Consider the following 102,408-nt stretch of genomic DNA (forward strand, 5'->3'; position numbering starts at 1 on the left):
TAAGATTTCAAAAGTAACATCATAGTAGAAATGATGTTGTTAAGAATAATCCCTAATTTCTATCTTTGTTAGACACCCAAGCTCCACTCACCAGCTAGTTCAAAGGTCCAAACACACGATACAATTTGCTCAACTAGCTTTCGCTCTTACTGCTGTGTAGATAGGCACTGCTGACTGGTTTCCTTCTCTGCTCAGTAGTTCTAAATTAGGGACAGCTATGCCTCAAACACAGATTTTGATGTGTAACTCGTGTATCACAGTTCAGGCTGAAAGTACCAAATATATGTTGTAGTAAAATCTCAAATCAGTTATTAAAATTAATAATTTAAATTAAAAAACAAAGCGTCAAAGAGTACCAAATTGTTCATTGGTTATATAAAATACGCCAACTTAATTGTTCACGTAGTGATATGTGTTGGATTAAATTACATAAAAAAGACCCCAAACTCGAGCGCTTTCGAAAAGTTGACTATTCTTCTTCATTGCACCTTTTATGTGTGATCGTGTGTGTTAACTTTTATCCGAATTAATGTGTTGATCAATATCCTTTAGGTATCTGTCCACACTTATGTTAAAAAACTTAATGTTCAAAACTAAGAACTCACTCTTTGAAGATAGTTGTGTTGATGCTCTGTATGAAATGTGTTTCCATAAATTCAGAATTATCGAAAGGAGTGAAAAAATGTAATACATTATTATTAAAATTCTAAAAGAAATATGATACAAATCATACTTTACCCGTCATTCCACTAGTAAGTTTTTAATAAATCTCTTCGATGTATCCAAAGTTTACTTCTTTGGGAATTGTAGTAACTCAGCTTAATTTACTTATAAAGTCGATAGATGGCGTATATGTCATGTAAGCTATTTCATTCTAAATCTGTGAATTTCTGTAAAAGCATGCAAACAGAATTAAATATTAATAATTCTGAGTCTGACAATGTGAATATATTGCTAAGCCTATTATCCAGATGTTTTCATTGGATTGGTTAATCGTTAAATGTGCATGGTTAACAGTTACTTCTGTTAGTATTTTGTCTATTGCAACACCTGACAACATCAACTTTTGTTTAGAAATATTTAAAGCTTAAGTAAGTTGAAAGATATGTTATGACACTTTCAATTTAGTTATCTCATTTTCCATAGCTAGTCCTATTTACGTTTGTAAGATACAACGCATTAACAACAATCTTTTCTCACGCGAGATTACTGCTTTGATTGAACGAAAGGTTACTACAGAAATGTCTTTTAAATGGCCTGGCATGGCCAAGCGCGTAAGGCGTGCGACTCGTAATCCGAGGGTCGCGGGTTCGTGCCCGCGTCGCGCTAAACATGCTCGCCCTCCCAGCCGTGGGGGCGTATAATGTGACGGTCAATCCCACTATTCGTTGGTAAAAGAGTAGCCCAAGAGTTGGCGGTGGGTGGTGATGACTAGCTGCCTTCCCTCTAGTCTTACACTGCAAAATTAGGGACGGCTAGCACAGATAGCCCTCGAGTAACTTTGTGCGAAATTACAAAACAAACAAACAAGTCTTTTAAATGTTTAGTGAAGAGGATGTTAGAGACATCTTGGAATGTTGTAGTTCAAGATAAGTGTCCGTGTTAAACGAAGAAATTTAAAATATACATAAATCCGCAGGTAAGATGAAATAAAAAATCTACTATGTAGAAGAAAACGTACTATCTGTCTTGGCAGAAATTGCTTGTTAGAATAGGCCATTATTCTTTTGGTAAATGAACTTGTTAAAGTAGCAGTTGTGTATTTAAATAAAAAATGAACATTATTTTATAACGTGCTTAATAGTGCATCCGAAAATAAAGTATTACAGTATAAAATTAAATATTAATTCTTACGTTTTTAATTTACAATTTAGGCCCGGCATGACCAGGTGAGTTCAGCGTTCGACTCGAAATCTGAGGGTCTCGGGTTCGAATCCCCGTCGCACCAAACATGCTCGCCCTTTCATCCGTTGAAGCGTTAAAAAGTGACGATGAATCCCACTATTCGTTGATAAAAGAGTAGCCCAAGAGTTTGCGGTGGGTGATGATGATTAGCTGCCTTCCCTCTAGTCTTACACTACTAGCGCAGATAGCCCTTGAGTAGCTTTGCGCGAAGTTAAAGAAAAACAACAAAAAAGTCACAACTTTGTTACTGTTTTACTATCTTTGAAGTTGACATAGAACGTTTGTACGCTTTTACGCTCAAAGTTACAAAATGGGCTATCTGCATTGTGATCATCTTGTTATAAACCAGTCAGTTTATTGTTAGCCACCAAGTTGGGCTGAGTATAATTGTTGTGTATGAATTTCCGAACGTTTGTGTTGATGATAAAAAAAGAAAAATTTTAGTGAGCTTAAAATGTAAGCTATCAATTTTATCAACGTAACAGTCCACACAGCCTTTCTACTCTCTGTCCAGCATAGGGAATCTAATCCACAGGGAGTCTACGATCTATGTAAGTTATATTATTGACATAATGCATTTTCAAATGAAATTTCATTTTATTTTTAATAATTTCACATTTCTTTAAGCTGTAGTTACAAAGGTTGAAACACGAAATGAAAATCAACTTTACGAAAATCATTTTTAAAAATACCTCAGAGAAGATGATGTGCGTATTTCATGTTTATTGATTTATATTACCGCAAATAATCTCAGTTTTAAAACGCCACCTATATAGAAAACATTAAGCTACGAAAGGGATGAAATACTTTAACTTAAGGACTTATAGAAAATAAATAAACTTGCTGTTGTGTCTGGGAGAGACCAGATATCACTGTTAATGAGATAACAAAAGTTAGAATCATATAAATGTTCACTGTAATTTCTAAAAGAAAAAAATCATCATTAATCTCTGACTTTAAATTTTTAATATTTTAAACGTATTAATTCATAGAATATTATAAGCATAAAAACAAAGTGTAAAGTGCATTTATGTAAGATTGCTAAGAACTTTTTTAATTCTGGCTGGTTGTGAGCGATCATGATGCCGCAGCTCCACCTTGTGGTGAAATGATTGTCCATAAACGTTACACCAGAGCAGTTTTAACCCCGTTTCCTTTCTGTTGTGAATGATAAGGTTGGAAGACTGACTGAATAAAGGTTTTGTTGCATACTATATACTTGTAAGGCTTTTCTTCTACAACAAATTAAACTTCGTTAAAAAGAATTGGATAAGCCCTTTGTTCACGCTAACAATACATAAACTATACTTTTATTCAGCGAATGAGTTGAGAACTTGTAAAGAAAAAGTCACAGTGTATATTTTTTCTTACTTCACCATAATATATTAATCAGGACAATAGCAGCTGTATGCTATTTTCAATGATATATAATCAACATACATTCTTGAAAACTTCTGAATCTTATTCAAACCCACAAAAAGGGTATAATACATATTACAGTTGTGAAAGTAAGTTATAACCTAAACTTATTTATGGCAAAGCTACTAAAAACGTTTGTTATCTTGGTTCGGAAAGGTGAAATTCGATATCAGACTAACATTCATCACACTGTATCAGTCTGTTGACAACAACACCAACAAAGGAAGTTTTGTATTCTCCGACAAGTGATGGTTTCTTGGAAAATGTCAGACACAGTGAAATATTTCTTGTTTTCGTTTTGTTTCTTCTGTGAATGTAAATAAAAATACCGTTTCTAACTTCAAGCCAAGAGATGCAGAAAATAAAACTTTTTAAATTATTATTTAAATAGTTATGTCGACTTTATGCAACATTAACATTTACATACCTCAATTTATAGAACTGCTGTGTGGAGTTCTGTATGGATTCCACCGGCTTTTAAAAACTAACTTCTTCCAAACTCTTTGTGCACTTGTAGGTCCACATATTTGTTTTTTATAGAGGCCCTAACAACGTATAACTCACAACAAAATGCAAACAAAAATATTGTCAGTATTGACATTAATCCCACAAATTAATATTGGGCCCTCCTGTTTGCGTTACAATGACAATTAATGGTTTTACCCAAGCTTTTGGTCAGTTCTTTATATTAAATACTGTAGCAAGAAAAATTATGGAAAGTACAACATAATTACTGAGTTGTTTTTATTTATTTTATCAATAAGATAAATTAACATTCAACAGCTAGGTTGTATCAACTATTTGTCGTTTGTTCCCGCATGGGTCAAGCGAAATCCAATCCATCCAGGGCTGCTGCTCTCACAGCTCTTTTATTCACCAGACTTAGTTGTTTTTAGTGATCAGAAACTAATTAAAAATTTTAGGTTATAAATTGACCTTAAACTGTTCACTCAGAAAACCAGCATTCGTATTTCATTGTCACTGCAGTTTTTGTTTTTTGCCATTGAAGAATGAAATTAGCCAACCCAGTTGCAACTAGTATTAATAAAGTCTAGAAAAATCTAATTTTTTAAGCAACTGAAGTTGTAGTTCAAAGAGTAATGTGACAAACGGTTAAAAAACCTACTTTCAACAACAAGATTCTTAATTTTCAAATTATCAGTAAAATCGCCATCAAAGTGTGGGTTTGTTATCCTAGGCTGCTAAATGGATGAAAGCTGATAATAAACACGTTTTTGTATCATTCCTATACTATCTCTTATATACAATTTTGCATAGATATTTCATACAGGAATGTAAGTTACAACAGATTGCACAATACACGTATACTCTCTAGATTGTTTGCGCAATAATACAAGCGATGACCCTCATTTATAAGACGTTAAATTCCATAAGATTGCCCTAAGCTTTGACTTGAAATTTAGGTTAATTAGACTTAGTAATCAATACTTTATTACGATAAGTTGATCCTCACAAGGCTTAATGTCAAGTTAGGCCTATAACCTAATAATAAGCTACTCATCTTACAAAGTTTCGATGATTACAGTACTTTCCATTTCAATCGGTTCAATTTTGCTTTTCATACTTTTCTTCTTGTAGTATTTGAGGGGATACGATATAATTTTGCACCCTTTTGTGCTTTTGGTGCAACCCAACGCACAAATACCTATCATTTCTCCTCTTTCTAGTGTTAGTCAAATTTTATTCACTACTCTTACACTGCTCAAATAATACTATCAAAAGGATGTTAATCGTCTGCATCACTTTTTATCCAAAACAGCTCCCGTGTACTACGTGATCTATAAATTATGCCCACCTACCCCCTTGTCGCAGCTCTCTGTTTATAAGATTTTGGAACAATGATCCAGGTATCATGTTACTCTTGGAATTACTGTCTTAATTGTCGATTATGCTATATGTGATGGCTATGATTACGCATTATTGTTTGACAATATAACTCTTATTGTAACAATCTTCCATCTATAGCAGTGTTGAGAAGCCTTAATAAACTATATACAGAACTTCCACTGATAGATGGACTCCTATTTCCAGTACCATGTTTAACTAATAATTTGATGATATATATATATATTCCTAAAACAATCATTGATGCCTGAATATCATGGCTTCTGGAACTAGTTTCTTATTCCAAAAAGTTACAAATTTAAGGTGAAAAACATTTTTTCTCGAGATATCCTTTATTTTTAAACACATTCGTTCATTTATTGCTTATAAGTCGTAGGTGATTAGGGCGATTAACTCGTAATCTAAGAGTCACGGGTTCGGATTCCCGTCTGACTAAACGTGCTCTCCCGTTCAGCTGTAGGAGTGTTATAAAGTTATGGTCAATCCCACTATTCGTTAGCGAAACAGTAGCCCAAGAGCTGATGGTAGGTGGTGATGACTAGATGCCTTACTTCTAATCTTACACTGTTAAATTAGAAACGACAAGCGCAGATAGCCCTCATGTAGCTTTGCGCGAAATTTAAAACGAACAAACAGTCTTTTCGTTTATTTTTGTCTCTTCTTCATGATTTTTTTTGTGAAAGTATTAGCTGATGATGTGACATTTCCGAGTACTTTAAATAATGTTAAAATAATAATCTTATTGTTTTCGACTAAGTGTACAAATGAGACATTTGTTAAATAATCTGCTGTGAATAATATATAAACTTTTTGAAATAACACCATGAACTATTAGGGCGAAAAGGTGTCGCTTTGATAAATACTATAGGGAAAAACACAAACCACAACCAACGCTTAACGACAAAAGTATTGAGAATTGTAACAAAATAAACAACTTTTAAACAGGTAAGTGTACCATATCTTCTTCGATAAACATAATATCCGTGCTTCGAATTTATTTTATCTTAGAAGTGAAAATAATCATAGTTTAATAGTATTTGTCAAAGGTTACCACCATTTAAATTTTTTTTTAGCTCGATTGTTATTTACTGTTGCTAAGAGTTAATTAAATACCAATAGGTGTCGTTGTCGTGAATAGTCCAGGAGTAAAACCTCAATTCGTATACTTGTAAAATATAATATTATTAGATAACTAACATTGTAATATAAGAAAGTGTAAGTTCAGTTAATTAGGTAAATTTTACATTTGTTATTGGTAGTTACTGAAATTGTTGAGTCACATATACGTAACTAACAAAATATGAAAGATATCCTAATGTTGATATATATTTGGCATAAATTACCACAGTTTTATTTTTAAGTTTTTTAAATTTATTTTTGAAAAAAAAATACAGTTCATGTTTATTTAACTTAATTTTTATGTGTAAGTATGAGTAGTTATTTTTCTTATTTACATTAATTATGATAATAATAAGGGCATAATTAGTAAGTCAGTAGAATTAGCTAATGATATTTTGAATTTGAGTATCTCTAGCCATATTACAGATATTGAGTATCACTTGGATCTAGTAAAAAGTTGGACAAATGTTTGACAAATCACCTCTAATTATAGTAAGTACAAGGTAATGCATTTGGATTAACATAATACAAATCATACAGTGAAAACCTATGGAATTATGAATATGATTACCAAAGAAAAGGATCTTGGAATTGTGCTCAATAAGTCACTCAAACCATTGACACAATACTGTGTTGGTAGTAGGAAATATAGTGGAATCTTAACATAGTATTAATAGGCATAATGATTTTTTATATAAGCCAAGTGAAATAATTATCATTATGTGCAAGTCACTAATTAGTTCTTATTTGCTCTACTGTACCCAGTTTTGGTCTTCAACAAGGGACCTATTAGTTCGTCTTAGCTCTCCCATCATCAGACTAAACTGAAAATACTAAAGCTTCATGTCATGCATTATGATTTAAATATTTATTATGTTTCTCTTAAACTTCCTTAGATTCATAAAATTCACTGTATTTCAAGGCAAGTCATTCTACTCTGTTCAAAATATCAAATGTGGTTTAGCTGAAGATGGCTTTTACCTGACATAAAAACTTGTATTTGTGTCTCCTAATCCTACCATTATCACCATTAAATATGAAAAAAAAATGCTTCAGTGCTATCAGTTCTCTTAACAATCTTAAATACTTCAGTCAGAATTCTCTAACTTGTCCCCAAGTAGTTCAGTGGCGTGTCTACGGACTTACAATGCTAGAATCTGGGTTTTAACATGTGGTGGGCAAAGCACAGTTAGCCCATTCTGTTGCTTTGAGCTTAACTCCAAACAAAACAAAGCAATTCTTTAACTTTTTCTTTTAAGCAGATAGTTTCATAAACCTTAACATGTCATTGAATGGCAACCTTTCCATCCCAGTTATCCTAGTTTGTGTAGCTCTCCTCTAAGCCCTTTCCAACAATTCAATGTCCTACCTAAGGTAAAGAGTCCAAAATTGGACATTATACCCCAAATGAGGCCTAATCAGTGGCCTATAAAGTGAAATTATAACCTCTTAAGATGTATATTTAGTAATTTTATAGATATATACACAACTTAAAATTCTATTTGCCTTACCACTAGCAACAATACACTGCTTGGATGGTTCACACTGTTGAAGTTATTCCATTCAAAATTGTACTTTTAATTTAAATAACCTACCTGCATTACCTCATCTTTATTATAATTACAAGCTCTCTGGAATTTATTAGCTTAACTCGCTCAGGACATTAACATCATCAGAAAATGTAAGCAGTATATTGACCATCTCATAAGTGGTAATAGGGTGCTCCACTTGTGACATTAATTCAGTTTATCTGAACTTAATAAATAATAACTCTCTGTTTTCCTCTATCCAGCCATTTTTCTATTCAGTGAGTCAACTTATCCCCTACACCTACAAATACAAGTTTTTAAACAAGCTTTTATGTGAGATCTTGTCACATGCTTTCAAAAATTCAGATACACCAAACCCAAATTCTTTCTCTCATCTACAAAAGCAGTAAAATCTCCATAAAACTCTGAAAAGATTAGTAATCCAAAAATTTCCCCAGTGAAATCATGTTGACTATCCAACAAAATTTTAAACATTCATAAATGATTTTGCAAAACATATGTTATCACACTTTCAATAACTTTTCAAACCAATGATGTAAAACTAATGGATAGGACTGAAAGTTACCTGGACAGTCACCACCTTCCTTCAGACAAGGAGTTACCTCAGTCAGTTTTTAATCTACTTTCACCTCTTCACTTTTTAAGGACTTGTTACAAAATAGATTAACGAGCTACTCCAACATCTAATCCTTAACCTTGTTGAAAATTCCTAGCACAAGGCTTATCACTTATTAAACTTCTTAAAAAGCTCAGAATTACTGTGATCATCTTGTTTCCATCTAACAACTCTTTAGAAAGAGGAACACTGTTTAAATTTTCATTGATGAAAATTGAAGATCATAATTTAGTAATCCAGCCATCAAATAATCATCATAAATGAGCTTTCCTATACCATCCTTCAAAGACCTGACTCCTATTCAAACCTTTGGTATCTGCTAGTGTATGTAAAAGAATCTTTATCATTAACTTTCATATTTTCAGCCATCTTTTTTTCATATAGCCTTTTTGATTCTCTAATGCCCTTTTTGACAAACTTTCTTGATTTTTATAATGCTCTGAGGCTTCCATTATAGTGGTTAGTTTAAAGCCTTTTATCTTTATGATGCTTCTTTTTTTATTTTTCTGTTATATTCTATGAACCAATCTGGTCTTTCATTTGCATCCACCATTGTTTCTTTTTTTTTCTCTTCTATAAAGGAACACGTGTACCTTAAACAAAATTTCCACAGTTGGGCAGTTTCCAGTTAATTCACTTGTACAATTCAGGATAAATAATTCTTGCCACATCTCTTCGAAGCTTTAACGAGTTCAGAGGAGAGTTGATTGAATTATTTCCAAGGGTAATATGGATATCTTATATCTTGGGAAACAAAGGTTGAAAGGTGGTCTTTTAAGTTTATGAGATTAGTTGTAGGGCCCTAAATAGCACATTGGCTACAGAATATTAGTATGACCCGAGGGCCCTAGGTTTAGTTTCTAAACACCTTAATATGTTATAATGTATATAAATAACTCTAGTAGATAATGTTGTAGTAATTATTATTCCAGTTTTTAATTAACCTGTTTAAATACATGGTCACAGGCATATCTGACAAACTTTAAGTATCATACAATTTATCACACCTAACATCATTGTTTAAAGATGTGAACTTAGCAGTAGAACTGAAATATAGGATCTAGTAATAGTTCTAATAGCAAAACTAATAGAATTTTGGGATATATTTATAGACATTAATTACAAGTCAAAAGAGAGAATAATCTCTTTGTACAAATCATTAATTAGGCATCAGTTCATAATGTTCTGTATGGTATTGGACTCTTTTATCTAACATATATTGAATTTACTGAAAATAATTCAAACAAGCATTATTTCAGTGAATCCACTGATGGTTTTTTTTTGTGGAAATGGGTTAAGATCTCTGTCTTGAGAATAGAAGTTTACAAGGTTGCTTTGCAAAACAATTGGGTTAAAGCCTCTGTTATTTGTTTGTGCTTTATTTTGAAGACAAAAGGATGAGTGGACACAAATTAAGTGAAAGATGAGATGGACTATGATTAAAGTAGATTTCTTCTTTCTGATACAGTAATGAGATTGGTTTGGACTATTGTTAGACAGGTTAGTTTTACCACACTGTACTAATTTTGGTATTTAATTTAGCCATTTTCTTAACCATCCAAGCAGTGCACTATAGTCAGTGGTAGGGCAAATAAGATTTTGAGTATTTCTTTACAGAAATTCTGAATGTAAGTTAAATAGATAATAATTTGATTGTATTGGTCATCAGTTAGGCCTCAGAGTATTGTATTCTGTAGTAGTGTGTAGATCTTTTTACTTTTAAAGAGTGCATTGAATTGTTGGAAAGGGTTCAGAGAAAAGATCCTAGAATGATTCTTTGGAAGTAAAGATTATTATATGAGGACAGGTTAAGATTTCTGAAATATTCTCATATGAAAAAGAAGAGTTAGAGCTTATATGATGTATGATCTTTTTTCACATTTAATGGTAAGGACACAGAAATATAACTTTTCATATGGCAGGAGTTATCTTCAGTTAAAAAAAAATTATTTTTCTAACAAGGTAACTGGAATTTTGTTGTATATATAGGGACTAATGATGTAGGTAAAGTTAGGTCACAAAAGTTAATAAGTACAAGAGGTTGATAAAGGCCATAACTTAATTGTGTCAGGAATACTGTTCAGAATTAGTTGTGAAGATGAAATTATACTACGTAAGTAGTTGTTAAATGGTTAATTACAGTTAAATAGGGTAGAGTCTGGCTTGTTTGCAAGAGCTATTAATTTAGCTGTAAAGGATGTTTTAAAGTAGGACTAGACAGTTGTGTGAGGGTCAGGATGAACTAAATGAAAAAAAGAATAAGATGTGGAGAAAGATTTAGCATAAGAAATGAGTATAGAAGTAGTTATAAAGATACGTATAATTATTACTATTGAAATGCTAGTAATATAGGAAATAAGTGGTTCTAGTAATGGAGAATTTTGAGATAATAGGAATAACTGAAACATGATTAACTGTAGATGATTTTGATGACATTATTTAATTGGAATATTGTACAAAAGAGAGTAGGGTAGTGGCTTTACACATAAAATGTTAGTTGCATCTTGTTGAAGTTAAGGATATCAAATATGACAGCAAGAAGATTGAATTCATTTGGGTTTCAGTTATTGCATATAAAGAGAAAAAGTTTTTAATGAGAATTCGTTAAAGACCACCACATGATGCTGATGAAATTAGTGAAAAGGTTTACAGTGAAATTGAAATTTCAATTGTTTAATAAGGTCATAATTATGGGTAATTTTAATTTCAGGCATATAGATTGGGAAATACTACTATGAGGGAAACAAGTTTTTAGAAACTAAGATGGTTTTCTTCACCAATTGGTCAAGAAAGCTACTAGGAACAATGCTATTTGTTTTAGAGTTATTGTTAACTTCTAACAGAAATGGTTGAGCGAGTGGAAATTGGGAAACTTCTGGGTGCAAGTGATCATTGTTTTATTAGTTTCAATGTTCTGCTGCATATTGAAATGAAGAATAATGATATTTTGGTTATAAGCTTTAAAAAAGCAAATTTTGAACGGATGTAACAGGAATTATATGTTGTGAATTGGGTAGTTATTTGTTGACTAATCAAATGTAGAAGATAAACATATTCTTCCTGGAAAAGAAAGGGTAGCTACAAATATAAAATATAAATATTTGATAAATGAAAACAAGGTCAAACAAGATGATTTCCTCAATTCTGAGTTTGTTAAGGGAAAAATTGGGAAGTTTAAAGAAAGGTAAATCTCCTGGGCCACATAAGATTTACCAAAGGGTTTTAAAGGAGGTTAAGGATTATATATGTGATCCACCTCCAACTATTTTTTTTTGTATGTTCTTGGATAATGAGCATTGCTGAAAGATTGGAAGTTAGCTTTTGTCACTCCTCTTTTTCAAGGGAAATAATAAAAATTGTCTCAGTAAATATAGGCATATTAGTCTTAAATCAGTTGTGGGAAATGTTTTATAAAATCTGATAAAAGATGCTTGGCAAAGTCATTTAACAAAGTTTAGAATTGTATTCACTAAGGGAAAATTTTATGTTATAAATCTTTTGACATTCTTTGAAAAGGGTTACTTCTTATGCAGATGAGGTTAAAAATGTATTATTTGAATTTTCTGAAAGTATTCAACAAGATGCCTCATAAAAGGCTTGTAAAAAAGTTATCTGTAGTTGTGGGGAATAAGTTGGTTAATTGGATAAAAGAGTGGCTGGATGGAAGAAAGCAGAAGATTGTCACAAACAGTATTCATTTAAGTTGGATTAATGTCATCACTAGGGTATCTAAGGGATCGGTAAACCTTTTTCCTTTTGGATTTCATGGGAAAGATTGTTCAATAAATCACTTAAATTTGCAGATTATATTAAGGTACTGGGTGTTGCTAGCTGTGAAGAGGATGCTGCTGATTTACGAAAGGGTTTATATCATTTATTGAATTGGGCAGATAAATAGCAGATGGGCTTTCATTGCAATAAATGCAAGATGATGTATGTGGGATATTTTAACTTGAATTATAAGTATAATATGAATGGGAATAACCTTAACAGTGTCATGAAAGAGAGCAATCTTTTTCTTTTTTAATTGTTCATTGCAGGGGACAAATAGTTTAATGGATTTGATTAGCAGTTTTTATTAAACACATTGACTTGTTTGGTTGAATTTGTAATTGTGATAGTTATGGGACATTGCATTTTGTATGTTATTATCTTGTGTTCTTAGGTTCATTACTTAATTAAATAAAAATTATCTACTGTAGTACCATCATTGTTTAAAAATGTAGGGTTAAGTATGCCTGACAGGAAAAAAGCAACAAAAGACCCAGATAAGTACTTTATATTTTGATTTGGCTGTGTATTCTGTATTCATTATTATAAAAGTAACTAAAATGTAAAAATAAGAAGCTTATTAGATTAATAAGTTAAATTAGGTAAAAAATAATGTAATAACTTTTCATGAGGCACACAAACAGCACATTGTGTGTAATGTAATTCAATAGTGTAATGTGAGTGACGTGTTCCCCAAGTGATTTACAACTGCTATTATAATGGTGCAAATACTACTACTAACTGTAAACTGTTCAAAGGTTACTATTAAATCAATAAAATTTAAATATTAATATATATATAATGAGTTTAAAGCTACTTAGGATAAACAAATATAGTTTTGTGTCTTTTCATTTTATAATTTAAAGCCATTCTAAAAAGAAGAAAATGATAATTTAAATTTACTTCAATTTTTTTTTTTGTGTGTGGTAACAAACTTGGTCAAATTGACCAACCTTCTATAGAGTTAGCAGGGAGAAAATAATAGATGAAATCTTAAATTCTACTGACAACAATATTTGAAGTGATTTAGGAGGTTTTGGAGATTATGTAAATGACATTTGATATTTTTGAGATGAAAAAGTAATTTTAACAAATAATTTTGCACTCAAACTGGTAAAAGCAGAAGACTATATTCATTGACAAATCTTCAGTAAATATACTTCATTATTAGAAGACAAATTGTTTGTGTGCAAACAACTTGTAATGTTTTACTAAACATCTGCCAAATTTTGTTGAGATATGCATACTGTATTAAAAGTTATCACACTAAAACTATATACATTGTTAATTCTTGGGACTGAGCCAGTATTGAGAAAGTTTATAAATGGCTCAGTGCTAAATATACAATGTAAGCACTGTGTGTAAGTAGTATAGTCTTGTTGGCCAGGCTGTGGGCACTGATTGGGTGCATTTCAAGGATTGTGAAGAGACTGTTACAAAGTGTGTATGCAATATGTGCATGACAAAGTGTTAAAAATGCTTTATTTGTTGTTTGGTGGGAATTTCTGTGGAATTAACATCAGCTTTGACTTTGGTATATCAAACTGAAAATGTGACAGCACATTCATTGTGTTGTCAGAGGTCTCAAAAGACAATATACAAGAAAAAGGAATTATTTAAATATTATGCTAAGTATAGAGAAAAATGATTTGCAACTGGGGTTGTTTTTATTCACGAACTATGATACACACCTGGATATTTTGTTCCGTGAGTTGATAAACTCTTGAACCACCCAAGCAGTGTGCTGTAGTTAGTGGCAGGGCAATAGGTTTTTAGATTGTATCTACAGAAATATTGAATACATCTAAATAATAATTTCATTGTATAGGTCACTGATTAGATCATTTTTGGAGTATGGTGTTCCATCTTGAGCTTTTTAACTTAGGGAGGACACTTGAATTGTTGGAAAGAGCTCAGAGGAAGGTTGTTAGAATGGTTTCTGAGATAGAGGAATTTTCATATGAAGAGAGATTAATATCTCTGAAATTTTTGCCTGATTAAAAAAAGTTAGAGGGAGTATGGTTGAGATGTTTAAGATTGCAAAGAGGTTTGATAGTGTTGATGCATCATTATTTTTTGCACTTACCAGCAAGAACAGGGGACACAAATACACATTTTGGCAAGGTAGGAGTCATCTTCAGCTGAGATAGTTTTATTTTTCTAAAATAGCAGTTGGCCTCTGGAAAGAATTGCCTGCAGATGTGGTGGTGGCAGGAAATTTAAGTGAGTTTAAGGAAAACCTTGATTACTGTATGAACAATAAGGGCTGGCTTTACGATTTGTTGTTTTTTTAAAGTTTATAGTTTTAGTTTAATTTAGAGAGAACCAAAATTTACCATCAGGTCTCTTGTTGCCCATAAATATTACATTCTGTTTAGTGTTCAAGGCTGGATTTTGTTTTTCTCTTGAAGTTGATGAGACAGTCTTTAAAAAACAAAAGTTGATATTGGGTGCTGCCACCCTCTGATCATCAGTTTGGAATTAGTGACAGTAGGAGATAGCCTAAGTACCTTTGCCATAACAAAGAGTGAATAAGCAAATTTGATTATTTAAAGTACTTGGATACTTAGATTAATCATAATTTTTATTAGTTGACAACTGATTTAATTGTAATTTCATTTAATCAACTGTTGGAATAATTAGAAAGACTAACTTTGATTAATTTGTTATTCTCATTCCAACTAATATAATAAGAATTTTTATTATTCAACAGTGTGAATAATTAAAATAATACAACTTGAAGTATTAACTTCAAATAATTATAATTTTGATTAATTGCTTAGTTTACATGACACTTTTTGATTTAATTACTCTGACATATCTGACATATAATAATTTGTTCAAAAAACTTAAGGGTGATGTATGTTAACAGAAAGATATAGTAAACCTGAGCATTAGTAATGACAGTCTCAGACTTTCTCGGGTAGACACATGTTTAACCTCTAGCAGCTCAACAAAGTATGAGTGCTACTATATAAATAAAAAAGGTTATTTTAGAATCCAGGCAATTAAACCCAAATAGATTTATCATGAAATCATGTTTCTCGAAAACAAAAGAAGAAAACATTTGAAACCATTAAATTAAAAATTTGTGTGTCTAAAAGTTTTTGTTGTAAGTATGATAAAAAAATTTAGGAAATCAACAAATACACAAGTAGAAGTAATGAAATTATGAGTATTACTGCATTCCAATAGTCAAAGATTACACTTATACAATGTGTGGTAGGGTTTTATTTAAGGTTCAGTTTTATCCAGAATTTGGCTCTAGTGATTAAATAATACTAAACTGGACCATACATAAATGTCAGATGAAATCTTCGTCCTTTAAATGATAGAATTTTACCACTATTTCACTAAATACTATTAACTACATCTTTTGCGAAGCTTTAAGCATCTTGTTTCAGTTTATTGTGTTATGGAAATAACATATTGTATATAGGAATGTGTATGAAAGGATAACACATAGTCATTTATGGCTAGCTTGTGCTTATGAGGCAACAAATAGTACAGTGTTTGTCTAACATCAGTCGCAACTTAATACTGTCCAACATAGTTTCATTGAAATCTGTTCCTTAATTATTATATTCTGCAAAATATTATTTATAAATCTGAACAATTAAGTCATTTGAATTTAATTTTATGATTCATGTGACATATTCCTTCAACTATATGTAACAAAAGTAACAGGCATATGAAGCTGTAGAATGACCAAATCTGAAAGTTTGTGAAGAAAAAGAATATTATTTAGTCAAATTTTAGACACTAAAAATGTTTATGTTAGAAAAACAAATATATAATGTTATAAATATACATTGATGATATTGGACTAATTTGTAGCCTTATGTATTTTGTTGAGCATGGATCTGTGTATTTTGTATTCAGAAATCTGAAGACTCAGAAATGGAAGTATTTGCTTAAAGTTGAAATTTCAGCAGTTTTTGTATTAATTGCAAGTGGACAACCTATTTTCATCTGTCTATAGAAAAATAAAGATGCAAACTGATGAAGTGAAATATGTTCAGAGGTGAGTGGGTTTATTTTGAAACTTACAATGTAAACAATTTTACCTCGTCAGTTACAGGACAATGCTGTTTTAATCTTATCGTGTGTATATGGATATTTTATGTGGTTATTACCAATTTAAGTAGACTGTTTATAACATGATGTAACCTGATAATGAATCTTGTGTGTAGTTTTGAAGTTGATTATCATCTGAAAAGTTATAATGGATTCATGTTATGAGTATTATGAAGTTTGTATAAACCAGTTTTACCATGGTTGACTAAGTAGTCCAGTTGAGATTACTTTAATATATTGTATTTTTTTAATTAAAATTTGAAGAAATTTTTTCTGTTTTTTACTGTAATGGTATTTATCATTCTAATGGCTCTGTCTTGCCTTTACCTTATGTTTTAACATTACTGATTACCAAAATATCCAATAAGACTTTTGAACTGTGTATCACCTCAGCATGGGAAGCATGTTGTATTTTTTTTATTTACATATTTTAATTTTTTTAGTCATGTGCATATTTATTATTATCGATCCATAAATATTTGAATATGCTATAACAGTTCTTAGTCTTTAATGGGTAACAGTTACAGAAGTAGTATATGAATGTGTGAGTTTACTGTTTACAACTGTCGTGTATGTATAAGAAATATTCATACTTGAAAGATACTATGTATATGCAGGACCAGAAATTTACTCGAGTAGTAGAATCTTCACAAAATATTTTAATTATATATATAAAAAAAGTAAAAAATATAGAATAAAGTTGGATGTATTTATGAGCATTCTTGAGGTAATGATACCACTATACTTTTGTACTGTAGTTGGTACTTCTTAATAAGGCATAAACAGTTCAGAAGACTTTTAAGAAACTTCAGGTATGTCCTCCTTCAAGAGAACTTGGATTAGACCTTAACTTGTAAAATACAAGTTGTAACTTATGCTTGGTAACAACATTCATAGCTATGTGACTAAGTTAGTAATGTAATTGGTTTTAAGTGGAAAGTGACAAATATCTCTAAGTAAAGTGACTTTGTTTCATTTAATTATATAGACGAGTGAGACCTGGACCTCTTGATGTTCATCCAACAGAAAAGGCTTTGGTAGTCAATTATGAATTGGAAGCCACAGTGGTAGGTGAACTAGGGGATACCATGCTTGAAGAGACGAAAGAGTGCCAGAAAATGTAAGTTTTCAGGAGTTAACACAAAATACATGTACGTGTAACTTGTAAACAGTTTTATGGAATATATCAAAAGAAGTTAAAAAAAAGAAATTTAATTTTGATAATAGTATTTAATCATATCAGATTAATAATACTGTGTTATTTATTAAAAACTATGGTTAATTAAAGTGAAATTATGACTCGAAATATTATTAACAATGAGGACAACCAACTGACGAAATAAGTAAGTAGAAGTGCATATTTAATTTATTATACTGATTGTAGATTGAGTTTTAGTTTTATTATAAGTTCATAGCTTCTTCTTATTGGAGTTAATAATAATTAAATTATTATTGTTACTATTAATGGATCATGACTTTAATTGAAAGTACAATAATTGTATAAAAATGTACCTCTGAAAGTAATTCTGTAATTTTGTATGATTACAGAAGTTTATTGGCTCTGTGTTGAAAATCTTAGTTTTATATACATATCAAAATTGGTTTATAAATCTTAGAAATAATTCCTCAAAAAAAAACCCAACAAAAAACAAGTCAATCTCTTGTGAATTAGCAAATTTTAAAAAGCCACAATAAAAATTGCTACAAATGCTTAAGTAATTTATGTACCAATTATTATGTATATGTATTTGTTACATCAGTTTGACAATAATTATATTTTAACCCTTATATTACCAACTTGTATTTGTACCCTTTATTACCATTGTTGTCTACATATTACATTATGTTGAAGGAATTTTACGTTTTTGGTGTTAAAACTGACAATCGTCACTTCTTGATTTGTTGTTTATGTTTTAAGATGTTTTATATTTTGCTTGCATGAAAATATCAGAGTGTCAGTGTTTAGTTGAAGTATCTACAAAACCAACTGTTATGTTAATAACTTTTCTTTTTCTTTTCAGACAATTTTACTTTGCAGACTATCTGACTCTTCATAAATGAATTACACATAGATGGTCATCTTAATAGTGTCTAGTGTTGAATATCTAGACGTTTCCACTCTAGATAGACTACCATAATGGTTTCAGGTGCTTCATTGTATGTCAGGAGATTTGATGGCTGTTGTGAGGTTTGTGATGGAGTCACGTATGTGACCTGAGCATTTTTAGGCTTTGATACAGTTTTCTCCCTTCCAATGATATCCACCAGGGATGTGAATTTTAAGCAATCTTTTCTTGCCACATAAATCTAAGTCAAAAGCTATGTTCTGGGGTCATCTTGGTAGAAACATCAACCATAAAACACAGTAAACTCCTCTTGAATTTGAAGATCATTGGGGATGTACCAACTGAGGTCACTCCCCATACTACTTTTAGTTCCTCATGAAAAGTTATTGTTGAGAGATATTTGGAGAACATATCCAATTTGGAGATCTCTGATGGTTTCTCCAAACAAGGAGTTTTTGAAGTATGACATACCCCCTCTTGTAGAGGAGGAATTATAATGCCAACCAATGTCCCATCCACCTTCTGCTGTCAAGGTGGATTTTCTGAATTGTAAGGTATGACCATGTGTTTCCAACTCTTAGATGTTTTTAGTGTTGGCAGTTCAGTAATTTGAAAGCATCTTTTTGTGGTTCTGTGATGTGCTTATTGTTGTGGCAAAGACCACGGCTCCTGTGAGTGAGAACTTGGCCCTCACTGTGTTATTTATAGTGGTTCCCACCCCTCTTACTATCGAGATGGCCCTAAGTGAGTGAAGAAGAAAGAAGTACAGCAATTAAAAATGATTAACAATATACCTTATCCAGAGGCTCAAAAGTTATTGTCCCTGACTCCATCACAAACATGTATTGCTGCACTATGTTCCACTACTACAATGGGTGTGTAGACAGTGCTTTCTGTATCTCCATCAAAGTCTTTTTTTGCATCATAGAAAGAGTCTTCTGACCTCAATGGATAATCAAGTTGACAAATCTACATCTACTACTGTCTCTGTCCCCACCATTTGTTGTAGTGACCGCTTTAGTTCACTTCCTTTGGCCCTGGCTTCTTGTGTCTGCTCAGGTCCATCTTCTTTGGTCTTGAGATGCAGAACAGTTATCCATTCAAGCCTGAGTTGCTGAAACCTATGTCTATTGATCAAAACCTGCCAACTTAACTCAGGGCAGGATCTATGGAGGTCCACATACCTTCTTTTATTAAAGGAAAAATAGTGTGGTCATAAACAAAAGGGTTCTCCACCCAGTTCTTCTCCATCTTGATAAAAATGACTGCTTTGATACAGTGTGAATATAAAGTTTTTTGTTCTCATCTGGATGACATAAAATATTTGATTGATTTCTGTTATCCTGTGTGATCTTCCTTTCAGGAAACATTCCTGAAACCTGCTGATAGTCCTTGTGGCAGTTTCCTTTATACCAGAATGACAGGTTGCAAGATGGGTGAGTGCATGGATGAGTAGTGCTGCTGGTTGCTCAGCATGTGTCCACCTCGCCTGTAACTGACTGTTTTTTGGATTGCACTATCATATTTGTTTTCTCTGTTTTCTGAAGGGATTTATAATTAATCAAACCTTGATGCTCTTAGTGAACAATTGCTGTCTTTCCTTTTAATCGTGGGAGACTTTAATGGACACAATCCCCTCTGGAGTGATGTTCATATTGATGGTGGGGTCATTCTATAGAGCATATACTCTCAAATCACAATCTTTCTCTCTTTGGTACTGGTTCTTATACTTATTTTCATGCATTTAGTCAGTCTTTTACTGCCATTGATCTGTCTGTCTGCTCCCCTTTACTTTTCTTGAAGGGTTGACAGTGACTCAGGAAACAGTGATCATTTTCTTGTTGTTTCAAAGGAAAGTGGTTGTAGTTGATGCCACTTGACCATAATCCTATGATGGAAGTTGAACCAGGCCAACTTACTCCCTATTCATCTCTCTCTTGGAACTTTATCCTGCTGTTGTTAATTTATTATTTATTAATTACTGCATGAAAGCAGTAACTGATTGCATTGTTCAAGCATCTATTTGTTCTATACCTAAAACCTCGACATGTTTCTCATTGTATCTTCATTCATGGTAGACACTCAGCAGACACTGAAAGGTCAGAAATGAGCCTGGGGTACCTTTTGTGGGTGTCACACTCTTTTAAACTACAATGCTTTCCATCGGAGCCATGCTTATGTTCAGCAGATCAGACATTAGAGCTGAAAGAAACCTTGTATTAATTTCACAATTAGCATCTCTTCTATTACTAGTTTCAAGGTCTTCTGGAACTCAGTGAGGAAGATTTATGGGAAGTGTTCTTACCATCTTGCTCTCCAGTGGCGAGGAAGATGTTAATGTACACTGGGAGCCCTTTTGGCTTAATATTTGGATCTATGAATTCCTTTAGTGGTTGATCATTGGTTCTTTCTGTTGGCTTTATCCTTAATTTTCCCTTTCTTTCCATCCTCCAGTGGATCTTGTCTCTAACCACCATTTCTTTGAGGTAGTGCCAGACTTTTTGACCAAGGATGCTGTTGAGAGGATTTTCACCATTTTTTGGAATTTTATTCCTACCTATTTGTCATTCCCCCAATACTCTAGAATTTTCATCTATTCATTATTCTATTCTGTTTTCATAAGATTTTCAGTCTTTCTCAGTTGACCATAATAAGTTTATTTTCCTCCAATGGTCTTTGTTTCTGTGGAGCTTTCAATAACTGATAGTTATTTCTATCTCCCTGGTATCCAGACTTTATGTTTGATCTGTACATCACAACTGAGTTTATTAGTTCTGAATTCTTTCTCTTGATATAGTTAGTGTTCACCCTATACATTATTTTGTAACATAATACATTTCTTCTTCTGTCAAATTCACAATATGGGGTTAACATTTCATCATTATATGGATGACTGGCTTTATTTAACTCCATTCCAACAGTACCCCTCTGACCATGCTCTTTTCTTTTATTGGAACATGGCTTGTCTAGGTTGACTAGTCAAGGTAGAGATCTCTCACCTGATATCTTCCCTGTATGTGATTCATTTCAATGAATCCTTCACTTTTTCTCCCAGCAGAACACAACCCTCTTTGTTGCATTTGTGGGCCTTTGGGTTTGATTTCCATAGCTATACACTCTTTTTCTCTTCCTATGCAAAGAGGTTCTCTACCTATTGGGGACTTGGGCTTCCTTATATCCCATTATTTTCTTTGGTCATGCTCACATGTGTTTCTTACTAAGGGCTCTACCTGATCAGTGGAACCTCTCTAGGGATCTCTTTTTTTCTCCAGAGTTACCTTTCAGACATCATGTTTTTCAATGGCTTTACTATTGCATGGATATGTCTCACATCAATGCCTTTGATACTTACCACAGTGCCAAGCTGCTCTTTTTAGGGCTTCTGTTCAGCATACATTGACACTGGTGGTGGGTGCATCCAATCATAAATAGTTTAATCTCTTTCTTTTGCTTACACTTTATTTTTATCCTTTCTTTAGTTCTCTCCATCAATTGGGGCACTCCATGTTGGCTCCTACTGGAAGCTTCCTGTTGGTTGACAAAATCATGGTTTCTTCTGCTGAGCCCTCTGTCTTCCTCTTCTGCTTTCCTGTTCTCTCTTCCATTCAGTTGTGTTGTCACTCTAACTTCACACCTGGGATTTATCAAGTGTCTTACAGGAGGCTTGGGACTCTTTTCATGTGTTGCCTTCTTCCTCCTATCGGTGTGGATTCCTGTACATGGTGAGGGGACCTCCCAGGGAAGGTTCTGTTCTTTCAGCTTACCTTCTCTGGGATCAAAACCTCCACCCACGTGTTTGCCATGTGTGGTGACCTGTGAGGGGAGGAGAGGATCCTGGTGGTTGATGGGTCCAACCCTAACACACCACTTTGGTCTTGAATTCCTGTAGATGGGCAGCCTTAGGGTGGCCCCCTTTGGTCAATTGGCTGGTCCACTTGGGCTAGAGTCAACCAAGTACCAGTGTTGGATGTTCTCAACAGGTGTGGGCATTGTATCTAATGCTGGTGTTTGGGTATAGTGCTTATGAAACCCTAGCATTGCTGCAGTGTCTTAGTTTGACATTGTAGTGCATCCCCTTATAGGACTCCATGATGGGTGGGGTCAGTGGGTACCAAAATATTCCTTTTTATTATGGATTTTCGAGGTAAATTTAAATAAAATAGGTAAACGACCATGTCTTAAAGATTCTGAGCAGCAATCTTCAACATCTGTAACACATGTTGTATCTCATTTTCTTATACTACATTCTCTTTCAGACAAACCTTTAAGGCAAATGTCTCCCTTTTTCATTCAAAAGGGACAAAAGGAACTTGCTGGCTCTCCAAAGTCAGTAAAGCAGCTTTGATTTGGTGACATATTGGGAAAAACATCCACATCTCAACACAGTAAACTTCTCTTGCATTCAAAGGCAATTGGTGATATACCTATTGAGGTTACATCTCATGTTATTTTGAATTCATCACAAGGAGTTATTGTTGAGAGGGGTTCGAAGAACATTCCCGAGTCAGATATTCTCGTTGGTTTCTCCACCCAAGGAGTTTCTGCAGTAAGGCGTATTTCCTCTTCTAAAGATGGAATTATGATGCCTACCAATGTCCTCATTTCGACATTTACATCGCCACGTCCACCTGCCACCATCAAGGCAGGTTATCTTAATTGTAGGGTATGGCAATATATTCCAAACTCTCTGATGTTTCCAGTGTCAGTGGTTTGGCCACTCAAAGATGTCATGTTGTGGTTTCTTGATGTGTGCTTGTTGTGGTGGCAAAGACTATGATGCCTATGAGTGTGAAACGGACCCTCATTGCATCAATTGCAGTGGCTCTCACCCATCCTACTTTTGTTCTTGCCCTAATTGGTTGGAAGAAAAAGAGATATAGCATTCGAAAACGATTCATAACATTACTTTTCCTGAGGCTTGAAAGTTGCTCACCACCACTTCATTTCTGACGTATGCTGCTGCACTTTGTTCCACTACTACAGTGGGAGTGCAGGCAGATTTCTCTGTGCCTCCAAAAGAATCATTATCAAAACAAATGAAAAGTTCTTTGATCTCCATGGTTAGAAAGGTTGATGAATCAACTTCAACACCCATCTCTATCCCTTCCATACATCCAAGAAATCCAAAGATCCACTTCCTTTGGTTCTGGGTACAGGCATTTCCTCGGGTAAATCTTCTTCTTCCACCCCATGATTCAAAATAATCATTCGTTCACGTCCTCATTCACTGGAATCATTTTACCAACAGCAAAGACCTGCCCAGTCAACTCAGGGCAGGATCCATGGAGGTCGATAGACCTCCTTCGAATAAAGGCAGTAAAAAATAAAGACATGGTTATAAACAGAAGGGTTCTCCACCCAATTCACCTACACATAAATAAAAATGGCCACTTCGACACAATGGAACTATCGAGGTTTACATTCTGATATGGATGACATCAAAACACTGATTGCTTCCTACCATCCTCTATGTCTTTCCTTACAGGAAACATTTCTGAAACCTGTTGATACATTCATCTTTCAGTGATTTTCTTTGTACAGAAATAACAGGCTGTGTGATGGAGGGGTGGTACTGGTGGTTGATCAGCATGTGCCCATCCTGTCTTGACACACCCTTGGAGGCCGTAGTCATCTAGGTTTCCTTGGGTCATACCATCACTATATGTTCTTTCTATCTGTCCCTGGAGAGACCTATAATGAATCAGACCTTGATGCTTTCAATGAACAGTTGCTGTCTCACCTTCTAATCCTGGGGGACTTTAATGGACATCATTCCCTGTGGCAAAGTGCTGATATTGATAGGAGGGGTTACTCATGACATGACAGTGGTTCAACAGTGGTTTTATACTTATTTCCATGCACCTAGTCAGTCCTTTACTGCTATTGATCTCACAATTTGCTCCCCTTCACTATTATCCCATTTTTCATGGAGAGTTGACAATATTCCACAAGGCAGTGATAATTTTCCTATAATTTTGAGAGAGACTGGCCGTGGTCAATACCACATGACCTGCATGCCCAGGTGAAAGCTGGATCATGCCAACTGGCCCTCTTACACTGCTCTCACACAACTTGATCCTGCCATCAACAGACAACTGTGTGGCAGCAGTAACTGACTGTATTATACAAGTATTCCTAAAACCTCGACACATTTTCCACGATCTCTTTGTCCATGGTGGAATCCTGTCTTCCACATGGTACAGAAGGCTCAAAAAGGGTCTGGGATACTTTTCGTAGATATCCCACACTCTCAAACCACATCGCTTTCCGGCAGGCCCGTGCACATGCTTGTTGGCTAAAACATTAAAGCCAGAAGGAATTTTGGATTAAATTTACAACCAGCATATCTTCTACCACCAGTTCCTTTTATTACAACCTGAAAGACAAGTTCCTGGTGCCACCTGAATTTGGATTGGAATTAATCTATGACCCACCATGTATGATCTGATATGTCCTAGCCACACTACATATATATCACATCTAAAAATCTGATGCAGGTTTTGGACTGTGCTTGTGTGTTCTGTCTATCTTTATGACACTTCTCTTTCTTTGTGGAAAAATGTGTACCCTAGTACAGGCAGGGTACAGTGTTCCAATAATGTGCACCCTCTACTGTTTTAACATATTGGGTGTCATTCTCCTTGCATTTCCTTCAAACACTTCCTTAAGGGGGTTCATCAAAATAAACTTTTGTACCAATCCATCCACCACTTTAACATGGAAATTTAACTAGATGAGAAAAGGCTATTTGTCATATTGGAAGTTAACATTTTCCAACATTGAGAGTGTATTTTCAATAGGTACTAACACTTTCCACCCTTCCTCCCCACTTATGGTGCAACTTGCTTTCTTGCCTAATTACAAACTGAGGATTGAACAGTCAGTATAGAGAAAACCTGCTGTGCTGGGAAGCAGCATTACAGTCCTCTTGGTGTTAGGTTCTCACATGCTCATTTGTCACACCTAATCTCACTTGTTTCCATGTAATATGAAATGGAAACAGGCAAGATTAGGTGGGAACCTTAAATGTTTTTATGTAAAGGGCAGTAGTGAATTGGAAAAGTAGATGTGGGAGGGAATACCTATCACATACATTTTCAGTGTTGGAAAGTATTAACTTCTGTCTGTTGCTTTTCCAGATAGAGATCCTTGATTATGTTGCTACTGGTATCTTTATATGTGGATGGCTTTTGCCACTGACCTTTGTCTTTGTGGACTCTCATTTGTTAAAAGTTATCACGCTTTGCCTACTATAGCTGGTGCATGACTTGTTGCAGGCCTTTTTGTAAATGGCATTGGTACCTCAAGTTAATCCACTTTCCTTTTCTCTTCAAATATCATTAATTAGAAGGAATATACCAGGTTTAAAAATTGCTAATCCTCATTCTCACTATATTCTTACAGTCTGAGTGCATGAATATGTGGTTAGTTTTTGGTAGCATCACGCTAATGAAATGTCCTCAATTTCAAAATATATTTCTGATACATTCTGTTTCACCATGACTTTAAATTGGCTGTGGCTGTCATGTAACTTACTGATTTGTATATATAAAATCATTTTAATATAATGTGCTCAACTGTCAATAGTTTGAAGAAAAATAGCTTCCAAGTGAGAAACAAAAATTTGTTATACCAATTATAGAAGATAGTTATAACTTTGCAAAAGATATCAATGGATAATTCCTTTTTACCAGTTTTAATATTTTGGTCATTAAAATATTTATAGTTAAGGATAGGGTGAGTAAAGTAAAATAGGGGTATTTGGTAATTGATTAACCTACAGTCCTATTAATCATTTACTGCAGTACTCCTTAAACCATTGTATGTACAAACAAGCATACAGAGAAATAAATTAATGTTGATGGTTAGTTGCTGTCAGACTAGTTGCCTTCCCTTCAGTTAGCAGCTCAAAATGGGGGAAATATAATGGTGGTGGTGAGTGGCATAAATAAAGAAAATCAAGTTTGATGGCCAAACAAATTGAACCTGAGGACCTCAAATCATGAGCCTCTCCCCTTCTCTGCAAGTGACCAAAGCTGATGAATCTTGAAGTTAAAAAAAAAAAAAAAACGTAGAAGTCTAAAACTAGGCAAAACACAGATAGCTCATTAAATAATTGTTCTTAACAACAGTCGGGTATAATAGCAGTATTTCAATTACTTGGATAGTTGGAATAATCAAATATAAATAATTGGAAACAGTAATTTTGATTAATTGATTATTTTAATGATAATCAATGCAATAGAAATTTTGAATAATTGATTGTTGGAATAACTAGAAACATTGATGTTTGTTAGTTTATGTCATAATATTTGTATTTTGATACTTCACTTGGATTGGTAAATGCTATTATTATTGTATCTTTACTGAATTATTTCTGTTTAGTATATACATTATAAGCTTACCTTCTGATGTTTCTCTGTTTTCTACTTTTCAATCAAACATTTGCTGCTGAGTGTCACATGCCATTCCCATCTACAATCATATTGTAATCAGCATCTTCTTATTTGGTATACTTCACTGATATTCCATATTTGTAGTTATTGGTCATATAATAGTGTATTTATAAATAGTCAGTTTGTTTTAGCCCCTGTTTCTGGATGAAAATTATTTGTTTTTATGTTCCACATCTCATCTTTATTCTGACAGTGACAGGTTACTTACTCAGATTTTTTATATTCACAAAATCCTTCTCTGAGCTTTTACTGACTGTTTTGTAGGGTATATTTTCCACATTTATCTTTTATTTTATACAGTGAACTTGAATGAATTTAAATAACAAATCTATATTGGGCTTAGTAAAAGTTGTCTTAATTGAATGAAGATATCCCAAGTTGATGATGTTTTGTGATATTAGTGTCTTAACTCTTCAAGTACTGCCCACTTTTTGTAATAATAATCAAGTGAAGAGATATACTTGTTTTTCAGTTGTCTTATTGTCAACATATTTATTGTCTTAATAGTGTTGGATAGTAAATTACTTTGTACACTTTTAATCATAGGATAGTTTGTCAGCTTTGTTATGTTCTGTAATAAATCTCTATTTAGATATTAATTTACTAATGCATATATTGTTAGATGTATATGTAGATTTTTTTTTTTTTTCAGTATTCGTGTGAAAAGTCTAAATGATAGCACAGATATATCTGCTTTGGCCCAAGAAATTGTTGAGAAGTGTTCACTCATTCCACAAGCAAAAGTTCGTGAAATTGAACAGTTGCTGTTTTATCTTCAAACTCGAAAGGAACAACCGTCTAGTAAAGGTAGTGCTTAAAAAAAATAATTAGTGTTAAGTAGTATTTTTGCCAGTGTTTATATTATGTTATTTTTGCATATACTCTTTAAAAATATATGCATCAGTATTGCCATCAAGTTCCATTTGACTTTAAAAATTAGTTTTTATTTTGAACTTTTAAATAAAAACTCCTTGTAGTTAGTTGGATAACATTCTCTGTTGTCAAGATAGAATAACTTATGAAGTTTAATTTATATAAATATACATTTTGTTTTCAAGACTTGAAGAAATCAGAATCTTCTCAAAGTGTTAGAGGATTGAGTGACAAAGAAAAGGATAAAGAACATGAAGGTCTGGATAGTGTAAGAGTCCATGAAATGGCCAACATTAACTGCTTGGATGATTATATAGAATTACTGTATGAAGATATGACTGATAAAATAAGGGCATCTGCCTTGGTGTTACAGCTTTCCAGGAACCCTGATAACCTGGCAGAGTTGGCTTGTAATGGTAGGTACTTGCAAATTCTCTTGAAATCTTAGCACACTTGTCTTTAACTTAAACATTTAAAGCATGGCTTTTTTGGGTTGAATAATCATAGTGTACATGCATACCTGAAAATCTTTGAGATTTAGAATTAGGTTTTTTAAGATTTTTTATCAAATGTACTTGAAAATATTAAAACACTATGTAACACAAATTTTGTTCCTGGATAGTATGTGTTATTTCTTAATTGCTTATGTTGTAAAAGTACAGAAAATGGCTATTATTATCTTCAAACTTTGCTTTTGTGACCTGGATAATGAAATTTAGAAATTAACCTATTTTCTATGTAAAAATGAGCAAATTTGCACATTTTCATTTACATAAGGTCTGAATAAAACAACATATGAATCAAGATTTACATGTATTTATACTAAAGTTATACATAAATGAACAAAATGTTTAAAAGTGAATAGGTTTTCGAGATTTGCACTGTAACGTAAATCACTTTCACGTATCAGCCCTCAAATATAGTCTCCCATCATGTTTTTGTTGTATGCTTCTTGGAAGCAGTATTCAAAGTCCAGTATAAATTGGTGGAAGTGCTCGCCTTGCTCCTCTGAGTATGCTCCTATTTTCTCCTTGAATTTATCAAGAGGAGTGTCAAGGATATGGACTTTCAGGGACATCCTGCAACCCATTTTGCCATAGTTCTTCACTAGCGCCTCACCAGTACCACATAATTTTTAACCTTGTGATTGCCCAAGAAGCCCTGAACCTCTGCAACAAAGCTGCCACAAGTGTTTTTTACTGAGCTTTTTGGGGAATTCTGTGCACTCCAGGATCTTCTTTATTTGTAGTCAATGAAGACAGCTAAGGGAAGAAGTCTTGAAGGTCCTTGAAGACTGGAGACTCCTTATCAAGAGTTGTGACATATTTTTTCATAAGACCTAATTTAATGTGCAATGGTGGGAACAACACCTTCTGGAGGTTTACAAGTGGCTCACACTTGACCTTATGCCTCCCCACAGATGACTCAGTCTGTTGTGGCCAGTGCTTCCTGTTGTAGTGCACTGTGATGTTTCTATTGTCCCAACCCCTCTGTGTGGATTCCTGTACATGGTGAGGGGACCTCCCCGGGAAGGTTCTGTTCTTTCTGGTTACCCCTATTGGATCTAAACATCCAACCACGTGTTTGCTGTGCATGGAGACCCGTGAAGGGGAGGAGAGGATCCTGGTAGTTGAGGGGTCCAAGCTTAACACACCACTTTGGCCTTGAATTCCAGTAGATGGGTGACCTTTGGGTGTCCTCCCCTTGGGTCAATCGGCTGGTCCATTTGGGCTAGAGTCAACCAAGTGCCAGTGTTGGAAGTTCTCAATGGGTGTTGTGGACATTGTGTCTGATGCTGATGTTTGGGTATAGTGCTCATGAAACCCTGGCATTGCTGCAATGTCCTTGCATGACATTTTAGTGCCTCCCCTCATAGGGCTCCATGGTGGGTGGTGTCATTGGGCACCGAAATTTTCTTTTTTTCCTATGGATCCTCCTGAAAAAATTTAAATAAAATAGTGAAAAAACAGTCAATAGGTAAATGACCACGTCTATAAAACTGAGCAGCAATCTTCAACATCTGTAACACACGTACATCATTTTCTTATATTACATTCTCTTTCAGAAAAACCTTTAGGACAAATGTCCCCCTTTTTTATTCAGAAGGGACTAGAGGGACTTGCTGGCTCTTCAAAGTCAGTAAAGAAGCTTTGATCTTTAGACATATTGGTTGAAACATCCACATCCCAACACAATGAACTTCTCTTGAATTCAAAGGCAATTGGGGATGTACCTATTGATGTTACCCCTCATGCCACCTTGAATTCATTATGAGGAGTTATTGTTGAGAGGGATTTGAAGAACATCCCCGAGTCAAAGAATCCTACTGGTTTTTCCACTCAAGGAGTTTCTGCAGTGAGGCGCATCTCCACTCGCAAAGATGCAATTACACTGCTGACAAATATCCTTGTTTTGACATTTACATCACCACGAGCACCTGTCATCATCAAGGCAGGTTACCTAAATTGCAGGGTACAGCTGTACATTCCAAACGCTCTCTAATGTTTTCAATGTCGGAGGTTCGGCCACTCAAAGACGTTATGTCGTGGTTCCCTGACATGTGCTCGTTGTGGTGGCAAGGACCACGATGGCTATGAGTGTCACATGAACCCACATTGTGTCAACTGCAATGGTTCTCACCCTTCCTACTTTTGTTCTTGCCCAAAATGGTTGGAGGAAAAAGAGATGCAGCGTTTGAAAACGACTAATAATGTTAGTTATCCTGAGGCTCGGAAATTGCTGTCTGCCACTTCTTCTCGGACATATGCTGCTGCACTTTGTTTCACAACTACAGTGGGAGTGCAGACAGATCTCTCTATGCCTCCAAGAGAATTGTTTTCAAAAGAATGAAAAGCCTTTTGACCTCCATGGTTAAAAAGGTTGATGAATCAACTTCTACATCCATCTCTGTTCCTCCCATACATTCCAACAAACCCCAAGATCTACATCGTTTGGTTTCAAATACAGGCATTTCTTCAGATACATTTTTTTCTCACACCCCAAGATGCAAAACAATCATTTGTTTGCGTCCTCAGTCACTGGAATCCCCTTCCAACAACAAAGACCTGCCCAATCGACGCAGGGCAGGATCCATAGATGTCAATAGACCTCCTTTGAATAAGGACAGTAAGAAAAAAAGACATGGTCATGAACAGAAGTGTTCTCCAGCCACTTCGCCTACCCGTCATTAAAAATAGCCACCTTGATACAATGGAACTGTCGAGGTTTACGTTCTAATCTGGATGACATTAAAACACTGATTGCTTCCTACCATTTTGTATGTCTTTCCTTTCACCTTTCAGCAGTTTTCTCTGTACAGAAATGACAGGTTGTATGATGGATGAGTACATGGAGGGGTGGCACTGTTACATGTGCCTACCCTGTATTTGTCACTCAACACACCCTTGGAGGCCGTAGCCATCCGTGTTTGCTTGGGTCATACCATCACTGTTTTTTCTCTCTACGTGTTCCCTGGAGAGACATATAATCAATCAGACCTTGATTTACCGTCTCCTTTTTTAATTCTGGGGAATTTAATAGACATCATCTCCTCTGGGGAAGTGCTGTTATTGATTGGAGGGGTTGCTCAAAAATGCACCTGGGATACTTTCCGTAGATATCCCACACTTTCAAACTGCATCTCTTTCCAACGGGCCCATGCACATGCTAGTGGGTAAAACATCAAAGCCAGAAGGAATCTTGGATTCAGTTTATAACTAGCATATCTTCTACCACCAGTCCCAAGGTCATATGGGACAGGGTTTGAAAGGTCAGTGGGCACTACAATTCTGTCCCCATCTCGATCTTATTCTCTGATGGCCAAGAGGTAGCTGATGTCCAGAGCATTGCCGATACTTTAGGCTAAAGCTTTTGCCGGGTATCTAGCACTTCTGCTTGTTCCTCCATCTTCTTGGCCATCAAGACTCAGGCAGAACGTTCACCTTTTTCCTTTTGAACTGACTGTCTCTTTGACTATAATTGTCTCTTTACACTGGTGGAACTGAAAATGGCCCTTTATCGGTCTGGCAGTACATCTGTTGGACCTGATGATGTACTCTATGACATGCTGGACTATCTCTCTCCTGCTTCTCTTGATATTATTCTAATTGTTTTTAACTGGATCTGGCAGTAGAATGTTTTTCCGAATCCTGGGAAAGATCCCAAGATTCCTTCAAACTACCGTCCAATTGCTTTGATGGGCTGTCTCTGTAAGACCTTTAGAGAGGATGGTTAATGCTCATCTTGTTTGGTTCCAAGAATCAAATAACTTCCTTTCACCCACCCAATGTGAGTTCCAACAACAGCATTCCACCACAGACCACCTAATTTGATTTGAAGCATCAATCAAAGAAGCCTTTCTCAAATGATAACATCTTGTATCAATATTCTGTGACATTGAGAAGGCTTATGACACAACATGGAGGAATGGCATTTTGCAAGACCTCCATATATATGGGTTACGTGGCTACGTACCCATGTTTATTAAAACTTTTTTAATGGACAGGAGGTTCCATGTCTGTGTGGGTTTTGACGCTTTCCCGTTCTTTTCTACAGGAACTTTGGGTCCCTCAGGGCTGTGTTTTGAGTGTCACACCTTTCAGTATAAAGATTAATGCCATCACTGAACACCTCCCTCTTACTGTTGCAAACGGGCTCCATGTCGACGACTTTCACATCTCGTCAGTTGTCGAACATGAAATATGTTGAGCGGCAACTACAAACTGCCCACGATTGTGTACTGAAGTGGACTATGGCGAACAGCTTTAATTTCTCTCTCTCTCTAAAATTGTTTGCATGCACTTTTGCTGCCAAACGGGGTATCCACCCTGATCCTGAACTCCGTATTGGTGAAGTTTCGCTGCCATTGGTCCCTAAGACCAAGTTTTTGGGGCTTATCTTTGACCATAAGCTGACCTTTATACCACACTTAAGCAACTACAGGTCAAATGCACAAGAGCACTGAACATCCTCCATGTCCTCTTTACCACCAGTTGGGGAGTGGATCGATGTTCTATGTTAAAGATATATTGTGCTCTTATTCGATCAAAACTCAACTATGGATCACTGGTTCATGGCTCTGCCAGACCCTCGGCCTTAAAGATGCTGGACCCCATTCATCATCAAGGACCTCAACTCTGCACTGGGGCTTTCTGCAACCCCCCAGTTCAGAGCTTATATGTAGAATCTCATGAACCTTCTTTGCACCTTTGCCATTTGCAACTGTATTTATTCTTCAAACCTTCGTTCCTTAACAAAGCATCCCACCTGGGGATGTGTTTTCCTTTCTCAGTGAGCCATACTTTTTCAGAACAGATGATCTGCCATTGCTTCTTTTGGTCTTCGCGTCCAGGAGCAATTGGATGAATTGGGTCTGTCCTTGGATAACATTGCAGAATCCATTGGTCAGCCCATCCCACCATGGCTTATTACAGTCCCCAAATGTTACCTTTCTTTAAGTCATCTGAGAAAGGCAGATACTCCCAATTGGAAGTACCATCTTTTATTTACTGAACATCTTTTGAACAATCTTTCCATTCCAATTTATTCGGATTGTTCCAAATCAGGTAATTCTGTGGGCTCTGCCATGGCTTGTTGCGGTTTGGTGGTTGTGCGCAGAATCCCTTCTACAGCTTCTGTGTTCACTGCTGAATTGCAGGCCATTTCTCTTGCCCTGGATCATATTGAAGCTAAGCAGTACTCCAACTGCACTATTTATACTGACTCGCTTAATTCTCTACTGGCCCTGGAATTGCTTCATGTTGGTTCACACCCTGTTCTTGCTGATGTTCAAAACCAACTGGACCATTTCTCATTGACATCTACTTCTATCCAGTTTTTCTGGATACCAGGCCACATTGGTATTCGAGGGAATGAGCTTGCAGACACAGCAGCTAAATCTATCTGCTCTGGCACTATCACCACTTTGCCTATTCCATACATGGACTATGGTCCTGTATTCAAAGCTTGGCTTTGAGTGAGCAACGCGAAAACAAGCTTTTCCAAATAAAACCCTGTATTGGACTTTGGCCATCTTGTTTCCATAAAGATTGAAAGGAGGAAGTTGTTCTGGCTAGACTACGCATTGGTCACAGTTTTTTAACTCATCATTTTCTTTTATCTGAAACTGATGCACCAGTGTGTAGTAGTGTAACACTCAAATCACTGTTAGCCACATTTTACTTTCTTGCCATAGTTGCGCCTCTCAACATCGGCACTATTTTAAACATGTTCTGTTCCAAGGTTTGTCCATAACATTGGACAGTGTTATTGGTGATGGTGACACTGTCCACCTTGATAAAGTTTTTAGTTTTTTAATGGCCATTAATCTTTTTAATGTCATTTAAGTGTTTTATATTTCTTCATTAAACCTTTTTTATTGTGGTTACCTTTTAAGAGTCACAATCTCTCTAGTTCGATTTGAAATTAGAAAATGGCCATAACATTAAATAACTCAATATCAGGACTGGAAAGGCCAACTTCAGGTGACTAACGCTGCTGTTTGAACTACCCGTTAGTCATCCTGGTGAGTTATTATTACAATTTTACTGCATGTCTTTTAAAACACTTTTATTACTTTACCCTTTGATAATGACTGTAATGACACATAACCTGGAACCAGGACTGGAAAGGTCAACTTCAGGTGACTGACAGTGGTTCTTGTACTCACCTATTAGTCTTCCTGGTGGGTTATGATAATTACCATTATGCTACAGAAAGTCTTTTACAACTTCTTTTACTCTGGTTTCTTTCTTAACGTTGTAGTAGACTAGATGTCAACATTGGTTTTATGCTATATATGTTTTTCAATGCTGTTTTGTTTTACCTTCATTTCCTTCTATGTATTTTACTACATTTACTTTTACCTTTTTGCTGGATGTTTGACACAGACAGCCTAGCTCTTTGTGTCATAAAACACTAAATCAACCAACCCTGTTGTCCCAAAGGCAAAGATAACAGGGAAACTTGGTAAAGCCTCCTTGGAGACCCATCAGGAATGCTACTATTTTGAAGTCTCCAATAACTTCCCAGCCATACTCATCATACTTCAAGGCTTCTAGGAAGGTCTTGACACTGTTATATTCCTCTTTGAGGTGCACCAAATGAGCCAGGGGAAAAGACGGATACTTATTCCCATTATGGAGCAACACAGCTTTGAAGTTTCTGGATGAGCTATCAATGAAGAGGTGCCACTTGTTTGGGTTACAGGCAATTCCAGTTGCCTTGCACAGACCAGATACATTGTCCAAGAAGTAGGGCTTCTGCCACCCAGGTCATAAAAGGAAAGTTTGAAGTGAAAAATAGATCTTTTACATTAACTTTAGGCATAAACAATTTGGAAATAATGCTTTCTGCCCAGGAACAAGAAAAGTTAAAAATTTTGTTACATAGTATAATTGATACTTCGTAAACCAGGAATAATATTTCTGCCAGAAATTATTGCCTCCATATTACTACATACAGTTCAAGAATGAATAAAGGCTATATACAAATCTTGAGATATTGCTGTGTCGTTAACAAAAGCAACTTAAATTATGTGTTTTTTTTACCTTCAATATTATACAGCTTAAATTAAGTGTAAGGCTTCTGACTTTAAGACAAATAAGACTGGTTTAAAGTTTTAAAAATAGATTACATGATCAATTTAAATTTAAGGAGGGTTACAATTACAATTTAATATTTCCACGTATCTACAGGTATAAAATAACTACCGTTGGTCTCTTTAAAAACAAAATATTAATTACATATTGAGATGTATATATATTATGGGTTAGACTTTATGCCAACTGCTCTGACCTTGCGTTGTATTCATTCTTTTTTTTTTTTGTTAGAAACTCTTTTAGGAGCACTAGGAAGAGTTCTTCGAGAAGATGGTAGGAAGAGTATTGACTTAAGTACCAATATTGTGTATGTTTTTTTCTGCTTTTCAACCTTTTCAGAGTTTCATCCTCTCATTGCGCAGCTAAAGGTAAGTTTTCTATGAACTTATAGATGGCATAGTTATACACTTATACACCTACCTATGTTTCTTTTTATTTAAAAAATTAGAACTATATAAAGCCTGCACAGTAAAATAATCAATATAACATCCAGTAGCTTTGACTAGTAAATTATGTCCTAAACTGTTAATGTTTGAATTTTTTAAATGTGAGATCACGCATAGTTAATTATAAAGTTATTCAACAAATAGGTCTGAGGAGTGTTGATTTGGAAGTTTAAGAGAACAGTTATGCATTTTATTTACTATTTTATTCATATATGCTTTTAACATATATTAATTAAAATTTTCTAGAATAATTTGACTGAAATAAAATAATTTTCAATCAGTAAAGGTGTATTCAGTTAAGATATTTTAAGATTTTCTTTTACAATAATTTAAATTAAGTTTATGATTCAGTGTTTAGTCGAGCTTGTTCTTATAATTTAACAATGTTGAACAATGATTATAAACTATTTATGTGGTATGAAAAGAGAATAAAGTGGTGTGACAAGTAATTGTGGTTTTGTGAGAAAGGTATTAAATGTAGATCTTGTATAGAAGAACAATTGCAGGATAATTTAGTAGAAAGTTTAAGAGATGTAGGAACAAACCACAGATTTGGGAATTTTTTCATAGTTTCTTTAATTTTTTCATTCCTTTAAATGTTTTATTATTAGAATGTATCAATTTATGTCAGTTTCTTCCATGAAAAGATTTTCGATTAACCTTATTAAGTTTAGGTAGTATAATTGCAGTGACAAAATATTCAGATGATCCAAATGCTTCAATAAATCCTTATTTATTGAATATTATTGTGAAGTTAACCATATCCTAACAATACACACAAGATATATTATCATGTGGTACATCACCTTGTCTTATATAAATCGCTATTCTTGTTCAATTCTGTTTTCTGTATGCAAATTTTATTTTATTTTTTTGCATACCACAAACTTTGATGCTCCCACCCATCTGAAATTGACTGTTCCAGTATATCACCTGCAAATTATTATCCAATAACTCTCCACCAGTAAGAATGCAACATGCCTTCATGACATTAATTGACTCCCTCTGTTCAATTCTATAAAAATATCAGTTCTCAATTGGCAACACTCCTGTTCTAACATTTAGTGTGCTCTATTCAAGTGTTTTTTGTACTATTAATATCTTTGTATTAATTTCTCTTTATAAGTTTACTCTTTATTATACAATAAAGATATGTAACTTGAGTTATTCTAAAGTGGAATTGTTTTATATTTCTATCCGGTTAAAGAACTTATTACTTTATTACAAAAATCTTTTAGTTAATTATTTCAACACCATTGTGCATGGTTATTCATTTTGCATTATGAATTCTACATTACCAATTCTGAGGTTTTATGTTCTATTAACAGTTTTACGTAGGTTTCAGATCTTGGTACTCTGTGGGAAAATTTTGGGCTCTACTTCATCAGGAGATTGATCATTCAATAAGCTGAACTTCTGGACTGTGCCTGGAGTTTGGGGGTACAGTCTGCCAACTTTGGAAAAATAAGAAATTATGTTGTTAGGGTTTTCGAATAATTTTATTCTTAATATTACTATCTGTAGTTATTTGAGATCTATTACTTATATTTTATTAGATTGGTTGATACTTGTAGTCTAGTTCAGGTTAGAACTTCAACTTAGTTATATATTTTCTCCTATTCTACTGACTCTAGGAGACTTTGTTGTTTCAGGATTACTTGTTATTCATTATACTGGTATATCAATCCTTTGTTTAACTGTATTGTTTTCTTTCCATACATCACACGCAGTTATTTTATAAATTACCATTTATTTCATTTCTGTTGTTGTTATACTTATTGTTAGGTTAAGATTTTTAATTTAGAACTTGATATATTTTGTTCTGCACTGTTTGATTAGGCTTAGCACGTGTTTGTTATTTTTGGTTTACTTGTAGTTCTGCTTGCTGATTAATTGCTAATTAAGTTAAAAATTTTGGTAGCTTAGGCTTAGCAAGTGTTTGTTAATTTTGGTTACTTGTAGTTATACTTTTGGATTAGTCATTAGTTCAGGTATAAGATTTCCCTTGGTCTTATAAACTTGAGGTAAAGATTGTATGATCCTCTTTCCTATGCCCACATGGATTATGGTTTCCTGTGGCCTATGTTTTGGATTGTAGTCGACTTGCGGGACAGTGTAATCCTCCTTCCCTCCTGCATGTGATTGTGAGTTCTCAGTGTTTGAGTTTTGGATTCTAGTTGACTTGCCATGTATGTTCTGTTCTATCATAGCCACTCTACACCTGGAGGCATGTCGTTTTAGTCTCTCTCACATTTATGTATTGTGGGATTGAGATTAATGTGGTGTGTGGTTCAAATCAATATCCAATCATAGTTCTCTCCCTTTTTGATGTATTACTCTCTATTTCTGCCCATTTCTAAGATGCCTCTTTTTCACACTGGATGAAGAGTATATCTGGAACAAAAGAAGTGCAGTCTCCCACCTATTATCTCCAGAGTGTCCTTTGGGTGCTTCTTTCTTTCTTTTGCACCAGTTTCTCCACCTATTCAGTGTAAGATTCCAGCTATTTATGTGAAAAGGAGTAAGGTACTGTATCATAAGCTATAATTTTCCTATACTGAAAATGTATTTCCAGTAGGTGTTTATGTCTACTCACACTTTCCACCCTTCATCAGAATTGAAAAATGTTTTTTCTATTTATTGTCTAAACTTAAGGTGATAGTTTAGTAGTATTGAATACAGAGAGTCATAGGCATCAAGAGAGTATTGGTAGAAGGTTGTCACATGATGATTTGCTTGCAAGATACATTGGAATAATCAATTCCAGATATGTATGCACAAAATTGGTATAAAAACTAAGTAATAACACAAGTTTTAATTTATTAATCTTATGAGGAAATATTTAAGTAGATCTTCAATCTCCCATTGTATGAAAATTTTGATATTTGTTCTCTTGGTCTACCTCCCACTTGTAATTTAATTATCACTTTTTTTAATTACAAATTTTAATAAAATTACTCATTATAATGCAGTATTACTGAGACAGATTCTAATTCTTATAGTCCTCAATTGTTTTTGTTTATGATGTCATAGACTAGACAAACAAATCCACTTGCCATATCCTCCTGATAGATTCTATCTGTTTCACAGATTGCTAATAAGTCTTTCTGGCATTTTATAGTACCTCATTTATAACCAACAGAAAGGCAAAGTTTCAATCTTTCAAATGATATATGGTGCTACGTTGGTTTCAGTAAAGAATACTGTCATTTTCGTTTTCAAATTGAAAGTCAATCTGAAATGTAAGCATTAGAAGACAGTTAGATTGAAGAAGGTAAAATTAGGGAAATAATGGTTAATAATAGAAATTTTCCACAAAGCTCATTTGCCAAGTAATTTACAACTTGTATTGCAGGATTATTAGTGGGGTTTAAAGGGTAATAGGAGAATAAAATGAAGTAGAAAAAGATACATGCTGCTATGAGCATTAGGCTGTATATGAACTATTGTATAAACATTTGTAGTTTTCTGTTATAACCTGCAGTCATTCTAGAGAGAAAAAAAGGTAACTTAGACTTATTTCTTCTTTTTATATGTTGTTACAAGATTGATCAAATCAACTAAGCCTATATAGAACTAGAATAGAGAAAATAGCTGATAAAATAGAAAGTTTGATTAATAAAAATGTGTGATATTTATTTAAGAAGTTTAGAGGTTATGCAGAGGAAATGTCTTGATGATGAGAAACTCACTTGAAATAAAAGTGTATCTCAGAACGGCTGGTATGGGTATTAACACTTTTATTGATAAGGAGAAAACAACGTTTTGACCTTTCTAGGTCATCTTCAGGTTAACAAAGATGAAATTTAGAAATTTGCAGATGTAGAAAATGTTTTGAATCTTAGCATGAAACTACACTCAGAACAATAAATATTCTGATTTCATATATTCATGGAAAGTCTTTAGTAAAAGTACTTAATTAAAAAACTGTATTTTTATGTAATAAAGACTTGTAATATTTACTGAAAGCTTTCCAAGTTTTGTAAAGATACCCTTATCGTTATAGTATGGAAACTCTGGCAGCTTCTTTGTGGTTACAAGGTTAGTGAAATTCACCAACCCCAAAAGAGTTAAAGGAAAACATAAAATCTACTTTTAAACAAATGACTGCATAAATAAAATTCTAAATGAAAATTTGAATGGTTGGATCCACTAAAATGCTAAATCTACAAAAAAAGTTGAAGGAACCATTTTTGTAGCACTGTTGTACATGAAGATGCTTTCAGTCTCAGAGGTTTGAATAACTTAAGTGCAACTTTATAACAGTTGCAGGAGAAGATTATGGCTGGATAGAGAAAACCTTTCATAAACTAAGAGTAATGTTACTTCATCAGTGCAAATGTAGTTATATCTAAATTATTTAAAGTATTGTCAGATATTTAGAGACAATATGTAGTATTATATGAAGTTTTAATGTGCAAAAAAAAATGTAAACAATTGTAAGTTTGCTAAAAAATATTTCTAAAAACTAAATTCCAACATCAACAAGAATATGAAATTAAATGAAAATAGATTAAATTTCTTTGGTTTATAACCACATATCTGATACAGTTCATTGATTTGTAAATGGGAAAAAAGTAAAGATTACAAATATGTGCACATTATACATATATATTTTACTTTTTATACCAGTAGTGGTGTAATATTTAAAAACATTCTTTTCATATGTATGTTGTATATATAAATTAGTTGACTAAATTTTTTTTTTAACAGTCTCTATCACACATGAGTTGTTCAACATAATCTGTGTGATATGTGTGAAGGTGCATTTATGTCATTATCCTTCCTGTTTCCTGTTTTTTTCAAATACCAGATTGGTTCATTGTGCATGGACATCATTGAATATGAACTGAATCGACATGAACAGTGGAAAGAAGATCTCTCCAAGAAGAGAAACATATATATCCTTTGTGTCTGAATTGATGTAATACACGATATGTTTAAGTTTTTCTTTGGGAAATTATTCTTTCCTGCATCCTTTTGTGTTTAAATGTTCTTTGAAATTTATGATACATAAAAGAAATGCTCAAGATCAGTCATGTATTGATTATGCAGTTTTTCTTTTTTACCCTTGTCCCCTGCTGAGACAGCAGTACGCCTGTGCATTTACAATGTTACAATCAGCGGTTCAGTTTCCCTCAGTGGACACAGTAGATGACCCAGTATGGCCTTGCTTTGAAAAAAAAACACGTGTAATTTAGTATTTATTCAAAAATATTTATATGTTGCTAGTTTAACCAACTGGAAATGAAATTTATGAACATAGGTTCAATAACCTGAATTACTCTATATTTTGTTCCTCAGTTTGTTGTTTATGTTTAATATATTAGTTCTGAACTCACTCGATTGATCCATAGTCTCAGTCCAATAAGTGTTTGATGACTTCATATATCAATGGTTTTAGTTAATATTGAAATAATTCATATCGTTATCCACGACACACTTAAAATGCATTATAGTGCACTCAGTTTGACAGATACTCGGGTATTTATGTTTTATAAGGTCATGAAGATATCATGGAAGGGAAACAGCATAGAATTGTTGCAAGAATGTTGTAAATGTATATATATATATATATACATACACTTGCTGTATGAAATTAAATTTTGATGTTTAATATCAAACTGTATAAAGATGTATTGTTAAACATTGAATTGTTTCAAATAATTTTCTTGTAAATCATATTTTAATTGCCATATTTTTCTGTAAAAGTTATTTTTGAATGTAACTTAAAATAAATTTTGATATCGAAGAGTGATGCAATACGTCAGGCAATATTACCTTTATTGTAATTTTTAATTAATTTTTGTCCTTTCTGAAAATAACTCTTAGTAATGCCTACATACATGTCCCATCTGGTAAAGAATCATTTTAACTTCTGTGTCTCGCTACCATTGTGTATACATTTGTTGTATTGCTTCCATAGAGGAAAACATATTTGAATCTATGGTTAGACTAAGCTACCTTAAAACAAAAAACAACTAAAACTAGAAGTGTTTAAAGACATATTACACATTAAAAATCATAATGAATAAAGTTCACATAGTATATGAACAGTATAAAGATACATTTATATATCATCATGTTCCAACATTTTAATAACGCTTCCATTGTAAATAAAGATGCTTTAAATCTCAGTTTGAATAAATTAAGTTTAACTCTGAAACAATTGAAATTATAGTTTACATCCACTGTGTAAATATTCTGAAAATTGAGATAATAAAAAGAATATCTTTTTAAAAACCAACTATATTCTTAACTGTATCACTGGATTCTGAGAAAGATAACCCAACTCTGAAAAGGGACTATGAGAAAAGCTTGAAAAAGTATCAAACCCTTATAAAGAAGCAGGATCAATTGTTAAGAGGTACGATATGATTGTTATTTATACATTAATACTGTGTTGTTCACAATTTATCGTAAGAATTAACATATGCAAACACTTTGTCTCTGGCAATCCCTATGGAAATTCTATATGATGCCTAAAATTTTCCCTTCTGGAAGGACTATACTACAGGGACTTTCAAATACCAAACTCTTATTCCATGATTATAGGAGTATGCAAGCAGGTATCTTAGCATTTTAAAGGATGAACACGGAAAAATGAGACTAATTTTCACGCACGAGGAAGACAAGGAATGCTGGCATTAACTGCGTATGACTCATCATAACAAAGGAACACATACAGTTATGGATCAGTTAAACTCGTGAGAAGCGATTAAAATGATGTGTCTTTGCACAAGAGTACACAGCGAACTGTAGAAGCGAAACAAAAGAGGAATATCTGTTGTGTTGAACCACAGTGGTAAAAACAAGGGAAATCATGTTGGAAGATAACAGACTACAGCCTAACTAGTCAAACTCTTAAAGAGCTGAAGATAACTAAACAGCTTGTTAACAGAAGTAACTCATAAATACATTGGTTTGTTACAGCTAAACTAGAAACCTCTCAGTGAGCTGTAAACAGAATAATTCATAGGAGTTTAATAGTGATGTAAGTTATGTTCATATTGCTGTGTTTAAGGCCTGGTCACTCATCCTTCAGTAATTTCCATAGACAAAGAGCATGCCTTTGTATTCATTGTACAATATTTATTGATGGTTATTTATGGTAATTATTTGGAAAATAACTTTAGGAAGTAAAATCTTTTTCCCTACAATTTGCCCTGCAGTCTTTGTAACAGTATTCAGAAAAATCTTAAACTGTAAAAAATATATGTTTGTTTTTGAAATATTTAGCTCTTATCCATTATATGTATTTTGTTGTTTTTTTTAAAATGGGAATTTCATAAAAAAATCAAAGCAGCTCTAAAACTATATAATTAGTATGTTTTTCTACAATTAACTTACTAGAGTTTAAAAAAATAACTTGTTTACTTGATTTTATGTATTGCCAATAGTTGAATATCAGACTAATACATATCGTCAATAGTTGAATATCAGACTAATATGTATTGTCAGTAGTTGAATATCAGACTAATATGTATTGTCAGTAGTTGAATATCAGACTAATATGTATTGTCAGTAGTTGAATATCAGACTAATATTTCTGATACCACACCGTATTACTTTTTTGTTATTTTTACTTGGTATTTCTGATTTTTATGGCAGTATCCTACTATTTGTTGCTAAATATTGCTGAAGACACTAAAGTGGAATTGAAAATGGTAAACAGAGGAATAGTATCACTACTTCTCAGAACTTTGGACAGAGACTTACCAGAACTGTTGATCCTTGTTGTGTCGTTTCTTAAGAAACTGTCAATCTTTGTGGAGAACAAGAATGAAATGGTCAGAATCTAAGTTTTATATGGAGCATTTGCTTGTATTAAGCTTCAATGAAGATTTACACAGAGTTAATCATAAAGAATGCTTATAATAAGTATGATTTGTAATCTATGTATATTGTATTTTTAGTCCATTAAATTTGAAAGCATTGTTCAAAGACCTATGAAAATTTTATACATTGATAATAATAGTATATTAATTACATAACACACTTCCATATAACTGGCATCATTGGTAAAATTAACATTTTAAGTATAATATTCCCTGAATATTTTGTGGTTGTTGTTTTTTTCATGAAATTACTCACATAAATATTTTAACAAGGAAATAAAAGTATAAATAAAATTACAACTTGTTTTAGAAAAAAAAAGAATTGAAAACCATTGTTATAGTCTCACATTTTACGTATCTGTGATTGAGTATCAGTTATAATGTTATGTGATGGTTTATGGTTCCAGCAAGAAATCTGTACATTACTTTTATATGAAACAAAATTATAATAAGACTGATAATAATTTTTAACAAATATTTATTACTAGCTCTATGTAGGAAGGTTGTGATGGCATCTATACTCTACACCTTCTTAAGTAATATTTTTGTGATGTTGTAATCTCAGTGTTGTCACACAAACAGTTGATCTGAGAATGCTTATATGCTTGTTTATCTAACACTTACCCAGTTTTGCTCAAAAACCCCAAAAAATTCAACATTCACATGGTAGAATTCCAAGTAAAATTTAACCAGTACAGGTTTGTTTAACATTATAGTTGAAACCACTTTATGAAATATTTAGTTATTTGGTATGCATAAAAATTCTTAAAATATTGTATTATAACTTTGTCTGTCTCTGAATTTTTTTAGTTTTAAGTAATTAAGTTAAACACAAAACAAATTTAAAATTCTTAGCTATGGCTCTACTTTACTGACATTAACACTCTTTTTGTTGCTTTTACAGGCAGAAAAAAATATTGTGGAGAAAGTGGCTCGATTAGTACATTCTAATCATGATGACTTGTTGAATGTAACTTTGAAGTTACTTCTAAATCTGTCTTTTGACCTTGACCTGAGAAATGCTATGGTAAAAGTTGGTCTTTTACCAAAACTTGTCAAGCTTATTTGTAAGTAATCATTGTTAGTTAAAGTAATTAATAATAATACAATGTGTTATTGTGTACAGATACATACTGTAAAAGTGTTAATTTTAAGACCTATTAGTTAATGTGTGTTGAAAGGTTTTTACATGTTGTAATTGCTTACATATTTTGTAAAAAATGTTTAATGTTAAAGTAAATTACAGATCATATTAGTGTACAATTATATCATAAGTTGCTCTATTAACATTTTGCATCTGAGCCTGGATCTTTACCATATCTCACAAACTTTTGGTGTTACAACACAGATTCAAAATTTAATTAAATAATGTTATATCTTTTTATGTCAGTTAGCATGGCATGACAACATAGTTTTGTATATCTTCTAAGTTTCCACTTCTCAGTTTCAACAATAAGTGTTAAAAACATTGTTAATGTTTATTTCTGCAAGTCATGATGCATCTGATCTGTGATTCTAATATCAAAGATACACCTCTACAGTTCCAATCAGTTAGAAACACAAGTCGTACATAATTGAAAACAGTGGTTTTAAAGTTGAATTTTATTATTTCTTGATTTGTTGAAATATCAGTAAATCATTCAAAGTTAACAAAGAATCCTCTCTCTCCTGTCGCAGACTTTAGAGATTGTTTGCTCAGCATTTTTGTATAGTTGATAATGATACTAATAATGAATGTAAGAACAAACTTTTTTCTATATTATTCTGTGTCTTTTTGGCTTGACCAACCCACTTAAATTATTCACATTTTAGACATTTCCCATCCATCTAGAATTGGTAAGTTTTTTGAGTGCTTAATCTAATAGAATGTTTTAATATATTTAGAGCTTGGAGGCTATTTAAAAAGCCAAGTATAGTAATTTTGAATATTATGTTCTAATGATTAATATATCTTTGTTTTAAGATGCATATTTGAAAGCTACGTGAATTATTTTCTGGACACCCAAACTTGTGAGACTAAATAAAGTTTATGGAAGAAAGTAAAATTATTATTCAAGTTCAAACTGGCTTGAGTACACAGTAGCACTACAAGTTTTGTTTATATATGTGTGTGTATAATTTTGAAAGTGCTAGGATTATAATTTATAGGGTTTTTATCACTTTATATCAAGACTTCTTGTACCTATGTTTTTCCAACATCATGAATAAATATATATCATTATCCTTGTATAATTTTTTAACAAGAGACCTAAAGCATGAAAGATAGAAACTTCCCATTTTAACCAGCAAAATTTCAGTAAACTGAAACTTGTAAGATTTTATTAGCTCAAGGACTTTGTGCAACACTATGCTTATCTATCATTTATTGTTTATACACATAAGAAACAACTAACAGGCTTCCAATGTGATTTATTGGTTTTGATGCAGGTATTACTGCTTCAGAGTGTATAAATCATACCAATTAAACCATAAAATTAAAAGAAAACTTCTGAAAAGCTTAAAATAAACAAGTAATTTGAAAAACTCTGACCAGTAGTGCACTCAGTGCATACAAAATATTGTACTTGTTTGATTTCATATTTTTCATCTTTCTGCCATGCATTAATGCTTTAGCTACAGGTAGTGTTAAGGTATATACAATAAATAATAAAATATAAAGTTTTATTGAAAAAGCTTGATAATCATCAGAGAAATTTTAAAGGTTATATGTAAGTGAAATATGAAAATTGTAAGATGAAGCATTTTTTATTCTTGGTATAATAATAACACACAAACCGTACATTTACAGACAAATCTTTAGTAGAAATATTTTATTACAAAACCTAATCTTATATATTGCATGATACAATACAACACACATGGAATGAGTAATAAAATTTGTATATATATTTCATTAAGTTTGACAGCAACAGATTTTGTGAAGCTAGATTTATTAAAACATCATGACATAAAGCTTCACAGATACAAGTTCAGTCAATATGATCAAGCCCCTAAACAGATGGTTAAAGGATACATTTGGAAATATTGTATTTTATAATAATCTAAAAATGTTAATATTTTGATTTCACTCTCTTTGGTGAGTAAGTTGTCTTGATTAAGTAGTCAATTTTCTTAAAATAATTGATCGAATCAGATTAAACTTCTCAAAATTAGCTGTTTAGTTAATGAATTATTTTAATTATTGCACTTGTTACCAATTAGATTTTTTCATTTTATATAAAACTATAAAGAAAAGATTGAGACAGGGCTAATATTTTGATCTAATAATTAGTTTTATTCCATATTGTTTTGTCATAATACTTATTCTATGTAGGTAATTGTTATTAAGATTTAATCTGTAAAACTTACTTTTAGCATTTCCAAACATAATGTGAGAAATGCTTTATTAACAGAAACAATTATGTAAACTTTGGAAAAGATATGTGTACATTTACTCTTGGAAGAGTTTAGGAGATTTTACTAATACAAAAAGTGTTGCTATTAGTCGCTAATCAGGGCAGAGTTTTATCTAATCATAGGAATGCATTCGATAATCTATTAATTTTAAAATGAAGAATTAATCTGTTTTACAACAATTCATTATTCCAAACTTTTATTAAAATGTCCACTTAAAAGGAAGACAATTTCACCCTGTAATACGAGCATTTTATTAAACATGTCAAAATACAAGTGATTTATTTAAAATGTAACAATAATAATGTGTTTTTATATAATTGATTTAGATCAATAGCAGGCATCAGTTTTAACAGTTATCCAAGACAATTAAAAACTCCCTTTAATGCCTTTTCCGACAAATGACCAGTGCCCTGGAATGAACCGTTACTCAAAACATCATCATAGTCTACTATACACATTATACATGTAAAGTTGACTCTGATCCTTGACCAAAATCATCAGTAAATTCTCCCACTACAAAGTCAAATTTGAACCTCCACAAAAATATCTTCTGGTCCATTTTTTATTTAAGAAAATACTGTATTTTGTACAAGAGAAATCTTGATACACTTCACCAAAAGTGGCCAAAAATATTAGGAAAAGGTTGACTAATAATGCTGTTTTACTCATTGAACTTTCTGTCACGGACACTTTGCATGTAAATTTTGTATGGATTACAACTGAGTGTGAATGACTGTATAGTAACACAGTAGAGCTGTACACAGCTTAATTAGTTTCAATATCACAGTTTTTTATTTTAAAGTTACAGCTTTTTCTGTAAATAAGATTAATTTTTAAAGTTAGCATAATGTTTGATCACTAGTTCAATCATTTTCAAGTACACAAGTTTTAACAGTACAAAACGTTTAGTATTAAAATCAACATTTAATCAGTGTACAGAAAAAGAAATATGTTTATATATACATACATAACACTGCACAACAGTTTTTTTTAAAGTTTTTGCTGATTGTGACAACCTTGTGGGTATGCACAAATATAGTTTGGTTTTGCTTTATCACGTAGGAACTCTTGAGAAATAGACAGTTAACTGTTTACCGGCAATAACGTATTTAATTGTGTTTATGTTTCTAATATGCTGTTAAGTTCAACATAAACATAATTTTGCTCCTGATTTTTATTTATATTTAATGTCCAGTGCATCACATTGCAGTGTCCAACAGTAGTCAACAAGCATTAACAGATTCCAGTTGCCCTGATATCGTTTCTCCATTGTAACAATGTCCTTGTGAAAACTGAAGATTTCGATGAAACGGTACATGATGGGCAAATTTGGATGTAATTTTCATGATCAGCAACCAAAAATCTCTAAGGAACACCTAACAGTGTTCAAGAAGCAAAAACTTTGTTGTGCAGTGTAACCAGTAAGTCAACTCAAAACAAAACTATTACCACACATTGTTTTGCAATATGTTTCTATGCATATATATAAGGGTAGGCAGAAATTCATAATGGAAACAAGTGAAAATAGCACTAATATTTAGTGATATTAATTTCTAGTGTAGATGCTTATTGTGATAATACTAACACTGCTGTCTCTTCTTTTTATAGATAAACCTTTGGTAGAAACTAAAACAATTAAGATTTACAAAATCAATCTCAGGATTTTCCTCATTAATCATTGCAGTTGAAACAATGGCCTACTTCCATTTATATATGTGAGCCTAAGACTAACATTGGACAGATACAACCAGTTGAGTCTAGGAAATATGAGAGACTGAGTTACCATGAGAAAAGTAAGAAAACTCATGAATTAAACAAAACATAATAATGATACCTGCAAACACAGTTTTATGAAAGTTTTGATCAGTTTGAAACAGAATAACCATAAATATGACTAGCTTTTCCTTCTTCAGGTCACTACGATCTACAAGTACAAATAGCAATACAAACCAGTAGTGGGTGAACATGTGCAGCACTTGGTATTATAGACAAATTATGGTACAGTATTATGTGTAAAATTTCCAATGCAAATCTAGTTTTACTACAGGCTGGACTTATGGGCAAGCTAAGACCACTGTTCAGTTTAAACGTTTTACAGGTTATTGACTGTTTGTTTCCTTAAGATACTATGCAACAATAGCATGGTTTAGGATTATTTTTTCCCAATGGAATGAAACATCCCAGAAAAAGAAAGGTGTCAAAATTTAATTCAATAAAGATGTAAAACTGACACTTAAACATTAATTGTACTTTTGAAAGTAAATGAGATATAAAAACATCATAAGTATTGTGATTGGATATTTTTTGGGGGGTTTTGTACATTAATATTGTTATAAGTGGATTTTTTTTTAAGAGTCTATGTTTGTTTTTTGAACAACCACAACCACTGATAAAGTTGAAATTGTCCTTCAGACAACCTGGAAATTTCCTTAAAATCCTGCCCTGAATAGTTCTGTAGGCCATGTAATCTTAAATACTTCAAAAATTTTGATAAATGAGATAACACTGGTTATTGTTATGATATATTTTAATATAGGAACACACGTCTGTAATCATGGTTTACATTAACATTAAACTTATGATCATGATGAAGAACTTTTCAAAACGAAAGATAGGTCAGTTCTTTTAGTATTATTCCTGTTCTCAATGGCTGATGATAAAATATGTGTCAGACATATTCTGGTTTATTTTTTATAAAACACAGTTTTTATGAGTTTGACTGTTTATTACTTTTCAGTGTATAGGGGACATTTCAAATGTCAGTTGGCACTGTAGTAGAGCTTTGTATTTGGGTGCTTACAAGTTGGATTCAAATTCATGCAATAACACACACACAAAATCTTCATTTATAAACTGTGAGTGCAGTATAAGAGTGACAGTAAGTTCCTTATCGTGCATGATGTATACTTCTGATTACCTGTTTACTTTCTGCTTCATTAGGGACAGTAGCAAATAATCATAGAATCTTTTCTATAAATACCAATGCAGTAGCTAAATATTCATATTCCAGTAGAAGTAAGAAAACTTAAAAGAGACAATTTTATTATATTATATGCCAAACACCTGGTTAGCAGAAACCAGATAATTTCAATATAATAACTCATCTCTCACACAGAAATCCTATTTCCCTTACATGTCTGCCTATTAGAGTTGCATACTACTAAGCTTGAGCTAACTCCCACCTTAATTCATGTGTTTAATGTGAAATGCATTAGTTCACAATGGCATTGTCATGTGAGAATAACCTTTCAACAATAGGAAGGTGACACAACCTTTATGTGCAGTAACTTCCCCTTTGGATTTGCACTCTTTACAACCATATCTATGGTCTTTTTCATCCGATCTGCAGTTGTCTATAGACAAAATATCTGAAACGTTTTTGACATCCTTATTGCCCTGTCCTTCATACATTTAATATGCTTCACATTCACATCTTCCAGGTTTTTGCTCTTCCTTTTGATGTAGAACCTGCCCGTCTGTATTAGTTCATGTTGTGAAGGCCTTCATTTGCCATTTTCATAGCCTTGAGCCATCATATCTTTTCTTGGATGATTAACTTCTACACAGGAGGTATCTTCTCATATTTCCCTTCTTTTGTAAGAAGCTACTTCAATGAGGTTGCTTGTCAAGATATCAAAGCTATTTCTCCTGCCATCCTAGGTTTCTCTTCTTTGTGTGTGAGCTAGAGATTATCTGGTCACGATGAGAGTGCATAAAATGTTCTTTCACATTTTGAGCACTCTTGAACTTCTAATTTCTCTAAAGCATGCACACGTGTGCTTCCTCCAGTGGATCATTTCTCAGGTTCCATTGTCATGTTGTCTTATTTTTGTTGCATTTTTATTGCACTTCCACTATCAATGAGTGTGGCTATGTGCACTCTTTTTCACTTGGCTATTCTACTATGAACCTCCTTTCTGCCTTTTCTATGTGACTGAAAATTTGAAAGTATATTTTCAATAGGTGCTCACCTCCTCACACATTTCCACCTATCCCTCCCACTTCCAGTGCACCTCTTTTTTTTTTTCTTGCCTCATCTCAGGATAAGGTTATCATGAGTGCAAGTGCATAGGGAGAGTTACTGTGTATGAGAGCATGTGTCATTCTTCTATGCGAGGAAAGCTGTCCTTGCATAATGACATGGTTCATGCTAAATGAGAATTAGCTCAAGACTAATGGCATGTAAATCTCATTGACAGACATATGAGGGCAATAGAATTTTTTTTTAGTAGGAGAGTAGCTATCATAAACATATTTTCAAATTATGAAAACATCAACTTTAGTGTTTTCCTCAGTTGAGAAACTTCTTACTTGCTTTGTTTCTAATCCAGAATTATAACTCAAGTATTGGTTAATAATACTATCCTCCTATTTAGTTGGAATATATATCTATAACTGATATTTATTTTTCCTGAGAAATTTATATTTGCATCAGTTTCGTTATGTAGCCAGTTTCTGTGCAGTGATTGGTGTATGTACCTGTTACATTGTCCACTGTTAGTAAACGATCTATCAAACTTGTATAACAAATATTTATCATTTTTAACAAAATTTTAAGTGTTGAAGGTATGATTTTTTTTTATTAGTTTAAATATATACCAAGTAGAAATTAAACTAATATATATAAAAATTAAAACTAAGAAGTAAATTACATTTAGAAAGACAAAAATCCAAATTAATACAAATTTGTGAACTAAACACTTATAGCTAACACTAAATATTTTCCAAGGTGATAACATATTTTGAAAATAAAACCCAAGAAATGAGCTAAAGAAACATTAGAAGATCAAAGATTTTATGAGAAAGATGTTAGTTTATGCAATTATATGTATATATTTAGAAGGACTTTTATTTTCCCGTGACCCTGCACACAAACACAGTTTGAAAACAAGGATAGTAAGAATGCATATTGACACTAGTTTGACCCACAATGTTATAAGTATATTATTTTAGCTTTATAAAAAAAACTGTGAGTAGAATATTTTAATTATTTAATTGTTATTGATTATGTCATATTTTGGCTCAAATGGTTAAGGTGCACAATTTTGTGGTCTGAGGGTAGTGGGTTCAAATCCCATGTTCACCCTTTCAGCCATGGGGGTGAATATAAAGTTTGGTCAATCTTACTATTCATCTTTAAAAGAGTAGCCCAGGAGTTGTTGGTGGGTTCTGATGACAAGTTACCTTATCTCTAGTCTGTCATTGCTAAGTTAGGGATGTCTAGTACAGGTGGACTTCTTGTAGTTTTGTGCAAAGTTCAAAACAAAACAAAATTTATATTTTATTCATAAAAGTTTGTGTGTATAAAAAGTTCAAAATTATTGTTCTCTTGCATGTGCAAAACAGTAACTCTTCCGAAACTCTGCTACAGAAGATATTTCCTAATAAGAAGCCTCACATATTATGGAGGTTATTCATTTTGTGTTTTGTGGATGCAAAGCTACTTTCATTTATAACCATAATGAAATATTTGAGTTTTTATGCTTATTTGTTTTAATATTTGGGATCAGAATTCTAAAACTGGAATGTTGTTTCTTGTCAGCTGTTGAACTTCACAGGTCTGTGGTATTGTGCATTTTGTACCATGTTAGTATGGATGATCGATGTAAGACAATGTTTACTTACACAGAATGTATACCAATGGTAAGTTTCTTTACTTTAATTCTCACATAAAGTCTGGTTACAATATACGATTGTATGTTAAAACTGAATCAAATTTCTCTTCATTTGTTTTGCAAACACAAAAGTAGTTTGAAAAATAAATCCTTACATTTTTGTTAAAAGTAATTTGTGATCAAGATTTTGTTGTGTAATTTTGGATATCATTATAGTTCAGTACCATCATGTAAGTGTATTGTTGCAGGATTCAGTATTTGACCAATGAGTTGGTATTTTCACCACAAAATATTCATTTCTTTTCCTTGCTCATTTCAAAGTATGAATCTCTGATTGTGTGCCTATCACCTATCTTCATTATTCTCATATAATTATATTTGAATACAAATTTTATACTTTAAAAGTCTTGGTCATGATTACGTTTGATATATTTCAAAATTGTTGTTTGTAACAAGAACTTCACTTTTTCATCACTCAAATATATTTTGAAGTGCTACAGTAAAGTTCTTGCTGTATATGTAGATTAAAATATAAATATAGTAAATGACTTGGCTTTCTTTTGAGAATTGTGAATTTTGTTAAGGTTAATGGATTTTACTTGCCCAGACAACTCAAAGTGTAAGGTTCTGTTTTTCTGTTGGTGAGGACTTTTTATTGGTGTTTCAGTATCCAAACAAATACCCATTTTTGAAGTATTTAGGAAATACAGAAAACTTTTTCTGGGTAACTGTTCTTTTTAAAATCAAATGATTTTGTAAAAATGTTTACAGTTTATTCACAGAAGTGGATAAAATCTCATTATATATATATGTATATTCTGTTTAATTTATCAGTAATATTTGAGTAAATAACATACATAAAATAAATTAACAATTAAAATGTAGTATGCAATCTTATGGTTTCAATGTACTTAAAATATGGTATTAGCATGCATTTAATTTATACTTCTAGATTGTAAAGTTGATCATGGAATGTCCAGAAGAAAGAGTTCCTCTTGAACTTATTGCTTTATCCATAAACTTAACCACTAATAAAAGAAATGCCCAGATCATCTGTGAAAGCAATGGATTGACATTCCTTATGAAACGTGTTTTTGAACATCAGGATCCATTGTTGATGAAGATTATTCGAAATATTTCTCAGCATGAGGGTCCCACCAAAACGTTATTTCTGGTAGGCAAAGTGATAATACTGTTTGTGTGTGTGTGTAATGTGGTATTTTATGTTAATCCATTGAAACATTATTCCTGGAAGGCACAAATAGTGATAATTTGTGATTTGGTATTCTATGTAATTAGTATGTTTTACAAAAAATGTTTTTGTATTAGCATGTAATAATATTGATGATTCTTCTGTTGTTAGTTGTTTTAGATGTTTATTTATAACGTATTTTTCTCTCTATGAATATTATTTAAATGTCACTTGTTTAGTCCATGAAAAAAGTATTGATTTCCCATCATGCACTAGTTCCTATTAGTGTCTTTCTTCCCCCCACCCCTCTTATTAATTTGAGTTTTTGGAACCAAACATCTTGTAACTGAAACCAGTTGATTTTTTTTTCCAAAATGTGAAACTGTTTATTTATAGACTTATAGTAATTTTACAGGTTGTAACATGGTTAATATTTTAAGATTTCATAATGTGATAGAGTACAATGGTCTTTCCAGGCTATTTCAAATTAAACTTAGTGTTTTGAAAGTAAGTATGTCATCCTAGATGAGATCTTTAAGTTTTTACTTTTCTCTTCTCAGGATTTTGTTGATGATTTAGCAGTAGCTACTCAGCAAAGTGACAATGAAGAATTTGTGTTAGAATGTCTAGGAGTGTTGGGAAATCTCTCTGTACCAGACTTAGACTTTGAAAGACTTTTGAAGAAACATAACCTTCTTCAGTGGATGGAGAGAAACCTAATTCCTGGTAACTTTTTATGTTCAAACTTTAAATATTTTTTTCTATGTTGCATATAAAAATTTTTAAAAATAAAACAGACACAAACAAATATGAAACTTTTATTTGTTTGTTTGTTTTTTTTGTTTTTTTTTTTATGGATAGGGAACAGCATCAAATGCATTAGTTGCAATTGGTTCATTGTTTCTTACAGATGCACTTTGATAACTTGTATGTTTTGTGGGAAAAAGTCCTTTATGAAAGGTTGCTATTTTGCAAGTACAACTAACGTCAGCAAGAGGGGTTGGTTTATACAAATTCTCTATAATAGGGTTAGTGAATTTCAAGTTCTTATTTGAAAACATTTCTAATTCTGTTATGTTGCTTCCCTGAAATTTTCCTTGTGGTTGCTTCATCGTTGGTCAACTTCATTTTTGTTTGTAGCAGACTTCAAGGTATGATTTTCTAGATAACAAGTTTATATCATTCTTTTTATCAAACTAGTCATCCACAACTACCAGCAAGTGATCTGTGCATTTGAAATATCATTTTTGCTTGACTTCAGAAAACTTCCATCTTAGCTGACAAACACGTACCTTGACATAAATAGGTCTGTAACGAGTGGTCTTATGTTTGTTGATTGTGTGTTTTTTTTTCCTTTCATAAAGGCCCTGGATATAACTCTTTGAGTGCATGTTGCTTGCTTTCCTCATTTGAAATCAAGCTCAGCCATTTTTTTTGCATCTATTGGTCCAGTGTTTTGCCTACTCAATCTCCAGACTTGGTCTTCTCAAAAGAAATTACAACCATGAGACATCTGTTGTACTTTGGAACATTTTTTAATTTAACTTTGAACAGAATGGATATTTTACACTTTTTCATTGTGACATATATAGGGCTAACACCCATGCATTATCTCTGATACCCAATTTCAGGATTGGTTGCAGTCTATATGTTACACACCCAATTTATACAACACTGATGTTTAAGCAATTTGTTTTTTCAAACAAAATAATTTTTTCCATCAGATGTACCCTATGGATATAAGTCTCTAATTAGCATTAGCAAGTGAAATGTTAAATAACAGTCATGTGTGTTTTCTTATTGCAAAGCCACATCGGGCTATCTGCTGAGCCCACCGAGGGAAATCGAACCCCTGATTTTAGGGTTGTAAATCCGTAGACTTACCGCTGTACTAGCGGGGGGCAATTAACAGTCATAAATAACATTTAAAATTTCCTATTTAATTGAATTCAATATTTATGATTCAATGCTTAAGTGATTTAATATAGTAATAATTTAACACATGCAAATGCTATAGTTTATTTGTGGCTCATCTGACTGATCTAAAGTGTGAGATAAAATCAGTTTTAAGCATTAGGGGGCTAGTCATAGTCTAGTGGTTAGCATGCTCAGATCACATCCTCTTGCTACAAAAACAAAACTGTTTTGGGGCCATATGTATCTTATAACATTAACAGTCACATCCACTCTTCAGTTGGATAAGAGTAGCCCAATATTTAGTTGCATTCTTTCTACCCTATTGGTTCAGTATTACAGATGTCAATGCACAGGTAACTATTATGTTGCTTTGAACAAAAACTCTAAAGTAAACAATTTTCATTCTCAGGTTTCATTTCCATAAAATTATTTCAAAATGAAATTTTAATTCTATGTAATTTTATAGAAAGATGTATTTAAAATTTGCTTAAAGTTCTGGATCTGTGTTTATGTTCTGAATATTAGTTTACATAAGTTTGTAATACATTTCTTACTTCAGAATTAATTATTTTATTTAATTAATAATTTGCTTTTATATTAATGTAAGGAGTTTGTGAAGATGATATAGTGCTTGAAGTGGTCGTCTTAATTGGAACTGTGGTAGCAGATGAATCATGTGCTCGTTTCATAGCCAAGTCTGGGATCTTAAAATCTCTAATTGAGCTTCTAAATGGTAAGTGGATCACTTAAGTGTATAAAATTTAAAATGTTTCTGTTTTAAATGAAATTTTATTTTACTTTCAAATGAATAATGTCTGAACACTTTGATTGAAATATTAAAACATACTTTGTTAATACTGATATTATTTGACTCAAAGATTAATTTTTTTAAAGCTACACACTTACCATGTTATTGTTTTTTTTCAATGATAAATTACTTTAAATATGTGTATTAATAATATCTAGTTAGGAAAATATCATACAGAATACATTTGGAAAAACAGATCTAGATAAAAGTCTTAACTTCTGTAAGATAAACACCTAACAATAGATTTAGTTCTCCAATTATATGTAAAAATAAGTATGAAATCCTTAAAAGGTAATTGTTTTTATATTGAGTACTGGAATGAATTAGTAATAAAATCACCAATTTAAGATACTAGCTTTTATGATCATTTTCAACAAAAATATTCAACTAAAGAAAACTTTACTTCAACCACTAAGTCAGTGAAAAAATCCTAACTTTTTTAATGATGTGTGTTCATAACAAATAACATAAAAATTATATTCTGGAAGTGTTAGTAATTTTTATAATGTGAGTTAATGGTAAATAGATGAAAGCAAAATTATGTGTGTGTGTGTGTGTGTTTGTCCACAAGAAAAGTTGAATGGTATTTGCTTTATAATTAGTGATGTTATCAATTGAATATTTTCTTTGTTCTGTAAGTGCACTCTTGACATGACAAACTCAGTGGCATAGTTTTATAAACAACTTTCTGCTAGTCTGGACACAGTGATAAAATAACACAATCACATTACTTGATATTAGGTTTTATTGTCAAATGATATACCTTTCAGCTATATGTGTAAATGTTTTATATACACAAGTATCAAATGTATTAAATTATTCTATGAGTTACACTAGTATTATTCCAGTTCACCAATATATATATATATATATACGCACACAGAAAGAAAATATTTAATTACTATATATAAAAACAGAACGGAGAACTAAAAATATGTAAACATTATCTGAAATATACTGTCTTATATGTGGTAATAAATATCAAATTGGAAGTACATGAACAGTGACATCACATACTTTCCTTGCTTATTTGACTACAATAAATTATAATTTTGTTTATGTTTAAAACCATAAATCTGGAAGGAAAATCTTGTTAAGAACTAAAACAATTTTTTCTCAGAATAACAGTTTAAAAAAAATGATCTAAAATTTGTTAACAAATTATTTTAAACTTTAAATCAGAGGAATGCAAGTATCATTTCTGTAATTGATTAAGAATTAAACATTTTTTTTTCTTTATTGCTCTTAGAAACTTCAGATAACTTACAAAATTTTTCTTGTACATTTCTGTGTAGGCAATCAAATGAAACATTTATTTGTAACATTGTTAAAAGTCATGTAATTATCATTTACTTGTACCATTGTTATAAGTCATGGAATTGTCATTTACTTGTAACATTGTTAAGAGTCACGTGATTATCATTTATTTATACCATTGTTATAAGTCATGGAATTGTCACTTACTGTAACATTGTTATAAGTCATGTAATTATCATTTACTTGTACCATTGTTATAAGTCATGGAATTGTCATTTACTTGTAACATTGTTAAGAGTCACGTGATTATCATTTATTTATACCATTGTTATAAGTCATGGAATTGTCACTTACTGTAACATTGTTATAAGTCATGTAATTATCATTTACTTGTACCATTGTTATAAGTCATGTAATTGTCATTTACTTGTAACATTGTTAAAAGTCATGGAATTATCATTTACTTGCTACACTGTTTAAGTGTTTATTTTGTTTTACCAGCCAAGCAAGAGGATGATGAGGTAGTTCTACAAATTGTATATGTATTTCATCATCTTATTAAACATCCTTCCACTCAGGAGCAAATGATCAAAGAGACTCGTATCCTTTCCTATCAAAATGTAGACATTTTACAAAGTTTTAACTTATGGAAACTTTCAGATTATGTGAAATTCTTTCTTGTTTAAAGGGAAAACTTTGATTATAATATTATCACTGTTATGTTAAGAAATCCATGTAATTTAATGTGCAGTATAAAAAGTGTTCCCTTATGAACACAAGAAAGATTTACTTGCAAATGTACTTTACTTTGATGGTAAAGCTTTTCCTTACTTAAGTGAGGAAATAGATTAATATTACAAAGAAAAAACATAGAAAATTTTGTACTTGCACAAGAAGGGTTTTTTTGCATATGTCTGAATTTTAAATCTTAAAAGAAAATACAACTTTGACTTTTCATAACATAACAATTTTCATGTACTATTAAAATACTTTTTTTACTTTTTTTTAATGAAATCGAACTGCCCCAAAATAGTGTATTATTTCCACAAACAAATAAAAGATAATTTTATATTATTCATCTTATAAATACAGGTGTTAATAAAGAAATGTGAATAACTGGTTAAAGTTGGTTAAAGAAACCATTAAATTAACATCAGTGGCACCATAATCATGTATTTCCTTGTCATAGACATGGTTGCTTTGAAAAAAAAAAGGGGGGTTTACTCAAAAAAGAATTTTTTTAGATTTATTTTGTGTTAAAATACTGGTTGACTGTTATGCAAACAATTCTTCAGTAATAGTGCTCAGAGGTAAAGACAATAAATAAGCCAAAATGCATTTCTTTGATTTCAGATCCTTTTTATATCATTTTCATTATGGTGAAGGCCTAATTTTAACTTGTGAGTTCATAATTGCTTCTTTCTCTTGGGCCTGGCATTAAGATAATTGGAAATGGAATTTGTTTACATGTGGGTACTCAAAAGTATATACATTTTACCTGTTTGGCTTCAGTCAGTAAGGAATAAATATTAATAAATTTAACTTTTTTTGTAATATTATTTTGGTTTGTGAAAAATTAGTAGCAGAAAACTTTTGTAGCTAATATGCCTGGTTTGGTGTAACAATAATTTTACGTGGTATGATGTATTTTTCAATCAATTCTCCAGCCTATTTAGCTTGACTAATTACAATAGGAAGTAAAATTATGAAGTGAGATTCAGTTTTGTTATGCCTTGATAATAAAGAAGCAACAAGTGTGTTTATTAAAATAGAATATTCTAAAAAAGTAATTTGTATACATGATTTAGATTTCAGTGACCTTAGATATAAATTTTAAGTTTTGTGAGATATATTTGTCTAATTCTCTCAATTTATGTTATAGATTCCCATGTTCTTTTAGTAGCCTTCATTTCCAAACCAAATTGCCATTTAGACACACATTGTTTTAATAAGCTATCAGTTGAGTGTATTCTTGGTTAACCAGTCTATATAATACATTTCTTTTTCTCTGATTTTCAGAAAAACAAGATAGGATAAGAAATGTTTCCAAGTATTCATCTTAAGTTGATGGAGTAATTTTTCTCACCATAATTGTTTTGTACATTTAAACTAAATCTAGCAACTTATTTGAAGAAAAGTTCTCACTACTCAAAGCATAATTAGGCTTTTATTTCTAGAAATCCAAATATCTTCCTCCTTTCTCATGTTTTTTATTTACGATTCTATCATCAGAACATTTGTTGTGTGTACAAGATAATTAATTTCCTTAATTCTATATTAGAAGCACCTGCTTATCTTATTGACCTTCTACATGACACAAACCCAGAAATAAGAAAGATCTGTGATAGCACTTTAGATGTGATTGCTGTAAGTTTATTATATTTAGCTTTTTGGATTGTGTAATAACAATTTTTATGTTTTCACTTAATAGAAAAATTTTGCATTCAACATTTAGAATATATATATATATATATATTTATTATAACATATTTCTAGCATGTAAATGAAAAAAAAATCATCTTTGGTGAGTTGAAAACAAAAACACCTTTTTAAACAAAATTAAAAGGTACTTCATAAACACATTTGTGAAATAAAGTATGATTGTGTTGTAATACAATGTAATCTTAATGTTCTTCCTCCGTTTGTATAACAGGAACATGATGAGGAATGGACAAAAAGAATCCAGCTGGATAAATTTCGTTGGCACAATTCTCAGTGGTTAGACATGGTTCAGTCCCAACAGATGGATGAAGCTGCTGATCTGTATATTGATGAACAGATTGGCCCTTTTATTCAGGAGTCAGACATTTTGGAACAGTCAGATCTGATATATGGTTAGTAGGCCTAATGTTTTATTTTTTTAAATCCTGTATGTTTCTGTAAGTTCTACTTATCCTAAAACAGTTTAAATCCTTTACACAATAGTAGATTAAATTCTGTATATATTTTTGTGAATGTTATGATTTTGGTATGTAAGAAGTTTTTTAAACTGTTGTGTTTTTTTAGTAGCTATAACACTCTTCTACATATATTGGAATTATTAAAATTTAGGTATTGTAAATATGACCATTAAAGTTTTCTCACGAAGTATTGTTACTTTTTGCAGTTATAATTTTGATAATCTATGGACAGCTAGTTTACTGACTTTTAAACTCTTTGCAGTTTTTGTTATAAATCCAACAACACAGGTCAACACGATTCATGCTTTCTGTTTAATTAATGCAATAAAGTTTTAATTTCCATTTTTTTCCACATATTATTATTCTCAGAGCGGCTTTCAAACATACGTTTTATTGACCCCACTTTCATGTAAATTATTTTACACTTGATCCCTTTGTTACATAGCTGAGTCTCAAGCTTTCCATATCACACTTCTGTTCCAGATTCATTGGGTTTGAGAGTAAATAGTCTCATCAATTCCTTTATACAGAGATTCAGGATAGGCAATAAATATCTCAACCTCCCTGTGTTTTTAGTTTTCGTGGATTGTTTTGCTAAGTAATTTGTTAGATATTAACTTCAAGTTTATATTTGTCTGCTTTTTGAAGAAGAGTTGGGATTCCTTATTTTCTAGCTATACATATTATCTACTTTTTTTATATTATTATATTTGCTGAAATAATTTTTGTTTAAGTTTTACTCTGACAAAATCAGAGAATGTACATGTTAACTTCTGTCAAATTTAATCTCTTACAGTTTTTTTGGTTATTGTTTCTTGAAGATATTTTTTCATATTAATCTGTAGACACTGCTTAACAGCATTATTTCTTTTTATCGTTGTTACTGTATCATTCCCATTTTAGGCTTTGATTAGTCCTAGGGGTAGTTTTGTATTCTGTTCATACATCTTTGCTTCAAGCTCTTTATCCTAGTTTTCTTTCATATCTCCAGTATGAACTCTTCATACTCTGGATTAATATCATTGACTGGAAAATTAACAATTCTATTTATTTTGTATTTAAATGTGTACTTGGAATTTATAAGTGTATGAATACATAAAATCCAAGTTTAGTAGGTTTGCTGATTATTATTGTTTTTCTAATATACCTATAAGATTATTTCTTTGGTTAACAGGATCGTGAACTGTGGTAAGTGAACCAGGTATCATTTCTAGGATTCTTCCATCTTTTTTACCTTATTTTTTTTATTTGTTTTTTTAGTAGCAGTGTTGTCATGACTTGCCTCTCCCCTACGTCACTGAACAAGTTTGTTACATAATAGAACTAGCAACATACCACTGACTGTAAAATTGTCCTGCTCCAACAAAATATTACTTATATTTTATACCTATCAGTGGCACTTTTAAAATGCTTTTAACCCTTCTGAAAAGCTTTTTAGTCTTTGACACTAAGCGTAACAAGTGACATATTTCATTTTTTTTGCTCAAAAGGAATGGTACTTTTTAATCAGTTTTGGATTATTTTTTTTCCTTTATTCCCCTTGAGAGTCACAAATTTTGTATTCCCAGGAAAAATTGGGAAAGATGGTGAAATAAAATTTTATATTTGGTTGTTATATATTTTATTGAAAAACACACTACAAACCATGTATCTTTGATTCAGTATGAAAATCCATTACAAGAACATACAGCCTCTGGGAATAGAAATTATAGGTGTACCATTTTTTACATTTCTAGAAGTGAGTGGTTGAAAATATTGTAGAGTAGTCGTGTATAAGAAGTCAGTCAACATCAACTTCGTATTTTGTATAGTATATTCATTTCTAGTTGGTACTGTTCTCCCTGCCCTCTCATTCATTTGGTATGTGAGGTTCACTGGGTTAATGTGTGTGTGTGTGTGTGTATAATCTAATTCAGAGATGTAAATTCTGTAAACAAGAGAGAAGTTTTACTGTAGGATTTCAGTAAGTGACAAAAGCTAGGGATAATGCAGCTAAAGTGAAAGATAACATCAAAAAATAAATACCTGTTTAAAGTTCAATTTTGAAAACGTATTTAAAAGGTTCTAGAATCTATCTATACTTTATTAACATGCACATATTCATAAATACTTATTCATATTTCTTATAAAAGCATCTTGTTTCACAGAAGTAATAAAACACAAAAAAAAACACCATCATATAAGAAGAGAAAAATTGATGTAAAAGAAAACTTGTGGTTCTCATTGCCATCATCATGATGTTTTTCTGGTGACCAACCAAACAGCAGATGTGCGCAATTGTATCTTGACATCTGTATTAAAGTCAGGATGTTGGGATGAGCCACAATAACAGTGTCAATAAACATCACATTCCTGATCTTTTATTTTGTTTCACCAGGTGGCTATGACTCTCTTACTGTTGAAGGTAACCTGTCTCCTGAATTTCTTGATGTCAGTCGAAGTAATAGGACTACTGAATCTGCAGGAAGACCCATGTCAAGGTATAAGAACAGGTGAGGAAATGTATTTGTATTTTATTACCTTTACATTGCTTTAATACCAATTACTGACACACCAGTTCTTTTTCAGGTGTTATTAGATCAGTCTTTAAGGTTGTAATAGATCATGAATACACATTCTATTTGAGAAAATTACCTTTAGCATTTATATTCTTCTTAAAATTGCTACAGAAAGAAATGATGCTTCCATGTGGAAAGTTCTAAATGCAGCATGTTTTAAAGTATGGTTTAGATGGTCATGACTAGTTGCATGGTTACACTATGTAAGCTTTAAACAGAGTTTGGTAGCTATTTTTACTTGTATTCTCTTAAGAAAGTTAAGTTTCAACAGTCAGCCATTGAGGAGTATCTGATGTTTAATACCTTTATTACTACTTTTGGAGATGGTTTAAAAATCTTCATTACCACTATATAAATAAAGCAGATAGCTATGAAAACAAAAATAATTATTTTACTAATGAAAGAGAATTTGTTTTATTTTTTTTTTTTGTTTTTTTATGACAGACCTTCATTAGATATTTTAGCTTCAGGCTAGGCAAAGGTTTATGGGTTTTTAAGTTCTTATTAACTTACTATGTAAATGTGGATGTGTGAATAATATTATAGCATTATGTCTAATATATTATTCAATATTACACAGTAGACCAATGATCATCAAAATGGATGAAGTTTTATTTAATCAGTATTTTTTTGTTGCTACATATTGTGTAATTTCTCACAATACTTCAGTGCCATTGATAATATTAAAGATAGAGTTTGTGAAGTAGATATTAGTGTTACTAAAGTTAATAACAGAAGTGATACATTGTAAGGAAAAAGTAAACATGTTGGCTGTTTACCAGCCCTTCAACTGTTTAAGTTTTACACACAAAAATCATGTTGCAAAAGGAATCACATTAGTTGTTGTTGGGCCATGTACAATCTGGTGGTTAACATGTCAGATTGTCCTTCCATGTTTCATGCCCAGAAAAATAATTACACTTTGATCTCAAGGGCTGTGGGTATGTTATGAGAGTGACACTAACATTCTACTATTCCATTATAGTAGTGCACAAGGTGATAGTGGATATTATTTACTGACGGCCTATAAATAGGCCTCAAGTAGCTTTGCACAAAATTCAACGAACAATAACAAAGAAATGTTTATGTTTTTCAAATTAAATTGAGGCCTAATTTTACAAGAAACATCATTTTCTTAAAATGTTTAATAAAAGTTTCAAACAATTATTCCACTTACCTGTAATTGTAGGCTAAGTTATTTGAGCCACGTTAATCAGATTCTAAAACAAAGTGTTTATGGTAGGTGTTTTTTTTTCAAGTTACATAAAATATAAATCTGATCGCAAAAACACATGGAAAGGATAAAAAAAATGTATGTCCGTAAATGAAGAGAAATCTACATAGGGATTGTTTGAACAACATAAAAAATAACGCAAGACTACATTTAGGTGTGGATTCCCACAAAGACCACAACATTTGTTTAATACTGGTAACATTTTGTAGTATCTTGTTTGTGTTAGATCAAACAAACACTATTATTTATGATTAGTGGGATGAATATTTTTTAATTTCTAATTATGTGACTCAAACCATAAGTAAAAACAGATGTTTATAAATTAAATCAGATTTCATTTGTCTAAAGAAAAGTGAAAGAAATTATGAAGTGTCCCAATAAAAACAAAAGTGTTATATTACTGGTGACTTTAGTCAGTTAGCTTTGATAACACGGTTACCATCACAAAAAAACCAAGTTTAACCAACTTACCAAAACTAGTCAGTTAACTAATTAATAATAAAACATTATTCATTGTTTCAAGTGTTGTATCTTTTGTTTCTTTACGTAAAATAGCACAATGTACAGAAAATTATATGTAGAGCTTTATTGTTTTTGTTTGGTAAATGTTGCACAGTACTTAAACTCTTTCACAAACAATGTACTGTGCATAGAAGATTACATTGCTCACTTGACTTAGCATTACAAGATATTGCTTGATATTTAACTTAAAGAAACAAACAAATCTCTTTGTTAATAAAATTTGAAAAATTACACTTGTAGCTCAGTCACAAAAAGTTACAAGACTTCAGATCATACTTAGAGCTCACATCCAAATTTTGATATGCAGACCTTTTCTTTGGATTTAAGGCAATCACATTAAATCAATAAGAAGCAAGACTTTAGTTCAATATTGTTAGCCTAGAAGTATTTTTTTCTCCAATTTTCTTTATGTATCAAGATATAAGGGAGAGAAATTTATTATTTAGACTCAGTTTAATTAATTAATTGGCTCTCAGAGGAGCATGGGTGGAGTGTCTTTTGTTTTTTCTGTTCTCCACTTAGTGATGTATATGAATATTGTTGATTAAATTAAGTATTATTTGGCATATGATGAAGTTTCACATCAGATGCTTACCCATGTTGAATATCCCATGAATGAGAATTTATCTTATTTACTGAGTTTTAAAAATGGAAGTGTTCAAAAACAAAGAAAGATACTAATAAAGCTAAAAATACAAATTACATTTTGTTTATAATATGTCACTTTTATAAACTCTTGGTAGGTGTATGTAGTACATGTAGCTTTTTTTGTATTAATATATGGAAAATTTATTAATTAATGTATTTTATTATACAGTATAATTTCTGAAGTTTGTCATTAAACTAACTCAATAATTGTTTGGTGTCAGTCGTAGAAACTTGAATGTTGCTTGGGCCTGAAAAATTTAAAGAAATGTGCAACTTTGTATATAAAGTATTACATGTAGGCCCTGATTTTGTTCAATCAGAAAATAAAATGTGTTGGTAAACAAAGTAAGTGAACACCAAATCTGTGCATCAAGCACCACAACGTTTATATCTGTACATGTACATCTGCAGACCAATCACTGCCAGTAGTGCAAGATCTCAAGCAAAGATATCCTGTGATCAGCTTCCTGTGAGTAAATATTAATCTTGTCTCGAGACCATCACCATGTGATAGTAGCCACAAGCCTGCACATTTTTAGATGACTTAAGCTGCCAAAGCTGATAACGCATGAGCTGTTTTTGTTTTAGGGTAGCATGTGAGAGAAAACATCTTGGTGAGAATGTAAATATTTTTTCTAACATCTCGTACTTAAACAGACCAATATGTATTTCCGATAAGAGACTTGTGTAAGTAGCATTTTTATGTTGTTCACCATATTATGTCAAGCTTTCTGGGCTATAAAATTCAAAGCTTTAGGCTATTTGAGAGGAAACTGGAAAAAATATTTACACTCTGTGCTGATGTTATCATAAAAAACACAATTTGCACATTTTTGTTTTGTAGAAGCATTTTGCACAGCTATTGTCCTTATATCAAATTCTTTTTGATGATAAAAGGTGAGCTTTTCTCTTTCTTTAACTGCACGAGTAGCAAATTATCATATTTATTTAATACATTATTCTTCACACTAAACTATAATAAAGGTTTCTTATTGAAGAATCAGTAATAATTGCGAGCTTATTTGGCTGTGAAGTTGGATTAAAACTGAATAGAATTTTTTAATGAATAATTATTATTATTTTCTTAGAAATATGTTGACCTAGGTCAGATCCTATGACATTTTAGTTATTAAAGGCTTATCATCTCTTAATGTGTGAGTAAAAATAAAGGTTACAATTTTAAAGCCTTTGTGTACAAACATCCAGGATGAGCTACAGAAGCTTCCCAACACGGTTAATTCTGTTGTAAACCTTGTGACTTTTTAAAAATCTTATATCACACATACATTGATAATAATGGTGTACACACTGAACATTTGTAATATTGGACTGATTCAGTGATCATTCAAGTAAATCTTAATCTGAAAGAAAGGTTGTTATCTGTTGTTTTGTTTTCCTTTATTTTGGGTGTATTGTGGTCCACTCCGTTTATATGTACACGTGTATTTGGATCTGCCATATTGATTGTTTATGTGGTTATTTCATCCTAAATTTAAATTCATAGGTAACTGTTTTTTGTTTTTTCCTAGATATAGTGTTGATGTGGACATGTTGAGAGATCGAATGTCATCACTTGGTGTGGATAGCAACATTTACCATAAGCGGCCACCATCTGTAGCCTTTGTTAATGGAAATGCCGTAGACAATAGTGCACCAAACACTGGAATGTTTTTGTTTCATTAATAAATTCATTAAAAATGTACATTTAACCATGAATCTTGATAATACTGTTGTGTCAGATAGTGGTCTAATGGGTGAGAAGTCTAATGGATGATGCAAAAACAGAGAGAATATATTGATTAGAATTCTGCATCAGAATTTTCCTTTAAGATACATTAAGAGAATTAGTATATGAACATTTACTGTTCAACAGATGGATGTCTGGGATTTTTTTAATAATCTGCATTGTGAAAGTACCCATATATACTTTTTAAATTATTTTGTCAATGAATTGTTTTTCTCATTTCACCTTGTATCTATTTTACTCAAAATTCACACACATTAATGAATACATGCATTAAAGCTAAAAGTCTGTTTTTTGTGTATAAATTCTTAAGAAATTCATTTAGTTACTTTTATATTTATCCCTAATAGTGCTTGTGCATAAATTATTACAATCTTCATTGCTACTTTTTGTACTTGTTTTTTTAATATGTCTAAAAGTTAATTATTTATGGAACCGCATGCTTATTTTATTTAATATTTTTTTATGGTGTAGAAAACTTGTAGGAAGGGGGAACTTTATTTTTAGGAAGCCCAGATTTTGTTCAAGAATTAGTGCTTTGATAAAATAGAAGCTGCCCAGATAAATATTCACAAAGCAAAATTCAAACAAATTAAGATATTTTTTGGTAACTTTCAGCTATTAGAAATATGGATTTGAAAGGTAAATACAGATTGTACAAAGAGTAACTTCTTTATAAACATGAATAAGAAACATTCTTTGATGTGTTTGAGAATTTGTTGTGTAAGTTTTCTAATGCATAACTTCCATTAACCTTTTCCAGTTTTAACATCTTTGCATTATTTTCACAATATGTGTCATGCTTAAATTGTCTAACATTATCTAATATTTGCAGTAGAATGTTGTTGGTGTACGTACTTCAATTTCTTACATTTCTGTTAGTCAAGCTGTTATACAATCAGATAGTTATGGCATTGCATAATTCGGGTGGAAATATTGTGAAGTAATGTAGTTATTATCATATGTATTTGTGCAATATTAAAAAAAAGTATATTGTTACATGAAAATATAACATTAGTGGCTGTTTTTCTGCACAGTGATGTATTAATGGTTCTTGTGATTTGTTGTTGGTTACTATGTCCTACTGAAGTGCTAATGTGTAGTTCCCATAACTTTATGTTTTTTGAAGTGTAAAAAAATGTTATTAGTAAATTTCAAACATATATATTAGCTACTTAGAGAGATCAAAATTGTAAGTAAAATAATATAGTCTTAGATGTATATTTAGTTATTTATTTTATTTATAAATATTATCTACTTCATCAGCACATGTAATCTTTGTCATAAAAGAATAATAAATGAATATTGCAAGAAGCGGACATGCTTGTGGATTTCTTGAAATATGTTTGAATGTATTCAGATATTTATACAACAAACCACGTAAAGAGGTGGTTGGGTAAAAGGACACAATTTAAAGCATATTCTGTGAATTTGGATTCCAGTACTTTGGACAAAAATAAAGTCAACAAAAGCTAAATTTTAGTGACAAAATAAACATACAAGACTTGATAATACCTATTTATTGGAAATAGCCCGTCATTCTAAAGACTAGACGGTAAATTGAAATAATGCTAAAATAATAATAAGCTAATGAACCACGTGTGAGAAAGATGAAAGAAAGAAGCCTTCTACATTCAAATTTGTTAATGCACCAGTCAACCTAGTTTTAAGATTGTCAAAAACTCAACACCCTTTTTGAAAAATTTGAAGTAGTTAGTTGAATCAAGCCCTAATGGTGGAAACCCTTGTTGAATGTAAGATGCACTAAACTTAAATCAATAAGGTCAGGATTTAAATCCGAGCACCCACCACTAACACAAAAACAGTCCTCAGAGTTTCCCTGCAAATGACAGCAAATTAGCGGTAAAAATGCAGGAAAAATTTATTAGGAACCAACTATCGAAAACAATAAAATAATTAGGCTTTTAACTATGACATTGATATTTAGATTAGTTTGTTAGTAAAATATCGAATGGTATGGCCACGTATTCCCAAAGCAGAGTTGTATACGTGATGAGAAAGAACATATATCTGTGTTTTGTTCTGTCATAAAAATGCTTATCCATTTTTATGGAGTACAAAATGATTTAAAACTAATATTAGAATGAAAGTTTGTTTATTTTTTATTTTGTTTGAGATTTTTTCTTTGTAACATTTATGCCATTTGTTTTCACAACTTATTAACAGATTAGAATTTTTCATTAAAGTCTAGTAAAATTAAAAGGTTTTTTTGTTTGTTTTTACGATTAATTTAAAACAAACAAAAGAAATGCCCACATTAATTTGATTAATCCGAACTCTCACTGTAATGTAAAATAAAGATGTTAAGAATTATTTCATTGAAAAGTTTCATTATTATATGCAGAATGTGGCAGTAAAACCCCATGATTACATAACTATATAAAGTAATGTGGCAGTAAAACCCCATGATTACATAACTATATAAAGTAATGTGGCAGTAAAACCCCATGATTACATAATTATATAAAGTAATGTGGCAGTAAAACCCCATGATTACATAACTATATAAAGTAATGTGGCAGTAAAACCCCATGATTACATAACTATATAAAGTAATGTGGCAGTAAAACCCCATGATTACATAATTATATAAAGTAATGAAGCGTTTGACCAGTATAAAAATTACAAACGTGCATTTAAAATGCATGTCATGTTACACGTATAAACGTTTATATAGCTGAAGTATATAAATGTCAAGAAACGAAAACAATAATTGGAACTGCACACCTACTATAGTATTGTGGAAACGAACCTGTTTTAAATGTCAGATTATTCGATTGGTACGGGGGGTAAGAGTATTAAAAGGGGAGGATAAGGTCCATTTTGGGGTAGTTTCATCCCCAGCAGTCTCACCCACTTACCGCTGTCTCTGCTCATAAATAACAGGAAATTAAATAATTTGATCTATTTCATTAAGCATAAAAATCTTATTGTTACATTCGCGAGTCTTTTATTAAAGGATTTTTCAAATCCTTACTCCTTTCTAATAACCATGTTGTTTTGCTGATAATTTCGGAGAAAAATAAATCTGTCACAAACATTTGATAGCTTATTACTACGGTGGCTAGGAGGGTTGAGACGTGCGACTCTGAATCTCGGTCGCACCAGAAATGATCGTCCTTTCAGCCGTGGGGCGTTATAATGGACAGTCAATCCCACTATTCGTTGGTAAAAGAGTAGCCCAAGAGTTGGAGGTGGGTGGTGATGACTAGCTGCCTTCCCTCTATTCTTACACTGCTAAATTAGGGACGGTTAGCGCACATAGCCCTCGAGTAGCTTTGCGCGAAATTCAAAACAAACAAACAAACAAGCTTATCACTACAACTTCCAATGTAAATAATGATCTAGATAGAAAAATCGGTATAATTTGTGAAACTATTGTATGTAAACCAATATTTGTAATAACCGTTATTATAAATTGTATTTTTGTTTGCATGTTAAAATATGTTTATGTTAAGAAAAAAAATTGTATGCAACAATATTGTTGACAAAAAATATATAAATATAACACATATTAACATTTAAGTACCTTCTAAAATAAAATTTCCAGATATTTGAAATAGTGATACATAACATAATAAATCGGAGACTCGTCTGAGGTAAATTACACTACGTAACACAAATTTTGTTCCTGGATAGAATGTGTTATTTATTAATTGCTTATGTGACCTGGATAATGAAATTTAGAAATTTCTGTGTAAAAACGGCAAATTTGCACATTTTTATTTACATAATGTCTGAAAAAAACACATATGAATCAAGATTTACATGTATTTATACTAAAGTTATACAAAAATGTTTAGAAGTGAGTAGTTTTTCAAGATTTGTAACTGTAATTTAAATCACTTTCACGTATCAGCCCCCAAATATAGTCTCCCGTTATGTTTTCGTTATACGCTCACTGGTAGCGTATTTAAATTAAAGTAACACCATTTATACTTAATAAAAATGAAGTTGATAAATACTTCCAACAATTTCAGAAGGTTAACCAAACCGTGGAATGGTCCACCGAAAAATGGTTATTATTGTTACAGAATGTATTAAATGATAAAGCACAAAATACTTCTCTCCTCTTTCTCTCTAGAAAATTGTATGGATTATGATAAGGTTAAAAACAACAAGTTGAGACCTATCGCGAAAAGCTTCGAGGTTATCGCAAGCAAGAAAATTAACCTTATCTGGAATTCGTCCACAAAAAAGAGGTTTATTTTGATCGATGGTGTAATTCTATGAATATTAGCAACATGTTCAACAAATTAATACAATTATGTCTAACTGAGGAACTTAAAAACTGTGCAAGTGACGACGTCAAAACTTAGTTGTATGAAAAATGTTGAAAACTATAAGATCAGTTGCTCTTCCTGATAATCACACTTTAACAGATAAAACAACTTTTCATAAGAAGAAATTCCCGCCATCTCAGAAAAACTTGTACCTGTTCAATTCACTAAAGTATAGGATTCTTCTAAAACGTCCAACTCCTATTATTTGAAATCTTCTGACAGTCAGGATAAGACTTCATCAAAATCATCAGAGCCTATCTGTCATTTTTTGTAAAAAATAAACAAACCTGATCATGTTATGTACGATTGTTGGTGTTCGAAAAATAATGAGGAAACACCCAGTTTGTTTGTGTACACATACGGACATAGTTTTACTAGATCATTCGTTGTCGTTGATTTGGCCACTGATAAAAAGGTTGATGTAGTTAGGGAGAAATTTAGACATTTTGTGTCTGTTAGTTCTGTGTCTTTGACAAATGACACTGCTAATTTCATACCCACACGTATTTTACGTAATAGTAGGATGACCCAATCATTAATATTAGATGTATTGCCTTTAGATTCGAGTTCTGTCAGTGATGGGTCTGTTATTTTCAAGGTATTGAGGATGACTTTGTTAATTTTCCTTTTCATATAATTTATTTAGCATCAGACTTAGTTTCGGGATCATTTGTGGTTGGAATAAGACCTACTCTGCCAATTCAGGGTGGATCAGTATTGTTGGAAAACGATTTGAGTGGGGAAAGTTATTGCTGAACCTCATGTGGTTAGCGAGCCGATCACTGTTTCATATAAGGATGATATTGTTGTTGAGGAAAATCCAGACGTGTTTCCCTCCTGCTCTGTGACTCAAGCACAGGTGAAGAAATTAAGCCAAAAACAAATCTTAGACACTTTTTCAGACGACTAGGTTATGAATTTGTCTCAGACTTTTTTGATCCGACAGAGGTCTTGTGAATAATTGCTCTACTAATAATTCTTAAATAAGTCTTAAATAGACTTGTGAAGAAAAAATGCAATGTTGCCAAGGAAGAATGGATTAACACCCAGTGTACAGAGATTGAAAATAACAAGGTAAAAGACAGCAAATATATGCATAAGAAAATTAGTGAAGTGACAGGAAAGACTCCATCAGCAAAAACAGGATGCTTAAAACCTAAGAATGGAGAAATCTTGATGGATAAAAAAGATATACTTAACAGATGGTCAGAATATATTGGGGAACTATACAACGACAACAGAAGCCCAACCCCACACATAGAAATAGACACAGAAGGCCTTCCAATTATGCCTGATGAAGTAAAACATGCAATGAAGAAGATACATAAAGGCAAAGCAGCTGGTCCAGACGATATACCCATTGAACTTTTATTAGCCCTAAAAGAAGTGGGAATCCAGGAAGTGACGAAACTACTGAACACTATTTATGACACGGGTGAAATACCGGAAGACTTTAAAAAATCAGTCTTTATTGCATCGCCGAAAAAGCCCGGAACAACTGACTGTGAACAGCACAGGATAATTAGTCTAATGAGTCATCTTACCAAGGTTCTTTTAAGAGTGCTCATGTCTAGAATGAGGAATAAGATAAGACAAGATATTTCTGATACTCAGTTTGGATTTATAGCCGATAAAGGCACTAGAAATGCAATTTTCGCTCTAAACATGCTCATGAAAAGATTACTGGAAGTACAAAAGGATTTATATCTATGTTTTATTGATTATTCTAAAGCCTTTGACAAAGTGAGACATGGTGACCTATTCGACATGTTGTCAGACTTGAACATCGATGCTAAAGATCTAAGAATCCTTAGAAACCTTTACTGGCAGCAAATGGCAGCTATCAAAATTGAAAAAGAATTGAGTGAATATAGACCAATTGAAAGAGGGGTGAGTTAGGGATTTGTATTTTCCCCAGATCTTTTTAACTTATACAGCGAAATAATCCTACGAAACATCAATGAACATCAGGGAGTCAAAGTAGGCGGATGCAATATCAACAACTTGCGCTACGCTGATGACACAGTCCTCATTGCGGACTCCGAACGAAATCTACAGACTCTCCTCACAACAACAGTAGACGAGAGTGAAGAAAAAGGCTTGCAGTTAAATGCAAAGAAAACAGAGTGCATGGTTATCTCAAAACAATCAATTACACCCACATGTAGCATAACCGGCAAGGACGTGAGAATAAAACAAGTCGAAAGCTTCAAATATCTTGGATATACTATATCATCAAATGCAATGAGTGACCCAGAAATAATTAAAAGAGTTGCAATGTCCAAGGATACTTTCAATAAAATGAAGTCCATATTCACAAACAGGAACATAACAAATGTCACTAAAATTAACACCTTGAAATCATATGTATGGTCTGTTCTCTTATATGGCTGTGAGAGCTGGACACTGAACAAAGATACAGAAAAAAGATTAGAAGCTGCTGAAATGTGGTTCCTTAGAAGGATGCTAAAAATATCATGGACTGAAAGAAAAACAAATGTGGAAGTCATGGAACTGGCAGGATACAAAAGGTCCATCATGAAAACTATAAGAAAGAGACAAATGGAATTTCTAGGACACATCTGTTGGAAGAATGGGATAGAGAAACAGATGCTATGTGGTAAAATAGAAGGGAGGAAAAGTAGAGGGTGTCAACGAACTAAATATATCGACAACCTCAATAACTATGTCACCAAGAACTCAATAAGCAACATCGAGTTGATAAGGAGGATTGACAACAGAGAAGTCTGGCATGCCATGGTCGTCGATGTCTGCCGCAGATCTGACACATGAAGAAGAAGAAGAATTTTTCGGTAAGTGACAATGATGGATTGAGGAATCTGGTTCACCTGGTGAAGTTCCGTTTGCTAAAAGCAAACTGATCGACGATCAATAAAGGGATCCGCACATCTCTTCACATTTAAATATGCACACTTAAAAGATGAACTGTAGAAAGTTCCAAATGGTCACTTTTCAACAATGGTGTGTTGATGAGAAACTGGAGACCACCAAATGTGCCAGCTTCAGAGAACTGAGTTATGGTTTATCAAATTGTTGTTTTCAAGGCATATCGTTCTGAAATATCGAAAGCTGCCTATGAACTTTCCATGGGATGTCACCTAGGTGTCAACAAGATGTGTGACAAAATTATGAGACATTTCGTTTGGCCAAAAATTAGGCAAGATGTTTCCCAGTTTTGTAAGAATTTTCATTCCTGTTAAGTGGTTGGAAGACCTAACCAGAAAATTTCCATTGCTCCTTTAAAACGTACCCTAACTTCAAGAATATTTCAGTCATGTGATTATTGATTATGTTAAGCCAAAAAATAACATTTGTGTTTAAGCACTTTCACATGTTGTGTAATTTTATTATCGTATGGTTATTCGCATTAATTATGTTATATGTTATCAATAATTTTGAAATTGTATAATTATTTGAGAATGTAATGTATTTGATGTATTGTTATCAATATATATATACATACATATGTTTAGAGAAACATTCTGACAGATTTAAGTGAACTAAATCGAAAGGAAGAACTGCGTTAAAAACAGCAGATTCAAACCTCTGACTAATTATATTAGTTTGTTGTAACCAAAAACAAGCCAAAACAAAAATGCTGCACTAATTGAAATGACACCAAGGTACAACATATAATGTGGGATATAAAATGTATCCTACGATCAGGAGGTGACTGTGGAAGTAGGATCAACATTGCGATGGGGATACACTCTCAGTCTTAACTTTCATTCGCCAGTCTCACATAAAGAAATAAAATAAAGTCAAGAAATAACAATAGAAGTTATAGATATAGATATAGAAATTAGGAAAGCGAGAAGTAGGTACGTAAGTCTACAATGACCCACATCTATATCACCCTTCACTGCCTGCAGACAGTTATGGAAAGCTGACTGCTCTCCAAAGTAAAGAAGAAGAAAAAATAGCTGAAAAATAAAAATAAGGTGCTACCATTTGGGGTGAAAAAGTTAAAAACTTACCTCTTCAAGTTAACATTCCAACCCCATTGTGGTAAAACGGCACTAACTGGTTGCCCAGTGAAAAAATTATACTAGTATGAATAGTCCCATCCCGTTATTTAAATAAACTAGTGCAGCATCAAACCATCACCTATTTATTCAGCCTACTGTTACTATCATGCTCTAAACAAGCCTTTATATGCAGCAATGTGAACATCCGCATAAAATAGTGCCAAGTTCTTAAATGATCTCATTCATAATTAAAAATAATTATTAGAAGTTGCCGGCTGGTATAGCGGTAAGTATACGGAGTTATAACGCTAGAATTAGCGTTTCGGTTCCCCTCGGTAGACTCAGCAGAGTCAAATGTGGCTTTGCTGTAAAAAACACACATAGTTATGAGGAATTTTAGTAAAATTTCTTTATATTTATTTAATATATTATTATATTTATTACAGAATGGTTTAATGATTTATTTAAAGTTTCTTTATTAAATCTATTAACTATTAATTTTTGTATCAGTATTTTAACATTATTTATTATATATTATATAATTTATTATATAATATAATCATATAAAATATTTATTATATAAAATATTTAATTATTGTAAATACAGAAACTTAATACATCTTTTATGATTTTGGAGCTAAATCTTCTTTCTTCCAGTTATATTTCTATATCTATTATTTCTATTGCTATTCCTTCACTGTATTTCATTTTTTTATCTGAGACTGGCGAATGAAGGTTAAGACTAATAGACGTGTATCCCCACTACAATGTGGGCCCTACTTCCGCAGTCACTTCCAAAACCTAGGGCATCTTTTATATCCCACATTGTAGCTTGTACCCTGGGATCCTTTCAGTTATTGCAACAATTTTTGTTTTTTATTTTAAGTTTATTTCGTTTTCGGTTTGTTTTTGGTCATAACAAACTCGTATATAATATATTTTAGTTTAAAATTGTCTAACGCCAATTTATAATTATGTAAAGAGGAAGATGTAACGGATTTACTGTTATGTATTTACTATAATATCAACGTTTGTTTCATTTTAATGCATGTAGCATATATTGTTGGATGTGTATTACGCAAGTCCTTTCTGTTTTCTAAATTTATAGAAGATTCTCGATCGCAAGAATAAACAATATTAGAAAACACTAGTGTGTCTTCAAATATTGTTGAACGTTCGAGAATCTCGCCTAATTGGTATAAAATCTATCCAAGAGACAGTAAACTAATATTGGCTGGTCATTACAGTCAGTGTACTATAAGCCTCGGAAACTATAATTGTGATACACACTTATTAATGGAAACTATAGAATTTGGCCAGGAACGTTTATATATTTGAAATATTACAAACCGTTAGACTTCAGCAAATTAACTTCGGATGTCAGTATTTCTACGAGGACATCTTCGTGGGTAAAAAGTCAGCTTGTAAGCGGTGTGAGGCTAGCCAAGAAAAGGCAGCTATCTAACTTAAGCCAGGTATAACAACATCAACTCAGAATTAATTTGTTTGTCGCTGACCTGGACCATCGATATAATATTCAGTTCTAGACCATATAGAAGAATCAGTAAGTTTCTAAGCTTGTAAAACTCTTGTATGTAAACCATTATTTGCAATAATCGTTATTATAAATTGTATTATTGTTTGAGTGTTAAAATATATTTCTGTCAAGAAAGAAAATTGTGTATATTAATCTTGTTGAAAAATATAATATACTTAATACATACTGACTTTTAATTAACTTCTAAATAAAAATTAAGTTTCCGGCTGTTTTAAATCGCAATATGTAACGTAATAAAAAGGAAACTCGATCGAGGTGAATGATTACACGTAACATTATAAATTGAGGGCTTGTTCGGGATAAATTACGATACGTAACATAGGTTATACTTTCTTGCTAAAATGGGTTCAAAATACACAGACTTATATAGCCATCTACAATAAATCAGCTCAATAACCTGAGCGAAGACGGGTACATTCACTAGTATGTATTAGTTCTGCGTCAAAAGGGATTCTTACTTTAGAATCGTCTGATTTGTGTCTTGCACTGGTACCAAAACCTTTCTTTCGGTTCCCAGATAAGTATTAATATCGAAATTTTCCAGGGCTCAAAATAGTGTTAATACAAGTCTTATATATATATATATATATAAACGTATGGGTTTCGGTAGGAGAAAACTAAAGAGTTGCCTGTCAGCAGAAGTACGCAATTACAAATTATGATTTTTTTTTTTTTTCGGGTTTGCTTGTTTGTTTTTTAGCAAACAAAATTTAGCAATGTAAGACTAGAGGGAAGGCAGCTAGTCATCACCACCCACCGCCAAGTCTTGAGCTACTCTTTTACTAACGAAGAGTGAGATTGACTGTCACATTATAACGCTCTCACGACTGAAATGGCGAGCATGTTTGGTGTGACGAGGATTCGAACCCACGACCCTCAAATTACGAGTCGAGTGCCTTAACCACCTGGCCATGCCGGGCCTGTAATTACGCACAAAGCTACAAAATGGGCTATCTGTACTCTGCTTACCACGGCTATCGAAACCCGGATTATAGCGTTGTAAGTCCGCAGGTATATCGCTGTGTCACTGAAAGGTCTTTTGTTTCGGAAGCTGCTTGAACATGCCACTTAAGGAATGACTTAGAAGTCCTATTAATTAATAAATAATCAAACGTTTTTATCTTCATAAGCTGTACCTTTTACATAGCGTCTCAAAAAATTGTTTATAGTGTGAGAAATAAGCAATGGTAAGAACATTAAAGGCCACAGTGCCTGTGTTTTAGTACTTTTTAATGCATGATTAATATTTTGATTATGCATCCATTTAATATACATCTAAAATATTCCTTTTGTTATTCTGTTCATTTACTCTAAGTTCTTTCCTATTTTATTAAATGAACTTTATTATATAATTAAATAAAGTGATTAATTGTTTCTAAAATGATTTTGGATATAAAAAATCTAGGTACTTAGATTTGTAGTTAAAAAAGGGCAAAAATATAACCAGTCCTGCTTAAAGGTCCAACGTTAAAATCTGGGTTTCGATACAGTGGTGGGCAGAGCACAGATAGCCCATTGTGTAGCGTTGTGCTTAATTCAAAACAACAGATTAAAGGTCTATGGATAATAATAACAATAAATCTAATTATCATTCGAATGCCTAAAATTAAGGTAACCAATTTTGTTTTTGCAAATTATGAATTTATTTAACTATTTTCGACAAAACTGTTCATTTTTATTAAGAATCGGTTTCAAAATCATTTATATGTCTTCAGCTAGCTGGTTTATCAGCAGGCACGAGGAATTATAAATTCCTTGTAACGGGCAGGGCAGATAGGCTGTTGCGCGGCTTTACGTTTATCAGGGTAGGGCAGAGATAGTTCTTTTCGTAGGTTTTGCGCTTAATAATAAATAATAACGTCGTTTAAACAAATTCCCAGGTAGCGCTTTGACCTTTAAGAATGGCGGCATGCATAAGCACAAGTGCGGGTTCTGTATTCAGATCACTTGTATTTTTCTCCACAAGGCAAAAGATACTTGATTTAAAGATATTAACAAGATTTGCTTCAAGTTCGACGTATGCAAAATCGTCAAAAAGAGAGTTTTTCTCTTCAACTACTAAGCGTTTTATCGTTGCAAGCATTTTCGGAAGTTTTGTGGGAGGGTTTTACGCATATAAAACTTTTCCCGGCAATATACTAAAAAGTGGCGAGAGAAAACATCAATATGTAGCATCATATTCAGAGATTTTGACAGATAGTTATATTGCTCCACCAGATATAAAACCTTCTAGACATGTAAGAAATTATAATAATTGTGTAAAGTAATATTAGCTAGTTTAATTTGAATCTTAACTCTTAGCAATTGGGATATGAATTTACTATTTACAAAGTACAGTGTATGTGGTATATAATTGAATTGGTTGAACAAACTCGTTAATTTCGTTATAAGAATATGCACATCCTTTCAGTTTTCATATTCTATGAAAGTCCCAGAGCAGAGGTTTATATGGAATCGAATATCAATTGTGTACTACTTTTAATTTTAAGGCTACAGTTGCAGTAGTAACATTAAAGAAATTAGAATATAATATTATTTTGGGAATGTTGTTATATGTGACTGATACATTTAGTTTCTGCTTCTTTCATTAATTTCTTTTTAATGAACTTTTGTTTGGTTAATTAAAATGTGTTATATAAAGTACAGGTCCAATTATAAGATACATTAAGGTTCTTTGGAAAATAGTTTTTCAGTTGTAATTAGATTTTAGGGCTGCATGGGTCACATACACACAACTTTTTATATTTCAAGGTAATTTCTTTGCATGAAACTATAGTACGCATTTAAATTATGTGTGTGTATGTATATCTATATAATTTTATTGAAATTCAGTAGTAACTTTCTAAATATTTTTTTCAGGTAAAAGGGACATCTGATGCTTTAGACTTAAAACTGAGCTTATTTCAGTATCAAACTTGTCCTTTTTGTTGTAAAGTTCGAGCGTTTTTGGAGTATTATGGCATTCCGTATGATGTTGTAGAAGTAAACCCTGTCCTACGTCAACAAATTAAGTTCTCAAAGTACAAGAAAGTTCCCATTTTACTCATTGAGGATGAGAAAGGATGTCAGGTAAAATTATTAGAAACTCATGTAAATGTTTACCTGCAAGTAAGTTGATATGTTATTTTTTGTTGCTATGCTGTCGTATAGTAAAAACAGTCATAGAACCTTTTTTAATTTCAGTAAACTTTTTGTGTTAGTGCACTTTTCTTAGATCTACAAAGTTGAAATTAATTTCTTTATAAAATGTATGCACTTTATTAATTTTTGTTGAATTAGGGAGGATTCACATATAGTGTGTGTATTCATTAAAGCAAGTCCCAAAACACAGTATGATATTTATTTGCATTTGAATTTCATCTACTTTATGTAAATTAAGTGATATCTCTATATTAAAAGCAATTAATAGTATATTTATGGGATAAATATTTTCAATTTTTAATTAAATGAACATAGTTCTTGACAGTAGAAATATGAATCTTTAGATATATCAACCCTGGGTGTCTGGAAGGGGGAACTTTCTTATTTGGATTACAAGTTCCTAGATATAATTTTGGTATCATTTTGTTCTCTATTATATATCTTATGGATGCCAATACACGTAAGGAAAATAATTAAAATAAAACAAGTTAATCTAATAATGTTTTATTAACTCAATAAATGCTACTTTTTTATGTCATTTAAATTCAAGGAAAGCAAATTTATCTTTTTTTTATGTATATGAGACAGTTGCAGCTAAACATCCATAATTTACCATATAGGATTTAATATCAGTGTATAAGTTTATTCCCTTTGTGTTTTTTACTCTTGCACCTTTCTATAGTATTGTGAACACAGGATGTATTAACCTGCAGTATCCTTCTAGTGGTCATGCCATTGTTAAAGTAGGTAACTTTATCCCAGTTAATAGTATTTTCCTCATAACAATTAATTGAGTTTGTAACTGCTACTCTGAATAAGTTAAAGAATTATTTTGCTCTACTTTTCAGCAACTTAATGACTCCACAGTGATTATCAGCATGCTGAGTACACATTTAATTAATTCTAAGGTGGGATTAGATGAAATAGCAAACATGTATGCTCCACTCAAGTACATTGATGAGGAATCTGGGAAGGAAGTTACAGAAGTTATGAACAGATATTTCCTCATGTTTGGTGACAAGATTCCTCTGTCCAGATCAGAAGAGGAAATTAAGTAAGGCCAGTTTGAGAGTTTCTTAGTTTTTTCTGTTCCTTTACAAGTTATTTTGAACTATAACATCTTGCATAAAACTGTGGACTATCATTACATATTTCCTAATGTTTGGTAAAGTGAAGTAAAAATGACTTCCAAGGTACATTTGTTTTCTTATACAATAACCAAAAGTTTTATACTCTAAAAGATGATGACTGAAAAGTCTTACAGTAGCTTGTCCAAAGGCTTGTAGAACTAAAAACCAGGTTTTTGCTATTCATGATGTGCACAGCACAGACATCCCTTTGTGTAGCTTTGTGCTTAAAAATAAGAAATGTAAAATCTGAGTGATAATTACTCAGGTTTTAGATTTCTGGATACTGGTGAAGTATTTTCTGTCACTGGAAATTATGTTCTTTTTTTTTGCTCATGGATCTCAAATTTGTGTTCTATTTCATTCAGGGTGGTTTAAAATATAAACAAAAAATATATTTTAATTTGTAATTTGTATAAAAATTGAGCTTTCTTTTATCAAAATCATCATGATAGACAAAAGTGTAAAAATGAGTCAGTTGATTTTAAAATTGAAATAGCATATACATTTGTTTTTCACTTTACAGACATATATGTACACACATTTTTCTTACTTCATTCATCATTTTCAAAAATCAAGTATTACAATAGTTTTCATATGTACTAAAAGTGCACCAATACCATGTGGGTTTTCATTTTTATTGAAAGTTTAATTTATGTCAGGCTTAGTGTTTTGCCAAGAGAAAAAAAACAAGATCTCCATTCAAATCCTTGTAAAAACAAGTATTAGTTGGTGCTTAGATCTAAATTATAGATTATATAATATGAAACCTGAGCAATAAAAAGAACATGAAATTTTTATAGGTAATTAAATCTTGAAATGAAATTCTTATAAAACATTGTTGTCATATTCCTCCTAAAATTATAGGTAGTAAAATAATTTTTTTTCACACACATATACATGTATATAAATAGTCCTATAATACATGTTATATAAAATCATTACTCATCAATGATTGCCTGTGTATTCCAAGTAGTTGTACTGGTGATAACTCATCAATGATTGCCTGTGTATCCCAAGTAGTTGTACTGGTGATAATCTTCTTTAATTTTACTGTATTCTATGGTTTAGGGTGAAAATAATAATAATTAAGATCTAATATTGCTGTTATTTTCATTGTAATAGGCTTTTGTTAGCAGCTGTTGATAAAAGTTAACATAAAAATATCTTTCAGAGAGGAAAGAAAGTGGCGAAGATGGGCAGATGATGTACTTGTTCATTTGCTTTCACCAAATATTTATCAAACACCTAGAGAAGCCTTACAAGCTTTTCATTATTTTTCTGAAGTTGGAGAATGGGAGACTAATTTCCCGACCTGGGAACGATACTTGGTGATCTATGTCGGTGCAGCAGCCATGTATTTGGTGGGGAAAAGGTTGAAAAAAAAGTAAGACCACTCATTTATATAGAAATATTTGTCTCTTGTAAAGAATGTGTGGAACTTGTCGTATATATGACTTATTAACTTGGAGAAATGTCAAGTTTAGGATTTATTTTGAATTAGTCCTAATTAATAGGAAAACTCGTAACTTTGTGTTGCAGTAGCATGTTAATACTTAGTATCTCATACCATGAACTTCTTTCTTGTACTATTCTAGATATTTTCCAGAACCACTTGAGGCTCTGCAGAATTTTGAGTGGACTAGTATTTAACTTTTTTTTTTATAAGTCTAAAAACATATATATATATATCCTGCCATTACATATTGGTAATCATTTTTCCAAACGTTTTTGAAATTATTATTATAAAAATAAATACACACACACTTTTTTTTCTTGTAATCAGTTATGACTGTTTAGTCTATTAACATTTTAATTTTACTTCATCAATTTCAAATCATACCCACTAGTTTAACAACAATAACAAAACATATGAATAATGAACTTTCTATAAATGAGTTAATAAAATAAGGGTTAGTGATTCATCAAATAATTGCAAATATTGTTTTTATAAATAGATTTAATTTTTCCTAAAATCAGACACTCACTTTGTTTTATATAATATTTTAGCAATACTATTTTATATCTGTACAGATACCATCTGAAAGAAAATGTGAGAGAGTCCTTGTATGATGCTTGCAGAGAATGGAATACAGCTGTTGGCAAAGACAGAATTTTCCATGGTGGAAATATGCCAAATTTGGCTGATCTGGTTTGTTTCTCTTGTAGCAAATTTTTTTCCTTTATTAAATTATTATGAAAACGGTTAGTTATACACAAGCTTATCAGATTTGTTTGCATTAAAACTATTTATTATAAATGGCTTTTTCAAGTCAGGATAAAAATCTTCTGCACAGTTTCTGGGAGAATCATGACAGTAGAACAGATAGGTTGCTATATTGGTAATTGTTATTTTTTTAATTTTTGTATAAAAAACTAGACTTATCAATTTTTATAAAAATTTTGTAGGCAGTCTTTGGTGTGTTAAACTCCATTGAAGGGTGTGAAGCTTTCCAAGACTTACTGAAGAGCACCAAAATCGGACCATGGTACTTTCAGACTAAAGAGGCTGTTATTAATCATTATGGAAGCAAAGCAACAGAAGCTAGAATTAGTTAAAACTACAAACGTAGATAATTTTATATCAATTTTAATTTCAATTGTTCTGTTTATGTTATGTACATAAATGTACAGAGTATCTGGAATTTACAGGTAAAGGACTTCATAAGTCCTTGTTTTAACTTAATCCTGTGATAATTTATCAGTTGCATTTTGTGAAATTAAGAAGCATAAATACAGAAGTTATAAAAATGAAGACAGCATTGACTTATTTATGTTATGTACATAGTACACATTCATAACATAATTTGAATTGAGTGAAACTTGTTTTTGTCTGGACAGCAGTGAAATGTCATAATGTTTTTGTGCTCCAATACTTTTGATTTCAGTCTGTTTTTTAACTTTTCTGAATCAACAAAGTGGTGCAGATTTAATAAATGGTTTTGTTTGTCAGACTGAAAAAAAAAATTAATGTTATTCTATTCTTATGGAATTGTTATAGTCCAAAATAAGTTAAGAGTTGCTGATGCTCCATATTAGTCATCCTGGATTCAAATGTTTGGAATATTGACGTTAATGATGTATATTTAAGATGTTGTCTAATTATTTTAATATTTTGAAAGTGGAAATTGGCTCAAATGGAACACTAATATTTTCACCTTGTAATTATTACAAATGTTTTACTTTGGAATCCTTACAAGTACGAGAGCAAGTCCAAAATTAAAATTAAAGATCAAAGTGAAGATAAGATGTTTTTTGGAAAAAACGTAGTTCTGATTTGACAAATAATTTTCTAACTATGTCAGCTATTCATTGTGACACATCTAATGATGATGAATTTTATTCTGACATATCTAAATCTTGTTTTGTTACTTTAAATATGATGCAAATGTATAATCATAGATGCTTTTTTGATTTGTAGTTTTTCTTTTAGAATTATAAAAAAGTTTGTATTTTAGTAAGATACTCAGTGTTTGAGGTAAAAAAAATAAGAGTAGATTCTGGAATTTGGATGTAGCTTACAATTATATGGAATGAAATGTTATCAAATTTTTCAAAGTTAGAAATAAATGTTCATGAATCTCTAAAATGGCTGTTTTGTTTTCTTATGTTACCAAAAATGTTTAAATTTATTTTTATAGTTATAAAGTAATTGGAAGAGGTTTATTATTATGACTTTGTGAGACTCCTTATTCTCTCTAAATAATTACTTTAATATATATATTTATTTAAGTTGAGATTTAGTGGATATAAATTGTATTTTAATTTATTTTCTGACTAGTCTTTTATGGTGGTTAGAGACCTCAACTCTGAAACTATGGAGTGCAGATAAGAATCTCATTACCAAACACTTGTGAACGTTTACTTGTTGTGGCATTATAATGTGATGATCAATCCCATTATAGAATTAGAGTAGCCCAAGAATTGGAGCTCACAGGTGAACTTGGTGTTAATTTGTATATGGTTCAAATATTCCAGAAAGTCCACTAACTGATCTTCAGTGTTTAGTATTAACAGTACATCACCAATGTCTTGACACATGTTTAATAAAGATGGACATTTTTATGTTGGTTGTTATCAAAAACACACCTACACTTGACTCTTCACCCATTTTGACAGTCTTGTTCCAATTAAATTGAAAAAAAAAGAAAAAGTGAAGTGTCTTATGTCCTGTGCACAGTGAATCACCAGTTCTTGTGAACTTTTAAAATGAGAGTTATTCAGAGTAAAATCCATTATTAACATTCAACTTATTTCTAATCAAGTTTATAGATTTTACCATCAACAAGTATACCTATCCAAGCCACTGAACTATGACTTTGCGAAACTACAACTGGTGATCTCCAGTGATGTAGTGGTGTGGGATGATGTTCCATTACTGTTTTTTGTTTTTAGCCAAAATGCTGTTCCTTCACTATTTTAAACTTATCTGATTTTATAAATCTTAAACTTTGTGAAGTTTTGCCCATCCATAGCAGAAAGAATCATTAACCCTTTCATTCTAGTTGTAGGCAAGTTATGAAAGAAAATATTCGAAAATGCGAGATAAAATGTGTAGTTTTGTTGGTACTGATCACAATGGTCAGAGTTTATTACCCCTCACGTTTTTACACTTATTTTCTGCAGTTATGTTGTTAACAACTGATATAGAAACTCGAAACAAGATGAATAGTATTGTTGGGACTTTTCATTATGAACCACAAAATTCCAAAATAAATTTCCCAAGAGTTTTTACTTCCAATCATTTCACACTTATTTTCCTATGTTTATTTTATTGTTAGCATCTGAAGTAGAAATGTTCGAAAATGAAACAATGAATATCCACTCTTGGCACTGGACTTTTCTTGGTTTGTTTGTGGTACATTTATTGCAACAAACATCGTCTAAAGTACTGTGTAAAAGTGAGAGGAAACATTTATGGTATAGCTGTGTACAAAGTCTTATCCAATTCAATAACCCTGGTAGGTATTTGAATGTTAGTTACTTTATAAGGTGGTCAGTATTTATCAGTAACAGTGTATAAAAACTTACGAACATCCTGTTTCCTATTTTAAAATATACAATAACTGATAAATGCTTAGTTTCCAGTAATATAAATACCGCCTATTATTTTTAGCTAATATTTCTAATATAGCCTTCTTGTTAATCACTTTAGAAGTCTTACAGAAAAGGAATATTAATGACAATAGTTTAAACAGACGAATTAATTCATCTTTACATATGGTTTTTAAGAACTAATGAAGGAACATGAGGGCCAAAATGTTTTAGAAGTTTGTTTGTTTTGAATTTCGCGCAAAGCTATTCGAGGGCTATCTGCACTAGCCGTCCTTAATTTTACAGTGTAAGACTAGATGGAAGGCAGCTAGTTAGCACCACCCACCCCCAACTCTTGGGCTACTCTTTTACCGACGAATAGTGGGATTGATCGCAACATTATAATGCTTCCATGGCTGAAAGGGCGAGCATGTTTAGTGCGACCGGAATTCGAACCCGCGACCATCATATTACGAGTAGAACGTCTTAACCCACCTGGGTATGCCGGGCCGTCTTAGAAGTAAAGAATACCATTAAGAAAATGAAATTTCATTAATAACACTGACAGATAAGATTATTTCACAAGTCACTAGTTATGTACACCAACTTTTTCCCATGATCCAAATGGGTCATGGTCAGACACTTCTAATTCCATTCTAAACATAATTTCAGACCTTCGTACCTTATAAGTTTTTTCCAGACTTTGGAAAAAAAAATATACCCCATTTCTATATGTTTCAGATTGCTATTTTCAAAAACAACCACATCATACAGAGACTATAGACAACTATGGGTGCCATATTCAATCAAATTGGTATCCTTTGATTGGGTGTTCAAAAATCATCTCATGAAGTTCTTCCGAATGTGAAGCATGAACCTTATCATCGTAGAAATGAAGTTTAGGCTGTTGATCAACCATTTGACAAATCTCATGTTCATTAGCTTTATGTTCCTCTGATTCAAACAATGTATTCAAATGGCTTAGGTGTCAGCGTTCGGCAACTGATACATGAACAAAAGTAGCCAAGTCCAAGGAACTCGCTATGAATCAAGCTTAGAAGTTCTGTTAATAAGTTATCCAGAAATTCAAAAGTTCATTGTGGGAGAAAATCAATCTTTTATTATAATATCTTCAAATCTGGATTTCAATTACAACTTATAGTTATTATTTCTGAAATGTGTCTTTTTATAGCATAACGTTTAGAAACATATTGGGATCTATTGGTTCATCTTGACTGTTCTATCCTCTAACTAAATTAAAATAAATAAATTACAAAGGAAATTTTAAAGCCAGCCCTTATCATTCTTATATTTATTTAATTTTTATTTAACTAACTTAAATTTACTGCCCCTACAACATCCAAAGGCCAACCACCCTATTACAAAAATAAAACTGTCTCAGCTGAAGATGACTCCTACCTTGTCAAAATTTATATGTATATGTGTGTGTGTGTGTTTCCTTGCCTTGAAAATATGAAAACAATGTATGAACACTATAAAAATCTTAAACAGTTCAATCAGATCCCCTCTAACTCTTCTTTTTTGAAGATAAAACAATTTGAAAGATTTTAGCCTCTCCTTGTATTACAACCCCTCAATCACGGGAACTATTCCAGTTATACTTCTCTGAACCCTTTTCAACAATTCAATGCCCTTCCTAAGATAAGGAGCCCAAGACTGAACACAATATTTGAAATGTGACCTGACGAGTGGTCTGTACAATGAAACTGCAACTTCTATTTGCCCTGCCACTAACAACAGCACACTGCTTGAACAGCTTTAAAGAGTGATCGACTATTACACCAAGATCCTTTTCCTTCGTAATGATGTTAAAGTTATTTCCATCCAAATTATGCTTATAATTCAAGTTATGATAACCCACATGCATTATCTTGCATCATTATAGTTAAAGTCAACTGTTATTTACTTGGCTAACCCACTAAATCACCTAAATCATTTATAAAGCAGCAGCATCCTCTTCACAGCTCACAACACTCAAGACTTTAACATCATTTGCAAATTTAAGTAATTTATTGAGTATTCCTTCAATTATGTAATTTTTGTAAATGAAAAATAGCAAAGGTCCTAAGGCTGAGCCCTGAGATATCCCACTTATGACATTAATCCAATTTGACTCAATCCCATTTGTAATAACCCTCTGCTTTCTTCCATCTAGTTAGCTAACTTATCTACTCAAACTTCGAGAAATAATTATTTTTACAAGCCTTTTATGTGTGACTTTGTAAAATGCTTCTAAAAATCCAAATGCACTAAATCTATCTCTTACTTTCACATACATATGCAGTAACATTTTCAAAGAATATCAAAAGATTTATAAGGCAATAGTTTCCCTCAGTGAAATCGTGTTGGCTGCCCAATAAAACTCTAAACTTTGTTAAATGATTTGACAAAGTATCTTTTAACAGGCTTATCCAAACTTTTCCCACAACTGATGTAAGACTAACGGGTCTATACAATTACTGAGACAATTTTTATCACCTTCCTTAAATAGAGAAGTTACATTATGTTTGCTTTGTTATGAATAGTGAAGTAATAAATATTATTCATAGTAACACTTTAAACACGCGTTCCCTCAGTTTCTAAGTTAGTACTACACCATATACAAGCTCAAACTCTCGATTCTTGAATAAGAAATTAAATACCGTAATCAACACAGTTTATCCTCAATTTCACCTTCATTATGTGTTAGACCTGTGCTAAAAATTCACGATTTTTTTCAGGTTTAAAGATCGTAACCAGTTTTCTCAACAGCTGCATGTTATTTATGAATTATTCTGTTCAACATATGGAGTCACTTACGTCATAACGACTGTTAGAAGACTGGGAGATCGCTTAAAATAACACACTAATTCTAGGTTCAAGAACACTTTAAGAATTTTTCGGAATGTGATGTGGTCCGATCTTCCAACACGTTAAAAATAATTGGTAAAGTCTAAAACGAGACTATGCTATGGGTGAAGGAACACTTTTCAAAAGAAATTAAAATCAAATAATCAAGAAAACGCCAGCGAACTTTTACGTTCAATTAAGAAACCAAATGTCTAAATACATTTGTAAACCATGTTGAGGGGGTTGGTTTCGTTTTACTGCTAAAGCAAAGTGTGTCTATCTTTTCTTAACCTGAAGATGACCTAGAAAGGTCGAAACGTAAAAGTGATACCAGCCGTTCTGAGATATAGAAGTTTGTCTATGTTTGTATATGGTGCACTTGACATTGTTTCGATACAGCAAACATTTTTATTAGTGTCCCTCTCTTGTGGACAATGTTACATTTCCAGTCTTCAGAATACACGTGCTATTTAAAATGAAAAATGAAAAAATTCCACATTTCACCATGTTCGTGATGTCCTAAATTAATTGAAGGGTTATGATACTGACTTTATTAACCTTGCTTGGCCAGATCGAGCTCTGGATATAAATCCAATTGAGCACTTTCAGGAAGAACTTGGTTGTCGCTTTCGCCACCAGGATCCTTTGTTAATCCCCTTTAAACAAGCATTCCTCGGCAACTGTGTAAAATGGCCATGACACTTCCAGGCAACCCGTGAACTCTTTGCTACAATTTATCTAAAATCCTTGTGAAAGGTTATCCTACCCTTTGAAGAGGGGATTCTAATGAAATGAACAATCATTATAAAAGTATCAAACCACAATATCAAAAGTCTATTATCTGATGTAGAATATACAAAAAATAAACGAAACAAAAGTTTAAACAGGAACACAGTCAACTGTGATTCAGTATAATTAATCTTAGCATACGTAACTTTACTGATCTGAACAATCATCTTGTTAATCTCGTTGATGACGTATTTCGTCAATTACAATAAAATGTTGGTGGTACAATCATTTGCCAAATCTGTGCACGTGCAATGAATTAGGACGTTCTAGTATGAAACAGTACCAAGAAAGCACAAGTTGTACTGTTGGAAATTTATCTATATACGTATAGTAGACCAGAACTAGTAAACAAAAACGTGGTTTACGAACAGTTTCAAAGCTTTTATTTCAGGGTTAGTTGAGGAAGTGCATTATATACTTTATTTTTTACTTAGTGTTGAAACGGCATTTCACATTCAATCGTAAGTCCTTAATCTGGTCGATGGTTTAGTTTGTTTCGAATTTTGCGAAAAGTTATTCGATGTCTCACGGCAATAACCATCCATAATTTAGCAGTGATAGACTAGATGGAAGGCAACTAGTCAAGATTACCCACCGCCAACTGTTAGACTATTCTAAAATGTCGTATCACCATGAAAGTAAGGCTGTTTAACTTCGTAAATATACTCCATAAATGCAAATCATAAAAGAAACATCCACACTCACTTTGTAGTAAAAGAGCGCCTATTTCCCTATAGCAATCACATCGAATCCCTGACTTTAAGCATTTCAAATACGAAGACTTACGCCCCCCGTTAGTACAGCGGTATGTCTACGGATATATACAACGCTAAAATTAAGGGTTCGATTCCCCTTGGTGGGCTCCGCAGATAGCTCGATGTGGCTTTTCTATAAGAAAACACACGCAAACACAGGAAGATTTGCCGCTGTCCTACCGAGGTACGTGCGATAAAAGGAACCAGTATTTTAAAGTTGTGCTAAGCAAGTAGGAAACTACTGGGTTCATAACATAAAACACGATGTATGGTAAGATATCTAGTTTGTTTTTTTCTGAATGAAAAGTATCAGCTATACGAATCTATTAAATCGATAATTTAAAGTAATGCGAAGAGTTACAATTTTTTCTCTTGAACTTTACGCTATTTTCAATTTTCATATTTCGTTTTAATAAAAAAACAAAGAGTGAAAATGGCTCCTCTACTATCATATGTTGTCAATGTTTCAAATCAATCTCACATAGAATTTTTTAATACAACAATAACGAAAACGTGATCTCTATTGCTTAAATTTAATTTTTATTAAGTTATACGCTTTTACTGCTAAGTTCGAGAAAAGTTGAAATGATAAAAGATATTTTCTCATTATAATAAAAGTAGAACAGTTTTATATTAAGTCAGATGCAATAGGATAGGCACAAAAATAAGAATAACATGATACTTAAAAGTTAAAACGTATCCTTAAACTAAAATAGAGATTATCATTACAATACAAAAAGCTTAAATATGCACACTGAAAAGCTTTTTTCTGTTTCAGTTCAGTACAAGTGAAATTATTTACAATATCATCATATTTAAATTTTGCAACAATTCTGATTCACTGAGAGCATTAAGAGTGTTTTATGAGATTTCTGACCTGAAGTAATTTTTGACACGTTTTAATAGAAAAAAGGGTATTTCCCCTGAGCAATTCTTCACTGCCCAACTGTGATTTAGATTTGAAAATAATGTTTGAAGTTTCATTTGTCTTAAGTATTTCAGTAATGAAAGAGTAGATAATGTATTATATTTTATTCTTGACTGAAAATTATGGAAGTGCAGCGAGCTAGAATAACAGAACTTTCCAAAAAAATCTGAGTAAATATTAAGTTCGAACAACCTTCACAAATGTTCTGAAAATTACTTTCCCCACAATTTACGATACAGCCAGATGTGTCATGTATCTTTCTATATACCTCTCGTCTTTTTCTTATCTGGAAAATCAGGTTGTCAATAATCGATAATGATGTACCTCAAGTCTTCAGATTCATATTTACTTCAAGAGAATTTCTCGTCATCACGAATCATTAAGAATGTCTCGACCTCAAACTGTTTTCTTCTCAATTCCATTTCTTTCTCGAGTTCATCAATTTTTTTTCTCTCTCTCGGTTTCTTTTTGAAGCTGTCAAATGTTCAATATAAGTAATTAGCATGCATGTTCATTATAACCATGTAACTTCTCAGCATTTTCCTCAAAGAACCTTTGTTGTCTTGGAAAGATGCATCATAAGTTTTTATCAACACAACATGTCAAGCCCATCTTCCTATTTGTTCCATTGAACATTTTCAAACGTGGAGTCCAAATACTGATTATTAACACTATTTCAAGAGTTTCTAAGTTTCCTATCAATCCTTTGGCATAACTTCTGCCTCATAGTTTCTTTACTTCGTTGATGCTAATGCACAAATCGAGGAACCGAATGTTATTTTACTAATGGTTCTTGTTTTGCAGGCATTTTCATAATGTCGCATCGATGGGTTGAACAAGAAAAAATATTCATTTGTAGACGACAAATTGGATGATGTTTTTCTTCCAGAATTTCCGCATCTGAAAATGTGATTGGTCAAAAATGAGCTGGTTTATCCTGTAATCCCCAACTGAATACTTTTTCTGAAGATCCTAACGTATCTTTATCCCTAAAGAGACCAACCTCATTAAGCCAGAAATTTAGCTATTTTCCCAACTCGAGAAAGTACATTTCTCAAATAATCTATTTCTTCTGTGATGTGAATTGTACGCCAAGCGTCAATTTTTTCCAAACTTTTGTCATTCGTAATAACACATTTTCGGTGTCCTGAAGAATTTTCTTGATCTGTTATCCCAAAAAGGATTAATTTTCACATCATGAAAAATTTTAATGGAAAGCAGAGAAGAACTGATAAATAGCTTGCATTGAGCACTAAATATTTGTTGGACCACTGCTTACGACACCCCAAGACAAGTTGAAGATACCCGAGTTGTCAGTTAACTCGTACAAGTTATTGATAATAGTCTTCCCGTTTTTATATGTGTATACCTTAGGCCTAATCCAGACTTATTTGAACTAGAAAATCTGGCAACATCAGTTGTTCTATTTATTTCACTAGAGGCGTCTGAAAATTTAATTACGGTACGACCAGTGTCTTGTTGCTTACTTTTTTTAAAACTAAAGGGCACTGCTTAATTTAGTTTTCGGTTCATTCATAAATATTCATCCTATCAATTCCATAATCACACAGTGATGACTTTCAATAGATGAATAACAGTTACTGTTTTTCGGTTTTTAAAGCACAAAACACATGTCCCAGTAACTCGACAATGGGTTGAGTTCCCATTCGCTAGAAATAATAAATGTGGACCACCTTTAACGTCACAACGTACGTTTTCTTAGTAAGTTGATAACTTTCTGCAATTAGTTAAAATGCGCTTAGATAATCTGTATTCAACTGTTTGTTTGTTGTCACGCACAAATCTACAAAATTGGTTTCAATACTCCTCCCTTCTCAATGTACACACACAATCATCGAAAGCTGGTTTTGGGAATTATAAGCTTTTTTCAGACTTGCTGCTAAGCTACTAGGGGTGCTTTATTCAACAATAAAATACAAGATAAAAATTTAGGCAACATTTTTTAAAAACTGAATAATTATTGAATTATAATATTTTCTAAATTAAAACATTTTATAAAAATAGTTGCTCATTAAATTAAATCCATTTTTAATTGCAACATTCTCTACTTAGACATTGTTTTACTTGTTACTTATTGGATTACGTAATTTAATGTACAGGGGCTTTATAACCATAATATAAAATTCCATTTATATCAGTTTAAGAAAGTTTAATGAATAAAACATCAAGCGTTATTTTAACTCAGAATTTTTTCTTATATAGTTATAAATGGCCTGGCATGGCCAGATGGTTAGGGCGCTTCACTTGTAATCTGAGGATTGCGGGCTTGAATTCTCGTCACACCAAACATGCTTGCCCTTTCAGCTGTATGTGAGTGTTTGTGAGGGGGGGAGTAGGGTTATAATGTGACGGTGAATCCCACTATTCGCTGGCAAAAGAATAGCCCAAGAATTGGCGGTGGGTGGTGATGACTAGTTGCCTTCTCTCTAGTCTTACACTGCTAACTTAGGGACGCCTAGCGCAGATAGCCTTCGTGTAGCTTTGCGTGAAATTAAAAAAACAAACATATATAGTTATAGTGCGCAATTTATTATAAAATCAATTAAATAATTTAATAAAATTATAAGATATTTCATTTAAATAAGGCGTATCTGCACCTTTAAGTATACATACCTACATATATTTATTAACAAACGAATTCTTTTAAGTAAACTAGTCATTCACAACAATTACTACTGTTACATACTAAATGAATTCTTAGAAACTATGAATGCTTTATTTGGAAATACAATTATGCAGTTTGGTCAGCATGTCTTGACTTACCATTAGCCCTCGAGTTTTCGATTTGTATTTATTCAGTCAAAATAAATATTTAGTCTTAATAACTTACAGAACTTATCAGGATAGGCTATAGTAAAGATTTATACATCAGTCCTGCTTGCAACAACGTAGATGATGTTTTAGGAACAAATTAACATAATTTTATGGCCTTATCCTTACAAATTAATCTTTCAAAGCTCCCCCTGGAAAAAAAGGCTCTTACACTAAAAACAAAGCTAATTATCTAGACTTTGCTTTTTTGTTTGTAGCTAAGACACAGTTACGACAGAAAGTGTTCGTACCCCTGAGTCCCGAATGGTTTTTTACTCATAACTTAAAACGTATCATGATTAGGCTAATAAAAGTATAATATATTATAAATATTATACTAACACACATCTGAATAAATTTTTACGTAAATTAAACGACGAATAAACTGTTTATAAACAAATAACCAAAAATAGGAGGAGCAGAAAGTGTTCGTACAGTTCAGAACATGAGAAAAAACTGATACTACCGAAACAATTTTGTTTAGTTTGGCGAATAAACTACATTATACCATTCCAGAACTAGACGCTGGGTTCATAATTATTGGAAGTTAGCCAGCAAAAAATGTACTTCCAGCAATTTAGCACCGTCTCCGTCATTATCTGCTTGGTCATCATGGCGAACAGGAAACAACTGTCCAGTGATTTAAAAAAAACAAATTATTGTAAAATACAAGCATCGTATGTATCTTTCTGGTATTGCTACACAAATTAATGTGCCAAATCTACTGTTCAAAGCATAATTGCCAAGTTTAAGCTCACAGGATCAACTGCTAACCTCCCTCGTTCCGGACGCCTCACCAAAATTCCAGAGAGAACCAAGAGGAAGGTTGTCGGGGAAGTTAGTAGGAACCCTCGTTTCATACGTAATTACATACAGAAACTGGTAAGGAAACTGGGTTTCAAGTAAGCACCTCTACAGTTACGAATATGTTACGTTCTTCTGGGTTCAAAGCATGCCGTCCTCGTAGAGCTCCATATTTAGAGACCTGTTCATTTAGAAGCACGATTGAGGTATGCAAGAAAGCAGGTAGATAAACACTTTACTTATTGGAAGAGTATTCTTTGGTCAGACGAGACTAAAATCAAGCTTTTCGGCCACAATGATGTTCGCTATATTTTCCGTAAGAAGGGGGAACGAAATCTTCCAAAGAACACCGTCCATACAGTTAAGCACGGAGGTGGCTCGATCATGCTATGGGGTTCATTCAGCTCTTCTGATGTAGGCAGCCTTCACCGCGTCAACGGAATCATGAAAAAAGAAGAGTACATTAATATATTAGGCACTTATATCAAGAATGATGCTTGGAACTTGCGGCTTGGGCGTCGTTGGATCTTCCAGCACGACAATGACCTTAAGCACACATTAAAATATGTGCAATCCTGGTTGCAGAAGAACCATATAAGCGTTCTGGAGTGGCTATCGCAGTCACCCGATCTCAACCCAATTGAAAACGTTTGGTATGAATTGAAGACTAGGGTTCATCAGCGTCATCCGAAAAGCTTGCAAGAGTTTGAGGCCTTCTGTAAAGAAGAATGGAAGAAAACACCAGTCGAGTACTGTCAAACGATCATGGAGGGCTATGAGGAGATATTGCGCCAAGCAATTCACCTGAAAGGATAAACAACTGACCATTAAAGTAGACGCACGAACACTTTCTGCCCTTCTTATGTTTGGTTGTTTGTTTATAAACAGTTTATTTGTCGTTTAATTTACATAAAAATTTGTGTAGATGTGTGTTAGTATAATATTTATAACATACTTTACTTTCATTTTCCTAATCATGATACTTTTTAAGTTATAAGGAAAAAAACTACTCACGACTACATCAACGAATGTAGGCTGCGTAACTAATGCGCCATTTTGTTTCCTTTTACAGTTCTATTAGTAATTTATTATTAATTTCACTATAATTGTCTTGTTTAAGCGATTTATTATCTATATCTCTATGACTGTCTTGTTTAAGTGATTTATTATCTATATCACTATGATTGTCTTGTTTAAGTGATTTATTATCTATATCTATAATTTTCTTGTGTAAGTGATTTATTATATATATCACTATTACTGTCTCAAGTGATTTATTACTTATATCTCTATGACTGTCTTAAGTGATTTATTATCTATATCTCTATAATTTTCTTGTGTAAGTGATTTATTATATATATCACTATTACTGTCTCAAGTGATTTATTATTTATATCTCTATGACTGTCTTAAGTTATTTATCATCTATATCACTATGATTGCCCACTATGATTCACACTTTGCAATCCTTTTTGAAATTCTTATATTTAATCAACTCGCACTCCAGTGGCACAGGGGCTTTCAATCATAGAATTCAGGTTTCGATAATCGTCATGGGTAGAGCAGAGATAGCCCATTATGAAGCTTTGTGCTTAACTTCAAACAAACAAACTGATCAACTAAATGTCAGCTGGCAAGAGAAGTTATATAAATAAATGAAAGTTGATATATATCCATCTATTTTGTTATCATTAATTGGAAATTTTTTTTTTTTTCTATGCAAAAGACTTAAATATATTTACTTAATGCTTCTCAAATTTCGTGAAGATACATAAATTGTATAGTAATGGGCTATGTGTGTGTTTTCTTGTAGCAAAGCCACATGGGGCTATCTGCTGAGCCCACGGAGGGGAATGGGCTATGTACCGATACGATACAGGTATCGTATCGTTGTATCGCAACACCTTTATTACTTACTATGAGAATAGTTATTTTATTATAATTTATCGGTTATTATTAAACTTGTGTTATAACGATCACAATTTGTGTGTGGGTCTTTAACGGTGAAACTTAAATTTCTGCGCATACCATACCGCTAAAAACTGATTCACAAAAAATAAACATAAATATAGTAGTTTTATTGTTATCCACGAACGATAGTTAAACTTACTTTAAAATTAAGTAAGTTTCGAACCACTTTTGCAAAAGAATGTGTTTTTCCATAAATGGTTTGTAAACCTGGAGATTTTTCTGAATCTCAGGATTCTAAATAATTTATTTATTTTTTACTTTTTATCTTGTCTTAATAAAAAGTAATTTAAAAATTGATGTTTCTTATCTAACTTATACGATTTAAAATAATGATGCAAACAAAAGCGATTGGTAACAACATTTTAACATTAAAAAATGTTGTCTTACCTATGAATGCTTCAATCGGATCTCTGTTTTTAGGGCCCTACACGGCCAGGTGGTTAATGAGTTTCACTTGTACTCTGAGGGTCGTGGGCTCGAATCCCCGTCGCAACAAACATGCCTGCTCTTTCAGCCGTGGAGGCGTTATTATGTGACGTTCAATGTCACTAGATAAAAGAGTTAAGAGTGGGTGGTGATGACTAACTGCCTTCCCTCTAGTCTTACACTGCTAAATTAGGGACGGCCAGCACAGACAGCACTCGTACAGCATTACACAAAATTCAAAACAAAACAAAAACAAACCCTGTTGTTAGTGTGTCACTAGAAAAGCTATTTAGTATCCAAAGCGTAAGTAATGAAACTTGTTTAAAAGCAGTCTTTTGTTAGTTTTTAATTAACTTTAATGAATAAATCATTGTGACAATAACAAACTCTGGAATGTCAGTAATATCTTTCCAATCCGGAAAGTTTTAAGCCGGGATTCTTTTTTATAACTCTTGGGATTTAAAAAACCCGATAAGCACACTCGTATCATGAAGATATGAGAAACAACCATCATGCCATTCGCGTAATTTTAGTCCTTGACATCTTTTTATTTGTCTTACCGTCCGTTCACCTCAGGGCCTGGCATGGCCAGGTGGTTAAGGTACTCGACTCATAAGCCGAGAGTCGCGGGTTCGAATCCCCGTTACACCAAACACGTTTCCCCCTTTCATCCAAGGGGGCTTTATGATGTTTCGGTCAATCCCATTATTCGTTGGTTAAAGAGTAGCCCAAGAGTTGGCGGTGGGTTGTAATGACTAGTTACCTTCCTTTTAGTATTACACAATTAAAGTAGAGACGGCTAGCGCAGATAGCCTTCGTATAGTTTTGCGTGAAATTCAAAAACAAACAAACACTCGATGTAACATTTAAATATACACAGATTATTTATGCAGTAATCAAAAATATTTAATTCTAATGTATATTAAATGTGCCAAATTTTAAGCCTTATGTATGTAAACTGTACGTATCACAATTTAATCCCAATGTATGCAATCTGTGTCAAATTTTACAAAATGCAGATAATGTTCGTTTTTCTTAAGAGTGGTCGAGAATATATCACGACCTTGTCACTACTCTGATTCTATACATGTGTATATCTCAAAGCAATAAATGGCTTGACCTTAGTTCAGTTAAACTATTACATATTGCGGATATCTTTAAATCTGAATTTCTATTTGTTTGTTCTCAAACACAAAGCTACACAATAGGCAATTTTTTTCTGTGGCTGCCATGGGCATTTAAATATATTTTTTAGCTTAATGATTTATTAGATTTACAGCCTAGCCGCTGGAGGAAAGTTTGAAAACGTTTCATTTGAGTACCAGTTGATACAGTCTGTTATTATTGTTTTTATTCTACAGTTTCAGTTTTAAGGCAGAAATGGATCTACAAACAAGACACGTTTCTGAAGTAAGGTTCAACATCGTATCTAAATCTAATCTATTTTCACTTTATCAAATAAATAATAATAACGTACTTGAAATACGAGTCTATAACCTTAAGCCTAAATGTTATTTACAAGAAGTATTTCATAACATTTTTGTTTGACGTCAAACACAAAGATATACAATGGGTTTTGCCTACCATGGGTATCGAAACCCAGTTTTTAGCGCTGAAAATCGGCAAATATATCGCTGTGCCATTGTGGGGCACTCAAAATTTAGTTATTTGAGACCACTCAGTTTTTGTTTTGTCACATATAATCATATAAAACATTTTACGTTTTCCTCTCTGATCATTAACATTCAGGGAGTGTTAAGAATGATTTTTTATCTTCAAAACATTAAGAAAATGTCTTTTCTGAAACAGTGCCTTTGAATCGTACACTTTAACCGATCATTTTTGAAAAACATTTCCTTAGTTTTTGTGCTCAAATCCAGTCTACGGCTCTGCGTTTAAACGTGAACTTCTAATCAACCATCAAGTTGTTTATACTAGAACTAGTCAATCAGCTTTTCTTGAAAACATTTCCTTGGGGAAAGAAGCTGATGTCAAAATCGCATTTCAGTATATTTATACAACCTTCTGTTAGTGAATAGCTCAATGTTGAGCCAAACGTCTGAAAATGGTTTTTCAATAGTTTTTTTTTGTTAAATTAATGAATAATTTGAAACCCAATTATTGTTATATTTACTACGTTAAGTAACATTACTGTTACTTTATTGAAAGGTTGATTTTTTTTTTTTTTTCGGAGAGAGGGGTTTGAAGAATTTTTTCAAGAATAAAGCTAACAGTGAGAGCAGTGTTCAAGATGGCGTGCTTCGGGTTGGTAAACAGGGGCTTGAGATGAAACATACTTGCACTGAAATAGCAAAGAACGTTATGTTTCGTGTGAAACCAAAGATATGCGGGTCACCCGCTGGCACAGCGGTAAGTCTACGAATTTACAACGCTAAAATTAGGGGTTCGATTCTCCTTGCTGGACTTAGTAGATAGTCCGATGTGGCTCTGTTATAAGAAAACACACAAAGATGTACTGAAAGGGTACTTCAAAGTAATATAAATTTGTGTTTTATTATTTATTAATATAAATGTCATATCGCCATTTCTTTCTTACATTTATATGTACCACTCCACTTTAACCTTTGACTGAAAGCCCACTGGAATTTCTCGTGATTAGGCACACTAGTACTTTGTTCTATGTATTCTTTAGGTTTAACCTAAACGAGAACCTACTATCAACCTATTGAAACACATGTAATACATAAATGAAAATTATAAACAAAAGTTGAGACAAAAATAAATCTGTATGTAATACTATGGAAGTGCAGTAACACTGTTCACCTACAGAAAAAGTGTCTGCCTTTGTGATACAAATACATTTATGAATAAAAACTGTAATAAAAAGAAATTATTTTGTTCACTACACTTTTATTCATAAGCTAAATCAATAAAAAATACAAATATTAGTTTTAAATGTAATTAAATATATATATAGATGACATGTTGAGACACCCTACGATGAACTTATCATCCTATCTATTTTCTTATAAAAACACCATCCACCGTAGCAGCACTAAACTTTATACCATATTTTGCCATCCATCTTTTTAAGACGTACATAATTAAATATATGTATATAAAACTACAAAGTTGGAAAGATTAAATGAGCAGATTTAATGTCTATTTATAAAGTGAAATTAAGTGTGATAAAAACACTTTTCAATACCAATAATTGTAAACATAACATTAAGCAAATTAGATTATATCATTAATTTTAAGACTTGGATATTATTATAAAGTTAGTGTCATGATCATTATCATATCAATTCGCCCTCTGGTGATATTTCGCTGCCTAATAACACACTCTTTCTTAGGCAACACTAAAACTATGATGTCGTGAGATATCTTCTAGCAGTGAGATATTTCAGTAGCAGACAACTTCCGATGTCATGTATCATGACGGCACAACAACGCCCCTCTGATTCCACTTTGTTGATCGTTACATCATTGTCTCTACCCCTCACGCTATTGTCTGAGGCATCCGATCAGCGTGTGCATCCAGAATATCGCTTTAACTAATCCAGCTAGCTACAAAACGCCAATCAATGCTTAAATACAATTTTGATACATGTAACTTTACCACAGCTTTACATTAGTTATTGTTCTCACGTAACACTTTTGATTTAGAAATTCAAATCGTTTAGTTATAACTTAGTTATTTCATATTGTATATAATAAATAAGACATATGAAAAGTCCTTTGTAAAATTTACGTTTCCAGTTTTGTAAGCTTACTGCTTACTGTTTGTTTTTGAATTTCGCGAAAAGCTATACAAGGGCTATCTGCGCTAGCCGTCCCTAATTTCGCAGTGTAAGACTAGACTAGTCACTAGAGGGAAGGCAGCTAGTCATTACCACCCGCTTCTAACTCTTGGGCTATTCTTTTACCAAAGAATAGTGGGATTGACCGTCACATTATAACGCCTCACGGCTAAAAGGGCGAGCAAGTTTGATGTGACAGGGATTCGAACCTACGACTCTCAGATTATGAGTCGAGCGCTCTAATCACCTGAACGTGTCAGGCCCACATTGCTTACTTTTCAATGTGTAAGCTACCGAAATATGTAAGCAAAACTAAAAAAAAAAAAACAATTGTTCCTAAAATAAAACTGGATATGAATTATACACTATAAAACGCACACGTGTCCAAAATAATGTCCCTTTCGAAAAGGTTCGTTTTTGCATAACTCGTATGATTTATGAACACCACTTAAAACCAATTTTAATATGTAACCACAAATTACATCCTGTTGAAGAAAAATCTGAGCATATTTTAATATAATACTTTCCAGAAGTTAGTGGCCCCAGTGGGTTAGCGGTATGTCTGCGGACTTACAACGCTAAAATCCGGGTTTCGATTCCCCTCGGTGGGCTGAGCAGATAGCCCTTTGTGGCTTTGCTATACGTAAAACACACACACACACACACTTGTTGTTGTTACTTGTTTATATTTTCAGAGCACAAAGCTATACAGTTGGTTATCTGCTCTCTGTCTACCGCAAGGACT

The 102,408-nt window shown here is 32.4% G+C and overlaps 2 protein-coding genes across 9 annotated transcripts; both read left to right on the top strand.

Moving 5' to 3' along the window:
• The first annotated feature begins 6,032 nt into the window (after positions 1-6,032).
• Kap3 (kinesin associated protein 3) lies at positions 6,033-68,710 on the top strand. Of its 8 annotated transcripts, none has more exons than XM_076503856.1 (20): positions 6,287-6,423; positions 16,129-16,270; positions 17,312-17,443; positions 27,498-27,652; positions 27,904-28,134; positions 35,548-35,684; positions 40,576-40,663; positions 42,031-42,129; positions 43,374-43,552; positions 44,505-44,667; positions 52,539-52,639; positions 53,564-53,785; positions 54,364-54,529; positions 56,328-56,453; positions 58,287-58,385; positions 60,067-60,152; positions 60,439-60,619; positions 63,063-63,177; positions 66,059-66,116; positions 67,177-67,315. In XM_076503856.1, the coding sequence occupies exons 2-20, from the start codon at positions 16,239-16,241 to the stop codon at positions 67,180-67,182; spliced, it is 2,376 nt and encodes a 791-aa protein (XP_076359971.1). In that variant the 5' UTR covers positions 6,287-6,423; positions 16,129-16,238; the 3' UTR covers positions 67,183-67,315. The 8 variants fall into 8 exon arrangements, with proteins under 8 accessions (XP_076359967.1, XP_076359971.1, XP_076359963.1 ...); XM_076503853.1 differs by lacking the exon at positions 66,059-66,116 and adding an exon at positions 6,736-6,801 and having other exon boundaries at positions 6,311-6,423; positions 67,177-68,710; XM_076503854.1 differs by lacking the exon at positions 66,059-66,116 and adding an exon at positions 14,336-14,469 and having other exon boundaries at positions 6,317-6,423; positions 67,177-68,710.
• A 10,291-nt stretch (positions 68,711-79,001) lies between these two features.
• Su(P) (prostaglandin E synthase Su(P)) lies at positions 79,002-85,099 on the top strand. The gene is made up of 6 exons (XM_076503857.1): positions 79,002-79,479; positions 80,102-80,311; positions 81,232-81,437; positions 82,685-82,897; positions 83,545-83,662; positions 83,920-85,099. Exons 1-6 carry the CDS (start codon positions 79,144-79,146, stop codon positions 84,067-84,069), a joined length of 1,233 nt encoding a protein of 410 aa, XP_076359972.1. The 5' UTR covers positions 79,002-79,143; the 3' UTR covers positions 84,070-85,099.
• The last annotated feature ends 17,309 nt before the right edge of the window (positions 85,100-102,408 follow it).

The sequence above is a fragment of the Tachypleus tridentatus genome, chromosome 6 (genome assembly GCF_004210375.1).
Source record: "Tachypleus tridentatus isolate NWPU-2018 chromosome 6, ASM421037v1, whole genome shotgun sequence".
Lineage (NCBI taxonomy): Eukaryota > Metazoa > Arthropoda > Merostomata > Xiphosura > Limulidae > Tachypleus > Tachypleus tridentatus.

Coding starts and splice junctions, on each gene's coding strand:
- Kap3 (XM_076503852.1), top strand. CDS start 16,239: ATGCAAACTGATGAAGTGAAATATGTTCAGAG. Junction 42,130..43,373: donor GCAGGATCAATTGTTAAGAG/GTACGATATGAT, acceptor TTTTTATGGCAG/TATCCTACTATTTGTTGCTA. Junction 60,153..60,438: donor GCACTTTAGATGTGATTGCT/GTAAGTTTATTA, acceptor TTTGTATAACAG/GAACATGATGAGGAATGGAC.